At 43.3% G+C, this 144,179-nt stretch overlaps 4 protein-coding genes across 4 annotated transcripts in view; all 4 read right to left on the reverse strand.

The window, feature by feature from the left end:
• Positions 1-14,422, reverse strand: part of LOC136633621 (sialic acid-binding Ig-like lectin 13) — a 19,070-nt gene extending 4,648 nt beyond the window's left edge. Inside the window, exons 1-3 of the mRNA XM_066609379.1 lie at positions 14,023-14,422; positions 9,912-10,214; positions 8,831-8,848 (exon numbers count right to left, since the gene is read on the reverse strand). Of these exons, the coding sequence (XP_066465476.1) occupies positions 8,831-8,848; positions 9,912-10,214; positions 14,023-14,422 (721 nt within the window). The remainder of the gene's footprint in view (positions 1-8,830; positions 8,849-9,911; positions 10,215-14,022) is intronic.
• Positions 14,423-25,113: 10,691 nt separating this feature from the next.
• LOC136631368 (myeloid cell surface antigen CD33-like) lies at positions 25,114-41,583 on the reverse strand. The gene is made up of 8 exons (XM_066605637.1): positions 41,451-41,583; positions 38,162-38,259; positions 35,478-35,870; positions 34,466-34,765; positions 32,817-32,846; positions 30,681-30,803; positions 28,923-28,978; positions 25,114-25,944 (listed from the first exon to the last, which is right to left on the reverse strand). The coding sequence occupies exons 2-8, from the start codon at positions 38,229-38,231 to the stop codon at positions 25,894-25,896; spliced, it is 1,023 nt and encodes a 340-aa protein (XP_066461734.1). The 5' UTR covers positions 38,232-38,259; positions 41,451-41,583; the 3' UTR covers positions 25,114-25,893.
• A 118-nt stretch (positions 41,584-41,701) lies between these two features.
• Positions 41,702-88,117, reverse strand: LOC136632282 (sialic acid-binding Ig-like lectin 5). The gene is made up of 11 exons (XM_066607059.1): positions 88,081-88,117; positions 72,958-73,007; positions 72,051-72,398; positions 70,674-70,970; positions 67,578-67,838; positions 63,863-64,135; positions 60,054-60,332; positions 56,849-56,942; positions 54,400-54,541; positions 51,682-51,717; positions 41,702-43,071 (listed from the first exon to the last, which is right to left on the reverse strand). Exons 2-11 carry the CDS (start codon positions 72,998-73,000, stop codon positions 42,967-42,969), a joined length of 1,878 nt encoding a protein of 625 aa, XP_066463156.1. The 5' UTR covers positions 73,001-73,007; positions 88,081-88,117; the 3' UTR covers positions 41,702-42,966.
• Positions 88,118-100,245: 12,128 nt separating this feature from the next.
• LOC136632283 (sialic acid-binding Ig-like lectin 13) lies at positions 100,246-135,898 on the reverse strand. The gene is made up of 8 exons (XM_066607060.1): positions 135,823-135,898; positions 131,846-132,211; positions 119,818-120,114; positions 115,763-115,792; positions 110,451-110,705; positions 108,539-108,644; positions 105,750-105,840; positions 100,246-101,254 (listed from the first exon to the last, which is right to left on the reverse strand). Exons 1-8 carry the CDS (start codon positions 135,896-135,898, stop codon positions 101,069-101,071), a joined length of 1,407 nt encoding a protein of 468 aa, XP_066463157.1. The 3' UTR covers positions 100,246-101,068.
• Between the last annotated feature and the right edge of the window lie 8,281 nt (positions 135,899-144,179).

Below are 144,179 nucleotides of genomic sequence, written 5' to 3' on the forward strand. Positions count from 1 at the left end.
CCGAGTACGTTCGCTCATCTCTACTCATAACATTAATACAGGACCAAAAGCAAACTCATAACATGAATACAACACAAACCAACCTCAGTATGTAAACACAATGCCAGAACCAAGCTCATAAGATATGGCATCAGAACCAAGCTCAAAGCATAAATACAGCAGCAGAAGCAAACTCAGTAAATATGTACAGCATGGGCCAACCTCAGTATCTAGACACAATACCAGAACCAAATTCTGTACATAAATACAGCAAAAACCAACTTCAATATGTCAACATGATGCCAGGACCAAGCTCATAATATAAATAAAGTAGAAAAACTAAGCAACTGTGTCGTGGGAGCACCCATGGGCTGACAGCGGCACCTCCGAACATAAGAAGGAAGGAGACAGAGCTAGAAGTAGGATATAATTCATGTAGCTCCACAAGATGTTGCTGCTAGGTGGAAGACGATCATTGTCCAGGTGGACCTAATGAGAGAAGAGCTCGAGGCTATATCCACCTGGTTCCTCCTTTCCTACAAGTTGGTGGCTGGTGCCCTGTGCGACTGCACGAGTCACACATAGCTAGGGCAGGCCATGTTCAAAGATCCAGCACCAAATATAACAAGGTGTCTCAGTTGTGGAGTATTCCTTTTCAGAATACCATTACATTATCTTTAGTCTTCTAGAGGTTTACTATTATTTATTACTGGCAATGTTACTATTATCTTCTGTATCGCTTTCTTTACTGGGATTTGGTTAGTGTACAGAATGTAATAGTAATATTATATCTATTTAAAGTAGTCTAGAAAATTAAAATATGAACAGAAATTGAAAATGTTGTAAAACCCCTTAGTTTCCAGTGGGCTGCAGTGTGATTGCTAAACGTGATATACTGTTTTATAGCGGTTGTATATCAACTTGAACATAGGTCTTAAGTTATAGCACAAGCATGTGTGTTACAAAATAACAATAAGATGAGCTGTGGCCATAAGGAAAAATAAGAAGGCGATAGACGCCATGCGGTAGTCATCCACATTTCAGTTACTAAAGAACAGCTGCTAGGAGCGGTAATAATGATGATGATGTGAATGTAGATTATGATAAAGATTAGAGATGAGCGAGCACTAAAGATGAGCGAACACCAAAATGTTCGGGTTCGCGTTATTCGAAACGAACTTCCCGCGATGTTCGGGTGTTCGTTTGGAATAACGAACCCCATTGAAGTCAATGGGCGACCGGAACATTTTTGTATTTCGCCGATGCTCGCTAAGGTTTTCATGTGTGAAAATCTTGGCAATTCAAGAAAATGATGGGAACGACACAGCAAGTTCTCCTCTGCCACAGCTGTAACAGCTGTGGCAGAGAAGAACGATGTTAGCCCATTGAATTCAATGGAGCCGTCAATACAGCCGACTCCACTGAATGCAATGGGCTGCCGGCGATCGCGGGATGAATTGTCGGAAAGGGGTTAAATATATAAGCCCTTTCCTGCAATTCATCCAGAAATGTGTAAAAATAAAAAATATATATATATACTCACCTGGTGCCGGCAGACGGAGTTCAGCGCGGCAGGCTGCAGTTCTCCTGAACTGCTCTGAACAGCTGTGAGTAGTATTCAGCAGCCGGGGATTTAAAATCCCCGCCTGCTGAATAAGATGCCTCTGAATGGTCACAGCCTGACCAATCAGAGGCCAGCCCTCACTCACACCCATTCATGAATGGGTGAGTGAGGGCTGCCTCTGATTGGCTCAGGGGCGGCTCTCCTGCCCCTGAGCCAATCAGAGGCAGCCCTCATTCACCCATTCATGAATTCATGAATGGGTGTGAGTGAGGGCTGGCCTCTGATTGGTCAGGCTGTGACCATTCAGAGGCATCTTATTCAGCAGGCGGGGATTTTAAATCCCCGGCTGCTGAATACTACTCACAGCTGTTCAGAGCAGTTCAGGAGAACTGCAGCCTGCCGCGCTGAACTCCGTCTGCCGGCACCAGGTGAGTATATATATATTTTTTATTTTTACACATTTCTGGATGAATTGCAGGAAAGGGCTTATATATTTAACCCCTTTCCGACAATTCATCCCGCGATCGCCGGCAGCCCATTGCATTCAGTGGAGTCGGCTGTATTGCCGGTTCCATTGAATTCAATGGGCAAACATCGTTCTTCTCTGTCACAGCTGTTACAGCTGTGGCAGAGAAGAAGGATTTGTCTTCTATATGTTCTCAATGGGGTTGGCGCTGCTGCCGCCGGCCCCATTGAGCGCATATAGAAAAGATTTCTCAGGGAAGAAAGTTAAAGTAACCCGAATATCCGAACATCGTGTGGTGTTCGTTACGAATAACGAACATCCCGAACACCCTAATATTCGCCCGAGCATCAAGCTCGGACGAGTACGTTCGCTCATCTCTAGCGAGCACCAAAATGCTCGGGTGCTCGTTACTCGGGACGAAAATTTCGCGATGCTCGAGGGTTCGTTTCGAGTAACGAACCCCATTGAAGTCAATGGGCGACCCAAGCATTTTTGTATATCGCCGATGCTCGCTAAGGTTTCCATGTGTGAAAATCTGGGCAATTCAACAAAGTGATGGGATCGACACAGCAACAGATAGGGCAGGCGAGGGGCTACATGTTGGGCTGCATCTCAAGTTCTCAGGTCCCACTATTAAGCCACAATAGCGGCAAGAGTGCCCCCCCCCACAACAACTTTTACTTCTGAAAGGCCCTCATTAGCAATGCATACCTTAGCTAAGCACCACACTACCTCCAACAAAGCACTATCACTGCCTGCATGACACTCCGCTGCCACTTCTCCTGGGTTACAAGCTGCCCAACCCCCCCACCCCCCACCCCGCACGACCCAGTGTCCACAGCGCACACCAAAGTGTCCCTGCGCAGCCTTCAGCTGCCCTCATGCCACACCACCCTCATGTCTATTTATAAGTGCGTCTGCCATGAGGAGGAACCGCAGGCACACACTGTAGAGGGTTGGCACGGCTAGGCAGCGACCCTCTTTAAAAGGGGCGGGGCGATAGCCCACAATGCTGTACAGAAGCAATGAGAAATATAATCCTGTGCCACCGCCATCAGGAGCTGCACACGTGGGCATAGCAATGGGGAACCTATGTGCCACACACTATTCATTCTGTCAAGGTGCCTGCATGCCCCAGTCAGACCGCGGTTTTTTATAAATAGTCACAGGCAGGTACAACTCCGCAATGGGAATTCCGTGTGCACCCACAGCATGGGTGGCTCCCTGGAACCCAACGGCTGTACATAAATGTATCCCATTGCAGTGCCCTGGACAGCAGAGCTAACGTCAGATAAAATGCAGGTGGGCTTCGGCCCACACTGCATGCCCCAACCTGACTGGGCTTTTTAATTCATAGACACAGGCAGGTACAACTCCCTATTGTGAAGTCCCTGTGGACCCACAGCATGGGTGGGTGCCAGGAAGCCACCGGCGGCAAATAAATATATCCCATAGCATTGCCCATCACAGGTGAGGTAATGTCATGTTTAATGCAGGTGGGCTTCGGCCCACACTGCATGCCCCAGTCAGACTGGGGTTCTTTAGAAATGTACACATGCAGTTACAACTCCGTGTGGACCGACAGCATGGGTGGCTCCCTGGAACCCACCGGCGGTACATAAATATATCCCATTGCATTGCCCATCACAGCTGAGGTAATGTCATGTTTAATGCAGGTGGGCTTCGGCCCACACTGCATGCCCCAGTCAGACTGGGGTTCTTTAGAAGTGGACACATGCAGTTACAACTCCGTGTGGACCGACAGCATGGGTGGCTCCCTGGAACCCACTGGCGGTACATAAATATATCCCATTGCAGTGCCCAGCACAGCTGATGTAACGTCAGCTGTAATGCAGGTGGGCAAAAAATTAATTGGATTACATTGTAGGCGAGGGCCCCAAAAAATTGATGTACCAACAGTACTAATGTACCTCAGAAAAATTGCCCATGCCCAACCAAGAGGGCAGGTGAAACCCATTAATCGCTTTGGTTAATGTGGCTTAATTGGTAACTAGGCCTGGAGGCAGCCCAGTTAAAATAAAAATTGGTTCAGGTGCAAGTTTCAACGCTTTAATGAGCATTGAAACGTATAAAAATTGTTTAGAAAAATTATATGACTGAGCCTTGTGGGCCTAAGAAAAATTGCCCGTTCGGCGTGATTATGTCAGGTTTCAGGAGGAGGAGCAGGAGGAGGAGGAATATTATACACAGATTGATGAAGCAAAAATGTCCCCGTTTTTGATGGTGATAGAGAACGATGCTTCCATCCGCGGGTGCAGCCTACGTATTGCTTAGGTATCGCTGCTGTCCGCTGGTGGAGAAGAGAAGTCTGGGGAAATCCAGGCTTTGTTCATCTTGATGAGTGTAAGCCTGTCGGCACTGTCGGTTGACAGGCGCGTACGCTTATCTGTGATGATTCCCCCAACCGCACTAAACACCCTCTCTGACAAGACGCTAGCCGCAGGACAAGCAAGCACCTCCAGGGCATACAGCGCGAGTTCAGGCCACGTGTCCAGCTTCGACACTCAGTAGTTGTAGGGGGCAGAGGCGTCACGGAGGACGGTCGTGCAATCGGCTACGTACTCCCTCACTATCCTTTTACAGTGCTCCCGCCGACTTAGCCTTGACTGGGCAGCGGTGACACAGTCTTGCTGGGGAGCCAGAAAACTGTCAAAGGCCTTAGAGAGTGTTCCCCTGCCTCTGCTGTACATGCTGCCTGATCTCCGCACCTCCCCTGCTACCTGGCCCTCGGAACTGCACCTTCTGCCACTAGCGCTGTCGGATGGGAATTTTACCATCAACTTGTCCGCCAGGGTCCTGTGGTATAGCATCACTCTCGAACCCCTTTCCTCTTCGGGTATCAGAGTGGAAAAGTTCTCCTTATACCGTGGGTCGAGCAATGTGTACACCCGGTAATCCGTAGTGGCCAGAATGCGTGTAACGCGAGGGTCACGAGAAAGGCATCCTAACATGAAGTCAGCCATGTGTGCCAGAGTACCTGTACGCATCACATGGCTGTCCTCACTAGGAAGATCACTTTCAGGAGCCTCCTCCTCCTCCTCAGGCCATACACGCTGAAAGGATGACAGGCAAGCAGCATGGGTACCCTCAGCAGTGGGCCAAGCTGTCTCTTCCCCCTCCTCCTCATCCTCCTCATGCTCCTCCTCCTCAACGCTCTGAGATATAGACAGGAGGGTGCTCTGACTATCCAGCGACATACTGTCTTCCCCCGGCTCTGTTTCCGAGCGCAAAGCGTCTGCCTTTATGCTTTGCAGGGAACTTCTCAAGAGGCATAGCAGAGGAATGGTGACGCTAATGATTGCAGCATCGCCGCTCACTATCTGGGTAGACTCCTCAAAGTTTCCAAGGACCTGGCAGATGTCTGCCAACCAGGCCCACTCTTCTGTAAAGAATTGAGGAGGCTGACTCCCACTGCGCCGCCCATGTTGGAGTTGGTATTCCACTATAGCTCTACGCTGCTCATAGAGCCTGGCTAACATGTGGAGCGTAGAGTTCCACCGTGTGGGCACGTCGCGCAGCAGTCGGTGCACTGGCAGATGAAACCGATGTTGCAGGGTGCGCAGGGTGGCAGCGTCCGTGTGGGACTTGCGGAAATGTGTGCAGAGCCGGCGCACCTTTCCGAGCAGGTCTGACAAGCGTGGGTAGCTTTTCAGAAAGCGCTGAACCACCAAATTAAAGACGTGGGCCAGGCATGGCACGTGCGTGAGGCTGCCGAGCTGCAGAGCCGCCACCAGGTTACAGCCATTGTCACACACGACCATGCCCGGTTGGAGGCTCAGCGGCGCAAGCCAGCGGTCGGTCTGCTCTGTCAGACCCTGCAGCAGTTCGTGGGCCGTGTGCCTCTTATCTCCTAAGCTGAGTAGTTTCAGCACGGCCTGCTAATGCTTGCCAACCGCTGTGCTGCCGTGCCGCGCGACACCAACTGCTGCCGACATGCTGCTGCTCACACATCTTGATTGCGAGACAGAGATTGCGGAGGAGGAGGAGGGTGGTTTAGTGGAGGAAGCATACACCGCCGCAGATACCACCACCGAGCTGGGGCCTGCAATTCTGGGGGTGGGTAGGACGTGAGCGGTCCCAGGCTCTGACTCTGTCCCAGCCTCCACTAAATTCACCCAATGTGCCGTCAGGGAGATGTAGTGGCCCTGCCCGCCTGTGCTTGTCCACGTGTCCGTTGTTAAGTGGACCTTGGCAGTAACCGCGTTGGTGAGGGCGCGTACAATGTTGCGGGAGACGTGGTCATGCAGGGCTGGGACGGCACATCGGGAAAAGTAGTGGCGACTGGGAACCAAGTAGCGCGGGCCCGCGGCCGCCATCATACTTTTGAAAGCCTCCGTTTCCACAACCCTATACGGCAGCATCTCCAGGCTGATAAATTTTGCTATGTGCACGTTTAACGCTTGAGTATGCGGGTGCGTGGCGGCGTACTTGCGCTTGCGCTCCAACACTTGCGCTAGCGATGGCTGGACGGTGCGCTGACAGACATTGGTGGATGGGGCCGAGGACAGTGGAGGTGAGGGTGTGGGTGCAGGCCAGGAGACGGTAGTGCCTGTGTCCTGAGAGGGGGGTTGGATCTCAGTGGCAGGTTGGGGCACAGGGGGAGAGGCAGCGGTGCAAACCGGAGGCGGTGAACGGCCTTCGTCCCACCTTGTGGGGTGCTTGGCCATCATATGTCTGCGCATGCTGGTGGTGGTGAGGCTGGTGGTGGTGGCTCCCCGGCTGATCTTGGCGCGACACAGGTTGCACACCACTGTTCGACGGTCGTCTGCACTCTCAGTGAAAAACTGCCAGACCTTTGAGCACCTCGGCCTCTGCAGGGTGGCATGGCGCGAGGGGGCGCTTTGGGAAACAGTTGGTGGATTATTCGGTCTGGCCCTGCCTCTACCCCTGGCCACCGCACTGCCTCTTCCAACCTGCCCTGCTGCTGCCCTTGCCTCCCCCTCTGAAGACCTGTCCTCAGTAGGCGTAGCAAACCAGGTTGGGTCAGTCACCTCATCATCCTGTTGCTCTTCCTCCGAATCCTCTGTGCGTTCCTCCCTCGGACTTACTGCCCTTACTACTACCTCACTGATAGACAACTGTGTCTCATCGTCATCGTCCTCCTCACCCACTGAAAGGTCTTGAGACAGTTGCCGGAAGTCCCCAGCCTCATCCCCCGGACCCCGGGAACTTTCAAAAGGTTGGGCATCGGTCACGACAAACTCCTCCAGTGGGAGAGGATTCGGAACCATTGCTGCCCATTCTAGGCAGGGACCTGAGAACAGTTCCTGGGAGTCTGCCTGCTCCTCAGAATGTGTCATTGTAATGGAGTGAGGAGGCTGGGAGGAAGGAGGAGCAGCAGCCAGAGGATTCAGAGTTGCAGCAGTGGACGGCGCAGAACTCTGGGTGGTCGATAGATTGCTGGATGCACTTTGTGCCATCCACGACAGGACCTGCTCACACTGCTCATTTTCTAATAAAGGTCTACCGCATGGACCCATTAATTGTGAGATGAATGTGGGGACGCCAGAAGCGTGCCTCTCTCCTAATCCTGCAGCAGTCGGCTGCGATACACCTGGATCTGGAGCTCGGCCTGTGCCCACACCCTGACTTGGGCCTCCGCGTCCTCGCCCGCGTCCACGTCCTCTAGGCCTACCCCTACCCCTCAGCATGGTGTATTAGCAGTAGTGCAGAAACAGAACGCTGTAATTAAATGTGCCGCTTATTGGCCTGTGGTTGGAGGCTGACTTCGCTTACGGAACGCACAGCAGAGCCAGGAAATAATTTTGCGCAAGCCTGCTGTAACACTTAGCTGGCTGCGTATGAATTAGGAGGACAACTACCCCCAGCAGAGACCCAGTACACAGAGGACTGTCACAGGCAGCCCAAATAGATGTTTTTTCCCAAATGTTTTTGGAAAGGCCCACTGCCTATATTCTATAAATATGTCTTCTGTCCCTGCCTCACCACTACTGGCCCTGGAGTATGTAAAATAACTGCAAACTGTTGCACTGTGGACTGCAATACAGCGGTGATGTAACAGCCAACACAGAGCCAGGAAATAATTTTGCGCAAGCCTGCTGTAACACTTAGCTGGCTGCGTATGAATTAGGAGGACAACTACCCCCAGCAGAGACCCAGTACACAGAGGACGGTCACAGGCGGCCCAAATAGATGTTTTTTTCCCAAATGTTTTTGGAAAGGCCCACTGCCTATATTCTATAAATATGTCTTCTGTCCCTGCCTCACCACCACTACTGGCCCTGGACTATGTATAATTACTGCAGGGCGCAATGCTCTGCACGGCCGATATACAAAAAAAAAAAAATGTGCAACACTGCAAAAAGCAGCCTCCACACTACTGCACACGGTTAGATGTGGCCCTAAGAAGGACCGTTGGGGTTCTTGAAGCCTAAAATACTCCTAACACTCTCGCTATAGCAACTCCAGCAAGACAGCACTTTCCCTGATCTCTGTCAGAACGCATCTGTAGCGAGCCGCGGAAGGGGCCGATTTATATACTCGGGTGACACCTGATCTCGCCAGCCACTCACTGCAGGGGGGTGGTATAGGGCTTGAACGTCGCAGGGGGAAGTTGTAATGCCTTCCCTGTCTTTCTATTGGCCAGAAAAGCGCGCTAACGTCTCAGAGATGAAAGTGAAAATAACTCGAACATCGCGTGGTACTCGTCACGAGTAACGAGCATCTCGAACACGCTAATACTCGAACGAGCATCAAGCTAGGACGAGTACGTTCGCTCATCTCTAATAAAGATGAATATGATAATGATAGAAAGAAGAATAAATAATTAGTATTTTTACCTGGACAAGTTGGCCGACCTGGAGAAGTGAGAAGAGACAGACATTGTAAGATAAAGCTCTTTTCTATACATGTAATCTACTATTACTACTAGACTGGAAGAGATGTGCATATTCTACAGAAAAACCAATTAATTCCATATTCTTTAATTTCCCTTTCTGTTTCTTTGATGTTCTTTTCTATGGATGAGCGAGTATACTCGCTAAAGCACTACTCGTCCGAGTAATGTGCTTTAGACGAGTATCTCCCTGTTCGTCCCTGAACATTCGGGGGCCGCCGCGAAGCGGGGAGCGGCGGTTGAGAGCGGGGAGGAACGGAGGGGAGATCTCTCTCTCCTGCCCACTCTCCCCTGCTCCCCGCCGCAACTCACCTGTCAGCTGCGGCGGCTCCCGAATCTTCAGGGACGAGCAGAGAGATACTCGTCTAAAGCACATTCCTCAAATGAGTAGTGCTTTAGCGAGTATACTCGCTCATCCCTATTCTTTTCCCTTCATTTATTTTCTATTCCTTACCCTTTAACCCCCCCCCCCCTTCCTATCTCTTAAAGGGAATGTGTCATCAGAAAACAACCTATTATATGGGAAAAAATTGTGATATAGTTCCTTTAAATGAGGTGCTCTGGGACTTTGATATTTATGGCCTATCTGTCAAGCAGCAGTACCAGGCACAGCCACTACAAAATGTGTAAAGCTGTTCCTGATAAACCATGGAATGCATGAAATGGTGATGGGGAGGCGACACTTGCTAGTGTTGCGGCCACTTCAATTAGTTGATTGGTGAGGTGCCAGGAGTCGGCCCCTGCAGATCTGATATGTATGAGCTACTGTAATATTTTTATTTCCATTCCCTTTATCTTCACCCTTTGTTCCCTTCCCCTTTCGCTTTCCCTATCCTACCCTTCCTTTCATTTCTATTCCCAATAATTCATGTTGCATTCAACTTTTTTTTCTCTTTGCCTTCAAGTTCTTTCCCTTACTTTACTCTTCAAGTTCTTTCCCTCGCCTTCCTTTTCCCTTTCCTCTTCCTCTTTTTTTCCTTTTCCTTGATGTCCTTTCTTTTCCCAGCCGCAAACAGAAGACTTACCTACAACATTCAGGTTGATGCTTCTACTGGTGGTTACATTACTTTCAAAAGTCACTTTACAGGTGAGTTCAGACTGATCATGCACATTCCATGGGATAAAGGTGAGGCTGGCATGATACTCTGTTGTACCATCTTCATTCCTTTTCATATATCTCTTGGTTTCTCCACGTTTTTCAACTTCTCCTTTCCATGTAATTAGTGGAGTTTTCCCAGAACATCTCCCAGGACTGATGCAATTTAGTGTTACCTCCTCACCCGCAACAATATTTCCCACAAGAGATATCTCCGGTTCATCTGATAAGTCTTTAAAAAAAAACAAAAAAAAACTGGTTACTAAAGAGTATGAAGCAACATTGCACAGTCTTTGATTAAAATGTTCCAATCCGTTCTGTATACACAACTCTAATTTAGACCTGGTCCAGTGAGATAAATGGAACTGGTGATATACTTGAAAGTAAATAGAATTGCCTTACTGTATATAGATATAATAATGATGGAAGCTAAATCACTAGTGATCGGATGTTTGAGCATTAGGTATAAAGAAGAGTATCACACATATCTTAGTACAGAAACCATCAGAATTCCAGGGTTAGGGTGTTAGTGCATCAAGTGGTGACATATAGTAGTGTACACCCAATACACTGTGCATCGTGACCGGCAGGGAGTGGGCACTGTGTATGGAGAAGCTGTTGGCATAGAATGGCTTCACCTTCACAGAACGCTGCCCAAGTAAGAACAGCAGGCAGAAGAGCTGGGGACAAATGTGCAGATGTGGGGCACAGCAACAAGTATGTGCGTAAAACTGAGTAAAATCATAACCGACCTTTATGAATAAAGTGTTCAATGGTAACAGCTGTCTGCCCTCTACTCCCTCTTCTGTTATGTAGTGAGGTGAATAGGGATTTCCCTAGCAACTTACTAACAATGTATTCGTCCAGCTGCACAGCAGAGGAGGGGTTTTGAAGGAAAAATGTACATAATAGCCTAATAAAACACATTGCAAAAATGCATAGAATCACTTATTCTGTAAATTAAAAAAATAATAACAGTATACACTTCAAGCTTTTTTCTACTTTTGGGTGGTTTTTATATATAAATGAATAAAGATTGCTTTTAAGGGGAAATATCCAAGGAGTAATTTTCCTTTGTGGGCATTAATTGATTCAGACATCATGCTCCTTTCCTTCTGTTACCTGTTTTCTACTAACCTACCTAATGTACAGTAAATTAGCAAGTAGCAAGAAACAGATGGAAGGGAGTATGAGTGTCAGAGTGGAATAGGCAAGGTTTGAGGTCCATAATCAAGGAAGCACTTACGCACACAGGTATGTATAGAAGCTGCATACATAAAATGGTGAATTTGTAGTTAAGATTCATTGGAAAGGTCTACATATTCTTTAATATTTTAAAGGGGTTGTCCCGCGAAAGCAAGTGGGTCTATACACTTCTGTATGGCCATATTAATGCACTTTGTAATGTACATTGTGCATTAATTATGAGCCATACAGAAGTTATCAAAAGTTATTCACTTACCTGTTCCGTTGCTGGCGTCCTCGTCTCCATGGTTGCATATTCACTGAAAAAGCCAAAAATACCTGAAAGTCTGCGAAGCAGACACGGTCGCCATAGGCACGATCGCCATAAGGCAGGCACAATCGCCACCGGCACAATCGCCGTAGGGCAGGCGCAATGGCCTTAAGCCCTGAAAATATGTAGTCAGCCAGACAATAATGTGTGGAGGAGCAGCTTGTTCCTGGCAGGCTAATATGCAGTCACCCACTCAACCCAGCCCAGTTTGGGGAGGAGCGACTGCATATACTAATAGCCTGCACATGTGAACGATACCAAAGATGTCAGCCATAGATGGGTGGTGACCCACCATACAGGATATCAACCCTGGCTGATATGACAGTGGGTTGCCCTGTATCTCCAAGGTGGGCCACACTGGCTGACATCTTGGGCTCCCCCACCAACTAGCAAACTACATACAAAGATACTAATGCATACTAATAAAATGCGGGTGTTAGTACTGCATTTTGGCCAAAACGCATAGGCTGACGGACCGCGTCGAGGTCACACCGCTTCCGTCAGTACCTACGCTAACTCACAATAAATTACATAAAATCACAGAGGTGATTTTTGGCCAAAATGCAGTACTAACACCCGCATTTTATTAGTATGCATTAGTATCTTTGTATGTAGTTTGCTAGTTGGTGGGGGAGCCCAAGATGTCAGCCAGTGTGGCCCACCTTGGAGATACAGGGCAACCCACTGTCATATCAGCCAGGGTTGATATCCTGTATGGTGGGTCACCACCCATCTATGGCTGACATCTTTGGTATCGTTCACATGTGCAGGCTATTAGTATATGCAGTCGCTCCTCCCCAAACTGGGCTGGGTTGAGTGGGTGACTGCATATTAGCCTGCCAGGAACAAGCTGCTCCTCCACACATTATTGTCTGGCTGACTACATATTTTCAGGGTTTAAGGCCATTGCGCCTGCCCTACGGCGATTGTGCCGGTGGCGATTGTGCCTGCCTTATGGCGATCGTGCCTATGGCGACCGTGTCTGCTTCGCAGACTTTCAGGTATTTTTGGCTTTTTCAATGAATATGTGTTTTTTTCTTTTTCCTCACCTCTGTGATTTTATGTAATTTATTGTGAGTTAGCGTAGGTACTGACGGAAGCGGTGTGACCTCGACGCGGTCCGTCAGCCTATGCGTTTTGGCCAAAATGCAGTACTAACACCCGCATTTTATTAGTATGCATTAGTATCTTTGTATGTAGTTTGCTAGTTGGTGGGGGAGCCCAAGATGTCAGCCAGTGTGGCCCACCTTGGAGATACAGGGCAACCCACTGTCATATCAGCCAGGGTTGATATCCTGTATGGTGGGTCACCACCCATCTATGGCTGACATCTTTGGTATCGTTCACATGTGCAGGCTATTAGTATATGCAGTTGCTCCTCCCCAAACTGGGCTGGGTTGAGTGGGTGACTGCATATTAGCCTGCCAGGAACAAGCTGCTCCTCCACACATTATTGTCTGGCTGACTACATATTTTCAGGGTTTAAGGCCATTGCGCCTGCCCTACGGCGATTGTGCCGGTGGCGATTGTGCCTGCCTTATGGCGATCGTGCCTATGGCGACCGTGTCTGCTTCGCAGACTTTCAGGTATTTTTGGCTTTTTCAGTGAATATGTGTCTCCATGGTTGCCGTCTAATTTTCGCCGTCTAATGGCCAAATTAGACGCGCTTGCGCAGTCCGGGTCTTCTTCTCTTCTCAATGGGGCTCCGTGTAGCTCCGTGTAGCTCCGCCCTGTCACGTGCCGATTCCAGCCAATCAGGAGGCTGGAATCGGCAATGGACCGCACAGAAGAGCTGCGGTCCACGGAGGTAGAAGATCCCGGCGGCCATCTTCAACCGGTAAGTAAGAAGTCACCGGAGCGCGGGGATTCAGGTAAGCGCTGTGCAGTGTTCTTTTTTAACCCCTGCATCGGGGTTGTCTCGCGCCGAACGGGGGGGGGGGGGGTTTGAAAAAAAAAAACAAACCTGTTTCGGCGCGGGACAACCCCTTTAATATTTAAGAATTTCTTTGCCCACCTGTGAAATCTTTATATTTTAATATAGTCATTCACATATCCTCAGGGTTGATAAATCTACTGTAATGGCATGGTTCTTCCAAACTCTGTAGATAAGGGCCTGTAGATATACACAACTGGCAGATACTGTAGAGTATAAAACTAATCCTCAAGTCCCATATGTTCTTGGGGACATATGCTACATATGATACAGTAACGATGACAGTCCTATACATAGATGTAACATGCATCCTACCAGTGGTGGCGCCATGTGCCATATACAGTACCTGCACCTATGTTCCAGATATCAAGCTGCTCCACAGCAGATACATCACCATCTGGGGGCATGCGGTGTGATGTAAAGCCCCACCCCACTTTAATAAATTTTTGCACAAGAACCGATCCTGCTTTGTGAAAATAATTCAGTTAAAGCCAGTTGGCTCCCATTTGTAACAAGGTGCTACAATTCCCAACCTCTTCAGAAATTATATAACTGGTACGCCTGAGGATACTACCATCTACATTTACTTACCAGTCACGTTCACGCTGACCAAGGAGTCCAGAAAATTAAAATGTACAGAACTATTATTACTGTCTTCAACTCTAAAGAAATAGGTGCCAGTGTCTTCTCTCCTGGCGTCAGTTATAGTCAATGTGCAGTCTCCATTATCTGGATTTCCTGTCAGATGGAAGTTTTGTTTCAGGACTCGTCTGGATTTCACATTAGTAGCTACAAATTGCACTGGAGTTGAAGGTCCCTTGAGCCAGGATCCCCTGGAATTCTTTAATACATTTCTAGAATTAGCAGTTAAATTGCAAGGGATGGTGACACAGAGCCCCCTCTGGACTATGAAGGTAGGATGAACGGAAATGGAATACCCGGGATTCTCCTTACACCCGACACCTGTAGAAGGACAGATGAAGAACATCATGTTGAACAATGTGCTACCCATTTAAGCTAGGGCTTCAGGCGACGTGTTGCATGCAATGTTGTGTCTAATAATTGCCAATGGTGTCACATTGCGACCTACTACATAACTCAAATGTGACACCACAGATTTTGGTCGCAAGCCATGTGGGAATATTTCCACCGTAGACATTAAGTAAGTTCCATATGACTGCAACATTCTTGGGATTTGGCTGTGTTTTAAAAAGTAAATTGCAGACCTGAAACAGTCGTATGAATTTTGAGGAATTTTTGAGGACAATGTAGCCCTAGCCTACATTGCAACTGCGTCATTTTTTTTTTTTGGGGGGGGGGGTTAGTTTTTATGGCGTTTACAGTGCAGTAAAAATCACCCGTGAATTTGTATCCTGTTGAGCAGTACGATTATGGTAATATCAATTTGCTATAGTTTTTTTGTTTTCCTAACTCTAGAGAAGTAAATAAACTTTTTTTAACCCCTTCATGACATGGCCTATTTTGGCGTTGAGGACCAAGCGATTTTTTGGTATTTTTCCATCTCCATTTTTCAAAAGCCATAACTTTTTTATTTTTCCGTGGACGCGGCCGTATAAGGGCTTGTTTTTTGCGTGGCGAACTGTAGTTTTTATCGATGCCAATTTTGGGTACATAGACTATATTGTAAATTTTTTATTTTTTTTTTAATGATAGCAGAGAGAGAAAACGCATCAATTCTGCCATAGATTTTTTTATTTTTTTTTTACACCGTTAATCATGCAGCATAAATGAGACTTTCCATTTTTTCTGCAGACCGGTACGGTTACAACGATACCAAAATTCTAAAAATTTTTTTAGGTTTTCCCACTTTTCTGCAATAAAAACCCTTTTTTTTGGAAATCTTTTTTCTATTCTAAATTGCTGCATTCAAAGTCACGTAACTTTTTTATTTTTTGATGTACAGAGCTCTATGAGGGCTTTTTTTTTGCGAGACGAGCTGTAGATTTTATTGGTACCATTTTAGCGTACATACGACTTTTTTGATCACTTTTATTGCGTTTTTAGTGAGGCAAAATGCTGAAAATGAGCATTTTGCCTCAGTTTTTTAGCTTTTTTTTTAGCGTTTTTTTCGGTGCACAGTCAAAAGCATGTGCAACTTATTGTACGCATCGTTACGGACGCGACAATACCAAATATGTGGGGTTTTATTTTTTTTTTACCTTTTTTTATGCTAATCTGAGAAAAAGCATAAAAAATGGTTTTTTTACTCTTTTTTTTTAACATTTTTTTTAATTCATTTTTTAAATCTTTCTTTTTTTTATACTGTTTGTGTCCCTCTGAGGGACTTTAACCACTGCCCTGATGATCGCTGGTATAAGGCATGGCAGAGCTACTGCTCTCCCATGCCTTATCGCTCATACAGCGATCTCAGGCATAGGCAATACAGGACGCCAGTGTCTGGCGTCCTGTTGCCATGGTGACAGGCCGGGCTCTCGCGATGACATCGCGAGAGCCGGCCGGAGACACAGAGGGAGCCGCGCTCCCGCTGTGAACTCTTCCCCTGCCGCGATCTACTTAGATCGCGGCAGGGAAGGGGTTAAAAGTGGCGGGCGCATCTCCGATGTCCCCCCGCTGCTGCAGCGAGACGCCGGCTGTGACTGACAGCCGGCTCCCGCTGCGGGATAGCGCTGGATCACATATGATCCAGCGCTATCTCCAGGACGTAAGTTTACGCCCTGTTGCGGGAAGTACCCCGCTCCCAGGACGTAAACTTACGCCCTGCAGCGGGAATGGGTTAAACAAAATTTGCTTTCTGTTGCCCTATTCTGTATTCTGAGAATCAGAAAATTTTTACATTTTTTATCGACTTGACTTTTTGATTTGGCTATTTTATCTCGATTTGGCTTGTCTTTTATGGGGCGAACTGTGAAGTACAATTTTGGGGTACATGTATCTTTTTGATCACTTTTTATCACATTTTTAGGGTAGCTGAAGTAACAAAAAAAAATAACAGTTCTGGCATTTTGTAATATGTCTTTACAGTGTTTACCATGCGGGATAAATAGTGCTATATTTTAATAGTCAGGTCAGAGGTGTTGCTAAAGGCTCATGGGCCCAGGTGCAAAAGTTTATCGTGCAGCCCCCCAACTTCTCTTAACCCCTTAACGCAGAGGCGTTACTTAAAGCTCCTGAGCCTCAATGCCAAAACCTGTAACGGGGCCCCCAACTATAATCCTTTATTCAGAATACTGGGCTCCCTATATGGAGAAGAGAGGCCTTATGGGCCCCTAAGGCCCCTGGGTCCAGGTGCAACTACATCCCCTGCACCCTCTGTAGTTACGCCAGTGTGTCAGGTCTTTTATGAACACAGTAATACCAAATATGTGTTTTGTTTTTTTTAAATATTGAGATTTTTTTTATGAGAATAATAGTTAAAGGAGAGTTTTCAGAGCACTTAATTTTTTAAAAATATTTTACAAATTAGCTCTAACTTTTTTCAACATGTTTTTTAAGTCCCCATAGGGAACTTGAACTTGCAACCACTTGATCACTTGTACTATATACTGCAATACTTTAGTACTGTACTGTATAGTAATTTTCAATCTGTCAAAGACAGGATTTAAAGAGGTTTTAACTGCTGCCCATGTGATAAAATAACACAAGCCATACTCAACTCTCTTCTTCCCCAAGAAACGGTGTTGTGAGTCCAGTGACAATCCTGGTCTGTATTGGCAATGGAAGTCAGATGACTACTGCAGTTAAAGGCTGCAGTGTCACTGCCCATTCTGCTGGCATCAGTACTCAAATCCTGCTCACCATAATGCCAGGAGTTTGGAACACTGATGCTGCAGCCTTTAATTGGCTTCAGCGGTCAACTAACTTCTGCTATCAGTACAGATGGGGATCATCATGTACTATTTCAAAGAGATTCAAGAGAGGTGAGTATGGCTTCTTTTGTTATTTTATTGCATGGGCAGCTGTTTAAAAAAATGTAAAGTTGAACAACACCTTTAATAGACTTTCATGCATGGCAGCCCTGGGAGTCTTCATTACGTTTTTGGTGGCCTTGCTAACCTATCAGCACTCTGCAGTCACATCCCAGTGAGCTGATGGGGCATTGGAGGTCTGTTTGGATTTTCAGTCAGTTTTGACTGTGGCATCTAAATAATTAAGTGTTACGACCGAAACTAGCTCTAATTGTGGCAATTTTTGTCTGCTCTCTCCCTGCTTGTGTATAAGGAGAGAGCTGTCAGTCAACTTTCTGCAGGTGGGGAGAGCCAGGCACGGCCCGCCTCTTTGACTCGGAGCTCTGGGCCCGAGTCAAATGGGCAGACTTCAAGGTGTGTTTATTCAGAAATGCCACAGCACACATGGACACTGTGCATATCTGTCCGGGGGTCATGCAGTCCTCGGTTTGGACAGTATGAACCTGATGACACGTTCCCTTTCTGTACATTAGTAGCAAAAGCTTGATTTCATGTTGAGAAGTTCTTTAATTTTTACACACGCAGTGCCACTCTTGTCCATTGGTCATGTCTGGCATTTGGAGATAAGTTGTAAAACCAAAGATAACCAATGCACAAGAGTGGCGCTGCATCTGAAAGAAATATAGAACTTCTCAACATAAAATAAAGCTTTCGCTTCTAATGTACAAGAATAGTGGAATACATAAAACATTTGGCAAAGGATTCAACCTTCCTGAATACTCCTTAAGGCCTCGTTCAGACAGGCGTTTTTTTTTTTGCGCACAAATAGCCATGCAAAAAGATTGCGTCTATTAGAACCAATGGTTTGCTATTGAAGCGTTCATATGAACAATTTTTCGACCTTCAAAAGATAGGACATGCGTGACTACAATGCCCGCATCTACAGTCCATGCTACGTGAAAAGATAGGACCTGACAGGATTTTTCAGTGTTGAAAAAAAAGTACTTACTTTTCCAGAGTAGAGAAAAGACGATGGGAAGAAATCGCAGCCACATGCTAAAGCCCTTTACCTGCCTCTTCCTGATGCTGAGATGATCATTCATGAGAGCAGTCTTTCTTCTTGACATAAAAATCTTGAAAGTCTTCATCAGCCTTTCCTTTTATGTGAAATAGTATTTCTACATTTCATGTACATCCTGCCTATTGCGTGCCTTGGTTATGTGTGTCACCTACTCTAATCCATCACATGTCGTCAATGCTTGTGCAGTGGAATTTACATTACAACAGAATACACATTTTTCTATTGGTTGTTAAAACCTCTTGCAGCCCTGCTAGTAGGAGTTACAATGTTCTTTATGCCTCGTAACAATTTTTTGAAAAAAAGTCTAATTCTATTGTTACTATTCTGCCTCTCTTTTTACTCCCGTATTGTTTTCAATTATAAAATATTCATTCCTTGATTGCAGAAGGAGCAACAACCTCTTCCTTTTGTGCTATCCACTACTATGATACTGGTCCAGATAATATTTCTATACGAGTTCTATAATCACTGCTATATCTCACAATTCACAGTGTTATAAAGGTATACGGTAGTTGTTGTTCACCTCTTCCCACTCCAGTGTTGAGTTTCAACTCCAACCACTAGCCTTGTCACCTCTCCATCAGTTAATCAATACCTTCTGATCAAAGCTGTCCGTTAATCTTGCTGCAGCTGTCCTCTTCTCTCTTGCTAGTAGCCGGTGCCCCATTAGGCCGCGGTCACATGAGACAGAAATCCTGCGGAAATATCGTGGAATGTCCGCAGCGGGACCGGATGGTACTTTTGTGAGATTTCCACAGCTTGAAGTCTGGGGGGTTTTCAAGCGGCTGATTCCGCTGTGACCAGTAATTCCCCATAGAGAGGAGAGATGGCCGGAGCAGAAACGGTGATAAATTTGACATGCCGGGGCTTTGATTTCTGCGTGTCATGTCAATTTTAGCACAGCTTGGGCTCAGCGGACTGGCTGCAGCATGTGAACGAGATTTTTGCAAACTTCATCCACTTTACTGCTTTATCCCAGGATAAAAATTGCCCGTGGAATTTTTGTGCAGAAAGTCTACACGGAAATTCCACGGCAATTCCGCCCTGCATGAGCACAGCCTTATAATGATGGTTCTGGTTGCCTATTTAAATGGAGCTCCAGCCTCATCACCTTGCCTACAAATAATGTTATATCCTTTTCTTGGCTCTTGTTTCTGATTGTAATTTGTCTTTAACGCTGACCTTGGCTTTGTTTTCTGATCAGACTTCTTGGGTTTGTCACCTGGTACTTATTGAGCACTCTGTTTCTGCACCTAACCCATCCTCTGACTATGTCTATGTCTCACTCTCCGCTTTGTTGAATCTTGACTGAGGTCTCTTGACTACGTTTTTTATGACACTACGACCCGCCAGCATACCTGAAACCAATTCACAATTATCATGGAAACTGCAACCTGGGAATCTGACCAGTAAAGTCCATTCTTCCTTGTGAGGGCTAAGAGTGAAGAACAAGGAGATTCCCTAGAGTCTACACATCGGTATAGCCAGTAACACAGTGATTGTATAGAGAATCTGTGTCTCTTGGTAAGATATATGGGAATAGTTATGCTGTTGAGGCTACTGTATAAATACCAGTTTTGGGTCAAACTTTGCTAAAAGTTTGATTCAGCCTGAACTCAAACCTCAGGCAGTTTGTCTCAGTTGAACCCACTAAACTTATTTTTTCCACTTCTTTTTCCTTCTTTTAAAAAGAAGGAAAAAAGGATTATTTTTTCCATCTTTAATCTCCTTTTTCCTTCTTCTTTTTCCTTCCTTTTTTCTATTTTGTAACCCCTTAGTAGCCAAGCCTGTTTGCGCCTTAATGACCAGACCAAATTTTGGAAATCTGACGTGTTACTTTAAGGGCTCAGTCAGACGGGTGTTTTTTCCCGCGATTTGCGCATGCGTCCGGCGATTTTATAAAACCATTGCTTTGCAATGGTATCGGACACATGAGCGCTTTTTATGCGCTCGTCCGATAAATTATAGAACAGAAATCGCAGATCGCACCTATCTGCGATCTGCGATTCCTGTTCTCTTCTCTATATGCGCTCAATGGGGCTGGCGGCAGCAGCAGCGCCGACCCCATTGAGAACATATAGTAGACAAATCATTCTTCTCTGCCACAGCTGTAACAGCTGTGGCAGAGAAGAACAATGTTTGCCCATTGAATTCAATGGAGCCGGCGATACAGCTGGCTCCATTGAAAGCAATGGGCTGCCGTCGAGCGCGGGATGAATTTTCGGGAAGGGCTTAAAAATATAAGCACTTCCCTGAAATTCATCCAGAAATGTGTAAAAACTAAAAAAATATATATACTCACCTGAATGACAGCTGAGAGCTGCCCCTGATTGGTCCCTGCGCTGAAAATTCATTGTGAGATCGCCCGCAGCGCATTGCTTTCAATGGAGCCGGCTGTATTGCCGCCTCTATTGAATTCAATGCACTGGACAGCTCCGGCCCGTTTCTATTGAAACGCGGCTAGGAGCAGTATTTTCGGGCGATTTTTCGGCCCCGGTCACGCGATTTGCGGATGCGCATCCGTCATGCGATCCGCAAATCGCGGGAAAAAAACGCCCGTGTGACTAAGGCCTAACAGAATAACTCTGTAAAGGCTTTGCATATCCAAGTGATTCTAACATTGTTTTTCACCACATTTGTACTTCATTTATGTGGTAAAAATAGACAGACAAAATTTGTGTATATTTATTAAAACCGCCAAAAATTATCATTTTTTCATATTTTCAACTGTAATATGTCAAATATGTGCAAAAATACTGTACAAGTTTTTGATAAGATATATATTTCCATCTGTTTGCTTTATTCTGGAAGCACATTGGAAAAACTTTAGTTTTTAAAAACCATTTAGGAGACGTACAAATTTAACATTAGTTATTAACATTTCGAGGAACATTTTGTTTTCCTACACCAAGCCAAGATTGCAAAGGCTCAGAGGTATCAGAAGGATAGATACCCCCACAAATACAAATCTTAATGTATTCACTGAGGGGGGTCATGAGTATTTTGACGCCACCGTTTTTTTCAGGAGTTAATACAATTTAGAGGAGAAAAAAATAATCATATTTTTGCAAATATGTCATTTTAAAGACAGGTTTGTTTTCTATAGTGCACATGAAAATAAAGATTTGCACTCCAAAATGGATAGCCCCGTTTGTTCTGTGTTCAGAAACATGACCATTGTGGCTCTAATCTTATGTCTGTATGTACAACAGGGCCCAAAATGAAAGGAGCAGCTGGGGGTTTTCAGAACAGAAATCTTGCTGGAAGATGTTTTAGGTCCCATTGAACACTTGTAAATCCCTTGAGCGGCTAAATTGATGGAGAACCCAATAAATGACCGCATTTTGAAAATTAGACCACTTAATGAATTCATCTAGGAGTGTACTGCGTATTTTGACCCCACAGTTTTTGATTGAATCTAAGCAAAGCAGAAGGAAAAAATTAACTTAGACTTTCACCCTAAGATGGATCCCCCTGTTTGTCCCGTGTTCTGAAACATACCCATTTTGGCCCTAATCTACTTATAGTACACATGGCTAGGCCTATAATGAAGGGAACACCCATTGGATTTCAGGGCACAATTGAATAAATTCCAGGCCCCATTGCACACTTGTGCAGAAAAAAAAATAGACTCCCTAAAAATAATCCCCCCTCCTTTGGCATTTCTAAAGCTTAGATAAAAGTAATAATGTAAACTGTGTTGCATGTCTGAAAACAGAGGCCTGGTTGGGATGGGCAGATGAGGCAATAAAACTGGGTATTCGTCCTCCTCCCATGCTTGCTGCAAAGCCGACAATTTTCTGGGGGGTATTTCTTGACCTCAGTGGCTGGGATGGGATGTAAAAAGTGGCACTATGTGAGGCTTTGTGAGCTGGCTGAGGTACGGTGGTCTAAATCAGAAGGCGCTCAACAAGCTGCTCCTGGAACTGCAGGAAGGCGAGCGTTCCCGGGGCTTCTTGTAAATTATGTAGGCATTATAGGTAGTGATCTGAATAATGCCGGTCGGATGTTGGATCCGCTTGTGGAGGCCCATAGCGAATCCCAGCTGTGAGCCTGGTTGTGGCCCTGTGTACGGCTGCATAATGTACTGTGCATAACTGCGTACTCACACAGGCGGTCATACGCAGTACACCTTTTTGTGTTAATTTTTCCTGTGCCGTCGCATAGCAATGGCATGGGTGCCCATACACAATTTATTGCATGTAGGCTGCGGGTATATCCGCGACCATAGAGCACAATGGGCTCTATGTTACGGATACCGGCGATAAAATAGAACATGCTGCATTCTGTTTTGTACGAGTGGATTACGTAATTTCAACCCACTAATGTGAGCGGAATTGTGTAATCCAATGCATTTGATTGACTTTGGATTACCGCACATCAAACAAATGCAGAATCCGCAATTCCTATCAGCTCGTATGAGACTGCATTTAACCACCACTAGGGTAGATCACTAGCTTTTTGTCACATGATCGGGGACCGCTCAACAAGGCCACCGGTCACTGCTCCTTTCGTAGCTGGGAGCAAGGAGATTTTACATTTCCCGGGCCCTCCTTGGCTTTTGCGCAGGCGTCCGTCTTTTTGCCAGCAGGCGCAGGGATAGAAGCCGGGGAAGGTCTGTAGAGGAGGATCGCGTCAGGATTCAAATGCAGACACCTCTAGTAAGAAGTTTCATCTCCTCTCACCAATCGCATCAGTGAGGGGAGATTAAACTTCAATTTTTTTTTAACTTTACGTGATTGCCATTATCCATTGGATAACGGCGATCACATGACTGGGGACCGTTCACCGCAGGCCATGGTCACTGCTCTAGGCTCTCTGCTACCTTTAGTAGCCAGGAGCATGGAGATTTTAAATTTTCCGGGCCTTCCCCAGCTTCTGCACTTGCGTTAACCATCTTGCTGATGGGCGTATGTGCAGAAACTGGAGAAGGGTCCGTGAATGAAGATCCCATCGGGGGACATCGCCGGAGGCCTTAGGTAACTAATTTCACCTCCCCTCATGAATCACATCCATCATGGGAGGTGAAACTTTAACTTTTGTTTACTTATACTTGATCGCTGTTATCCATTGGATAATGTCGATAATGTGACCGGGGACCACATATTGCAGTCCCCGCTGACATCCCCATGCTCTTGGCTACTCTTGCTAGCTGGGAGCAGGGAGATTTTAAATTTCCCGGGGTCCCTGGCCTTCTGCGCATGCGCCCGACACTTTATGTCAGGTGCGCATGCGCAGAAGATGGCGTCAAGTCCCGGAAGGACGAGAACACCGTGGGACATCGCGGAGGATGGAGGTGAGTACTATTACCTCCCCACATTAACTTGATTCGTGAGGGGAGCTGAAACTTTAACTTTGTTTAACTCTTTTTACACTTCTATGCGATCGCCATTATCTATCTGGCAGCCGATAGCAGGTAGCTGTCACATGCACAGACCCCCTGGCTTTAATACACAAGGCGAGCCTGTTTTTATGGCCCCATGGATGAAAGCCCAGACACTCAGGACATTAAAACACGTATGGGTTGTCACTAAGGGGTTAGGTAATGTTGCCTTAAACAGTTCAAAAGTACTTAGATACCCTTCTAGGTAACCCAAGAGTATTGTAAAGGCATTTCATGGTTCTTATACAGTGTTACACAATAGTTTCAGGGGTATTGGTGCAGTTCTGTTTCGTTTAAACTAATTCGGCCTGAACCAAACTTCTTCCTCAAATTTGACAAACCAACTAAACCCAACTTTTGAAAAGTTTGCTCATCACAACTTTCACCTATTGTTTGGCACTCCTTTGTTGCTGGCGTTACTTTTTGACTACCTTTGGTGGTAGTTCTGTTAGATTAGTACTACTGTGGTGAATTGAATGTAAAACAGGACAGAAGTGACTAAAATGCTGGAAAACTGTGTGGACACTACTTTACTTCTACTTTAGTAGACAGTCTGCTATACTGGGGCTTATAGCAGAATTTGTGAAAAGCAAGAAGGATTTTTCCCCTTAATATGAACCAATTAGGAAACTATAGTACTTCATAGGGTTGTTAGGTCTTTCACTGGATCAACTTTTTAGAATAATGGGTTCAACTTCATAGACCTATGTTTTTTCAACTTTAATGTTATTATGAAATCAATTGAGTTTTCAATCATTCTGTGAATATTTACAGAGCATTGTCGCATTAGTTAGACTATGGCTGCCTTCAACCACAACTAGGGTGAGCTACTCTCATCTGGATTTCTAAGCTATTGTAACCAGGCAGTCACTATGACAATGTCAGCTCTGTGCCGGGCCACCACACACAATAGTCACTGTAGCAGTAGCGTGCTCTTCTTCTGCAATAGGTACATCACTGCTCCAGGATGTTTATCAGATTAGCTAATAGAAAATTTCTACACTTATCCTTCAGACTCGTCTTCAAAAAGTCCCATTGTAAGTTGATGTTGCAAATCATTTGTGCAACCCAGTAAACAATATCTGTAGACGTGCATTGGATAGATGATTATAATAATGATTGCATCCAGGATTACAACATGAAGGACTAGAAATGAAAGTAATGAATCAGAACCTTCAGGTAAATGTGTATTTAAACCATCATGAATATGCTACATTGGCAGTGACATGTCAAATGGGCATGTTGATTACCTATGGTATATATTGATAGCATCCAGTACTCTAGATACAGTATACATCTAGCAAACAGGAGCCACATTGAGTCAAGGACACTTTATTGAATAAGTTCATCTTGTTGCACTACACATATTGTGCAGTAGTATAACAATTAGAATTAGAATGACAATCAGCGGCTGGTCCTACAATATTAAAAGTAAGCAAGAAATAGACAATCACATGAAAATAACAGGACAATTTACCCTCTTTATTTTATGAAAGCTGAAAGCACATGGTTGTCCAATCTGCTCAAAATAGAAAATAGTGTAGTCCACAGAATGAGTGCAGTACCAGTCGCTGCATGATTTCCAACTCACAACGGTACAAACTTGAGTATCTAAAAGCTCTGGAGGTAAAGATTATGAAAAGATGTAACATTTGATGCCTCTATACAATATAAATATTCTGAAATTGGAGGCATATGGAGGTACAGAATGGCTCTATAAAATTACACTGGTGCTTCGTAGCTTCGTAGAACTCCGTTACTATAAGTCTAAGGCATACCTCAAGTCCCTGTATAGCTCTCTTGAAGGGGGCAGAACGTCCGAGAGAAGCATGAAACAGGGGAAAACAATAATGGTTGTCAAACATGAGACTTGGAACCCATCTCTCAAGTACTGTAGGCTTATTACATAAAACTGCTACATTTATAGGTTACATATATAAATATACATGGCTTTATGGACAAATAATGATGTGATATCAACAAAACATCTTACAGTATACAACACATTCTTGAAATAATGACATTTTCAATATTTGAAGCTTAGAAATTCTGTTTTGCTGGGATTGTATCCCATGATGTATTTTCTAAAATGTGAGGCTCTTCCTGTATCATCATTGTGTCCTTATGCTATAGTAGATGTCATTCGTCTGTCCTATTAAGTCCTTGAAAAGAAAGGGTCACAAAAGACATCATTAGACTTACTGTATCAAGTATGGAAGATACAATGCAGTTTAAAATATGAGTATCCGGTACCTGTTTTTTTCTAAAAAAAAAAAAAATAAGTCACTTAACAATCAGCTTGTAAGTGGGTTGTTAATCATCGATGTGGACCAATACGCCCATCACTGTATTCTCTAACTGTGTATAGTTATGGTTGACATACTCTACTATGTCATGTATTGCATTCAACTGTTGAGTGTGTAATTGCTACGATTAAATGCTGTTTGTGCACAGGATGTCAGTGGTGAACCGTATATTATTTCACTAGTCAATGCGATTTTTGTGCCTAAGAAAAGTTTACTTGTTTCTGTTGGCTTATTAAATATCATGGAAAATAGCTTTCATTCCAAAAAAGTTTGCTCTTCTGGTCAGGACATCAATAATGAAAAATATATGATTTTGAATTTCGAATGTTTCAAGAACATACACAGTGAGAAAACAAATTACTTATAATAATGAGCCAAAGTCATTATACAAAGCAGAGTATGTCTATACAGTTCACAATTAATGAAAATGTCTTTCAATTCAAGTCTTTCACGTTTTTTCAATAAAAGCAATAGGACTAATCTGGTGATAGCTCCTCTTTATCTCAGTCTATACATGGGATTTGGAGCTCAATATCAGAAAAACTAAGTTCTTACTGCTATAAAGATTTACCAAATAACTAATCAGCACGAAATGTTGGGCCTACAACATGTTGTTAAATGGTGAACGTTCACTTTAAAGAAAAATGATTGAACTGCTGCTGAAAGTTAAAATATATATTTAGTGTCCTGGTAAATTCTGCAGTGGCTTTGCTTCAATTATATATTTCCTGAACGTCCTGCACAGCAGCACATATACATATGAGGATTTATTCCTCTGCCGCAGGTGACATGAAGAGTTCATTTAAATTTTGAACAAACTCAATAAGAAGGGATTTAGCTCCTCCTCCCTTGTGTTTTTTGTTGTTCCTCCTAATAGGATGTGCTAGGTGGCTGAGAGACCCCATTATCACTTCATACAAAAACAGAGGACAACAGAAAAGAAACTTCTCTATGGAGAAGATTCATCCTGTGGTTGTTCAGTTTTGATTTCTGGTATTTCCCACCTCAAGGGATTTCGCTATATCCCCATATGTATATGTGCTGCTGCACAGGATGCCCAGGAAAGAATGAGTTTATTATGCTGTTCTTTTCTGTAGTTCAAACAGCAGCACATAAATACCCTCCATATAAAGAGGCAGAGAACAGTCTATATTTAAAGGGGTTGTCCCGAGGCAGCAAGTGGGTCTGTACACTTCTGCATGGCCATAATAATGCACTTTGTAATGTACATTGTGCATTAATTATGAGCCATGCAGAAGTTATAAAAAGTTTTATACTTACCTGTTCCGTTGCTGGCGTCCTCGTCTCCATGGTGCCGACTAATTTTCGCCCTCCGATGGCCAAATTAGCCGCGCTTGCGCAGTCCGGGTCTTCTGCAGTCTTCTATGGGGCTCCGTGTAGCTCCGTGTAGCTCCGCCCCGTCACGTGCCGATTCCAGCCAATCAGGAGGCTGGAATCGGCAGTGGACCGCACAGAAGAGCTGCGGTCCACGGAGGAAGAGGCCATCTTCAGCGGTGAGTAGAGAAGTCACCGGAGCGCGGGGATTCAGGTAAGCGCTCCGGTGAGCTTTCTTTACCTCCCTGCATCGGGGTTGTCTCGCGCCGAACGGGGGGGGGGGTTGAAAAAAAAAAAAACCCGTTTCGGCGCGGGACAACCCCTTTAATCAGAAGCCCTTCACAGAATAGACATAACTATACTAAAATCAAAAAATTTTATTAATAGTATATTAAAATTATTTTATATATACATTGGGCTCAGATGCACACACAACTCATCGCCACACTACAACGAAATTGTATTTATAGAAGTGTGGTGATATATGGGAGCAATAGGGGTCAAAAAAGTTCACAGTCATCCAATAATATGGGGAGTGATATACCCCTCAAATTGATTTCCAAGTGAAGATATAGTAAAAAGACTTCAGATAGAATTTGCTATGCAAAGTCATCAACTGGGTAAAGAGGAAGATTATTGTTAACCCAGATGTTCCAGCCGAAGAGAAAAAATATATATAGAATGAATTGGCAATCACCCTTTTGGACGCATAGGAAATGCGTCTTTGTTCATGATAATTGGATACGACTTTACAGTTTGGTGGTACGTGGTTCAATGCATTTCACTGTACATGGTACAGCTCATCAGGAACCGTAGCTAAATTATTGGGTCTGATTGCAGATATAGTCAAAAAGAAAGCAGCATAAAGGAGTGTCAGACAAACCCCAATAGTGGGAGAGGAGGGACATCTGTCGAACCTAGTCCTGTTTTGACCAGGGTCGATAGAAAGGAAAAAATCCCCCAAAATTCTAGGGAGCAAAGTTGCAGCATTATCCCTCACGGGTGGCCCGATTGTAATAGCCAATAAATTGTTACTGCACGCAGCTATAAAGATACAAAAACTGCTGTGCCGAAAAATGCCACAGCCCTCACTCTCAATACAAAAGCGGCTACCAGCACTCCCTATCTAAAGTCAATGATAAAGTCTAGACTGTAACCTTGATGGTAGGCCTTAATGCCTGTAGCCTAGATATTCATGAAACGTTTTACACCAGTTTCTGGCATAAAAAACTCGCAAAATTTTGTGCAAAGCGTGTTTATGCAAGTATTTTAAGACTTTTGGCTTGGATTGTTGGGAGGGTTGTAACTAATACCAGAAATGTATACTAGGTTGGATATTTCTTTATAAATTTCTCTTTAGTGTCCTAGGGCACATAAAAAGGGGTCGTAAGAGAGCAGAGATTAGAGAAAAACACATTATTGAATGCCATGAATACATGATTAATACATTATACTAGTTTAGGCTGTTACTTCTTCTGCTACAGTTATAACTAATATACCTGATAAGGTCTTTCCGTCCGTTGTGTTCCAGAGACTTGAGTTTGAGAATCATTTCCTGGAAAATATTGTGGATGTAGGTGAGATGTAAATTAATGTACATTAGTATATTCTAGTCATATAGAAAACCACATTTATGACTATTAACAAATTCTGCTTTGCTGCGTTAATCAACAGCTCTGCTTCATTTGTTAACTAACATCCAATGGAAGTATATATATTTTTTCGCAACTATGAAAGATGATTTTATAGACAAGGGAAATAAAGTTTCTCCTGAGGAGAGAACCAAGTTAGTGCAGGGAGTCTTATATATGCCATGCAATGTATCCTGGGAAAAAGCATGCAAATAGGGGATGTAAAAGTACCTCCACAGCACCACTTATTGGAAGACAACTTCCCTTTAAGTTAGTGGTTAACATTTCAGCATGCCTTATAACATTACTAAGGCTATAAGCCAAACTTGAATGTTCTTCAGAAGAAAAAGACAACCATCTGCAGATAGTCTGTTTCAGGGTGTTTGCCACTTGTCATGCAGAGCAGAGTACTGGCTGGCTCAGAATAGCCTTTAAAATGGGTCTGGGGGATAAAGTTTCACCTTGAGCAGAGGGCCAAGTTGATGTAGGGAGTCTTAAATACGTTTGTGCAATGTTTCCTAAGAAAAAGTATGCAAATTAGAGATGGAAAAGCTACCTTCCACAAGGTGGCGCTGTCGAGGTACTTTTCCTTTCCCTATTTGCATACTTTATTCTGTACAGAAAGCCATTGACCATGCTTTGGAACTAGAGATGAGCGAGCGTACTCGGATAAGCGGTACTCGCTCGAGTAATTGCCTTTATCCGAGTACCGCTGTGCTCGGGGCTAAAGATTCGGGTGACGGCACGGAGCGGGGAGCTGCAGGGGAGAGCGGGGAGGAACGGAGGGGAGATCTTTCTCTCCTTCTCTCCCGTCCGCTCTCCCCTGCTCCCCGCTGCGACTCACCTGTCAGCCGCAGCGGCACCCGAATCTTTAGCCCCGAGCACAGCGATACTCGGATAAAGCCAATTACTCGAGCGAGTACCGCTTATCCGAGTACGCTCGCTCATCTCTATTTGGAACCTGTGACTGGCACTGATGGAGTCACTGAGCTCATTTAAGCCGTGGCCCTTTCTGCCAAGCTACATCCACATGGCTAGCTAGGCATAGTAGGTTACTCTTGTCGGTGAATTTGCTTCATATCTATGTCTCAATCTTCATGTTATGCACCCAAAAATGCTTCCCATTTTAGCACACTTTACGACAAGGTCTGTACAGATGCAAGTCGTTAGAAGAGCTTCCTCAGTATCTTTAACTAGTTTCTGACTACCCATAGACTATATTCATCCAGGTGCCTCATGCCTGGTAAGGAAGGGAGTAAAATTTCTGGTCAGAAGATTGATAAGTAATAATTATTTCACAGTTATGGGGGCACCATTGATCAAACGTTTTGAGGCACTGAGGCTAGTACTCATATGAGAGCACTTCTTCATGTCCCTGGGGGTGGGGACAAGACTCTTACTGATGCACTAGTTGGAACGGTTATGGGGCAATGTGATAATATAACCAGTGGGGTAACCATGACTGACACCATGATGCGACTGGGGAAGTTGTGTTTTCTCAGGTTTACCTCGACAACCAGAAGACAGGCTTATATGATGGGTCTGTTAAGGAACCAGCAATATGTTCTTATGGCACTAAGCATGGTGTTATTGTGTCCTCCAGATAGCTGCAGAATCTACAATTACCTAATGGTCTTTTTTCCATGTTTCTCTTCAAAAAGCAGTAAGTCACCACAATAATCAGGATCAGGATCAAAACATTACCAACAACCATTCCAACGATGATTTTAGAATCCACAGACCTGCAAACTACAGATATATTTGTGAATTGCAGCATCAGTAAATTCAAAGGTCAATCTGTGGTTAGAATTACATGAGAGCAGTGTAAAATCACCTCATCCACTAAGTGGTTGGTGATTATATCACACAACAGTCAAACTAGAGAACTTAAGCCAGTCCTACTAGATGGTTGGTTCTTGGTTAACCCTGTTGTTGTGAAGTCCTCTAAGGAGACTTGGTTGGATGCAATTGGAAAAATAAGACTGATTTAAAGACTTCTCAATGTAGTTAGGAATAGCACAGGGTCACATTTGTCAGGGCAGTTACTCCGTGACAGGATATAGAAAACACTAGCTCTCATTTTGGGGGCATCACAGGGCTAGAGAGTTACTATCAATCAGCTACTGGATGCTGTAAGTGCCTGAACTCTCAGGATTAGTGTTGAGCAAACCAAACCAATAAAAGCCTGTTTTGGGTAGAACTTTGCTAGAAGTTCGGTTTAGCACAAACTCAAATTGAGTTTTTAGCAAAGTTCTACCCGAAACTGGGTTCTACTGCATCGGTTCTCTCAACACTAATCCTGAACACTGCTGTATAACACTGTCTAAGGGCCATAACAGCCCTGCATAATACCCTCAGAGTGTTAAATGGGGCTTTTATGGCTCTTAGGCCTCGGTCACACGGGCGTTTTTTCCCGCGATTTGCGCATGCGCATGTGATCTGCGCATATTTAGAACCATTGCTTTGCAATGGTATCGGACACATGGACGCTTTTTATGCGGATGTACGATAAATTATAGGACACGAGAAATCGCAGATCGCGCCTATCTGCGATCTGCGATTCCTTGTGTTCTCTATATGCGCTCAATGGGGCCGGCGGCAGCAGCGCCGACCCCATTGAGAACATATACTACAAAAATCATTCTCCTCTGCCACAGCTGTAACAGCTGTGGCAGAGAAGAATGATGTTCGCCCATTGAATTCAATGGAGCCGGCAATACAGCCGGCTCCATTGAAAGCAATAGGCTGCCGGCGAGTGCAGGATGAATTATAGGGAAGGGCTTAAAAATATAAGCCCTTCCCTGAAAATCGTCCAAAAATGTGTAAAAATAAAAAAAATATATATACTCACCTTGTCCCTGCAGCCGGAGTTCAGCCGCGGCCGGACGGCAGTTCTCCTGAACTGCTCTGAGTAGTATTCAGCAGGCGGTGATTTAAAATCCCCGCCTGCTGAATGGGCTGCCTCTGATTGGTCACAGCCCTCACCAATCAGAGGCAGCTCTCACTCACCCATTCATGAATTCATGAATGGGTGAGTGAGTGCTGCCTCTGATTGGCTCAGCGCAGGGACCAATCAGGGGCAGCTCTCAGCTATTGAAGAAATAAATACATAATCAGTCCACTGAGCTAAGGTAATTGCACACACCTTAGTGCAACATACTTGCGCTGTGAACAAGTCTTTTTTGCACATGTCTGCATATTTTACTCTATTTTTTTCGCGAGCAAGGCATGCCCAGATTTAAATGGCTAATTCAGCTAATGAGTTCCAGAAGTCTTCTTTTTTCAGCAGAATTGCACAGTGTTTCACGCATCACCTTACATTTTGCACACGCATTTGCACACCCATCATAGAATCCCATGGGAATCTTTGGTGCACAAATACACATAAAAGTAGAGCATGTGGTGTTTTTTTTCCGCACATGCTAAGGGTGAAGTCACACGAACGTATATCGGCTCGGTTTTTACGCTGAGCCGATATACGTTGTCCTCGTGTCCAGGGGGGGTGGAGGATGGAAAAGCCAGGAGCAGTAACTGAGCTCCCGGCCCCCTCTAAATGTGCACACAAAATACGGAAATGTGAATAATCCCATTAAAATCACTGCATATTGCATACTTACATTTTGTGCACACAAAAATACGCGTAAATATGCTTGTGTAAAAATATTGCTATTACTACTATAATACTTCTATTACTATTACAACAGCCACTACTATGTGTAGCAGTACAACAAATACTTTTAATAGCCATATATGTAGACTCACCAGGCATCGATATGTCCGTGGAAGCAGCATCTGTGGAAAAATTACAAGTGACTGTTTTACTGTGACTGTAAAGTTATCTATAGCAAACTAATAGACTACTACAGCTACTAGATTACAATTACTCTAACTACTAATAGATCACTACCGCTGCTAGATTGTTATTTTTACAAATATTTCTATTATTGCAGAATAATAATACTTCTACTATTACCAATATAACAGTGACTATTAAAACTGTACTATCATACTAATGATTCTACTAACATAGCACATACTATTACTAGCCATATTTTAAACTCACCAGCCATGGAAAAAGCATACGTTGATAAAGTGATGGTTCTACTGTGAAGAAGATACACTGTACCAATCAGCAACAACATTAAAACCACCTGCCTAGGGGCGAAGTCAGACGAGCGTTTTTTTGTGCACAGCTATCTGCGCAAAAAAAGCGCGGCTGATAGAACCATTGGTTCCCTATGATGTGTTCACATGTCCACCTTTCACAGGCGCAAATTCTTTGCACTAGCAAAAGATAGGACATGCGTACAGCAGCAAGGTCCATGCTGCCCTTAAAGATTCCCCGCGGGAAGTCCCCTCATCACTGAACACTGTGACAGCACTGTCACAGTGTTCAGTGACAAGGGGACACCCTGCGGGGATGAAGGAATCACCTGCCCCAGCTGTCACAGCTGTGGCAGAGAATTGCAATCTTATTCCATTGCTTCCAATAGGACCAGCGCTGCAGCCAGCCCCATTGAAAGCAATGGGATGCAGGCAACCCCCACATCTCTAGCTGCTGTAAAATATTAAAAATATATATACTCACCTCTCCGCCACTGTCGGGGCTCCAGCGTGTCTTGTCGCTTGGCTCCCCCGTCACTGTCATTTAAAATTCTTGCCTCCTGAAAGGGCTGTTTCTGATTGGCTGAGCACTCAGCCAATCACAGGCAGCACTCAACCATTCATTGAATGACAGCTGAGCGTTGCCTGTGATTGGTCACAGAGCTCAACCAATCAGAGGCAGTGCTGAGTCATTCATTGAATTTCAATGGGGCCAGCGGCTTACTTAACAACCGAATAAACTAATGACAAAGTTATATGAGGGACTACTGCTAGACTCCTCTTCTAACAAATCTTGGTTTCTTAGACAATGGGAGAGAGACTTGAAAAACACATTTTTTCAGAAAAGATGTCAGGAAAATCTTTAACATTTCACATGGATTCACTAGGTGTATCCACATTCATTTAAACTCTTTTAAACTGCTTATTAGATGGTAATATACCCCAGATAGTTTATTTAAACTGAACCTAATGTCTCCGGATAATTGATAGAAGAGATATGGACTCCAAGGAGATATCCTACTTCATATTTGGTGGGATTTCCCAGAAATTATGCCTTTCTTGAAACAAATAACTGAACAGGTTAATAAAATATGCTTAACTACCCTTAGTTTATCACCCAAGGAAGTTCTTTTATAGAAACCTTCTGCCAGCTTCACACAATCACACACGAACCTCCCAATACTTCTAATCTCTCTTATCTACTTGATATGGTCAGGTACTAAACCTCCATCTCTCTCAATGGAAGACGGAGTAGCTCAGACATATCGTTTCGAGGAGAACCAAAATTCTGCTCCAAGGAAACTCACCTTTTATGTTCAGGGAGATGCTATTAGTTGTAGTCACGTCCCTTTCAAAGATGATTATACAGGTGAAAACAAGTTGGTCATCTTCAAATGATGGAACAAAGGTGACATTGGATTGATGTGTGGTGGTTCCATCTTCATTACCTAATGCATATACTTTTTCTGTCTTTATAGTAGCTTTTCCTTTCCATGCGATTATGGGAGCTTTTCCAGAGCATCTCCCGGGACTCGTACAACTCAGTGTTATCTCCTTACCAGCAACAATCCTTCCCACAACAGATATTTCTGGTTTATCCGTTAACTCTACCGAAAGAGAAAGACCTTAAAAGGTTCTGGTAACTTCAAGAACATATTTATTTGCATAGTGTTTCATTTATACTCAGAATATGCTTTAATTGTATAGTATTATACTTCCCCCTGCATCAGTGTTTTTCCCAGACTCCAGTTCTCACAACCCCCAACTGATTGGGTTTTCAGGATATGGCAATGTATGAGGCACTGACAATTATATTACCTGAACTATGAAAATCCTAAAAACCTCACGTGTTGGCGGGTTATGAGGACTAAAGTTTGGGAAATGCTGCTCTAGATGGTATCTGCTGAGGAAGAACAGATCCTGTACTATTGGACTCAGCCTCCCAGATATTACAAGGTTACCCTTTCATATGTATGAACATCATGTAAAACTATATATCCTCTGCAGAGGAAATGTATGGCCAGATGAAACAGGGACTTATGAGACACAATCATTATTTGTAAAATGATCCCATTCCATCCCGATTCATGCTAATTTTAATCTAAGTTGGGTATTCCTAAACTTAATATTTCATTAATTGCTCTACACTAGTCAGGAGGAATGGCTGTCAACCAAACCAGCATTTGGCTGACAGCTATCTCATGTGTATGACCAGCTCTAGGCAATGGTATTGGGTTAAGTGTCGGTAGTTGAGTCTTCAAGCTGTAAGTAATGAGAAGATAATGTGGAACAATGGAAAAGTTGAGATAATCTACTCACCTATCACTTTTACAAAGGTAGTGAAGGAATTGAAGGTATATTTTGAGCTTCCATCCTCAACTCTAAAAGTATAATAATCCTCATCTTGTTGTCTCGCATCGTTGATCATCAGGGAGCAATCTCCTTTTGAGATATCTCCAGTGAGAAAGAACTTCTCACTTCTGTTCGGAACTTCAGAACTAATCTTAACAGCCACAGGTTTCATTGTCAAGGCATTTCCCCTCAACCAGATGCCTCGGGTTTCCCTGGAGAGTGTGTATATTGGTGGAAGTTTAAAACGGCATGGAATATGCACACAGAGTCCTGCCTGGACTGTAATACTGCTTGGAGCCGTTACGCTGAATCCTGGCAAGTTTGGAGCATCACCAAAATTGATAAATGCTGTTTCCAAATCTAAATGAAAAAAAAAGACGTATTATTAATGGAATTTCTTAAAGGGAACCTGTCAGCAGGTTCATGCTATCCAAACCATGGACAACATGAACCTTGGACAGAAGTGTACATTGCAGGACTATATGAGTGACTCTATAATGCTATGGCATTTCCGAATAAACATATTTTAAAGATCAGCACAAAATAGAGCATGGCGTTGAGGGAGCAGAGTTATGTCAGCCCGCACACGTACGCCAAAAAGACTCTCCTTGTTGCATATATTGTAGGGACAAATTAAGCATTTTCATCAAATACCACTTGTCATCAGTGATAATGAAAGCTTCTCCCATTTCTTTGTTTTTGCAGTAACATGGCATTTTGTTTTTTTTATTTTGTATATGTCTTTAATGCAATCTTCAGTAAATCATACAAGTATATTTTTTTGTATGCAGTTTGCTGTAGATTTTGGGGAACCCAAGATATCGGCCAGTGCAGCCCACTTTGCAGATACAGGGCAACCCAAGGCTATGTCAGTGAGAGTTCCTATCCTGTATGGTGGGGCACACCCATCTTTGGTTGGCTTCTTTGGTATCATTCACATGTGCAGGCTGTGTTTGTTTGCAGTCGCTCCTCCCCAATCTGGGCTGGGTTGAGTGGATGACTGCACATTAGTCTGCACTGAATAATTTGCTCCTCCAAATCATAGTCTGGCAGACTGCATTCTATGAGGGTTTACGGAGATTGCACCTGTTCTGTGGCGATTGTGCCTGCCTTATGGCGATTGTGCCTGCCCTATGGCGATTATGCGTGTAGCGATTGTGCCTGCTTTGCAGCCTATCCGGTATTGCATTTTTTGGCTTTTTCAGTGAATGTCATTGTGTGGTACCTCAGTGTAGCTGTTGTAGATGGCGGGAAGTAATCCAGCAGACAGGCTTTTGATAAAACAAATTTCAACTCTTTATTGCAGGAGAGAGAAGGAATAGGGCAACTTTGCAGCAGACAACCACAGTTCAGATTCACTTGCAGTAACTGTTGCATCACATTGATTTGTGGTAATAGAAAACTTGAAATCACATTAGTAGACAAAGCATTGAAACAGTTTCTCAGGGAGACTGTGGCAATACCTTGCAGTAAAACACTTCCAGCTTTCATGCCTAGCTTTGACTAATGTTTAGTAGTCACATTACTGACTCGATTCTTCTCCCTTCATTTGTCTGCTTCTCTCTTCATTTTTTATCTTTCTCTCCTCTGTTCTCACTTCAACCAAACTCAACTTATGTTCCTTTTATTCCTGACCTTTCTCTCCATAATGCTTTTGCATTTGTACACACATTTTGCATTATTCTTCCCACCACCCTGGTTTAGAATAGATGACCTCCTTCTTCTCCCTGGTGTCCTTCAGTCTCTATCGAGCTGGCTAGACTTGGTTGGAATTCCCTAACCCTGCCCTCTCTCTGCCTTTTATACTTTCTGCATCTACCAATCCTGACCTAGGGCCCAACTAACTGACCAATCCCCGAACTTCCTAAGGATGATTGACGGGGAGGGGGGAGAGGGGGTTAGGTTGCATTCTGCTGAATCATGCAGTGTTAGCTAATGGGAACATGAACAATTAACCCCATTGACTGGATACACATATTTCCACATAATTAAATATGTACCACCTGCATCTTTCCATCTTTTACTTAGAATATTGACATTTAATCTGCAGCAGTGATAGAAGTGCTGTGGGACCCCAACTCTGGGGTACTACACTTCCAGGTCACAAGTTCCACATGCATGGTATGAGGCTACCAAGAATGTGTATCTGTGGCCTTACCCTTCTGCCTTGATAAACATTCATGTACTCAAGCAAAAAAAAATAATAAGATAAGAAGGATCGGGAGAGGGAAAATAATAATTCCCTCTCCCATCAACTCTCCATCCTCTTGGGTTACCGGCACATGGGATGTAAACAGAGCAGATATTTCGCAGTGGAATAGCCTATTTTAATAAATTTCATCCACATGTTACAAGAAAAATCTACACTGAAATTCCACTCACTAAAGTGAAAATAATGGAGTGCCTGTAGTCTACAAAGTACTCTCCTTTCAACAGTAAGGGAAGACTCAGTACTAGGAAAGTGAGCAAAAGAATGTCTCTAGACTAAATTTCATAAAATACTCACCTTAACACTGTACGGCAAGAGTCAATACCATGAAGGTCATTAACACAGTGTCTCCAGAGCCCAATTCATTTTTTACCCACATTTCCATATTAAAGGGTGGACTCAGTCGAATGAAAATGATTTAAGAGCGTGTCTCTGTACTCACCTCTCCATAGCAGAGAAAGAATTAGTATTATTGCTTTATAATGTAGACAGCAGGTTGCGATTGCTCTCATGTTGAAGTTGTATACCAGGTAATGGTCTCTAAAATCATTAACACATTGTATTAGTGAGTAGCTTTATTTCCATTCCCACTGTTTAAATTGCATACGTTCCGCAGAAGCGATCTTACGTAGCGATGACTGAGTCATTAACAAGGCATAGAATAGATGTTCCTGATGATCCCATATGTTTGCAACACATTGTGATTATTGAAATAATTTCAAGGCTCTTCGCCCTATTTTTTCAAACTTAGTGACGGTGCGAACCACCATAGGTGACATAATTGCACACAACTATATAAAATTCCAACTGTTCAAATAAATAGGATGAAAGTTAACAGTGAGTGGATAGTCCTTCTGCTAAAAAGAAGTTGTCTAGTTCCTTCTGGCTTACTGGGAGGGGTGAGCAGTGGGATACTGAAGATTAGGAAGGCTAAGGCTTGGACTGTTCATCTACTTGACAGCACACAATCATATCAAACCCCAATTCTTTCCATAAATGAGACAACTCAAAAAGCAAATGGGTAGCCAGCCTACTACAGAAGTATACCATGCTTAGCTTATGGGTAGTTGTGTGCTGTTGTATACCAGAGGCATTGCCAATTGCCCTGGCTTATGTCAATGATGGGCTTCCATGTTTTTCTTTCAATATTTTTTTTTCTCATCATGTCTTATTAGCTTATTGACTCGCACATGACCTCAATACCTGCCTTTCAGTTTGTAAGTTAGAGGGAACACACTAGGATTTGCTATGAAGCCCTTCCTTGCTACATGTCACTTTTTCATCAATATAGGGGCCTGCAGCACTCACAATGGGACAAAAATCCACCCAGAGGGGGGAACCTTGTTTAAGCTTCAATAAATGCAACAGCCAATGATAGGCTGTGAATAGAGATGAGCGAACGTACTCGGTAAGGCCGATTTCGCAATCGAGCACCGCGATTTTCGAGTACTTCACTACTCGGGTGAAAAGATTCAGGGGGCGCCGTGGGTGAGTGGGGGGTTGCAGAGGGGAGTGGGGGGGAGAGGGAGAGAGCTCCCCCCTGTTCCGCGCTGCTACCCCCCGCTCCACCACGCCCCGCCCCCCGGCGACCCACGAATCTTTTCACCCGAGTAGTGAAGTACTCGAAAATCGCGGTGCTCGATTGCGAAATCGGCCTTACCGAGTACGTTCGCTCATCTCTAGTTGTGAACTGTCAACCAGTACGTATTCAAATTCATCATGATATGGCAGCATAGATTGGTGCAAAGGAGTTTCTTAGAATAGCATATAAATCTTTATTGTTCCATAGGTCAGATTTAGGCAACATTTCGGCCTACAATTGGCCTTTATCAAGCCACTTATCCTCTGAGACCATGCACAGGACCCTGAGTCTCTTTAAACAAAAATTTAGAAATAGTTTAGATGAAAAGTTCCAAAACTATGACATCACGTCCTCAGCTTCTTCCTTTTTTTATACCTCATGTAAGAGATATACTGTAAATTCCAGTCTTTCACATTGCTAAATAGTGTTGCAAAACCACTTTAACTGCTGACAACATTACCTAGTGGAAAATATACCTAAGCCTGGCAAAAGATCATCCGAGTTCAATCACTGTATAAATGGAGCGGTCTTTGCCATAGACTTTGCATTTCACTTCTCCGCCATTTTCAAGATACTAATTTGCTATCAGAGAAGGAGGATATTCTCAGGGTTCATTCACACTAGAGTTTTCCGTCTTTTCAGGCTTTCCATCTTCGACAGAATTAAAACGGAGTTAAAGAGATCTATTTTTCTCCACTAATAATTTCAATAAAGTTTTCCATTGAAAGCTTTCCGTTTTTTAAAACTCCATTGAAATCAATGGGGAAATATGGATCCTTTTAATTCTGTTTTCATTCCATCTCCCTCACTCCTATAAAGAAACAAAGAGACAGAAAGCTTTAACAGATTAAGTCACAAGTGTGAATGAGCCCTCATTTATTCACAGGCAGTAAACCCCATACATAGTTAGTGCGTCTTCACACGAGCATATGTGCAAAAACTCTTGCTGCAGAGTAACCTATTTGTGAATGAACAAGGTTTGATTAGATTGTTTTGCACGCGTGTCTGTGCATATCACTGTACCTTTTGCACATGCAGAGGCTGGTTTACATGTGTATGTGACACAGCCTTTCAGGGCATTAAAAGGCTAATTAGTCTAATGAGGTCCCTGCATTTTGGAGAAGTGTTTCATGCCTCCCCTTGAGTATTTGTGCACCTTCTATAGATTTCTATGGGACCCAAAATGCAGGAAAGCAAAGCAATTCCTCCTTTTTTTTGTGCACGCGAAATTTACACACAAAACGCACTCATGATACCAAACTCATTAACATCAAGGCATTCTAGTCTGTGTTTAGCGCGCATATATTTTACGCACACAAAAACGCGTGCAAATACGGTCACGTGAAGGAACCGTTAGTCTTGCTCTCAGCTGAGAAGCAGATACCATTATACCCAGTCTAGACAATATCTGAGCTAAACATCATGGACTCCACACTGATACATTAGAGCAAACTACAGTTTATAGTTGTGCAGCTGTTGATCATAAGTTTAGCTCACAGAGCATTGTCTAGACTGGATATAATGGGATCTACTTCTCAGCGGAGAACAGGGCTAGCTAGCTATGCATGGGGTTTGCTGCCTGTGAATGTAAACAAGAATGTACTTATTCCCTGACCACAAACTAATATCCTTAAAGGCAACCTGACATCAACTTCATACTGCTCTAACCACCAGCAACATAAAACAGGACAGTCACCCTCAGTACAAAGAACAATGTTTCAGAGAATTCATACTTTAAAAAATGGTCAGGAACATGGTGAAGGATCTGCTGGGTGGCCAGCCTCAAGCTTCACCCTTCCAGGCATGACTTGATTCACAAGGCTGCCCGTATTCAGGATTCTAAAAATTATTCTTTAATAGTTTCAAATAAAATGCTGTACGTTTTGTGCAATATTCACTTTATGGATTCCCATTCCCTTGGCATCAGTCTCCAGGAACACCAGTAGTGAGCCCAGAAGAGCAGGTCCCCGTAGCAAAGATCAAAACGGGCCCCCGTTATGGTGCTGGATTTTACCAACCAAGACAGACGGGTCTGATGGTTGTTTGTTCCTTCATACGCTTTGCCTCATCCTTAAGACACTTCCATGCCTCCTTGTTTGCTAACAATACACCTCTTCTAGAGAGAGGCGTCCTGCAGGTCATTGCTTACCTCTATGTCTTGCAGGAAATGAAGTTAGAATTCTTTGGCTTGATGGTAGATGATGTATTTCTTCACTACATGCTCTTACAGCTCGGCTACTCTCCGTGGGTCTCCTGACTTTCTACCCTCCTTTAGATTATCTATATCTAGAACTGCATATGCTAGAAAGCAGAAGTAGCCGTGATCTCAGCCCCATCCATGATTGCAATAGACGTGACTTAGTCATACAGAATGAATGAAATGTGAGGCAAGAATGTGAGAATGTTTATTTACTCATGAAAACAAAATAAGAAACATTGTCATGTGTATTGGTCGTTATATGAGACATTATATATAGTAGTGATTATAGGAAAAGTCCAAATAGTGGCCATTGTAGGATATGTTGTCGCGTGTAGTAGGCATCATAAGATACGTTATCATTTGTTGCCATCATTGTAAGGTATGTTGCCATATGTAGCTATCATTCTAGGATACTTTGTCATATCTAGTTGTCATGTGTAGAAAGTGTCATGATGCAGGTAATTATCCCTTTTGAGTGATAAGTCAAAGGAATAATATTATTCCTCTACATATATGAGCAAGGTCTGGTATCTTCTGCCCTCTTCATATTGTGCTACTCACCAAAATGCTAGGGCTGACCGACCTCTATGCTTCATCTTACTGTTACAGCTCTGCTCCCTCTGCACAGGGTCAATGTCAATATTTGGTCAAACAAGGCATACAAAAGAATCCACCATGCTTGAAAAGTCCAAAGATATCTGGATAAGTGTGTACTCTTGTCAATCCAAATGTAGGGTAGACAGATGGCTATTGGGACTGTGTCACACAAAGTTTATACAAAGTTCGAAAAGATAAGTTTGTACTGTGACTTTGTTCCCTGGGGTTAAGTTAAAGGTAGGAAAAACAGTAGTTTACTGTTATTATAGTACAGAAGATCAAGACTAAGGGCGAGCACCCACTGGCGTTTTTTTACCTGCGTTTTGCGTTTTGCGTTTTTCCTGCACAGGCATAGAGATAACATGTGTTCCTGTCCACTGGCGTTTTTTTTGCATTGCGTTTGCGTTTTTAACATAGGAACTGTCAGTTGCATATGTGTCCTTATTTTTCTCCTAATGCACCCATGAAAGTCAATGGAAATTAATGGAAAAGCCGCGAAAACGCCGCGAAAAACGCGCGGAAAAATCGTGGGAAACGCGTTTTTTACCCGCGGAAAACGCAAACGCCAGTGGGTGCTCGCCCTAAGGGTGCATAGACAGGGGCCTACAGTGATTATCACCTAAGGTCTACTACAAAAACGTTAAAATTCTGAGTATATTAACAAAAAAATATATGTGCCATTTACTAAAATCTCAAGATAATATATATCATATTCAGAGCAATGCTGCCATGAAGAGCGGATAAGTGTTTGACTGCACTGATCAGAATAATCCATGCATCTACAGAAGTGCATGAACAATAGTAGACTGTATACAAAGTAAGTATCCAAAATCTTCAACAATGTACGATCATACAGCTATAAGTAAGATCAGTAGTTGGCATAGATCCCTTCTTCTTCGTTCTCATCTGTTTCCTCTTCTTCTTTTAGTACAGCGGTGTAAACTTCTTTAGAATCCTCATTATCATTTTTATTCTGCAAAATATGGGAAGAGTCAAGGTTAACTTCAGAGTATGTCAAATATAGTATTTACTGTACATTTTATTTAGCATCCATAAAGATTTCGGCTAAGATTAGACCCCTGTGATTTTTTTGGGAGCATTTACATGGACTGAAATAGCACTGGTTGTCTAGCTACAGGGCGTGAGGGTCTCTGATGAACGTGTATTTCAGCCTCTCTCCAATGCACGTTCATTGGTTGCCGAGTCCAGTGAACTCACATAAGTGTGCGTGAGAGGTCTTCAAGTGAACACTCGCTGCTGAGGTCTCTGGTTGAACTGAACAGCCAGTGTTGCGGTCTCTCATTCTTCTCACTGGCAGGGACTTTCTTTTTGCATTTGTTATCAGAGGTATGCGAGTGTTCTTTTGAAGATCAGCAGGGACTGCTCAGTAAAGGATCGCTTACACATATTTATGTCTCTTCACAAATCAATGAGCGTCAAGTGAAAAGTCAAAATTTCAAAAAAAATCGTGAGTCAATCAGCATTCGGCGGAAGGCAGACGACGTACAAGCGCACACCTTCCTAAAACGCTGTTGGCTAGTCATTGAAAGACAAGATTACCTGTTTACACCTGATGATAATTAACCCCATAATAGAATCCAAGACAGCACAGCTCCATCAAACCCACAGGGTGGGACCGTCCAATGTGCACGCCACAGCAGGGAACCGGATCGCTCAGCCCCAAATCAGCACAGTAGATAAAGATGACCGTGGCAGCAGGAAGTGATGCAGTTAAAACTCCTTTATTCCTCCAAACACCATACGACGTTTCAATCAATAGTTTGATCTTTATCAAGTATCAAACTATTGATCGAAACGTCATATGGTGTTTGGAAGAATAAAGGAGTTTTAACTGCATCACTTCCTGTTGCCAGTCATCTTTATCTACTGTGATGATAATTAACCAGTGACTATTTTTAGGTGAGTTGAAACAAAGAGCTTACTGTTGCTTCTATCAAGGGACTATTTGGACAGCAGTTGTCCCATGTAAAGCTACTAGAGATGAGCGAACGTACTCGTCCGAGCTTGATATTCGTGTGAATATTACGGTGTTCGGGATGCTCGTTACTCGTAACGAGTACCACGCGGTGTTCCGGTTACTTTCAGTTTCCTCTCTGAGACGTTAGCGCGCTTTTCTGGCCAATTGAAAGACAGGGAAGGCATTACAACTTCCCCCTGTGACGTTCAAGCCCTATACCACCCCCCTGCTGTGAGTGGCTGGGGTGATCAGATGTCACCCGAGTATAAAAGTCGGCCCCTCCCGCGGCTCGGCTCAGATGCCGTGTGAGTTAGTGAGGGAAAGTGCTGTTCTATTGGAGTTGCTGTAGGGAGAGTGTTTGTAGTGAGTGTAGGCTTCAAGAACCCCAACGGTCCTTCTTAGGGCCACATCTACGTGTGTGCAGGCTGCTGTTAGCAGTGGAAATTTTTTTTTTTTTTCTCAAAATCGGCAGTGCAGAGCATTGCACCCGGTATTAGGGACAGAAGTGGTGCTTAGGCAGGGAGAGTGTTAGGAGTGAGTGTAGCCTTCAAGAACCTCAACGGTCCTTTCTAGGGCCAAATTTAACCGTGTGCAGTACTGTGCTGGCTGCTGTTAGCAGTGTTGCATTTTTTTTTTTTTCAAAAAATCGTCTGTGCAGAGCATTGCACCCTCCATTGATACTACAGGGACAGAATTGTGTAGGCAGGGCCACAACACAGTTATTGTTCATTGAATATCCGCAGTGGGGCCCTCCCTTTGCAAAAAAGCGAATTAATTATATTTGGCCTGCCTGTGTCAGTCCTAAGGTCTCCGTGTACGTGTGTGCTGCGTGGAGAACGTACAAAAATCAAACGCAACCAGCTACGGTTTACTGCAGGCTTGCGCCATTGTCTTTCCTGACTGGCAAATACCTGCTCTGCTAGAGTTAATAACTCTGCTACACTAAAGTTGTGTGACACTTTTTCAGGGCCACACCACAGTTATTAAACGTATTGTTCATTGAATATCCGCAGTGGGGCCCTCCCTTTGCAAAAAAGCGAATTAATTATATTTGGCCTGCCTGTGTCAGTCCTAAGGTCTCCGTGTACGTGTGTGCTGCGTGGAGAACGTACAAAAATCAAACGCAACCAGCTACAGTTTACTGCAGGCTTGCGCCATTGTCTTTCCTGACTGGCAAATACCTGCTCTGCCAGAGTTAATAACTCTGCTACACTAAAGTTGTGTGACACTTTTTCAGGGCCACACCACAGTTATTAAACGTATTGTTCATTGAATATCCACAGTGGGGCCCTCCCTTTGTAAAAAAGCGAATTAATTATATTTGGCCTGCCTGTGTCAGTCCTAAGGGCTCTGGGTACGTGTGTGCTGCGTGGAGAACGTAAAAAAAATCAGACGCAACCAGCTACGGTTGAGTGCAGCCTTGCGCCAATTTCTTTCCTGCCTGGGAAATCAAATCACTGGTAATACAGCATGCTGAGGGGTAGGGGTAGGCCTAGAGGATGTGGACGCGGCCGAGGACGCGGAGGGCCAAGTGAGGGTGTGGGCACAGGCCGAGCCAGTGCGGTGGCCAGGGGTAGAGGCAGGGCCAGACCGAATAATCCACCAACTGTTTCCCAAAGCGCCCCCTCGCGCCATGCCACCCTGCACAGGTCAAGGTGCTCTACGGTGTGGCAGTTTTTCACAGAGACGCCTGACGACCGACGAACAGTGGTGTGCAACCTTTGTCGCGCCAAGATCAGCTGGGGAGGCACCACCAACAGCATGCGCAGGCATATGATGGCCAAGCACCCCACAAGGTGGGACGATGCCCGTTCACCGCCTCCGGTTTGCACCACTGCCTCTCCCCCTGTGCCCCAACCTGCCACTGAGATCCAACCCCCCTCTGAGGACACAGGCACTACCGTCTCCTGGCCTGCACCCACACCATCACCTCCGCTGTCCTCGGCCCCATCCAGCAATGGCTCTCAGCGCAGCGTCCAGACGTCGCTAGTGCCACAGTTTGAGCGCAAGCGCAAGTACGACGCCACGCACCCGCACGCTCAAGCGTTAAACGTGCACATTGCAAAATTGATCAGCCTACAGATGCTGCCGTATAGGCTTGTGGAAACGGAGGCTTTCAAAAGCATGATGGCGTTCCCAGTCGCCACTACTTTTCCCGATGTGCCGTCCCAGCCCTGCACGACCACGTCTCCCGCAACATTGTACGCGCCCTCACCAACGCGGTTACTGCCAAGGTCCACTTAACAACGGACACGTGGACAAGCACAGGCGGGCAGTGCCACTATATCTCCCTGACGGCACATTGGGTGAATTTAGTGGAGGCTGGGACCGAGTCAGAGCCTGGGACCGCTCACGTCCTACCCACCCCCAGAATTGCGGGCCACAGCTCGGTGGTGGTATCTGCGGCGGTGTATGCTTCCTCCACTAAAGCACCTTCCTCCTCCTCCTCCTCCAACGCAACCTCTGTCTCGCAATCAAGATGTGTCAGCAGCACGTCGCCAGCAGTCGGTGTCACGCGGCGTGGCAGCACAGCGGTGGGCAAGCGTCAGCAGGCCGTGCTGAAACTACTCAGCTTAGGAGAGAAGAGGCACACGGCCCACGAACTGCTGCAGGGTCTGACAGAGCAGACCGACCACTGGCTTGCGCCGCTGAGCCTCCAACCGGGCATGGTCGTGTGTGACAACGGCCGTAAGCTGGTGGCGGCTCTGCAGCTCGGCAGCCTCACGCACGTGCCATGCCTGGCCAATGTCTTTAATTTGGTGGTTCAGCGCTTTCTGAAAAGCTACCCCCACTTGTCATACCTGCTCGGAAAGGTGCGCCAGCTCTGCGCACATTTCCGCAAATCCCACACGCACGCTGCCACCCTGCGGACACTGCAACATAGGTTTAATCTGCCAGTGCACCGACTGCTGTGCGACGTGCCCACACAGTGGAACTCTACGCTCCACATGTTGGCCAGACTCTATGAGCAGCGTAGAGCTATAGTGGAATACCAACTCCAACTTGCGCGGCGCAGTGGGAGTCAGCCTCCTCAATTATTTACAGAAGAGTGGCCCTGGTTGGCAGCCATCTGCCAGGTCCTTGGAACATTTGAGGAGTCTACCCAGGTGGTGAGCGGCGATGCTGCAATCATTAGCGTCACCATTCCTCTGCTATGCATCTTGAGAAGTTCCCTGCAAAGCATAAAGGCAGACGCTTTGCGCTCGGAAACAGAGCCGGGGGAAGACAGTATGTCGCTGGATAGTCAGAGCACCCACCTGTCTATATCTCAGCGCGTTGAGGAGGAGGAGGAGGAGCATGAGGAGGATGAGGAGGAGGGGGAAGAGACAGCTTGGCCCACTGCTGAGGGTACAGATGCTGCTGGGCTGTCATCCTTTCAGCGTGTATGGCCTGAGGAGGAGGAAGAGGAGGAGGAGGAGGATCCTGAAAGTGATCTTCCTAGTGAAGACAGCCATGTGTTGCGTACAGGTACCCTGGCACACATGGCTGACTTCATGTTAGGATGCCTTTCGCGTGACCCTCGCGTTGCACGCATTCTGGCCGCTACGGATTACTGGGTGTACACACTGCTCGACCCACGGTATAAGGAGAGCCTTTGCACTCTCATTCCCGAAGAGGAAAGGGGTTCGAGAATGATGCTATACCACAGGGCGCTGGTGGACAAACTGATGGTAAACTTCCCATCCGACAGCGCTAGTGGCAGAAGGCGCAGTTCCGAGGGCCAGGTAGCAGGGGAGGCGCAGAGATCAGGCAGCATGTACAGCGCAGGCAGGGGAACATTATCTAAGGCCTTTGCCAGCATTATGGCTCCCCAGCAAGACTGTGTCACCGCTCCCCAGTCAAGGCTGAGTCGGTGGGAGCACTGTAAAAGGATGGTGAGGGAGTACGTAGCCGATCGCACGACCGTCCTCCGTGACGCCTCTGCCCCCTACAACTACTGGGTGTCGAAGCTGGACACGTGGCCTGAACTCGCGCTGTATGCCCTGGAGGTGCTTGCTTGTCCTGCGGCTAGCGCCTTGTCAGAGAGGGTGTTTAGTGTGGCTGGGGGAATCATCACGGATAAGCGTACCCACCTGTCAACCGACAGTGCCGACAGGCTTACACTCATCAAGATGAACAAAGCCTGGATTTCCCCAGACTTCTCTTCTCCACCAGCGGACAGCAGCGATACGTAAGCAATACGTAGGCTGCACCTGCGGATGGAAGCATCGTTCTGTATCACCATCCAAAACGGGGACATTTCTGCTTCATCAATCTGTGTCTAATATTCCTCCTCCTCCTCCTGCTCCTCCTCCTGAAACCTCACGTAATCACGCTGAACGGGCAATTTTTCTTAGGGCCACAAGGCTCACTCATATAATTTTTCTAAACAATTTTTATATGTTTTAATGCTCTTAAAAGCGTTGAAACTTTAACTTGAACCAATTTTTCGTTAAACTGGGCTGCCTCCAGGCCTAGCCACATTAACCAAAGCGATTAATGGGTTTCACCTGCCCTCTTGGTTGGCCATGGCCAATTTTTTGGATGTACATTAGTACTGTTGATACAGCTATTTTTGTGGGCCCTCGCCTTCAGTGTAATCAAATGAATTTTTAGCCCACCTGCATTACAGCTGATGTTACATCCGCTGTGTTGGGCATTGCAATGGGATATTTTTATGTACCGCCGGTGGGTTCCAGGGAGCCACCCATGCTGTAGGTGCACACGGAGTTTAACCTACATCTGTCCACTTGTAAAGAACCCCAGTCTGACTGGGGCATGCAGTGTGGGCCGAAGCCCACCTATATTACGCACGACATTACTACCTCAGCTGTGTTGGGCAATGCAATGGGATATTTCTATGTACCGCCTGTGGCTTCCTGGCACCCACCCATGCTGTGGGTCCACAGGGAATTATAAATGCATCTGTTTCCACTTGTAAAGAACCCCAGTCTGACTGGGGCATGCAGTGTGGGCCGAAGCCCACCTGTATTAAACATGACATTACTACCTCAGCTGTGATGGGCACTGCAATGGGATATTTTTATGTACCGCCGGTGGGTTCCAGGGAGCCACCCATGCTGTCGGTCCACAGGGACTTCACAATAGGGAGTTGTACCTGCCTGTGTCTATGAATTAAAAACCGCGGTCTGACTGGGGCATGCAGACACCTTGACAGAATGAATAGTGTGTGGCACATAGGTTCCCCATTGCTATGCCCACGTGTGCAGCTCCTGATGGCGGTGGCACAGGATTCTATTTCTCATTGCTTCTGTACAGCATTGTGGGCTATCGCCCCGCCCCTTTTAAAGAGGGTCGCTGCCTAGCCGTGCCAACCCTCTGCAGTGTGTGCCTGCGGTTCCTCCTCATGGCAGACGCACTTCTAAATAGACATGAGTGTGGCGTGGCATGAGGGCAGCTGAAGGCTGCACAGGGACACTTTGGTGTGCGCTGTGGGGGGGAGGGGGGGGCGGTTGGGCAGCATGTAAGCCCGGAGAAGTGGCAGTGGAGTGTCATGCAGGCAGTGATTGTGCTTTGTTGGAGGTAGTGTGGTGCTTAGCTAAGGTATGCATTACTAATGAGGGCTTTTCAGAAGTAAAAGTTTTTGGGAGGGGGGGGGGCCCACTCTTGCCGCTATTGTGGCTTAATAGTGGGACCTGTGAACTTGAGATGCAGCCCAACATGTAGCCCCTCGCCTGCCCTGTCCATTGCTGTGTCGTTCCCATCACTTTCTGGAATTGCCCAGATTTTCACACATGAAAACCTTAGCGAGCATCGGCGAAATACAAAAATGCTTCGGTCGCCCATTGACTTCAATGGGGTTCGTTACTCGAAACGAACCCTCGAGCATCGCGGTAATTTCGTCCCGAGTAACGAGCACCCGAGCATTTTGGTGCTCGCTCATCTCTAAAAGCTACCCTTAGGGCATCTACCCACTAGCGTTTTTTTTAACGCTGCGAAATCGCTGCGTTTTTTTTTACTGCAAATGTCAATGGGACTTTCTAATGTTAAAATCGCATCACACAAAAATCGCAAGTTTGCGCTTCTGTGATTTTTTTGTGCGATGCGATTTTAACATTAGAAAGTCCCATTGACATTTGCAGTAAAAAAAACGCAGCGATATTGCAGCATTAAAAAAGCGCTAGTGGGTAAAAGCCCTTAGTAAGGAATGGGAAGTGTCAGACTGGCTCATTAGAGTACCACTTCTGGTTGACTTTATGCTTTGGCTCAATAATAGGTCACAAATATTCAGCAGGAGACTACTTCATTTGGAGGTGACTTTGAAGTTGATCAAATGTGACTAGGGCTTACTGCTTATGCGTCACATTTAACCTATTAGATTATATTGATATGTCCTTCATGTACAATGATGACGACAACGCTTACAATGCCATTAAAAGGATTTTCTTTGTGGATTTATTACCTGCTTGTTCAGTGTCTGCACACAGCAAATCCTGATGATTTACATCCTGGGAAGTCTTTACACTAGATACTATGGCATTATTTGATGTAGGTTAAACTATCTGTCCCAGTGTAGCATTAGAGCACAGAGAAAGCTCTTAGGGTTCAGTCAGACGGCGTTTATTCGCGCGTAAAAAATATCGCACTGCGCGTGTAAAAAAAACAACGCGTGACCACGTCCATTGCCACCCATATGTTCTATCTTTTGCAGGTGCGAATTTTATGCGCATGTAAAAATCAGACATCTGACCGCTGCCATTGAAAAACATTGGTTCTATATAGATGCGAATCGCAAACGCAATAAAGATGCGCACATAAAAACGCCCATCTCATTGAGGGCCTTAGAGGTATATCTGTCCACAAGCCTACTGCTCCTTCAGTTATAACAAGCAGAATTGAGAATGTAGCTCTTGTAAATAATATATATTACTCAGGATTAGAGATGAGCGAGCGTACTCGCTAAGACAAACTACTGGAGCGAGTAGTGCTTACGCGAGTACCTGCCCGCTCGTCTCTAAAGATTTGGGTGCCACAGGGGGCGAGAAGGAGCTCTCCTCCCCCCCCCCCCCCCCCCCGCTCCTCCCTGCTCACTCCCGCAACTCACTGCTTTTCCCCGCCGGCACCCGAATCTTTAGAGACGAGTGGGCAGGTACTCGTTTAATGCACTACTTGCTCGAGTAGTTTGCCTTAGCGAGTACGCTCGCTCATCTCTACTCAGGATCAAGATATGTATTGTAATGTATCTACCACGTTGCTCAAGTCTTTATTTAGCAGCAATATGCTGGAGAAAGATCTGCCCAAAGTATTTAAAGGTGCATACTTATTAATATGTTTGGCACGTCTTTTGCTGTCCGTGCGCCAGAAATAATGAAGTTATTTAGCTCTGCAGGAGAAGCTGATTGATTATTATAGCTATGCATGAATTAAAACCGTTAAAGTCAGAGCGTTTCAAACGGTCAACATTATAATTAAGCAAATTTCTCTGCATTCATTTCATCTGTCAAATATGTGGGAAATACAGCTTTGCAGGTAGGAAATCGTTGTGTGAAGCAAACTTTTTCACATACTTGCTCATCGCCATATAGAAATGAATGTGCATCTTGGTATGTCTCAAAAATATAGTAGGAATAAATAGGGTTAATTATACAACTAATAATCTGGTACCTGGAACCTCGAATTCATGTAATGATTTTCTGACTCCTGAAATGGAGAACAAAACATAGAAAATTAAAAACTCAGTATATTTAGTGCAAAGATAAACAAGAATCTACTGAATAGAATGACCAGATAGTTGATCATTTTCAAATGAATACATAAAGCTGTCTCGTCTTCATACAAGGCAATTTTCTCATTATGGAATCTGTCAGCTGGAACAGGCTGTCCAGACTGCAGCCATGATGCTATAGAGCAGGAGGAGCTGAGCAGATTGATGTATAGTTTAATGGGGAAAGATTTAGTATAACTTGTATTTTATTCATTTTTATCTCTGTACATTCTGATTTGAACAGTCCAATGGGCGGTCCTATCAGTGACTGGCAGCCATCTGTGTAGGACTGTACATACAGGGGTAGCTGCCAATCACTTATAGCTCCACCCACTGGACTGTTCAGTTCAGAAAGTACAGAAGTTTTAATGAATAAAGTCCACTCAACTCCTCCCGCTCTATAACATGTTGTCTGCAGTTTGGACAGCATGTTCCGGCTGACAGACTCCCTTTAAGTATGTGACACAGATTTTAAAGTAGCCTTCCAGTTTTGAGACAAAGTTCTGTCCTGAGACCAGAGGGGAAGGTGGGTATATAACCTGCAGATGCTTTTCTCTACTGTCCCTCCAATCAGCCAGTTCAGGGTCCTTTTTTTGGGGGGCATCCAAGATGGCCAGCACAGTCGTTAACAAATACACTATGGGGATTAGATATTCTAGTGTTAGACTATTAATGCATTATACCTGCTCTCTGATTGGCCAGAGCTGCTCATGTAATCAACACTGGCGAATTACAGCAGTGCATAGTGTGCATTTGGTAGTTAGAAAATTGCTGCAGCCAGAGTCGTAACTTGAAGCTCCTGGGCACCAATGCAAAACCTGTAACAGGGCCCCCAACTATAATGCTTTATTCATAGTACTGGGCTTCCTAAATGGAGAAAAGAGGCCCTATGGGCCCCCTAAGGCTCCTGGACCCAGGTGCAACCATTTCCCTTGTATCCCCTATAGTTACGCCCCTGGCTGCAATGGGCCCATCTGAAAACAGGTACCAAAGCTAGTGGGATGGTAGAGAAAAACTACTGCAGATAAAATAACCCCCTACCCCTCCTGTCCTGGGTCAAAATTTTGGCCCAAATGTATAAATCCAATCAATCAACACTCTGTGGCCCCCTGATGGTGTTCTTAAAAGGATAACTCCCAGCAGAGCTTCAACAACAAAAAAAAGCCACTCACTGTAATCTGGAATTCATATTTTTTATTCCAGCATCAGGGTTATACACACAGGCCACAGGGGTTTGTAGGTAATGTAGTCTGCGTGTAATCTGCACAGGGATGAAGAACCTGTGTTGACGTCACTGTCATGTGATCACGGGCGGAGCATGTAACTCACTCAGGATGAAGGACCTGTGATAATGTCACCATCACGTGATCAGTGGCAGAGCATGTAACTCCCTCACTCTGGATGAAGGACCTGTGATGATGTCACCATTGTGTAATCAGGGGCAGAGCATGATGGTAATGTCATCATAGGTCCTTCATCCCGAGTGCCGTGTTGCTTGTGATCCCTGTTGTATTGGATGAAGAATGTATGTAGCAGAGCTGTATGTGATGTACATGTAGCAGAGCTGTGTGTGGGACATGCATGTAGCACAGCTGTGTGATGCATTGTACCACCAGAAACACTGGTACTATAATTTGCTAATAATTACTAGTCAAAAAACTAATGATCACCTGCCTGTGAGTGAGTTATATGCTCCACCCCGATCATATGATGACAACGTCATCAAAGGTCCTAAATCATAAAACATGCAGAGCTTGAAAGCAGCCATGTGCTTACAGGACCTATGATGATGTCACTGTCATGTGATCAGTCACCTGTGTGAGAGGAGTCCGGGGTCACATGACCAGGGGGCGATCAGTGTGTGCAGGACACTGCTGTGGCGGTTGTGATCCCTGTTGTATGGGATGAAAAATGTATGTAGCAGAGCTGTATGTGACGTACATGTAGCAGAGCTGTGTGTGTGACATGCATGTAGCAGGGCTGTGTGTATGTGACATGCATGTAGCAAACCTCTGTGTGTGTGTAAAGTGCTTGTACCACAGCTGTGTGTGTGACATGCATGTAGCAGAGCTGTGTGGCACATTGCACCACTAGAAACACTGGTGCTATAATTTCCTAATAATTGCTAGTACTAATGACCAACTATCTGTGAGTGATGTGTGACTGAGTGATGATGAGTGATTGTATGAGTTGCAAGTGATGATGTCACCAACATATGATCAGTCACCATGTCTGAGCCCCGCCCCTGATCACATGATGATGACGTCATCACAGGTTCTAAAACATACGAAGCCTGACAGCAGCCATGTGCTTACAGGACCTGTGATGATGTCACCGTTATTTGATATGGAGTGGAGCTGCGAATGTACTGCATTCCGAACTCACCCATAGGGATGTATGTGCATAATATGTGGTAAAATAGAACATGCTGCATTTTTTCATGTGCGTAGTATATGCAATAAATATACAGAACAATGAAAATCAATGTACTTTTAGTGGCGCCATTCACCACATACTATGCACATGTATACTGCGTGTAATATAGAATTCAATATGTTCGTGTGAGCCTGGCCTTAGTTATGCTACATATGTAAATTGATATGTTATTTTTCCTTCACCTCGTATAAAACAGCCTCACAAACGTCCTTCTTGTCCTTCGTTGTATGATACCGCACCATCCCATCATTAGTACTCATATTATCATGTTTAGTGCCCGTCAATATGTAAGTGTTTTGTTTTAATGTTTTCTTTTCTTGGGATCTGAAAAAAGCATAAAAACAGCAAATGTATAACAAGAATAATTATAATATAAATATAAAATGTATAACAAGTATCATTAATTTGTAACAGACATCAGTCTACAATAGAGTGCCCAGATAAACAGATCCAGAGGTTCCCATAAACAATGCCAAAGGCCTCTTTTAAGGCCTTAGTCAGACGGGCGTTTTTTTCGCGCGATTTGCGCATGCGCATGCGATTTGCGCATATATAGAACCAATGGTTCACTATGGTATCGGTCACATGTCTGCTTTTTATGCGCATATGCGAAAAATTATAGGACACGACGATTCGCAGATCGCGCCTATCTGCGTTCTGCGTTTTATGTGCGCACCAAAATCATTTTTTTCGCCGGTCAGACGAAATTTCATGCGCATTTTGATGCGCACGGCGATTTTTCTCCGGTCAGACGGGCGTTTTGCTGCGACGATTAACGCGGCTAGGTGCAGATTTTTCCCGCGATTTTTCGCCTCCGGTCACGCGATTTGTGCATGCGCATGCGACATGCGATGCGCAAATCGCGCGAAAAAACGCCCGTCTGACTAAGGCCTTAACAGTGCAAGTAGAAGAGTATTCACAAAAATATTGCTAGAAGGTCAAAAAGTGAGGCTATATTCACACGGGCGAACGCGATATCAGGCCAAGAAATCTGGTTTGATATCGTGCTTGTTACCATGCAAAAATGCCTCGCATCACTGACATTGAAATTGCCATCCTCCAGCTCATCATAGGATTGGAGAGTGCTTCCCAGTAATTGGAGGCATCACATCGCACTCGCATGCACATCGCATAGTATGCAATGGGTTTGATCAATTGAAAACAATGTTCAATGTGTTCCACGAGACGGGAAAAATAGAACATGCAGCAATATTTTTTACCTGGCAGCATCGCTGTGAACAAAACATCTCTCATGTGTATGACTGCATTCAAAAGAATGGAGTTTATATCCACGCGAGTTTTGTGTATCTCACAGCTCACAAAACTTGTCTGAGATTAACGCTCATGTGAATGTCGCCTAAACTGTGCCCAGATAAATAATGCAAGCTATACATGCCCGCATTAGCAGTGGGCAGATACTATGAAAAGCCCTCTTAGAGCGCCAATGCCAGTCTGCACAAGAGGGTGGAAATCTAAGGTGAAATCCAAGTGCTGTGGGAGGTCAGCAATGTACCACATGTGCCCACATCACCACCAATTTGCTCCCTGTAGATGTTTTTGCCTATAAATGGTGTCCGTTTTCACATATTCACTACTGCTAGGATTGGAGAGCTGGGTATTATATAGAGAAAAGTGGAATAAAAAGCAAGAACAAACTATGAAGCGGTTTACTCTGAATATAGCGGGGCGCTTCCCTCTGCAACATAGTAACTAGTGAGGGAAATAACTCGGCATATGCAGCAAACCTCATACAGAAGTGAGCACTACAGTATATCAAAAATCAATTTTAGACCCAAAATGATAAACTGGAGGCAAATATGGAATCTGTGTTTTATATACCTGCACCTTATACTGTATGCTTGTATAGTGCATAGTTGCGCTTTATATATAGTAACTGCACAGTATATACCTGCACTTTATATATAGTACCTGCACAGTATATACCTGCACAATATATATAGTACCTGCACAGTATATACCTGCACTTTATATATAGTACCTGCACAGTATATACCTGCACTTTATATATAGTATCTGCACAATTCATACCTGCACTTTATATATAGTACCTGCACAATATATACCTGCACTTTAAATATATAGCACCTGCACAGTATATACCTGCACTTTATATATAGTACCTGCACAGAATATACCTGCACTTTATATATAGTACCTGCACAATATATACCTGCACTTTATATATAGTACCTGCACAACATATACCTGCACTTTATATATAGTACCAGCACAGTATATACCTGCACTTTATATATAGTACCTGCACAGTATATACCTGCACTTTATATATAGTACCTGCACAGTATATACCTGCACTTTAAATATAGCACCTGCACAGTATATACCTGCACTTTATATATAGTACCTGCACAGTATATATCTGCACTTTAAATATAGCACCTGCACAGTATATACCTGCACTTTATATATAGTACCTGCACAGTATATACCTGCACTTTATATATAGTACCTGCAAAGTATATACCTGCACTTTATATATAGTACCTGCACAGTATATACCCGCACTTTATATATAGTACCTGCACAGTATATACCTGCACTTTATATATAGTATCTGCACACAATATATCTGCACTTTATATATAGTACCTGCACTTTTTGATTGCAAAGACTGCACCGATAATACAGAGTATCAGGAAAGCAAGAATTCCTCCAGCAATCAGAGCAGGCTGTGTCCAATTCACTATGAAAAAAACGTGAACAGGTATTACTGTGTATCAGCTTCTATTCGCTACCGAAAACTGAATGGACACAATTTTAGAAGAAACTTTATCTATAAATGATCAGTCCTAGCAGATTCAACACGTGCTCAAAATTCAGTGTATACACAAGAAGCCCTAACACATATTCTGTATGAGATGTAATGCAGGAACCAACTTGCCAGGTTACACTTGTGCATGCCAGCCACCAGCAGGCATTAGGGTGTCTAGTAGAGCTGACATACACGCAGTGCTTCACCTGGTGGTCGCAGCATGAAGATCAATGACCTTTGGAATTCATTAAAATTTCAGCCAGCACTGTATTTCCATAGATTACGCTGGATTTCCATTGCAGTGTCTATAGAAGTATAATTTGCTGCACTCTTTGCTGAGAGAACATGATTATTCCTACATAGTAAGAGCTTTGCTTTTCATTCCCTAAGTACATATATAAACTGTATATATCTTTCTGCAATCTTTTCTTGATTTCAATGGTTTTGTTTTCACTGGCGGGATTCTTGCACGATAGTACTGCAAAATTTAAACGGTTAAAAAAAAAGTTTTGTAATGGTTCATGTGCAAAAACGATCAGTTGCAGCTAGTGTATTTGCGCACGCACCCATCTGTTTTAACGCTAATAGGAAGCAGATAGGGTATGACAACAGAAGGACAAAATGTGATTGTTCTCAGTAAGAGAAACCAAGTAATATGGTAGATACGATACCTTTTTAATGGTTGACAAAAAGAGGTGTTACAGCAAGTTTTCAAACCTACTTAGGCCTTAGTCAGACAAGCGTTTTTAGCCGCGATTTGCGCATGCGCATGCGTCCGGCGATTTTATAAAACCATTGCTTTGCAATGGTATCGGACACATGAGCGCTTTTTATGCGCTCGTCCGATAAATTATAGAACAAAAAATCGCAGATCGCACCTATCTGCGATCTGCGATTCCTGTTGCGCTCAATGGGGCCGGCGGCAGCAGCGCCGACCCCACTGAGAACATATAGAAGACAAATCATTCTTCTCTGCCACAGCTGTTACAGCTGTGACAGAGAAGAACGATGTTTGCCCATTGAATTCAATGGAGCGGCAATACAGCCGCTCCATTGAAAGCAATGGGCTGCCGGCGTGCGCGGGGTGAATTGTCGGGAAGGGGTTAAATATATAAGCCCTTCCCTGCAATTCATCCTAAAATGTGTTAAAATAAAAAAAAATTGTATACTCACCTTTCCGCTGCAGCCGGAGTCCAGCCGCGGCCGCTGTCAGTTCTCCTGAACTGCTTCTCGGCACTATTCAGCCGGCGGGGCTTTAAAATCCCCGCCTGCTGAATGATCTGCCTTTGATTGGTCACAGCCCTGACCAATCAGAGGCCGGTTTCACTCACACACCCATTCATGAATTCATGAATGGGTGAGTGACTGCTGCCTCTCAGCGCTGAGCCAATCAGGGGCAGGTCTTACTCACATCCATTCATGAATTCATGAATGGGTGTGAGTGAGGCATGCCTCTGATTGGCTCAGCGCTGAGCCAATCAGGGGGCAGGTCTGACTCACACCCCCTTCACACCCACTGCAGGACGGCCGCACGGAGCTCCGGCTGCCGGGAGAAGGTGAGTATACAATTTTTTTTTATTTTAACACATTTTAGGATGAATTGCAGGGAAGGGCTTATATATTTAAGCCCTTACCGACAATTCATCCCGGGCTCGCCTGCAGCGCATTGCTTTAAATGGAGGCGGCTCTATTGCCGTCTCCATTGAATGCAATGAGCTGGACAGCTCCGGCCCGTTTCTAATGAAACGCGGCTAGGAGCAGATTTTCGGGCGATTTGCGGGCGACTTGCGCGCACCGGTCACGCGATTTGCGGATGCGCATCCGTCATGCGATCCGCAAATCGCGCGAAAAAACGCCCGTCTGACTAAGGCCTTAGGGGTCTTTCTCAGGCTTAATAGAATAGATCTATATATGCTTCTTTGAGCTACTTCATTCTTCCTGAGGAAGAACCCACAGTAGGTTTGAAAGCTGGCTATAGCATCAAGTTTATTTGTCAGCCATTAAAAGCTATCATATCTACAAGATCACTTTGTTTCTCTTAGGCCGTGTTCACACGTATCACATAGCTTGCGGGCTGTTATTGCATATGGACTGTTGTCGCCCATCGACATGTACTATCTTAGCGTGCATGTGTGCGTAATATGTGCCAAGATAGAACATGCTGTGATTTTTCTTCTGCGTGTATTTTGCACAGTTCATGTTAGCGGTAACATAGCCGCCTAAAGGAGATTGGTACAGCGTATTACGAGGGAAGGTAACGCTATACCGACATGCTCGTGTGAGTCCGGCCTAACTGAGAAAAATCACATTTTGCTCTACTGGCTAAAACAGTAAAAAAGTTTTTTCTTTTTACCTAATAGAAGGAGATTCATACTGACTGCCAGGGACCTGAGCAGAAGAAGGAGAGAGAAGAGCTTGGCCGAATGTTTGTGAGCTTAGTTAAGCTGCAGCCAAACAACTGTAGCAGCAACTTATCTCTATTGGTACAAAAGGATCGGGTGTTGAACTTCAACATCCCGATCCTTCTTTGCCCACCCAACATCATCAGTCTGAGGAGAGTTGAGCTGCCCCCAAATGCATTAGTGAGGCATCCAGCCCCTCTGTAATCAGCATGTTCGGACAACCAAACCTGGTGAAGAATAATACACCTACTTATGACAATGTGAAATGTATTATGTGAAAGTCAACTAAAAATTAAATGTATGTATTATCTTAATACCAATCTCTGAAGAACTTGACTCGTTTAGAAATCTAATTTTCAAATACCCCGTTAGCATATTTGCAGCTAGTAGAGGGAGGTCACCTGTTTAGAATAACTTTAGCCAGATGAGAGAGGGGCATCAGAGAGCATCTCTTGCTCTACATCTGCATGCATTACATGGACAGCACACTGAATTCAATGGGGACAATGTAAGGCCTTATATCCTCTATGGTGGTGCAGATGCTCCCTGAGGTTGCCAGCAGACTAGCAATGGGGGACCCTTCCAACCAAAACGGGTTTCCAAATTGGCCAACCATTTTAAAGAGTATAGCTTATATTACCATGTAAAAGGAGATTGGATAGCTCAGTTCCTCCCTTATTCCTTGCAGAGCACCAGAATTTGCCAGGGGAAAAAGTTATAGTTCCTTCAATTGTGGCCAATGTTGTGCTTCCATTTGTAGAAGTGGTCATTGTATATCCATCCACTGTCTGATTTATTGGGTGATCATTAACGCCCCAGATGATAGCCACGGAGGAGTTGTAAGTCAGCACCACACATTGGCAATATAGGACTCTCAGATTCTGTGTGCAGTGGGATTCCAGAAGAATTTCTGGCTTGTCTAGTAGGAAACAAAAAGGAAGAGAATATCACTACATCCTCATTGACATGAGTGTATTATCCTTGTGATTAGTAGTCCATATTTTGGATGCACCACCTGGACCTCTGCAAGTTCTGCTGAGCCGAACTTGGGTGATGTTCACACGGGGCAGACCGCCTGCAGAAGACATTCCTCAGCAGATCCACAGCGCAAAATCCACATCAAAAACTGCATCATTTGGTGAAGATTTTGACATGGTTTGGCTCGAAATTCACTCCTGCATTTGAGGAGCTGGAATCCGCACCGTAGAAAATTGACATGCTGCGGACTTAAATTTCGCATAGCGGCTCCATTTCTGCAGAAGAATTTTTCAGTGTGTGGAGGAAATTTTGAAAATCTCCTCCACATTTCTGCTAATGGAAATACTGCAGATTTTTCATATGGGGGGTCCGAATGGCAAATTCCCCACAAGTCCACCTCGTGTAAACATAGCCTAACAAATCGGAAGTATCTTTTCTGAGAACTCTGAATCGTGTTTTTCCTCTGTTGATCCTATGAATAAATGGAGAACTGGATGCAAGCAGCTGAGGGGTGTCCTGCACCGTCCGATACCGCCTAATCAGTGCTGATAGTGTAGAGAACACCCTGTGACAAATAGAATAGTAACTGTTTACAATGTTTAACGTATGGTAAAAGTGACACATTATCTTCATTCTGTGGGTCAGTATGATTACGGCGTTACTAAATTCATATAGTTTTTATTACGTTTTACTACTTTAAAAAAATAATAATAATAATTAGGAAACATTTGCTTTTTGTTGCCATATTCTGACCCCATACATTTTTATTTTTCCTTTGATGAGGATGCATGCAGCTGTAGTTTTGTGCAGTGAGCTGTATTGGTACCAATGCGGAGTACATACTACTATTTGATCACTTTTTGTTCACTTTTTTTAATTGGCAGTGTGACAAAAAGCTGCATTTCTGACATAACAGATATTTTTTTCTTACAGCATTTGCTATGCAGGATAAATGTAATTTTTATTTTTTTTTTTACTTTTACAAACACAGCAAAACCAATTATGTTATTTTTCTATTGTTTTGAATTTTTTATATGACAAAATAGGAAAAGGATATTTTGGTCTAGGTTTTTTTTGTAATATTTAAAAAATCTTTATTGAACTTATTTTTACTTTGATTTTGTCTGATTGCTTCTATAATACACTGCAATACTTAAGTATTGTAGTACATATATTGTACTTTAAGGGCTCAGTCAGACGGGCGTTTTTTCGCGCAATTTGCGCATGCGCATGCGTCCGGCGATTTTTTAAAACCATTGCTTTGCAATGGTATTGGACACATGAGCGCTTTTTATGCGCTCGTCCGATAAATTATAGAACAAAAAATCGCAGATCGCACCTATCTGCGATCTGCGATTCCTGTTCTCTTCTGTATATGCGCTCAGCAGCGCCGACCCCATTGAGAACATATAGAAGACAAATCATTCTTCTCTGCCACAGCTGTAACAGCTGTGGCAGAGAAGAACGATGTTTGCCCATTGAATTCAATGGAGCGGCAATACAGCCGCTCCATTGAAAGCAATGGGCTGCCGGCGTGCGCGGGGTGAATTGTCGGGAAGGGGTTAAATATATAAACCCTTCCCTGCAATTCATCCTAAAATGTGTTAAAATAAAAAAAAATTGTATACTCACCTTTCCGCTGCAGCCGGAGTCCAGCCGCGGCCGCTGTCAGTTCTCCTGAACTGCTTCTCGGCACTATTCAGCCGGCGGGGCTTTAAAATCCCCGCCTGCTGAATGATCTGCCTCTGATTGGTCACAGCCCTGACCAATCAGAGGCCGGTTTCACTCACACACCCATTCATGAATTCATGAATGGGTGAGTGACTGCTGCCTCTCAGCGCTGAGCCAATCAGGGGGCAGGTCTGACTCACACCCCCTTCACACCCACTGCAGGACGGCCGCTCGGAGCTCCAGCTGCCGGGAGAAGGTAAGTACATATATATTTTTTATTTTTACACATTTTAGGATGCATTGCAGGTAAGGGCTTATATATTTAAGCCCTTACCGACAATTCATCCCGGGCTCGCCCGCAGCGCATTGCTTTCAATGGAGACGGCTGTATTGCCGTCTCCATTGAATGCAATGCGCTGGACAGCTCCGGCCCGTTTCTAATGAAACGCGGCTAGGAGCAGATTTTCGGGCGATTTGCGAGCGACTTGCGCGCACCGGTCACACGATTTGCGGATGCACATCCGTCATGCGATCCGCAAATCACGCGAAAAAACGCCCGTCTGACTAAGGCCTAAGGGTGCATTCACATAGACCAGAATATTTCAAAATACGCAGTTGAATATTTTGCCATGCAAATTTGCACCAAAATCTGCATTTCTCAAATGAGGATTTTGATGTAGATTTTCTATGGAATTAGGCCATTTGTAAAGCGGTGTCAAAATCCATGTTAGATATGCAGATTTTGGTGTGAATTTTTCAGTGTGGCAGACTTTGCCACTGCATGATGCAGAATGCTCAGGTATGTGTGAAAGCACCATTAGCATCAGCCTATTAAGCCCCACAGGCAGGTCTTAATGAGCTAAGATTCTTGGTAGACCTAGGAGCCCTTACAAGGCCCCAGACTGACATGACAACCCATTCAGCACCCCAGAATTGCATTTCAGGAAGGCAATGGGACACCGGAGGGGTCCCCTCAATTCAGCCAGCTGTTTAGAAGGCATAGTCAGTGCTAACTGCAGCAACTGAACAGTTACTTGGCTATGATCGTTGCCAGCAGTTGTTAGCTGTATGAAACTGCTGATAACTACCGGATAAGAAGCAAGCTTGACTCATGAACCCTCTTCATATTCACTGTGTAGACCAAAGATGTACAGTACTTGTACGTCATTGGTCATTAAAGGGGTTTTCCAGGGAAATACTATTTAACATAAGACCTCTGTGTTATTGCGGCACTGACAACATGCGCCCTGCTCAGCTGTTCCTTCGGGGTCCAGAGCGAAGGACCCCAGCCTATCAACTACCGATGACCTATCCTGATGATAGGTCATCAATATTATTTCCCTGAAAACCCCATTTAAGGGGTTAACTACTTTGTTTGCCGAGTATGATGTAAATCATATACTGTAAGAAGGGCAGTATACAGTATAGCAGAGAGAACAGGCCATGTACTCAACAGGTAGTCATCTATGGAGGAAGTCAAGTCAAAGGTTCTTGGGCAGCGTGAACCATCAAATCCTACAGAATATTTTAAAGGGAACTTCAACCTACTGTAGCATAGTAAGGCTGTACATGCTGTATGTAATTTTGTAGCAAAGAAGAGCTCAAGGTTTGGTATAGCAAATGGTTTAGTGAATCCTGCTCTGAGCAAGGGGTTGCACCCCATGACCCCAGAGGTCCCTTCCAACTCTACCATTCTACGATTCTATGAAATGTGGTTTCTGTATTTTGGGATGCAGCCATACAGAGTTAAATCTCAGATTAATTCCTGCTACATCTATATTAATAGTTAATCTATATTACCGTGCACAGGTAGTTTGTGAGTCGCGGAGCCTTCCATGTTGCTGGCTTTACACCAGATACCTTCAGGGGGCATCACTGCTCCTTCCAGCTTGGACACTGTCTTAGAGCCGTTAGAAGATTGATTTATGGAGAATCCAGATGTCTCAATGACGTCGGTGAAATCAGTGCTATGCCAGGTGATGTTTGCAGCTGGATTGGCAGTTGCCGCACATTCACAGTATAATGCACTCCGGCTCTTGTTGCAATGAGATTCCTGGATAATTTGTGGCGCTTCTAAAATTATAGAAAATTAAACATTTCACTAAATTAAACATATTAGTCCAAAAATATTGTGAAAGAAAATGAATGAACTGATAGATAATGAATCTGGCTACATGATGCTTTGTAATAGATACACAATTTCCATATTAGTTAATGGAAATCTCAAAATATCTAATTTATGATGAGTTTAATGACAAACTTAACATTGCTCAATGCCACAAAGTCAGCTCTATAACATCTGAAAAAATCAGCCATAGGCCGGTCTCAGAGGAGCTTATTGTACATGTTTGTAAGGCTCACTCCCATTAGCGCAATTTTACTGAGCATTATGCACAGTGCTGAAACCCTGTTGACTTGCATAAGGGTATTCAAACAAAAAACGAAAAAAAATCACAGAATTGGCCATGCAAGTCTATGGGAGAGTTACAAACACGCAGTGAATATGCATGATACATTCAGGAAGTAAACACACACACAAAAAATCACAATAATTACCAAAATATAAAGTTAGGGCTTAAAGCTTTGACAGATGAGTACATGTGCAAATACACTCACGGAGCGTATTTGCACATGAACAAGTCAAAAGTTTGCTTGTGGTCTTTAGGCCTCATTCACATGGGCGACAAAGTCACGCAATTTTGTCGCAATGCTACAAATCGCATGTATGTGAAGCCCACGTTTTCCAATGGGTTAATTCACATGTGCAATGTTTTGATGTGCCACAAAGACTTGGATCATCAAAAGGTGTGTTGTCTACCTGGCGCTCGAGTCCGACAGCACAATTTGGTTTGACAGATTACTGGGAGGGGCTGGTGAGGATCCAGCAATCATGGTACACATTGGCCCCAAAGACAAAATTAGTGGTCAATGGAGGACCCTCAAAAACTATTTCAGGGATCTAGGATCTAAGCTTAGAGTGAGGACCTCCAAGGTAGTTTTCTCGGAAATACTACCTATACCATGAGCCACACCAGAAAGGCAACAGGAGCTCAGGGAGTTAAACAAGTGGCTTCAGAATTGATGAAAGAAGGAGGGCTTTGGGTTCCTGGAGAACTGGGCTGACTTTGCTGTCAGCTACAGGTTCTACAGTAGGAATGGGCTGTATTTCAACAGGGAGGGTGCAGCTGTACTGGGGGAGAAGATGGGGTAAGCAAAAAGAGTAATAGGGGGAAGACAGTGTAGATGGTGACCTTGGACCAAGTATTGGGAATGGGGGTCGAGCGGGCTGAGGAGTTAGTACAGTTAGAACTGATAGAATAGCTAATAGGATCATAAGTAGCATCATAAATACAAAGAATAACAACAGCCATATAAATTGTATGGCAACAAATGCAAGAAGTCTGATCAGTAAAGTGGGTAAGTTTGAGGCAAGAATGTCTGAAGAAAATTACGACATAGTAGGAATAACTGAAATATGGCTCAATGTGCGATTGGGCGGTGAATTTACAGGGTTACAATCTCTTCAGAAGAGACTGTGGGAAACAGAAAGGGGGAGGGGCATGTCTGTGCATTAAATCCTACTTAATGCCGAAGCTACGGGAAGATATAGGTGTAGGAGAGGAACACGTGAAATCTCTGTGGGTAGAAATACAGGGAGGAAAAAATAACAAAATCCTGATAGGGATTTTCTTTAGGTCACCAAAAAGAAAAAAGAAACTGAAAACTTCTTATTAAGGCAAATAGAAGAGGTGTCAAACCGCAATGAAGCAATTATTATGGGAGACTTTAAATATCCAGATATAATATGGGAAGGCGAAACCTGCGAATCTCACAAGGGTGATAAGTTCTTGAGAACAATTAAAGGTAAGTACCTTACCCAACTTGTGCGGAAGCCAACTAGAGGGAGGGCCATCCTGGATATACTATTAACTAACAAACCGGATAGAATCATGTGGGTGCAGGTTGAGGGACACTTGAAAAATAGTGACCACAATATAGTTAATTTCCAACTGTCATTCAATAGGAAGCCTTATCAGGGACCGACAAAAAACAAAACTTTAGTAAAGCAAAATTTGATCAGCTCAGAACTACTATCGGTAACATTAATTAGAATAGCATTCTCAAAAATAATAGTACAGGCGACAAATGGGAGAAGTTTAAAAACATCCTAATTACCTCATGGAGCAGTTCATACCCTTTAAAAATAAAAGAACTACAAGTAGAAGGAAACCAATGTGGCTGGAGAAGACTGTAAAGGGGGTTATAAGCAAAAAAAAAAGAAAACGTTTATATTATTAAAACAAGAAGGCAGTAAAGAAGCACTAAAACCATACAGGGAAAAAAACAAATTATGTAAGGAAAAGATAAAATTTGCAAAGGAGGAGGTAGAGAGACTGATTGCTAAAGACAGCAAAAATAACCCCATATTATTTTTCAATTATATAAACGGTAAAAGGATTTGCAATGAGAGCACTAGCCATTTAACAAATGCAGGAGAAGATGATGAGGGAAAAGCTAATCGATTAAATAGTTTTTTTCTCAAGTGTATTCACGAAAGAAATGTCACGCGAGATGCAGGGGTTAAAATGCACCCCCACAAAATATCAGCTGCCTAAATAAGGAAGTGCAGAGTTGGTGAAAAAAGATTAAAATTGACAAATCGCCAGGCCCAGATGGAATACACTCAGGGGTTCTAAGGGAACTAAGTGATGTGATAGACAGACTGCTATTTCTTATATTTAGGGACACTGTTGAGACCAGGGTTGTACCACTGGATTAGCGTGTTGCCAATGTGGTTCCAATATATAAAAAGGGGTCAAGAAGGGAGCCTGGTAACTTTAGACCGGTAAGTCTCATTTAAATAATTGGAAAAATATTCAAAGGGTTTCTGAGAGATGCCATCCTGGAATACCTCAAGGAAAATACGGTAAACTTCCCGCATCAGCATGGGTTTATGAGGGGTTGATCATGTCAGACCAAGTTTGGTTCCGCAAAACACAGACCAAATATGGAGTTAAAATGTGCAGGTCTGAAAGCGGCCTTAAGGTTTAAACAGACGAGCGTACATCGCAATACACTTACTCCTATGTAATTTTTTTGTGCAGTGAATAAGTGTATTTGGCACAGGCACCGCTCGTTCATACAGGCAGGGGAGTCCCCCTACGCTTATTGAAATGGCTTTTACATGCGCGTGAAGATGTGCGTGTTTGCTCACCACCTATAGACCTTTATGGGGCTCTTTGGTACGCAAACACACAGAAGATAGAGCATGTCCTAATTGTTGCGCCCATTAATTTTTTTTTTTTATTTCCCAGACTGTATACGGAAATACATATATGAGACATACACCATCCTCCCTGCCTATCTCCACCCCTGGTGTGTACTCCACCAAAGATTATTGGGAGGACACTTGTAGGAGGTTATGAAGTTAACTGAAAATGCACAACAGTTTATAAATGCGTCCTATACAATAAGTCACACCACACTACATTTGACCACAGTTATCACTTATTACCATGAATTGTTAAGTTCTGGGACATGGAACCTTCTGTGTTGCTGGCTGTGCACCATATATCTCCAGATGGCATCCCTGCTCCTTCAAGTCTGGATATTGTCTTAGAGCCATTAGATGATGATTTTATGGAGACTTTTGTGGCATTTACATCTGTACCGTGCCAAGTGATATTCGCAGTAGGTTTAGCAATTACTGCGCACTCACAGTATATTGCATTGAGGATCCTCTTGCATTGAGAATTCTGGAGAATTTCGGGCTTATCTAAAATAGCAGGGAATAGGGTAATAGCTTAATAACAAAGATAAAATAGATAAAAGTTAAAGTTTCCATATCATGAGTATAAATTAGCAGGAGCTAGTAAGGCATGTACCCCAGATGCTAGATGCCAGGTGGAGCACAAAGTTACTATAATTTGCTCAGGTTATATACTGGGCTAGAGCAGCAAACTGGGTCCTTGCTATGTGTTTTCGCTGGAGTAGCCCTTGAAGGCAAGAGTGGAATTTATGGCTGTTTCTGGTCATTTTCTTTAAGTGCAAGCAGGGGGCAACTTAGAGGCGAGAGTCTCCAGATCAAGCATTGAATAATCCCTACCACATAGGGCAGAATAACTTGGTGTTCTAATTAAAAGGATCCAAATTGTCACATTCTACACCTGGGACCTGTAGTACTATGGGTTTCTAGGAGAACACTGCTGCAGGTGTGGGTGATTTGGCTGACTGATGGTGTGGATTTCTCCAGCCAGCCAATCACCATCGTTTTGTGCACATAAATACCAGCCCCTCTTACTAAAGGGTGCTGGTCAATTACCCCCTTTCCCACTCTCTACTTGGTATTATGCATGCTGCCAGTTTAAGTTGCTTTCCCCACCTACCCTGAAGATGGACTGGACACCCTGATCTCCCTGTCTGCATGTTATGCGGGCCCCTTAATGTGGGCTTGTGAGCTTGCATATTCTGGCCAGAATACATGCCTCATACGTACTTAGTAGTTGTTGTCATCTATTTGAGTTAGTACACTGTAAGTATTTTGGTGTCTTGTGTTTGTGGTTGTTTGTATGCACTTTCAATTTATGTTACCTTCTCCTATCCTGTCATATTTTCATTGCCGTGGAAACAACCCACACGGATGTAACACTAATGTATTCTAATGTTGTATCCATGGAGAGAAGACCCCAATGCAGGTTCTCAACACTAAGGAAAATAAATTATTGAGGCAACCTGGTTAGGCCCCCCCCTCTCTCCAGGGGTTCCATAGTACCTACTATGCACATGCAACCTTTAGTGCACCATTTCCCCTCTGCTAAAAAACCGACCCTTGACCCGAACGAAGCTGCCAACTACCAATCCATCTCAAACCTTCCCTTCATCTCAAAACTACTAGAATGCCGGGTTTATTCCCTCCTCACACACTTTCTCTCTAATAATTAACTCTTCGATCCTCTCTAGTCCAGCTTCCGCCCCGTACACTCGACCGAAATCGCCCTCACAAAAGTGTCGAAAGACGAGGGGTAACTATTCCCTACTAATCCTCCTTGACCTCTTTGCTGCATTTGACACTGTTGACCATGACCTCCTCCTTGCTATGTTCTGCTCTATTGGCCTAAAAGACACCACTCTTTCCTGGTTCCCCTCCTATCTCTCTGACCACACATTCAGCATTTCCTTTGCTAGCTGTACCTCCTTTCCACTTCCTCTCGCTGTTGGGGTCCCCCAGGGCTCAGTCCTCTGTCAACTCCTCTTCTCTGTCTACACTGTCCCAATAAGACAAACCATCCACAAATTCGGCCTCCAATACCACTTAACCTGACGACACCCAGCTATACAACTCTTCCCGCGACATCTCTGAACCATTTCTTTCAAAATATCCCCGACTGTCTGTCCGCTGTCTCTAATACTTTGTCCTCCCTTTCTCTCAAACTTAACTTCTCTAAAATTGATCTTCTCGTCTTTCTGCCATCCAGCCGATTTTTCCCCAACATCCTTATTCCAGTGTCTGGCATCATAATAACCCCCAAACAGCATGCCCATTCTCTTGGTGTCACACTGGACTCTGACTTCTCCTTCACCCCCCATATCCAATCTCTGGCCCGAACATGCCACCTGCACCTCAAAAATATTTCTAAAATCTGGCTATTTTTCACCATGGACACGCTAAAGACACTCGTTATCATCCTCATCCATTCCCGACTCGATTAATGTACCTCAGTGCTCATTGGCTTTTCCCACACCAGCCTCTCCCTTCCCCAATAAATACTAAATGCGGCAGCTAGACTAATTTTCTTATCCAGCCGCTTCTCAGATGCCTTCACACTATGCCAGTCGCTGCACTGGCTGTCTATCCACTACAGAACTAAATTCAAACTCATCACCCTCACCCACCCACATAGCTTTCTATGGTGCTGCACCACCATACATCACCTCCCTTCTGTCTGTACACCATCCAGCAGGCACACTCCGATCAGCTATCACATTGAGATTAAACACCCCTCTAATTCGATCTTCACATGCTCACCTCAAGGACCTCACCAGAGCATCACCGGTCCTCTGGAACGCACTACCCCAAAACATCCTTACAATCCCCGATGCACAGAACTTCAGACGTGCCCTAAAAACACATCTCTTCAAGGAGGCATACCAAATCTCCTGATCTAATACCCAAACCCCACAACATGCCCTCTGCCCCTCCCTATGGCTCCCCACACCTTCTACTTTCCCTATCGTATACATCCCCTGCCCCTGTATCTCCTTATCACCTCCCTATTCTGTTTCCTAATAAATGCCATATGAAATTTTTCATACTGCTTGTGCTCCCCTGTGCCTCCTCTCCTGCCCCTGTACCTCCTGTGTCACCCCCACCCCATATCTCTCCAAATAATTGTATATCATATGTAACTGTCTTGTTTGTGCTCCCCCGTGCTTTGAAAGCTCTGCAAATTAAGTTGGCGTTATACAAATAAAGATTATTATTAATTTTTATTATTATTATTATAATAATCTTTATTTGTATAGAGCCAACTTATTATGCAGCGCTATATTAAACATTTTTCAATTCATGCAAAAACAGTAGATTTAATACTTTACAATACTAGAATCTTACAAGTGATCCTTAGATTCCTTGTTATGACTTGCGACTTGGCTCCTGAATTGTAGCTTGCATGGCAGCTAAAGGACATCCCATCGTGATTTTTCTTCACTTGGAATACTTGTGTAGACTCTACTTTCCACACTCCATCCTGATATGTGCGTGTACCAGTAGGTTGTTCTTCATTAGAAGACCACACCAGATTTGCAAGATCAGATGAACATGTGTAGGTTGTGCTACATCTCAGACTAACTTTTGTAGCCTCTGGAATGGTTTGTTCGGGAAAGACGAATATAGGACTTGGAGGGTCATCTGAAGTCAAATAGCAGAAAAATTATTAGTTCATTGCTTGGAAAAAAAATTCCCAATAAAGGACCATCTGCCCACAAAATATCAAACATGAAGCACGCTAGATATGGGGAGAAGTTTTCAGTGATACTAGACAAGAAAACACTCTATGTCGGTCAATGGGTAGGCAGGGGAATGTAGGAATTTGAATACCTTGCTACTATTTAATTGCTTTGGTTGTGAAGAGAGCTATTTCAAAAATGGATATAGATAGTCTTACCTCCTTTAATGAGTTGTATTCAAGATGGCTGTCAAGATGACAAATGGAGAGAGGAGCATAACCCATATCCATTGCCATAGAACTAATTGATAGTAAGGATGTTGGATCACTCAAAAATTAAAATGTATAACTGTATTTGGTTTGTTCTGGACTTTAATTGCCCCTTCTAGACAGCCAAAATGTGAAAGTGAATGCAGAAAGTGCAGTGTCTTATGAAGAGTTAAAGGGGTTTTCTGGGACCATTGATGATCTATCCAAAGAAAGAGTCATCAATAGTTGATCATGGGTGTCCACCGCTCTTGACCCCTGTTTGAAGTTGCCATGCATTTGGGTGAGTACTGCAGCTGCTTCAATCTATACCGGGCACTGTGCTATACATTCTATAGCTGCTGTGCCTAGCATAGCAGCAAAACCCCTTTCACTTAAATGGCACTGAGCTGCAGTCAGGCTATGTGACTGATAAACGTGATGTCACAGGCTTGAGAACAGCCAATACTTTAGACCCAGAGAAACCCTTAAAAAGGGTCGATTGGTTTGGAAATGCTTCTTTAGGTTGAAGGACACCCCAAAATATGTGAATCATGGAGGTCCAACCTCAAATTGTCGCAGGCCATTACGATCACTAAAAGAAAGCTAAAGAATTGGAAGATGCTTAATGAATTTATTGGGTGATTAAACACCTAAATAGGTACCAACAGCTCCTTAGAGTATAGAACTTCGAGTAGAGTCTTTCTGCTTAGTAAGTCCTGAGGGCAAATGCGGATGATTTTTTTGTAGAGGACATCCTGTTTTAATAAGAGCATCTAATCTCATAATTCACTTACCTAGAACATTCAATTGGACAACAGATTTGTATGAGTACTTAAAATGGTTCATTTCTACCCGAAACTTGTAGGTCCCCACGTTTTCACGCTGGACATTGTGGATTTTTATGGAGCAGTCACCATCGCCCAAGTCCCCTATGAAGGACACATGATTCTGTGGCATACTACTTTTAATAAAGTCTTTAAAATTCTCGTTGATCCCGTGATGCCATATTCCCAAAATGCTCCCACTTGATTGTTTAGGATTTGAATAGCTGTAACTGCAGGGGATGATCACACAGGAGTGTTTGAGTGCCCAAAGTTGCTGGGGAATGGCGATGTTATACGTTGCTGCACAGTTTTGAAGGCCTTGAAAAGAACACAAAAAATTACAAAAAAAAATGTAAAAAAAGAAATACAACATTTACTTTATATCACTACATTTTTCACTAGAAGTTGAGGTCAGGATAGGAGAAGTCAGAAAGCATGGTGAACAGGTACAGGTCAGAACCAGGAATTAAGCAGAACTGAACAAAACAAACAGAACCTATTGCCAGTGTGCCGATTTGGTGCAGGGCTGGAGTCACTTGTTGTAACCGCCACTGGCGGGAAACGAGGCCAAGGATGCAGCCGGGGTCTGGTATACAAGATGGCGGTGCAGCACAAGAGGTTAAGCAGTAGCGAAGTTAGGAAGGAAAGCTGGGGTCTGGCACATGGGATTAAATGGTAAATCTTCTTAGATTCACAGGTATATCACCATCTTCCATATTGCAGCAAACTGTAACTTGTATTTCCTGCTCAGAATTCAATGAAAGCCTGTTGAAAGCCTCCTCTTGCAGGTTTGGTAGCGGGCCCCATGCATGCTCTGATGGGACGACCCCTTAAAGAGGTTTTACTGTCCTAAAGTAAAATACATAAAGTTGGGTACCTTCTAATAAGAATGCAATGAATAAAGCACTTCTTTGGTCCATTGATGAGCTAAAGAGAAAACAAAGTTTGGACAAGTAGATCAGTTTCTCAATGCATGTATATACAGTATACTTAGCTTGCTTAACTGATTATTAGCTTGTTGCATCCATGATCACACCTTCTTGTATTAGATGGAAAATGGAGATACAGATATAGAATTTGTCATTTCATAAACCACAAAATTTGGAATTTTGGTGCATTTAGTAAAAATGTTAAGTTGTTTGCAGATCATTTAAAAAGTATACAGATATTTCCAACACTAGATGGAACTATAAGTCTATAACATATTTTACTCATTGAAAGTGCTTTGCTCTATGTTATCCTGCACTACTAGATATCTTTTTGTCCAAAACTTTAATTAAAAACAGATAATAACCAGGCCATTAATTTTGCTGCAGTTGAATTTCTCACCAACAGTGATAAGTAAACCTACATTGGCTACAAGTTCAGGCAACACCAACATAATGACAGCCATAGCGGCTTTGTAAGCTGTGTCCGCAGGTTAGCCCCTTCCCTCCAGTAAGCACAGTCAAGTAAAGTATTCAGTATCCCATAAAAAGAGTATCAACAAAGCGCCCCTAAAAAACAATACTGCCAGGAATGTGCCCCATATAAACAGTGCTAACAGAGTGCGCCCTGATAAACAGTGCTAGAAAAGTGTCCCCTATTAAAGGAGTTGCTTGGTTCTGAACTAATGATGACCTATCCTCAGGATAGGCCAACAAGAGTTTATTGGTGGAGGTCCACTGTTCGACTTCCCCGGCCATTAGCTGTTATTCGGGCCCATTTTTTGTGTGAACGGAGCCGAAAACAGAACGCTCTGTCCATAAGGTGGAGGCCCAGGATTAGTAATGCAGTCATAACTCCCCTGAATTCAATACTGCAATGTCGACAGCGCTGTCTGCTTCCGGCTCTGTTCACACTGACAGCCTCCTGGAGAACAGCTGATTGTGGTCCTGAGCGGCAGACCCCCACTGATCAATTGTTGATGACTTATCCTGAGGACCATACTGAAGCATGTACACATTATTCAGCCTTATTGTGGGCAGCATTAACTGGCTGTTCTGCGCTTGTTTTTTGTACGTTGAATAGTATTTTTTAATGGCACTATTTTTGGGTTACATATACTGTTTTGTGCAACTTTTTCTATTTCTCTGAGGGCAAGGGGAAGTGAAAAAAAAAGTGGTTTATTTTTTCAGTTCCATTTTTATGGCGTTCATCCTGTGGTCAGTAAGATTACGATACAAAAATTTAGATAGCATTTTTGTTTACTACTTTTGCATAATAAAAAGACGTTTCTTAAAAAAAATATTTGTTTTTGTGTTGCTGTGATATGAGGTCATAGACAAAGTGATAGTGTAACAGCTGGTATTGCTCTCTGTTATCAGCCTGAAAGTTGAGGTATATTATATAATTTTTTGTTATTCCTAGACGTTTCTATGCACATAGGATATAGCTACTGCATACTAACTTTTGTCTTATTAACTTCTCTTCCTCTTATGTAAAATGTAGTTAACTAAGATGTTTTCTTCTAAAAATATTGTATACTACTATTGTCTGTGTGTAGGATGTATCTAATATGTGATTGTTCTCAGTGAGAGAAACCAAGTAATCTTGTAGATATGATACCTTTTACCGGCTAACAAAAATGCATGATGTTACAGCAAGCTTTCGGGGATATCTGGCCCCCTTCGTCAGGGTAATAAAAGAAACTAGTTTGGATCCCACGTAACAATCACACATTGCTCTACTGGCTAACGCGGTACCAAACCTTTTTTTGGATGTATCTAACTCACACTGTTGTAATTGGATACCAAGAAAGCCCAAGTTACATTAGATTTTCTCTTTCTGGTTCTTTGTTTGACGTGCTAACCAATAGTTCTGAAACTGTGAATAAGCCAGCCTACTTGGTATAAAGCTGTGGGAATTTTTTTGTATAAGGACCCTGCAATTCAAAGTGAAAGTTATATGCTTCATAAGGCGACAACAATTATGCAACAGCAATTTTGCAATATAATGTTATAACTTGTTTCACAAAACTGCAGAGATGTCGCTTTACCTGCGGTCTCCCAACCCGTTTCGTTTTTTGGGGGTATCCAATAGTTACGTCCTGTACGCTCCGCTGTTTACTGGTCAGGCCTGCTCGGTGCTTTCAAATTCTGTAAGGATAACACAGTTTGCGCAGTTGTGAATGCATACTCATTAGTTACTGGCAATGCGGCATTCTGGAGACGTAGTTTTTTTGCGCTATTGCAGACATTTTACATAACAATTTGGAAATCTGAAGTTGGCTGGAAAGCAGCGGTGGTACAGGTCAGCAAAAAATATTATTTCAAAGATTACTCTTTGAAACAATGGCAAAAAGTGGAAATGTTGGGAACATTTTGCCCAATCTCTGGAATACTCCTTTAAGTTATATACTTTTGACCACCTGCAGCTGCCAGAAGGGGGGGGGGGGGGGGGCTCACTGTATACATATTTATACAGCTCCCATTGAAGTCAATGGGAGAAATATAAATGTATTTGCATTAAGTTCCCCATGGATCACAGTGACTTTGCCAGCTGATTCTGAGGAGAACATGCTCACCTTTTCCTATGAGGTTACATGAACGACACCATTTTTTTCTTATTCACTTGACCTATGAATGCACTACCTGCGCTTGCTCAGGACTGCGAGAGATTGCCGAGCCCTGTAGTTAGATATCTCCAGTAGTCAGAGAGAGTTGAATGGAGTAGCAGGGAATACGTTGGGGGTGGGGGCGAGGGGCACAAGACCCTGTTCTCATTATGGGCAAGGGTTCCAGTGATCCAAGCTCCACTGATCTGATACTTATCCCCTATCTTGTAGACAGGGAATAAGTGTCGCTTGTGTGAAAACTCGTTCAAAAAGGATAGAGATCCATAAAAAACATTATATCCACCACCAACATAGATCCATTAAAATAATTTTATTATTGATTTATATATATAATGAAAGCGCTGTTGGCAATCAGAATTTAATGCTTACATGTTTCGAGCCCTCACATTGGGGCCGGGCTCACATAACAGTGTTTGCCTGTAGGCTGTGTGTACGCAGCAAGTATGCAATGACATGTGTATTGCTGCTTGCCACCAATCCCCATACATTATTTTGGCATGTAGGTGTGCGTTATAAGTGTCTACTCGTCTCCTCCTATATCTGTATTTTTAACTCTTTCACTACCTTAGAATAAGAAACTTTCACAATGTACTGCAAAAAATGTTTGACAGCACCGAAGGAATATTATATACCTGATTTGTAGAATCTGAGATGTGTTCAGATAATCCTCTTCTTAACTTTCCAATAGTGCAACTGACTTATAATAAATTGCATTTCATTATACACATGACATGATCAATCTCCCAATGTATGAACGTTAAAATCGTATAAATATAAAAATGTCTGCCAAGACGTTGGGGCTGATTACTGAAAACTCAACAGTTTCCTGGAGCAAATGGTGCCAGAAAATTGTTTTACATGTTTTATATGTTTTACATTTTACTGGGTGTTTTAAACAGTGTGACACTTTACCTGTGGCCAACAATTGTGCCACAAATTCACTACGTGCCAAAAATTGTGCTAAATTGCACCAGAAAGTGGCACAATTGTTATCGTAAATGAAGCCAACTAAAAGGTTGGCTAAATGTAGGCTAGATAGTCTTACAATTTTTTTTATTTTTTTTTTTTATTATATATTTTTTTTTAAATTATTCTTTATTTATTCAAGAAAGGCATGTACAAGTTCAACCGACAAGGTTGTAATAAACATTTGTTACAGAGAAAAATAGTTGAACAATGTTAATTGTTACAGAAGCAAAAAGTTTCTTGATTATTTTTTCTTTAACGGAGGTTGGGATGGTGAAAAAGGTGAAGGTAGGAAGGGTGTGTGGAAGGAAGGGGGGGGGGGGAACATCTGTTATTATATTATAACCTCTAACTCCAAAAGAAAATCATGAGACGAGTGAGATATGCAAGTTCTGTTTGAATTAAATTGTAGCTAAAGAGACTGTATGCCATTTAGTGGGATGTAGAGGAGGGGGTGCCTGGCCATTGGCCCCATATTTTTTTGAATTGTTCATGTGTTCTACATGACCAACTTGTCATTTCTTCGAAGCGGCGAATTTCATTTACCTTCGCTATCCATTCCGTGTAGGTGGGAGCTGATGGTTGAAGCCATGCTAGAGGGATTATAACTTTCGCTGCTGATATGAGGTGAGTAATCAGATTGGTTTTTGAGGGCTTATAGGTTGCTGACGGTTTTGCTAAGAACACATGTTCCGGGTGGAGAGTAAATGATCTGCGGGTTATTTCGCGTATTTTATTTTCGACTTGGCTCCAAAAGGGCCTAATTCGTGGACATAACCACCATATGTGTATAAAGGAGCCTACATGTTCATTACATCTCCAGCACAGATTTGTGTTAGAAAGTTTATATGCGTAAAGCCACTCAGGGGTTTTATACCATCTAGTGATAAGCTTATAGTGGTTCTCTTGTAATTTGGTGCATCTAGAATATCCATGTGAGTTGTTCAATATGAATTTCACCTCTTTGTCTGATAAGTTAATTCCGAGCTCCATCTCCCAGGATCTGATGTATGCTGGTCTAGATGTTTCTTGATGGGTTATGAATTTCTTTTTTAGGAGAGCTAATTTTCTACTTTGAATAGTTCGAGTTTCAACATTTTTCTCAAAATCTGTAAGAGGACGTGTCGATGGGAACCTTTTATTGAATTTGTCGAGGATTTTGGTTATGTGTAGGGTTTGAAGTTGGTTGAGTCGAAGGCCCGGTATTGAAGCTAGCAGTTTTTCAGTTAGATGCGTGTTTTTGAGGTCTCGTTGGGACCAAAGGTCTGCTATTGAAAGTTTGTCTAGGTTAGTCCAGACCTGTTTAGTGTGTTTGTCTAAGTCCATATCGAGGTACTCTGGCACAAGGGATAAAGGCGCTATGGGGGATGGATGGGGAGCTATTTCTTTTTGAAGCGAAGCCCATGTTTCGCATATTCCTTTCAAGAGAAGGTCGTGGGGGGGGGGGTTTAACGTGGGTTTTATGAGGGGGGCGCCATAGATCTCCTTTGAGGGATTTTCCATATGACGCTTGAGCTAGTGCACTTACAATTAGGTTTTTTGAGGGTTTGATTAATTCCAGCCATCTGTTGAGCTGTATTGCTTTATAATATTGTTCCATATCTGGGAGGTTTATGCCTCCATGCTCTTTTCTCTGGGCTAGGAGTTTATGTGAAAGTCTGGGTCTTCTACTGCTCCATAGGAATCTGGAGAGTGATGATTTAATGCGTTTGAAAAAGGAGCTTGGCAAGTGGATCGGTATCATTTGTAGTTTGTACAGTATTTTAGGTACGATATATGTTTGGATCAGATTTTTCCTGCCAAACCAAGTAAGGAATGGCAGGTCATATGTTCGAAGAAGTGCTACTATTTCTTCTGTTAGGGGAGCGAAGTTTTTATTATATAGGTTTTCTAGGGTTTTTGTTATGAGGATCCCTAAATATTCTATATGGGTTTCAGCCCAGCTAAAAGAAGAGATTAATTTGAGTTTTTTTGCGGCTGATGGCGGGATGGTAATGTTTAATATAGTAGATTTTGAGACATTTACTTTAAAGTTCGAAATTGAGCTGTATGTTTGTAATATTTTGTTAATTTTAGCGAGGCTTTCTTCTGGGTTAGTTAGGATGAAAAGTATGTCATCAGCAAATGCTACTGTTTTTATTGAGTAGTGGTCCAGTTCTATTCCTTTGATTTCATTACTCTGTCTTACCATCTGTAGCAAAATTTCCAGTGTAAGTATGAATAGGGTAGGGGACAGGGGGCAGCCCTGCCTAGTGCCGTTGGTGATTGAAAAAAGTCGGCGAGAATATATCATTCACTTTTATTTTTGCACTAGGATTTGAGTATAGTGTGAATATTGCTTGAATTAATGTAGGTGGGAAGTTGAATTTTTCTAGCACGGCATGCATGAAAGACCAATCTACGCGGTCAAAGGCTTTTTCCGCGTCAATGCCTAGGAATATTAGTGGGATTTTTTTTTGTTGCGCGTATTTTATAATGTGTAGGAGACGAATTGAATTGTCTTTACCTTCACGTCCCGCCACGAATCCTGACTGTTCTTCATGTATTAATTTTGGGATGATTTTATTAATTCTGCTGGAAAGTAGTTTAGCCCATATTTTAATATCTTGGTTTAATAAAGATATAGGCCTATAACTGCCACATAGTTGGGAGTCTTTCCCCTCTTTATGTATCAATGTAATAAAAGCTTCTTGAGTTTGTTTGGGCAGCTGTGCTCCACTCAATAGAGCGTTAAACGTGGAGACTAGTTGTGGTAATAATATTTCTGAGAATTTTTTATAGTATACCAGAGGGAGGCCATCTGGGCCTGGGCTTTTGTGTAAAGGGAAGCTATTTAGTATTAGTGTCAGTTCTTCGATGGTGACTGGTTTTGCTAATTCGGAGGCTTCGTTACTGCTCAGTTCGGGGAGAGTTAAAGAGGATAGGAGTTTCTCTATTTTTTCTTTTTTGTCTTCATTTTTGTGGTTATCTGAATTGTTTAAGTTATACAATTCTTTATAGAATTCTTGAAAGATCTGTGCTATTTTGGTGGAATTGTTGTGTGTGTTTCCCATGTGATCTGTAATGCTGGATATATGTGTTTTACTTTTGGCTTTTTTAATTAATGAGGTCATGAGTCTGCCTCCCTTGTTGCCATGTGAGTAAAGCTGGTGTTTAAAGTAGAGCATAGATTTTGCGAATTTGTTGTTAAGTATGTCTTTCAGTTGCTCTCTTAATTCTGTTAATTTTGTTTGGGCTTCTTGTGCCTTTTTTTGTTTCGATTTTTGCTCTAGAGAGGATATTTGTGTGAGTAGGTCGTCGATGACTTTTTGATTGCGTTTTTTATGTGCTGCGCCTAATGATATAAAAAGGCCTCTAATGTACGCCTTGTGGGTCTCCCACACTAAAGGGTGTTTGTCAAAAGACTGGATATTGTCTTTGAAGAAAAATTCTAAGTTTTTCGATATGGTTTCGGTTACTTCTTGGTTTTCTATAAGTGCCTCGTTTAATCTCCAACTCCAGCTTTTGCGTGTTGATCCCCTTAGGGTGAGAGATGCTGTTACTGGGGCATGATCGGAGACTGTTATGTTTCCTATACTGGGATTCTTTATTTGGTGCATTAGAGATGAGGACATAAAAAGGTAGTCTATTCTTTGGTGTGTTTTGTGTACCTGTGAGTAAAAGGAGTAATCTTTGGTTGATGGGTTAAATGTCCTCCAGGTATCTATGACTTGGATCTCTTGTAATGCATGTAGAAGTTTTTTCCTTGCTTTTTGGGGTATTTGGGATCTCCCGGAGGAAGAGTCTAAGATAGGGTTTAAAGTAAGGTTGAGATCAGTTCTGAGAATTATTTTTCCTTCTGCAAATATTTTAAGTTTATTTAGAGCTTCTAATAGCCAGGGGATCTGATTTTTATTTGGGGCGTAAAGATTCGCTAAAGTGATTGTTTCAGAGTATAATTTGCCTTTTAAGAAAAGCATTCTGCCCTCTGAATCTACAAGTTTATTTTCTAGAATAAATGGAATAGAGGAGTGGAGTGCTATGGCTACTCCTTTAGATGCGCTCGTGGGGTGATTGTTGAAGTGCCATTTGTCAAATGGTCTTTTTGGGAACTTGGGTATTCTTTCGCCTTTGAGGTGTGTCTCTTGTAAGAATACTAGTTGTGCTTTTAGCTTTTTTAAAAGCCACATGACTTGGCTCCTTTTTTGGGGTAAATTTAATCCTTTAGTATTAAAAGTGGCGATGTTGATTTCTTCAGTCATTTGGTGTTGTATTGTGGAGTTTTGTGTTGGTGCTAGATTCTTTCGGTATTTAGATGTTCTTTGAGGATGAGTGTGTTTTGGTCTGGGATTTAGATGCGGGGGGGGGGGGTGTAAAGAGGGAAAACCCTAACTTGCAGTATATGCCCGGGATGTAATCCGGGTTTGATGTGATGCTACACAGTCTGACAGGGAAAAGGTCAGTGGTATTGGTGTGTAGTTTGTTCTGAATAAATTGTGCCCTACATAAAGCAGTAGGCAAATACATTAAACTTTGAACATGTCTAAACTGTTAAGTTTCTTATATTCCGTCTGTGTTCTAAGCTTTCTAAGACAACATAACTAAACAGCTTAGGTAATACATTTTAAGTGAAAAAAGAAAATAACGTGTGACCCCCCGTCACCCCCCATACAAGGAGAGACAGAGGCCCACAGGCATGTCTTGGCGATTGTTTCAGCGCCTCGACCTTACTCAGTAGCGTCCGCCCGCCACCGGGTCGTCTAGGAGGGTCAGGCGCACCGCAGGGGGAAGATGCCCCCACGAGTGCGCCCAAGCCAACCACCCAAGCCGGGGGAAGGGAGAGAAAATGTCCTCAGATGGGGGAGGCTATTTCAACAATTGCATCAGATATAAATATGCATTGATACTCATCAACTGTTGCTCGGCGTCATTTTCCGGTCGAGTCTCTTCTCCAGGAGGAAGAGGCCTATTCATAGTGCGGACGTCTTTCTGAAGTCTCTGGCTATGAAAGGAGTCCAATAAAAATGCGAGAAGAAATGGGCATTGTCTGAAGACAATGTAAACAATCAACAGGGTATATGTGAAGAGAACGTTCTGTTACTGACATATGTCAGAACAAGTCGGTCCTTTTACTGTGCCATATTCTCATTTCATGCGAGAACTTCATTGATCTTGCGGGGTATGAGTTTCTACTGGTCGCAGTTGCGGAAAATCGAGTCTTGCTCTGGAGCGTCTGTTCTTTGGCGATTTAGAGCGTGACACTTCCTTCCAGGGTGTCTGTTTTTCTGTTTTCTTGTATTCTTCTTTTTCTCCTAGAGGCATCCATGAAGGGACCTGAATTGGTTCTATGTTCAGTGCCTTCCAGACTTTCTCTAGATCTGTTGGTGTATGTATGGTAATGCGTTTGCCATCTTTAAGTATCGCCAGTCCAAATGGAAACAACCATGTGTATTGCAGATTTTTTGCTCTAAGCACCTCAAGAAGGGGTTTCAGTTGTCTTCTTTTTGCGAGGGTGGAAGGTGCTAGGTCTTGGTATAACTGGATGTCATCATCTTGATATTTTATTTGGTCTCTGTTTCTGGAGGCCGTCAGGATTGCCTGTGTGTCATTGAAAGAGAGGAGACCACAAATTACATCCCTTGGGGGATCTCCCGCTCTTGGTTTGGGCCTGAGTGCTCTGTGTATCCTTTCGATAGTGATCAATTTGGCACGTTCCTCACCTAGTAGATCGGAGAACATGGATGTGGCCATATTTCTGAGGGATTCAGATGTGACAGATTCAGCGAGGCCTTTAATTCTGATGTTGCGTCTGCGGCTCCTGTTCTCCTGGTCTTCGATCAGGGTTAATGCTCTTTCAATCTGATCTCTCTGCGTTTCCATGCGGTCCGATAAATCATTTGATTGTGTGATAAGGTCTGTGCAGGTGTTCTCTAAGTCTTCCACTCTGTTGCCTATTTGCAAAATTTCTGCTTTTATTTCTGTTAATTCCTTTAGGACTGCTTGTATAGCTTGCGCTAGTGCCTTTTTGAGGAAGTTCTTAGATATATTGGATCTATGTGCGCCATACATTTCTGTTTCGTTGTCACTTTCTATTTCTGATGCTGTGAGATTTTCATCTTCTGTTGTTAGTGGAGGGTTCTTTTTGGATGAACCGGCTGGTGACTGGGCGCTTCTCTTTTTTAGATAGCGTTGCAGGTCCGCTTGGTTTTTAGTAGTAGACATCTGTCCAGTTGCTGCTGACGTTTTTTCTTTAGTTGTCTTGACCATTGTGCCGTTTATTATGAGCTGTTGCTTTAACGTAGGGCACCGTTATGGGTGCCAATTCAGAACATAGTTGATGCACAACTTTTTTGCTTGTAGTAAATTGAAAGAGTCTTATAAGTGCTTATGGTAGTGCACTTTGTTGGAGGGGGGGGCGGGGGGGTTGCCGTTTGCTGTGGATCAAGTATGTACAGCTTGTATGCACGGCGTGTGTATGCAGCGAGTGGGGGACGTGGGTCTTCACCACTGAAAAAGAGAGCCTGCGCTAGGTTGTTCACGTAGCTTGGTCCACAGATGTGTTACTAGGTGAGCTTTCACCAGTAATTTGCAGGGTGATTGCTTGTGCAGACTTATTGGGGCCAGCTATTGTTAATGGCTCTTTGCTCAGTCTCTTCCAGGGATGGGACACTCGGCCTCTGTATGGGGGAGAGGTTGGCTCTTTTCTGAGCTTGCAGAGTGAGGAGGGGGGGGGGGGGTCAGTCGCTTTCCAAGAAGAGGGACTGCACCAGGTATGTTCAGTGATGTGAGATAAGTCCCAGCTCTCTTTGGTTTTTACTAAAGCCTTTTGTAAGGCTAGGTTATAGTGTCCCTGTGTTATCTGTAATCTGAGACCTGTTGTAAATCTCAGCCGCTGAGAGAGCTGGTTTCTTATGTCCCTGGTGAGGGCTGTGAGCTCCGATGGAGGGAGAATCACAGACAGAGAGTACGCTGCTGTCAGATCTGAGAGATAAAGCTCTGTTGTCTCTGTTATCAGCACTCCGTAAGTTCCGGCCGGTGTGTTATCTTTTACTGAACTCTCCTGACAGGGAGAGTCAGCTTCTATGGAGTTATGAGCACTGAGAAGTCCTGTGGGGAGGTTTGCAGTATGTTTCTATAGCGTGGCTGTCTCCCTGCACCCTGCTCTCAGCCACAGCTGCTTGAACTAAGATGGCGTTCCCGCCTCAGTGACCTACCCGGTCTCAGGTTACAATGTCCCTCTCAGTGTCACAAACGGCTCTGCGATGTTCCTCTTTTCCTCTCCGGTGAGTGCAGGAGGTACTCTGAAGTCTGGTAAGCTCTTCACTTTGAATATAGCTGTCTTTACAACGCTGGTTTGTGTCGGCAGCAGGAGAGCTGTTTCTCATGCCTCTTCACTCTTCTGCGTCTAGACCACGCCCCTCCGATAGTCTTACAATTTGACAGATTTATTATTCAGCAGAGCCATTGTAATAAATCTGGCATATTTTAAGACTGTAAGGTGACCAGACGTCCCGATTTAAGTGGGACAGTCCAGCTTTCGGACCCTGTGTCCCGCCTTCCATCGGCACCCCGGTGGGACAGCCATTTGTCCCTTTTTTGGGATGTCTGGTCACCATAGTGATTACCAGCTGGGGTGCTGCAGCTCCCTAGCTAGTAATCACTTTGTGGTGCCGCGCCTGATGGCAGTGTGTGCATCCAAGATCTTCTTCCCACCTCCTGACATCTCCTCTTTAGTTCCGCAAAAGGAGATAAGAGGAGAAAGGAGGTGGCGCTGCTGTGGGTGCCCACATACTTCCTCACACAGCAACACTGAGAAGAGGAGAAGTAGCGGCGCTCTGGAGACCAGGAAGAGGGTAAGCCTATCGGTTTCATGGGGGCTCTACTACTACTATGCAGGTCACTGTTACTACTGGGATCGATATTAGGGACACTGTTAGTAATAGTGTCCCCTATAATAGCCCCAGTAGTAATAGTATTAGCACTGAGGGCCACTGTCGGGTACTGAGGGCTACTGTGGGGGACACTATTACAGCTGAAGGTGACTGTGGGGGTCACTATTACTACTGACGCCATGTGGGAGTCACTATTAATACTGGAGGGCCACTGTGGGGGTCACTATTACTTCTGAGGCTACTGTGGGAGTCACTATTACTACTGAGAGCTACTGTGGAGGGTCACTATTACTACTGAGCGCTACTGTAGAGGTCACTATTACTACTGAGGGCTACTGTGGGGGGTTACTATTACTACTGATGGCTACTGTGGGGGTTACTAGTATTACTGATGGCTACTGTAGGGGTCACTATTACAACTGAGGGCTACTGTGGGGGTTACTAGTACTACTGAGGGTAACTGCAGAGATTACTATTACTACTGAAGGCCACTGTAAGGGTCACATTTACTACTGGGGCCACTGAGGGGGGTACTATTACTACCATGGCCATTATGGGGGTGACTATTACATTTGAGACCACTGTGGGGGACACTATTACTACTGAGGCCACTCTGCATGTGGCAACTTAAGTCAAGTTGACTTACAGTATGTTTACACACGACAGAAATGCTACATAATAGCCACAGCAGTAATTTCCATTGCCAATTCCGCAGCATTTTTGCATCCAACGTCAAAATCTGTACCATTGGTACATACTATGTGACGCTCCCCCTCACTTCCTCCGTAGGCTTCTCACAGTAAGTGTTCCCCGGCTTCCAGTTCTCAGCAGCCAGGTCAGGTGCGGTGCCACTGGTCAGGTGAGGCCACTACAGCCTGCTGGGTACTGGAAGCCGGGGAGTGCTGACAGCAGAAGGCCTATGGAGGAGGTGAGGGGGGAGCACCGCATAATATGAAATCAGTTGTGAGTACGCAGCTAATTTTCAGTCAAAATTTGCACCAATGGCATGGAGGAAGTGAGCGTGTTCATCAGTATGTGAATCCGCCGTGGCGCCACAAAGTGATTGCCGGCTGGGGAGTTGCGGCACCCTGGCTTGTAATCACTATGGTAACCAGACGTCCCAAAAGGGGCACAAATGGTTGTCCTGTTGGGGTCCTGGCGGAAGGTGGGACACAGGCTCTCAAAGCGGGACTGTCCTGCCTAAATCGGGATATCTGGTAACCTTAGCGTAACAGCTGCAGACTGTTAGGACATGCTGCAAGTCTTAGTTCTGCAACAGCTTAAGGCCTCATTCACACAAGCGTATGCGTTCTTATGCTGGCTGCATCATGCCAATGAAAAATAGCCACGATCAAGTGCCGAGCTTAATTTGTGTTTTCTCGTTTACTCACACAGGCATATCGCGTGAAAAATAAACAGCAGCGCGGAAATTCTTCAGTCGGCTGAAATCCTTTGAATTATATATAATAATTTAAGTAGCCTAAATAGCGGCAGCTGTCTTCTTTTCTGAGCATTGGACGCAGGAAAACTCTTTCCCCCTCCTTTTTTTAGCTCCCATAGGAGTCTATGGGAACTTCCCGAGTTTTTCCGCATTGACTCTGGGAAAATACGGTCACCTTATGTAAATGCATTTCAACACATGGCTTTTGTGCAGAAATAATGTGCTTATGTTCATGTAAAGCTGACCGTAAGAAGAACTTCCCCTTAGCTATTCTTGCAATTTCTCATAAAACCATATTAGAAGATTACACTACTGGGATCCACAAGCTGCAACCCCAACTGATCTCTTAATAGAAGCTAAATGCATAAATTGCTCAAACCTCTCTAGTATGGTTTGGGGATTTCAGTGACTCAAACACAAACTAAGGCCGCCTTCACATCTGTGCTAGAATCTTGTTTGGAGGTTCCGTCGCAGATCCGGCACAAAACACCGGAAACAAACAGCACTGCATGCAGCACCGTTTCTTCCGGTAAAGTGTCTAGCAGCTGAGTAGAAATTTTACAAACCCAATATAGTCAATGGGGTCTATTCGGTTCTGTTTTAAGACAAATCTGCTTAGCCAGTGGATTTCCCTTTCCTATTCTCCGAATAGAGCAGGAAAATGGAACCCCCGACACGGATATGAATGCAGCCTTAGATTGGTTCTTCATCACATCTAAGGACCTGTGTTACATTCAATGCATTTCATTTGCAGTAGAGATAATATGTCCACTGTAATGAAGAATAACCACCTGTTTGTTGCAGACCAGAAGCACTGAGCCCCAGCTCTCAGGATCCCACCAATAGGACACTCACCAGTGAGATCAAGATACTAGGAGTCTAAATAGCAAGGAAACATCACTGATAAATTCCACATTACTGAAGATGATATATATGTCACTACATAGACAGATACAATGTATAGTGCACAGATCATAGAGGAGAGGAGCCAGAGTTCACACTGACAGCAACCAAAAGTCACCACTTGCCCATCACTGGTATAGGGTAGGTACAAAAGGCGCTGTGAAAATCATGTTTTCAAAAAAGTAAGGTGCTGAAAACTAAGTAAAGATGTCCTTTCTCAGTGGCAGAGGTCCCTCCATTCTGAGAATAAGTGAAGGAGGGGATCAACCTCCACCAACATTTTCTTGACACCCAATAAGCAAAGGTGAATATTTACCTTAAAGTATCCAAGTGCATATTGTTACATTCCTGTAGGTCATGTGAACAGCGACCTACATCAGCATAATATATTTGGTGATCTGTGTATATTCTTCTCTTTAGCAATAAACGTGAAACAAACTAAAGGTAAAGGGGAAGTCTGACCCTACACTACAGAATTAGGGGATCCCTGCGTAAAAGCAGGGCAATCATCCTGATAAGGACGGCCCTACACAGGAACCTAGGGTAAACCTGACACGTCCTAGGTGGAAGTGAGGAAAGAGGCCAGGAACACCAGAAAGGTCAGAGCAGATCCAGACACAGCAAACTATGAACAGGACTTAGTTCACAGCAGGTGTCCGTACACCTACAGATAAGGGGGAATTCAAACAAAAGACATAGTTCAGACAAAGGCATCTGTACACCTATGAACAGAGAGGGTACACCAAACATAACATAGTTCGCACCAGGCATCTGCACTCCTGCAGACAGAGGGGGAATTCAAACATAGGACATAGTTCAGACACAGATGTCCGCACACCTACCGAGAGAGGGGAAATAAGGCATCCTTTCACCTAAGGATGGAAGGGGTACACCAAACATAACAGGCATCTGCACACCTACAGATGGAGGGGACATCAGAAAAATATCACATGCATGCAGATCACAAACCAGATGGCCATAACAGGACATAAAATGAAACAAAGATCTGCACAGCCAGGTTTAGTTAGATGTAAAGGTATAATGATGGGAACCCTTTCGCTCTCAGAGGGCTGGCATTTAAATACACAGACCTCAGGTGACAAGCTGGCTGGAACAATTCACACACTCCGTCAGCCCAATCAACCACCCCTGCAGAGATGTGCTCCAGGAAACCCATAGTACTACAAGTCCCAGGAGCATAATGTGACACATATCTAGTGCAGGGCCAATGAAGCTGTCCAATAATAAATTGCAGTACCTTACCTACTGCATGTGCTGCACGCTTTGTGGCTGTATCCGATCTTCCCTTCGTTTAAGTGCCTTTTTCAACTATGTTCATCTTGGGAAAAGCAGAAGTCATGAGCTCATGTGTCTTGTATAAAACGACATCAGCTGATTTGTGATTTTTACTGTACCAAGAGAACTAAGCACTGCACTTACACTTTCGGATCAACTGGTTTGAATTAATCTGTTACATAGGACTGGTTTATTTTTGCATTATTATCTTCACTCACTATTCGTTTTCACTTAATTTCCTTTTCAGCTACAGTATTTGTCTTTAACTCATTTTACTAGCTGAAAACCATCAAGAGGTATGCAATTACTTACAATAGCTCTTTTTAGTTCCTCTGTATATTCCTATTTAGTACTGTAAGTGCACAAGGGTGCGTTATTATGCTTGAGTTGCAGGATTTGCTCATTAACATGAATGCTGTACCTGCTACAGACTGACTCATTAACTTATGAATTTTCACTTAGCCACATTTAAGTCTACTTATCATTTTCCCATAAATCAATAAATGGTAATCTGCATAATATATCTCATTAGAGAAACATACAATCTCTGCACACACTGAAAACCACAAAAAGGAATGAGGAAATCAGATTACATATAGCAGAAAAATTGTGCTTTGCCCGAGTTAATTTGATACAGGTGTTTACATGTTGTTCGCACAGAAAATTTTATGAAGTTAAGGTTACTTTAGAGTATCTGAGAAATAAAATACGTATACATATAGAGGAGCGTTAGATTCTTCTCAGGCTGCATGTATCGATGTCCCTCTGCAGAATGTGCCACCTCCCCCCTTACTCTCCTCATTTCGGACTTAAAGAATGCTTGCGCCAAATTTCACGCTTGAATGACACTGGAAAGTTACATTGCATAGGGGTGCACTTACTTTTGCAATCAGCATTGAATAATCGAGTTGTGACCCCATTACTTTTCCCATTTAGGACCTAAATAATGTTCATGCTAAATTGCATGATTGTACGACACCGAGAATTAGATTAGGTACATTACATAGGGGTGCCAATACTTTTGCACTTAGCATTGAATACTCGTGTTGTGACCACTTTACTTTTCCTATATAGGACCTAAAGAATGGCTATGCCAAATTTCATGGTGAGTTTTGCCATATATATATATATATATATATATATATATATATATATATATATATATATATATAGTAGGAGTGCGCTACAGAGGATGGCCTGTAGGGGGCAACAGACAGTCAGTCTGTTGCCTGAGGCAAGAGGAGAAGCACCCACAGGTGTGTAAGGAGGATAAAAAGGTGTGTTCCTGCTGCAGTGGGTGGTGTGTGTGTGTGTGTCTGGCAGGACCAGACTGGTATTGCGACCAGACTGCAGCTGAGACTTGACTCCTGCTGTAAGCAGAGAGAGACGCTGTCCCGGTAGGACACTTGGAGAGCTCTGGCCCTGGAATACTCCTGTTGTAAGCAGAGAGAGACGCTGTCCAGACAGGACGCTTGGAGGGCTCTGGCCCTGGAATACTCCTGTTGTAAGCAGGGAGAGGTGCTGTCCCAGCAGGACGCTTGGAGAACGCCTGACATTGGACTAGGGTCTGAAGAGACTACAGATTTAAGGACCAGCTGCGCTCTGGACATTAACAGGTCTGTGCAAAACTAACAGACTTATTATTGTTTCCTCAGCTGAGGATTTACTTGCTCCTCCTGTGGACTGTGGAGGGTTAAAATTGGAAAAAGGACTTTGTGGTTGAAAAAGTTTATGTTTCTGCTAAAGATTGTATGAATAAAGTAACCAAGAAGCGAAAGTGACCGTTTGGCGTGCTCTTTAACCCTCGAGTTGTCACAATATATACTTATATAATCTTTATTTATATAGTGCCAACATATTCTGCAGCGCTTACAATGCAGGGGAAATAAAACAAGACCACTGTTACATGAAGTAATCAATTGATGGAAACAGTAGGGGTGAGGGTCCTGCTCCAACGAACTTACATACTACAAATAGTGGGGTGATACAGAAGGTAAAGGGGCTGGAGATGTGCATGGTATGGCAAGGTGGAGAGTGAGGGATGCTATACACACAGACAATGGTCAGGCCATATAGTGGCGGAGTTGGTATGACTGCAGATGCTGGTTGATTATGGCTAGCAGGAGCTGCAGTCAGAAGAACAGGGAGCATGTTATCAGGCAGAGTTCAGAAGGGTTTGGTTTAGGGTATATGGTATGCCTCCCTGAAGAGGTGCGTTTTTAGAGCACGCCTGAAGTTTAGTGTGTCAGTGATTGCCCGGAAATTTTTTGGTAGCGCGTTCCAGAGGACAGGTGCTCCTCTGGAGAAGTTTTGGTGGCAGGAATGAGAGGTTCGAATTAGAGGGGCACTTAGTCTGATTTTGTTAGCAGAGCGGAGGGTGCAAGCTGGGTGGTGAATTGAGATGAGGGAAGCAATATAGGGCAGGCGGTACTGTGGATTGCTTTGTGGATGAGGAAAGTGAGTTTAAACTGTATTCTGTATTTGACGGGCAGCCAGTGCAGTGACTGGCACAGGGCAGAGGTGTCCGAGTAGTGGCTAGACAGGAAGATGAGCCTGGCTGCCACATTCAGGATGAATTGGAGGGGGTAGAGTCTGGAGCAGGGGAGGCCTATCAGCAGCAAGTTGCAATAATCAAGCCGAGAGTGAATGAGGGCAACAGTGAGCATTTTAAGCATGTCCACGGTGAGAAAAGGGCGTAATCTATCGATGTTCTTGAGGTGCAGCTGACATGTTCGGGCAAGAGATTGGATGTAGGGGGTGAAGGAGAGATTGGAGTCGAATATGACCCCAAGGCAGTGCGTGTGCTGTCTAGGAGTTATGGTGGTGCCACACACTGAGATGAAGATGTAAGGATGACGTCGGTTAGTAGAGAGCGGAAACAGGAGGTCAGTTTTTAAGGGGTTCAGTTTTAGGTAGAGAGAGGACATAGTGTTAGAGACAGCAGACAGACAGTCGGTGGCATTCTGGAGGAAAGGTGGAGAGATGTCACGGGAAGAGGTGTATAGCTGGGTATCGTCAGCATAGAGATGGTACTGAAAACCAAATCTCCTGATAGTCTGTCCATAAGGGCTGTGTAGATGGAGAAGAGGAGGGGCCAAGGACCGAGCCCTGGGGGACCCCAACAGTAAGGGGAGCTAGAGCCAGCAGAGCAGACACTGAAGGAGAGGTCGGATAGGTAGGAGGACAACCAGGAGAGGGCAGTGTCCTTTAGTCCAATGGAGCGAAGCATACAGAGGATGAGTTTATGGTCAACAGTGTTGAATGCTGCAGAGAGGTCGAGGAGGATCAGTACGGAGTAGTCGCCCCTCAATTTGGCTGTTAGGAGGTTGTTTGACACTTTAGTCAGGGCGGTTTCTGTCGAGTTCAGGGGGTGGAAGCCGGACTGTAGAGGGTCAAGAAGAAAGTTTTCTGAGAGAGCTTATAAGGTGAGAGTAAACCAGGCATTCTAGTAGTTTGGAGATGAAGGGGAGGTTTGAGATGGGTCGATAGTCGGCAGCATCGGTCGAGTCAAGAGTCGGTTTCTTTAGCAGCGGGGATATGATAGCGTGTTTGAATGAGGAGGTTACCAAGTAACGGCTTTCATACCTTGGTCATTTCATATGAGCCAATTCTCTGGAAACAACATTGATGCTCGGCAGGGGCGTAACTAGAGGCTCATGGGCCCGGGTGCAGAAGTTTAGCTTGGGCCCCCCTCCCCATGCCCTTAGGCTAGATTTACAAGGGCGATCGCAAAATTGCAGCAATATTGCAGTTTTTCTCATAGAGCGTCAGTGATGCTTTTTTCACAAAAACATCGCCGTCGTTTGCAGTTTTCTTGCGAGAAAGACAATAGGACTTTCTAATGTTAAAAATCGCATTGCACTAAAACCGCAAGTTCGTGCGATATGATAAAACGAAGGCTCCATAGGGAAGCATGGGCGATAAAAAAGAGCAGAACGCACAAAGATAGGCCAGGCAGCGATTTGTTTTTTCCCACACAACATCACATCAGTGAAAACATCGAAAATGTGAAAGAAACCATTGAAAAGCCGGGGCTTCATAATTCTGCGTTATCACCCGAGTGAAACTGGTCTTGGGGTCTGTGCCCAAGTAGTGGAAAACAGCTCTTGTTTCAGTCGGACAAACCACACAAAATTTTGCATCAAAACCACAAAAGAAAATTGGAAGGGTGAAATCTGCTGCGGATACACATAAAAACCTGCGCCAAAGCCTTCACCAATGGCGAGGATTTTGACATTTTTTTCTGATGTGGTTTTGATACAGAACTTGTGTGAATTCTCCGCTGCGGACAATCTGCGCCATTTTACGTACTTAGGAACATACCCTTAGGCCACTCTCACACACAACTTTTTTACAGAGTTTACCGCGGCGTTTCAAACACTACAGTAAACGCCGTACAATTTGCCTTTATTGATTTCAATGGAACTTGGCAGACTAACGTTCGGATGAGGCGTTTCTAACACCGCGATTTTCGAGAGCTGTCTGTTCTATTTTCATGTGTTTAAGCACTTTTTAACACCCCTCATCGCCCATTATAATGATGGGGTGCGTATAAATCGCAGTGTAGAGCTGTACAAGTGTTCTTAACCCCTTAATGACATGGCCCATTTTGGGCTTAAGGATGCAACGATTTTTGGCGGATTTTCATCTCCAATTTTTAAAAGCCATAACATTTTTACTTTTCTGTCGACGCGGCCGTATAAGGGCTTGTTTTTTGCGTGGCGAACTGTAGTTTTTGAGGTGCCATTTTTGGGTACATAGACGATATTGTAAAACTTTTATTATTTTTTTTTTATAACAGGGAGAGAAAACGCATCAATTCTGCCATAGATTTTTTTTTTACAGCGTTAATTATGCAGCATCAATGACACATACCATTTTTTCTGCGGGCCGGTACGATTACAACGATACCAAAATTCTTATATTTTTTTTAGGTTTTTCCACTTTTCTGCAATGAAAACCCTTTTTTTTTTTTTCTAAATCGCTGCATCCAAAGTCCTGTACCTTTTTTATTTTTCTATGTACGGAGCTCTGAGGGCTTATTTTTTGCGAGACGAGCTTTAGTTTCTATTGGTACCATTTTGGGGAATATATGGCTCTTTTGATCACATTTATTGCATTTTTTGGGAGGCAAAATGCTAAAAATTAGCATTTTGCCTCTGTTTTTTAGCGGTTTTTACGCTTTTTGCTATGCAGAATTAAAAGCATGTTTAACTGATTGTACAAGCCGTTATGGACGCGTCGATACGAAATATGTGCCATTTTATTTATTTTTTTACCTTTTTTATGCCAATATGAGAAAAAGCGTAAAACAAAAGGTGCTTTTTTACATTTTACTTTTCTTTTTTTTACACTATTTGTGTCCCTCCGAGGGACTTATAGCACAGCACTGATGATCGCTGTGATAAGGCATGGCAGGACTTCTGTCCTGCCATGCCTTATCGCTTATACAGTGATCATAGGCTCTGGCAACACAGACGCCGGTATCTGGCATCCTGTTGCCATGGCAACCAGCCAGACTCTCTGCAATTATATCGCGAGAGCCCAGCAACTTCACAGAGGCAGCGCGCTCCCTCTGTGAACCCTTCCCATGCCGCGATCTACATAGATCGCAGCAGGGAAGGGGTTAACAGCAGGGAGCGCATCTCCGATGCACCCCCGCTGCTGCAGCAGGAGGCCGGCTATGACTGACAGCCGCCTCCCGCTGTGGGATAGTGTGAGATCAGTCATGATCTCACGCTATCCCTATGACATAATGACGTACCCTTATGTCATGGGGCGGGAAGGGGTTAAACACCACTCAAAATCGCGTCTTTTTAAATGCAGCGTTTTACTGATGGTGTGTGTGACTGTGGCTTTAAGCTGCTCTCACACAGGCGCTCGGCAAAACTCTGACATTTTGATTGCAGTGTTTTGCTGGATTTTACTTTCATTTTTGGTCCATACTGGGGTTTAGCGCACAACACTGATGAGGTGCGCTAAAACTGGCAAAATACAGCAAGCAGCGCTTGAAATCGAGCACGTCTGCAAGGCTCTATTGAAAACAATGGGAACGTTTTACTGCGATTACCACAGCGTTCAAAGAGCCGCAGTAATCAGCGCCAGTGGGAGAATGGGCTTATGGCTCTCCCATCACACAGGATGCCCTAGCATGGTTCATCCCATGCCCCCTTCATGGCTGTCTCTGCCCCTTCTGACACAGGATGCCCTAGCATGGTACATCCCATGCCGCTTCATGGCTGTCTCTGCCCCTTCTGACACAGGATGCCCATGCATGGTTCATCCCCTGCCCCTTCATGGCTGTCTCTGCCCCTTCTGACACAGGATGCCCTAGCATGGTTCATCCCATGCCCCTTCATGGCTGTCTCTGCCCCTTCTGACACAGGATGCCCTAGCATGGTACATCCCATGCCGCTTCATGGCTGTCTCTGCCCCTTCTGACACAGGATGCCCATGCATGGTTCATCCCCTGCCCCTTCATGGCTGTCTCTGCCCCTTCTGACACAGGATGCCCTAGCATGGTTCATCCCATGCCCCTTCATGGCTGTCTCTGCCCCTTCTGACACAGGATGCCCTAGCATGGTACATCCCATGCCCCTTCATGGCTGTCTCTGCCCCTTCTGACACAGGATGCCCTAGCATGGTTCATCCCATGCCTCTTCATGGCTGTCTCTCCCCCTTATGACACAGGATGCCCCTACCTGATTCCCTTCCCCTCTCACACTGCCTGCTGCTCTGACCCCCCTCCCCACTGAGACAGACATGTGTGAGTCAGTACTTATACTTTCTGTCAGGCTGCTGCTGCACGTTCTACATCCACTCCCCTGCTGGCTGAGGATGACTGTAGGAGTCGGGGGAGCGGCACGATGTAGAGCCCTCGGTCTGCCTATCACTAGGCACTCTGTGCAGCGCGGAGAGCTTCTCCTGCACGGAGACACTTCCCCCCGGACCTCCGCTCAGACTCCTCCCCTCTACTGATCGTGGAGGAGAACAAGACAGGGGAGGAGACTGAGCGGAGGTCCGTGAGGAGGCGCCGGCGTGCAGGAGAAGCCGCAGAGCGCCAAGTGAAAGTAACTCTGCAGTCAGTCAGCGTGTGGAAAGGGCGCCCTCTGGGCCCTCCTGGCTTAGGGGCCGGGTCGCGATCGCGACCCCAGCGACTCCTATATGTACGCCAGTGATGCTCGGTACAGTCAGTGGGTCCAGAAGAAGAGGACACCAAAGAACACGCTGGCTAGACACAATCAAGCTTGACACAAACATGACTGTATAAAATCTGAAGGAAGCGGCCAAAGACAGGGAAGCATGGCGTATGCTGATCCAGTAAGTGATCGAAAGTCAGCAACCACTGAATGGATAAATCAGCATATATATATATATATATATATATATATATATATATATATATATATATATATATATATATATATATATACAGTATATATATATATATATATATATATATTTATTTTTTTTTTTTCCCCATCACAGATAGACCATGCCGCACCATGGGATCCATCGGCCACACAATTTTGCCAATGGTTTTTGCTCAGTGTGGCCAGACACAGCACCATGTTTCCACTGTTTGGCCAGTTTCACACGTGCGATAAGATTGTGCGATTTTTGCATGCTGTGAGAGTGCATGAAAACGCAGAATTATGAAACTCATGCTTTTCAATGGTTTCCCTCACATTTGCAATGCTTTCACTTACGCAATGCTGCGTGACATGTCTTATATTTCTGCGGTATGCTTTTTTCGATCACCCATGTTTCCCTATGAAGCCTTTGTTTTATCACATCACAACACACAAACTTGCGATTTTCATGCGATGTAATGCATTTTTAACATTAGAAAGTCCTATTGTCTTTCTTGTGAGAAAATTGTGTGAGAAAATCGCAGGCGGCAGCGATGTTTATGCAGCAAAAAGCAGCGCTGACGCTCAGACATCTCATGAGAAAAATTCTGATATTGCTGCAATTGTCTTGCGGCAATATCGCAATTGTGCGTGTGAAGCTAGCCTTAGGCGGCTTTCACATGGCCGAGAAACTCGCATGAGATTTAGGCGTTACGAGACGCAACAATCTTCTGCAAATATGAACCCCATTCTGTGAAAACCTTGCCTGATGATTGTAATTTCACAGAAGTGACGCAAGGTGTTTTTAAATGAAAAATGCCGAGCATCCACGTGTAAAACGCATGTTCACAAACACGAGTTTCTCAGGCTGACATTGCACTCGCCCGTGTGAATTCAGCCTTAAAAGGACATAAAAGCAACCCCTTTTCTAAAGATGGCCATTGCAGATATCTGTTGGATCACCCAACAATTAGCTGTCATCCCTGGAGGCTACTGATGCTTAGATATATATTCCTACAGGAGGATTACATGTCAGCTAATCATATGAAGTTCATGATGTCGTACAAGGATGGGGCGAGCTCATCACGGCCAGAGCAGCTCTTATTTAGTTGCTCTGTTTTTTGGCAGATTATAAGTACAGTAGATCCAGAGAAAACTACTTCAATGTTCTTATTCATTGAGATGTAGCATAATGATTCTGTATGGGAATATGGGACAAGGCCGATTGCGGTCAATGTAGAGATGACAGACGTCAGCGTAAAGTTGATCAGTTTGGTATCACAAAAGGGAAATAAAGGGAATGTATTACTAAAACTTAGTGAAACATTTTTTATTGTATAATTTGTTTTTTTTCTGTTTGTAGATTTTTTAAATTCTTTTGTCTGTACATGACTATGGGAGCAGCCATCTTGCTTTTGCTGCAGAGATATGCTTTACAACATCTTTTAGAGATAAGCTTTACTGCAGTCTCATGGGCCATTCACACAACAGAGAGAAGCTGACCCATTGACCTCTATGATTGGGAATTGACCAAAAGCCAGAAAATCATACACATACAGCTGCTTCGAGGGATTTTTGCCTTCTACGTGCTTTCTTTAAGGCTGAGTGTCCACAAGCGATTTGTTATAGCCTGATCTGCACCGATAAATGACGCATGACACGCTTTCCATAGGATAACTATGGAAAGAGCAGCCCCACTTACACGGCATGCCACAAGTTGCAGCGATTCTCCATAATGAACCTATCATTATAGGTTCAGTGTGGAAAATCGTGTGGAAAATCACTGTGACATTAGTGCTCCCCCACGGTGGACTATCGCTCGCGATATTCCATCCCACCCGTGGACACTCAGCCTAGGGAGTGGTAATACCCATTCCAATTCACGTTACAGGCCTCTCACTATCCAGACCAGAATCCTACTGTACACTGATGAGAGGCAAAAACCCTGAAACAGCTGTCTATGTATGAAGTCTGGCTTTTGGTCAATTCCTAGTCATTATTATAAAGACTTGTATTAAGGTTCTGACATTGACTTGCAGGAATCCTGCCATCCAATAAGTGGCACTGCAGAGGTATTGTTCCATCTCTCTTATTTGCATATATTTCCCAGAGGAGCATGCATGGCCTTATAAGTCTCCTCACTCACCTTTCAGGTGCTCTCCTTAAGAAGAAATGTGAAACGCTGAACGATTAGTGCACAAGAACGGTGTGATTCTCAACGAGAATAGTGAAGTCTAAATACGCTGCCCGAGCTGGAGATGATGTCACCAGATTGTTCGCTCGGGCGAATGAGAATTGTGCAGTTCTCGTTCCATGTAAAATGAGCATTATATATGTATGTATGTGTGTGTGTGTGTGTATATGTGTATATATATATATATATATATATATATATATATAACTATAGACATCACCTTTCATCGTTCTCATTCCAGGCAGGATCATGAGACGACGACTGAGAGGTTTTCTCTACAGAACAGTGTCATTTAGAAAGTGTAAAAAAAAAAACTAAAAATTCTTAAAAATACATGTTTAACAAAGAAACTTGATTTACACAATAGGTCGTTTTCTGATAACACATTCCCTTTCCCACATGAAAAGTGATGTAACTTATCACAGATTTTCTGTTTCGTTTCCTCTTCCTTCTCAGGACTTCTGGTTAGTCAGATGTGCTGCTGTGTACGAATGGTGGCAATGGCTGACAATGGCAATAAAGGACCCCTTTCAGGATCCAAAAAACTATACATTTATCATATGCAGTATATAAAACACATTCATACTCCCTATATGACATACTCAAGAATGAACATTTTACACCCAATCACTAAGATTGTGCCACCCATATAATTCCATGACAGTTGTGGACTCTTACCTCTAATGATGACCTCTAGCAAGCAGGACAGAATTGTTTTCTCCAGGAACCAAGCCGCTTTCTCACCGTCATCATTCATATGCCATGCCCACCTGCCATTCTCATTACCACTCGGATCTAGCTCAGCCACAGAACGCCAACAACTTTTTCACTCCAACACCCACCTCTTCATAGAGCTACCCAAGCTACCTAAGACAGGTCACCCCATAGGAACTGACTATTTCACAGTCTCTTGCTGCTCCCCAGTCCTTGCTGTATACATTAATAGTTCTGGGAAGGGTCACTCTCCCCTTGGGGCCCTGGACAGCAGAACAGCCAGTCATGTATCTGTCCTTGGGTGGTTTTACTATCTATATTTGTCTAAACTAAATAACCATTGTAAAGGACAGAGAGGAAATGACACAGGAAACCACCGATTCGTAAGACTTCTTTACTGTAGCAGGGCTGAGAACGTGACAAACAATGATTCAATGTTAAAATCAGGGTCATACATGTGAGTAGATAAATGAACCAAAAGGTTTTATACCATCTTGTTAGGATCTATTAGAGCTGCACGGTGGCATCCATAAAAGGGAGAGGTGCCCTTAGCAAAGATCAAATTGTCCTCTCAAAGTGTAGCCTAGGAGTGAAGAACCTGGCATTTCTTATCCCCTGCAAATCCTTTCTGCTAATTTTAAAGGGGCTCTGCAAGTTATTTCTCCCCAAGCCCAAAACTATATTAAAAACAAAAAAAAAATAATAAAAAAAATATATATAATAATAATAATAATCTTTATTTGTATAGCTAGCGCCAACATATCCCACAGCGCTTATGTATATATATATATATATATATATATATATATATATATATATATATATATATATATATATATATATATATATATATTTATTTCACACTCATCACAGTGCTGGACCAATGTTTTGGCTGTCCAGCCCTGGAGCATCTCACAGGTGATGTCACCCGGGCAGAAGACCTGATGATGTCTGGTAAACCTGTTACATGTCCTGCTGGCCTTCCATTGACTGCAGCTGTCATACGAGTAAACAACCCACGCTACTGCCAATGTACACAAAGGACTGGAGTGGTGACCAATGGTGGAGCAGCGTGGCATGAGTATGTGTGTTTTTTATTTTACCACACACTTCATCAATCCCTGCCACCAAATAAGTCAGAAAAACCCCTTTCAGATCAACTTCTAAGCTCCCTGTTTCCTTACAATCCTTTTCTTCTAGAGAACTGAGTCCTACACTGATCCTCACCACTTAATAACAATGGAGACTAAAGGTGCTTCTACACAGAATGGCTGAATCATCGGTAGTAAAACTGAACGATTAGCGAACAAGCCAAGAATGATGATCGTGCTTTCGTGAAATGAATGAGGAACAATAAGTGAACAAATTATCATTCATTGTTCGATCATTGGTTGTGTGTTTACACGGAATGGCTATTATTGAAATTCGAACAATCCAGAGACTGTTTTTGAACAATAATGGTTCAGTGTAAACGCACCTCTAGGCAGGGCTTCCTCTCTTCGAGGGCTCTATACAAGCTGCATGCCCTGACTCTGTGGTTTGCTTAGTGCACCATTGGTGCTAGACAACCAAGCGGCACCAAACATAATGCAAGGCCAGATATTCTGTTCAGTTTTTGTTTAGTTTTATGTCTTTTCCATTTTTTTCAAAATGTTAAGCTTTTTAAAAAAATGTCTTGAAAGGATTCTGTTGACAGCAAACTCAGTCTTTGCTCTGAATGAAAGATAGACAAACTGGGGGACATTTACTACTGAGTTTTCTAGCACAGATTGCACCAAAAAGCTGTCTAACACACTTTGGACAACATTAATGATATGTTTTAGGCACTTTAGGACACTTTGTTTTTTACATTTATTACAAAGGGCGTGGCTTAAATCATCTGATTGAAGGGGTCGCAGGGCTCATTCGAGCTCTGTGCCTGCTTCAGTATTTTCATCCGAGTACAATCTTGTACAAGCTTTTACAAAAACTCTGACATTCTGAGTACTTTAGGCTTGTCCCATTAACTTCAATGGATGCCCTGCACCTCCTTCAGTCGCTGATCAGTGGCAGTCCTGGGCAGCGGACCCTCACCAATCAAATAATGGAAGCCATCAATTTTATAAATGCACATAACCAATTAATTATGGTTTATGGGCTGAGGATTTCATAGTAACTGCAAAATCTCCCCTTCTACAAATATATACCACCTAGTCACTATAATAACTGCATGAAAATAATTATTAAATAATTTAAGACTAACAGTTTCGTCTTCCAATATAGATAAGTATATAAAAAAACTATGTAACAACTTTTCATTATAAAACTAACACATATAAATTAGACATTTGGAGGTTTCTGCAGTTTTTTCTGTTTATTTCTCACAGTACTTTGCATTACGGCCCATTGAACTGTTGGGTGCAGAGCCAGGAACGATCCTAGTTTAAGTGAATGGAGGTACAGCGGGGTCGGGATCATTCTAGCCCGCCCTCCTCTATTTACAGTAAGCAGGCAGCCGTTCAGTTTAAAGCATAAAGAACCTGAACAAAGAACAAGAAGCAAACAAATTTCAGTTTGTTGTACAGTCGAGGCTACATTACCAAGGAATTACTCAGATTCCTACTAGATGAGAAAATTTGAATGTTATCGGCCTGGGTAAAAGGACGCTTAGTTTTTATACTTTTTCTCCTTTGATGATAATAGGGCATTGCCTAAATCAATACTGTGTTTTCTTTATTTCTGAGTACTCCATCTCCACATCTTCGTTGACAAATATCTTGGGTTTCAGTTTGGAGAATGCAATGCTTGAATACTGCACATCATCAGGATTCATATACACCGAGTCATCTCCAGCTGAAGACTGAAGTTCTTTTTGTATGGTCTCCTCTGGTGAGATCACGTTCTAGATGGGGTCAGAAAATCCGAGAGTTGATAGTGTTCTACTAGTTATTAGAAAGCCAAACTGTTTCCATCACTTTCAACCTGTTGTATAACCACCATTTCTAGGTAGCATTAAATTCGTTAGACTCTTGATGATAGGGACCAATATTATAGCAGTTAAATTTTTGTACAAAGGAGGCCGTATTATAGTAGTTACATTCTTGTACATAGAAGGCTGTATTATAGTAGTTATATTCTTGTACACAGGAGCAGTATTATAGTAGTTATATTCTTGTACATAGGGGGCAGTATTATAGTAGTTATATTCTTGTACATAGAAGGCTGTATTATAGTAGTTATATTCTTGTACACAGGAGCAGTATTATAGTAGTTATATTCTTGTACATAGAGTGCAGTATTAGGCCTTAGTCACACGGGCGCATCGGCACCCGTACACCGGCGCCGATGCGCCCGTCTGACTGTCAGTGAGAAGACGGACGTACCTGCAGACGGACGTCTCTCTGAAGCGCTGGAGGAAAAAACACATGACCGGCAATGGAGCCGGTCACATGTTCTTTCCTCCAGCGCTGCAGAGAGACGGCCGTCTGCAGGTACGTCCGTCTTCTCACTGACAGTCAGACGGGCGCATCGGCGCCAGTGTACGGGTGCCGATGCGCCCGTGTGACTAAGGCCTTATAGTAGTTATATTCTTGTACATAGGGGCAGTATTATAGTAAGTTATATTGTTGTACATAGGGGGCAGTATTATAGTAGTTATGTTCTTGTACATAGGGGCAGTATTATAGTAGTTATATTCTTGTACATAGGAGCAGTATTATAGTAGTTATATTCTTGAACATAGGTGCAGTATTATAGTAGTTATATTCTTGTACATAGGTGCAGTATTATAGTAGTTATATTCTTGTACATAGGAGGCAGTATTATAGTAGTTATATTCTTGTACATAGGGGCAGTATTATAGTAGTTATATTCTTGTATATAGGAGGCAGAATTATAGTAGTTATATTCTTGTACATAGGGGCAGTATTATAGTAGTTATATTCTTGTACATAGGTGGGCAGTATTATAGTAGTAATATTCTTGTACATAGAAGCAGTATTATAGTAGTTATATTCTTGTTCATAGGGGGCAGTATTATAGTAGTTATATTCTTGTATATAGGAGAAAGTATTATAGTAGTTATATTCTTGTACATAGGGAGCAGTATTATAGTAGTTATATTCTTCTACATAGGGGCAGTATTATAGTAGTTATATTCTTGTACATAGGGGCAGTATTATAGTAGTTATATTCTTGTACATAAAAGGCAGTATTATAGTAGTTATATTCTTGTACATATAGGTAGTATTATAGTTATATTCTTGTACATAGGAGCAGTATTATAGTAGTCACATTCTTCTACATAGGAGGCTGTATTATAGTAGTTATATTCTTGTACACAGGAGCAGTATTATAGTAGTTATATTCTTGTACATAGGGGCAATATTATAGTAGTTATATTCTTGTACATAGGGGCAGTATTATAGTAGTTATATTCTTGTACATAAAAGGCAGTATTATAGTAGTTATATTCTTGTACATATAGGTAGTATTATAGTTATATTCTTGTACATAGGAGCAGTATTATAGTAGTCACATTCTTGTACATACGAGGCTGTATTATAGTAGTTATATTGTTGTACACAGGAGCAGTATTATAGTAGTTATATTCTTGTACATAGGGGCAATATTATAGAACTTATATTCTTGTACATAGGGGGAGTATTATAGTAGCTATATTCTTGTACATAGAGGGAGTATTATAGTTATATTCTTGTACATAGGGGCAATATTATAGTACTTATAATCTTGTACATAGGGGCAGTATTATACTAGTTATATTCTTGTACATAGGAGGCAGTATTATAGTAGTTATATTCTTGTACATAGGGACAGTATTATAGTAGTTATATTCTTGTACGTAGGGACAGTATTATAGTAGTTATATTCTTGTACATGGGGGCAGTATTATAGTAGTTATATTCTTGCACATAGGGGCAGTATTATAGTAGTTATATTATTGTATATAGGAGCAGTATTATAGTTGTTATATTATTGTACATCGGAGCAGTATTATAGTAGTTATATTTTTGTACATAGGGGACAGTATTATAGTAGTTATATTCTTATACATAGGAGGTAGTATTATAGTAGTTGTGTTCTTGTACATAGGGACAGTATTATAGTAGTTATTTTCTCGTACATAGGGACAGTATTATAGTAGTTATATTATTGTACATAAGAGCAGTATTATAGTAGTTTTATTCTTGTACATAGAAGGCAGTATTTTAGTAGTTATATTCTTGTAAATAGGGGCATTATTATAGAAGTTATATTCTTGTACATAGGAGCAGTAATATAGTAGTTATATTCTTGTACATAGGGGGCAGTGTTATAGTAGTTATATTCTTGTACATAGGAGGTAGTATTATAGTAGTTGTATTCTTGTGCATAGGGACAGTATTATAGTAGTTATATTCTTGTACATAGGAACAGTATTCTAGTAGTTATATTCTTGTACCTAGGAGGCAGTATTATAGTAGTTATATTCTTGTACTTAGGGGGCAATATTATAGTTGTTATATTCCTGTACATAGGAGGTAGTTTTATAGTAGTTATATACTTGTACATACGAGCAGTATTATAGTAGTTATATTCTTGTACATAGGGGCAATATTATAGTAGTTATATTCTTGTAAATAGAGAGTAGTTTTATAGTAGTTATATTCTTGTACATAGGAGCAGTATTATAGTAGTTATATTCTTGTACATAGGGGGCAGTATTATAGTTGTTATATTCTTGTACATAGAAGACAGTATTATAGTAGTTATATTCTTGTACATGGGAGCAGTATTATAGTAGTTATATTCTTGTACATAGGGACAGTATTATAGTAGTTATATTCTTGTACATAGGGACAGTATTATAGTAGTTATATTCTTGTACGTAGGGACAGTATTATAGTAGTTATATTCTTGTACATAGTCAGCAGTATTCTAGTAGTTATATTGTACATGGGAGGTAGTATTATAGTAGTTATATACTTGTACATAGGGGCAATATTATAGTAGTTATATTCTTGTACATGTGGGCAGTATTATAGTAGTTATATTCTTGTACATAGGGGCAGTATTATAGTAGATATATTATTGTATATAGGAGCAGTATTATAGTAGTTATATTCTTGCACATAGGGGCAGTATTATAGTAGTTATATTATTGTATATAGGAGCAGTATTATAGTTGTTATATTTTTGTACATAGGAGCAGTATTATACTAGTTATATTTTTGTACATAGGGGGCAGTATTATAGTAGTTATATTCTTGTACATAGGAGGTAGTATTATAGTAGTTGTATTCTTGTACATAGGGACAGTATTATAGTAGTTATATTCTTGTACATAGGGACAGTATTGTAGTAGTTATATTATTGTACATAAGAGCAGTATTATAGTAGTTTTATTCTTGTACATAGAAGGCAGTATTTTAGTAGTTATATTCTTGTAAATAGGGGCAGTATTATAGAAGTTATATTCTTGTACATAGGAGCAGTATTATAGTAGTTATATTCTTGTACATAGGGGGCAGTGTTATAGTAGTTATATTCTTGTACATAGGAGGTAGTATTATAGTAGTTGTATTCTTGTGCATAGGGACAGTATTATAGTAGTTATATTCTTGTACATAGGGACAGTATTCTAGTAGTTATATTCTTGTACATAGGAGGTAGTATTATAGTAGTTATATTCTTGTACTTAGGGGGCAATATTATAGTTGTTATATTCCTGTACATAGGAGGTAGTTTTATAGTAGTTATATACTTGTACATACGAGCAGTATTATAGTAGTTATATTCTTGTACATAGGGGCAATATTATAGTAGTTATATTCTTGTAAATAGAGAGTAGTTTTATAGTAGTTATATTCTTGTACATAGGAGCAGTATTATAGTAGTTATATTCTTGTACATAGGGGGCAGTATTATAGAAGTTATATTATTGTATATAGGAGCAGTATTATAGTAGTTTTATTCTTGTACATAGAAGGCAGTATTTTAGTAGTTATATTCTTGTACATAGGGGGCAGTATTATAATAGTTATATTCTTGTACATAGGGGGCAGTATTATAGTAGCTATATTCTTGGACATGAGGAGCAGTATTATAGTAGTTACATTCTTCTACATAGGACAAAGTATTATAGTAGTTCTAGTCATATACATTACATTCGTTATATTCTGTTACATTTGAGGTAGTATTATAATATTAGTGTACAATGGTGGCAGTATTGTAGTAAATAAAGCTGATGTGAGGTTTAATTTTTTTGCCAACATGGGCTTGAGAAATACACCCTATACTTTAGAGCTAGAAATATGTTACATCCCCTCCCCCCCCCCTTTTTTTGATTATCTATACAAAGACAGATATAGAATTCTTCACTGATCAGGTACACTTACATGTATTGTAAAGTCTGGATAGCAGTATATATCTTCTGTATCATTGTTACTCTTGTCTTTCAGCTTCTCATTAATATGCTGTTGTCTTTTTCTATAAGGTTAAAAACTATATCAGTATTATGCATAAAATATTTAAAGGGGTTGTCGGAGATGCAAGTGCTTTATAAAAACATAGACACACGGGAATGTGGACACATGCAGAGTGTATTCTTAGCTTTTATTAACTAGTGCTTCACATGGTTAGACAAGCGGAAGAACAATTTCAGCTTTACAGCCTTGCTCACAAGGTTGTACATTCATCAGTTAATGCAAACCATTTGATCGGGTGGTTCTCTAGACGTGAGTATATTCTCCCTGCAACTACAAACAGACGGACTGACATGAATGAACGAGGTGAGATTCCTTTGCTTGTGCTATTGTGAAGACCTTTATAAAAATTGGTCATCCACATATAAAACATAATAGGGAACTCATAAAGCTCATACTCACCACTTCCCACACATCCCATGCTAACGGCGGCTCCGGGTCTCTGCTGTGCTGTTTTGTTTGCAGGCAGCAATCAGCCTGTGATGTCTCATAAATCTGCTGCTGCAGCCAATGATGGTGCTCATTGATCCTCACTATGCACTGTCATTGGCTGCAGCAGCCTATTTACAAAACAGCTCAGGCTAATTGCTGTCGCTAAACATTAAGCCAGCAGGGATAACCGGAGCCACCGGCAGGTGAAGAACAGGGAGCGGTAGTATGAGCTTATTATTATGATTTGCACATGGGGGACCCCCCTGAATCTGCCTGGACCAGTATGCAATTACTTGAGAAGAGCGACTGCCTTAACCGAGCGTGCTCGCTCATCTCTAGTCCCTATCAAAAGTTATAAATGTATTTATTTTTAACACAAAATTGCACATATATTTGTATTATTTAGACATACAAATATATACTTTCCTGCAATATTAATATTTTTGATAAGGGTAAACAGAAATCAAAACATAAACAAATAAATTAATAATGTAACTGATTAAGGCAGTCGTGAATTAGAAGAATTCTACCTCTTGTGATGTAATAGTTGAACATAGGGATATGTATTTATATGTGATGGACAGAATTAGTAGATGTGAATCCAGCCTTTGATAAAAATTAGATACTAACTTATATATACGTGTTATTTTTTAGCCATTATTATGAATCTTGCAGTTATGAACCTTGTGCAGTGGCCTGAAGTTGTGGTGTGAATGTATGTGACTGACTGTTGTGGATGAGTGCTGGGTGTGTGTCCCTTTAACTGCGTGAGTGACGTGATTGCATGGCTTGGGTAGTTGAGGGGCAGAGTTTAGAGAGGAGTTGAGAAAATGTAGTCAGAGGTGGTGGACATTCCTGCGCTGAGCTAGGCGTAGAGTAACCGGTCTCCTGTCACTCCAAAAGGAAGGGAAGCAACTTAAGAGACCTGAGAATCAAATAGAAGACTTGAGTGAATGTTGTTACTGATTCGGGAGTGCATAGCCCACAGACGGTCTATCAGATAACTGAGACTAAAGACGTCTGTTGTTCGGAGGGAAGAGTGACTCCTAGAAAGCCTGTAATATTCAAGGTGTGGAAGAGAAGTGAATATCTTTAAAGAAGATTTTTATGTCTGAACAATTTACTACTTGTTGGAGAATCGAAGCTGAAAAGTTGCGAGCAAAGTACAACCGGGCACCCCAGTTGAGTTCCTGGAAAACTTATTATTGGACTGTGGAATCTTTATTTTGCACTGTGTGAATAGTGGCCTGAAAGAGGTGCTGGCGTCACGTCACATTCAGATTCTTTAATACTACGCCAGAAATGTCACACTTATAGGACTCCAGAAAGCTAAAAAATCAGGAGCAGTCCTCAAACTGTAGAGCTGCTCTTGCAGCCCTCAGCTGTCTGTGACATGGAGGAAACGCTGTCGTCACCAATGGTTTGCTTTCCTCTGCTACAAAACACAGAGGAGTTTTTTTTTTACTTTTTGATCCTAGAAAATTCACTATACAAAACAGTCAGTGACCACAGTGTTTTCTCTATTACACAAGCATGTACAGCTAAAGCAGCGTGAGGAGCCAAACATACAACTCCTCATATCTTAACTACCTGGACCCAGTCAATGTGGGGAAGAGGGAAATTTAGGTAAAGGTCACTCCCCATTTGAAGATTCGGTTTAGAGGAGAGCTAGCCTAAATGTTGTGTGCAAAGTAATAGCTAGGTCTTCTATCACTTGAGGCAACATTTAAGTTACAGCTCTGGCCCTGTATTTAAAGGGGTTGTTCAATTGTAAACTATTGATAGCCTATACTTAGGGTAGGCCATTAATAGTAGATTGATGGAGGCCTGTCGCCCAGGATCCTTGCTGATCAGCTGTTTGCTGGCCCAGTGCACCTTATGTTCTCAGCTGATTTCTACAGGAAGCAGAGAGCTCAGTTCTTTCTGCAGTGGCCAAGCTTGGTATTACATCCATTCACCTTGATGGGAATTTGGCATGCAATACCATGCTCAAAATGGAGCTGTCTACTTCTTGCAGAAATTGTCTTAGTACACAAGTGCACTGGCTTAGAGAATAGCTAGACGGTGGGGAAGGGGGGTCCAGAGCAGCAGACCACCGCCAATGTATTATTGACAGTCTATCCTAAGCATAGGCCATCAATAGTTTTCAACTGGACAGCCCCTTAAAATACTCTGGTCAAGTCCAAGTGGCTTATTAGCGCCCCATTGCCCGGTATACTGGACACATTACATTGATTTTTTCTTAAATGAAAACATTTGTGCAGACTTACTTTCTGAAAGACATAAGTAGTAAAGCTGTAATCACTATTATCAGCACAAGCAAAATTGCTCCACCAACTGCAGCTGCCATCACTGTGGTAAATTGTAATTGTGTGCCTAAAAAGGAAGAACATTTTTCTTTAACTCTTTTCATGAATTTTCATTTTGGGGGGGAAAAAAACACATAACTATGCAACCATCTGTTACATCGGGGAATGATTAAAGTTGCAGTCTGGGATTACTAAATTGATGGTCCAACTTTGGGGCAGGCCATCAATATCAGATCAGTGAGGGTATTCCTCTGAATCAACACTGGGGGATAATAGGCTGAACTGGATGAACATACGTCTTTTTTCGTACATAAGTCTTTTACATTACATACTATGATTCTACGACTACCGGCACTCCCGCCATGCCCTCTTCATTATTTACCCAGCTTCATATATTTAAAATTCTATATGTAAGGTGACCATATTTTCCCAGGGTCAAAGCGGGACAGAAAGGTGTGTTCAGGGGTGGGGCTTGTCACGACATATGATTTTACCTCCATTATAAAAAGTACAGGGTCGTTTCAAAAAAGACAGCAAATTTTGCAGCATTTCCGCATCCAAAAAACAGTAAAAATCCGTACCATTGGTGCGGATTTTGACTAGCAATCAGCTACGTATCTGCAGCTGATTTCATACTATGCGGCGCTCCTTCTCACCTCCTCTGAAGTCTTCCTGCTGTCAGAGCTCCCCGACTTCCGGTTCTCAGCGGCCTGTAATGGCTGCACCTGAGCACAGTTGAAAACCGGAAGGCAAGATGAGGGAGACACAAATGGCAGTCTGACTGCCACATTAATGATGCTTTTTATAAGCCCTATCCTGTATTACTTACTTAATGCCATGGTCTTGTATAGATGGTGGCACACATGACATCTTGGTGGTGCACATCCACAATCCTGCTTTCCTGTACTCTTCTTTCCAACATTGGAACCATGGAGAAGGGTACAAGGGAGCTGGACTGTGGATGCAAAGTGCCAGGACGTGATGTGCGCTGCAATGTATACAAGACCAGGTCATCAAAAACAACAAAGGATACCTTCAGATGGGGTTATAAACACTGCAGTCTGAAAATAACAGGGCAAGCAGAGGGGTTTGTATTACTCCGAAGTAGCAGAGCAGCTTGTATTACTTTGGGGTAACAAAGGGGCTTATATTACTCTGGGGACTGCATAATGACTAGCATTACTGTCAGGTTATCCCAGGAGAGCACAGCAACAGGGGACAGGTTAGGTTCACCAAAGAAAAAAAAGATCCAGAGAACTAAGTGATAGATAGAAATATGACTGGATGTATCACGCCAACTCCAGTTCTGCATACCAATTACTATTGGATGCCATATCAGGGCGATTACAGCACACAAGGGGGAAAGACGATTGGTAGGGTGAATCAGGATAAGGATTCATTCACACAGATGTATGCAGTTTTGGTCTATGAATATGCAACGTTTTCATGGACCGAAACTGTGCTTTTTTCCTGAGTATATTGCCCTACTTGTGCTTGTTTTTGCATGCATATCAACTACACTATTCACATGAGCAAAAACAAAAAATCAAGCAGGTCTCATTGATTTCACGAGTAATTGAAAATCAGTAGTTTTATTTTGTTCAGTTATGCAGCCGTGACTATCAATGCTGCATAAGGGGAGAAAACAACATTCGTCTGAATCCACCCTTATACTGTATATAAGGTAACAATACCCATATACAATATGTTACAAGATGTATATTTCTTATTGTTTGAGTTCCAAGCATGCATATTTATGTGGTTTTAATGATTTAATAAAAGTTATATGTTAGTTTTCCTATTTCAGTGATAATCGCTTTTCTAAGCCCTTTTAGACAGACTTCTATTTCAGTGATTGATACTTTATACGTACCATGATGTATAACTTCTACCGTCCTGAGTGTGACCCCATGTTCATTCGTCGCAGAACACTGAAATCTTCCAACATCACTAACGGCAAGGTTGATGAGTTCAAGGATGACAATCTGGTCACTTACAGTCTGTGGAAGCACCTTGCCATCCTTACGCCAAGTGATTGAAGCATTTGGGTTACTATCTACAATGCACTTCAGAGTTAGAGAATCCCCGTCCTTCACAGTTACAGTAGAGGCATCATCGGGGTCAACACCTAAGAAAATGATAAATGAAATTATCAATTTAATTAAATTTATGTATCTTTTGTGACAACTTGTCAACTAAAAGGGATCTCCATCTCTAAGGTATGCAAATAGGGCATAAAAAAAACACCTCCACAGCCCCACCTATTGGAAGGTCATTTACCTTTAACCCGTTTAGTGGCACGCCCAGAAAATCTCCTAAAAATCAGTGTTGAAATGTGCTGAAAACTACCTAAACCTGCCACTGGAGGGGTTAAAGCAGCTCTCTGTTTTTTTTTTTTTTTTTTTTTTTTGTCACTGGGGGCAAGTAAAGTCCAAAATGTTATGTGCAACTCTTCACTGTTAGGACTTTAAAACATAACCTTTAATAAAGCAATTAAAATTTAAAATAGTACTCACAAAGACTGACACACATAATACATAAAGAAAAATATTAATAACTCTGGAAGTATCTCAGAGGATTCTTGAAAATGTAGATGCCATATATCGTGCTTTCTAGGTATAGTGTGATGCCTTAACTGGTATCTATTCAAGGCAATGAATAACCGTTTTAGGGTGATAATACACCCCCACAACGATAGTATCTACAGTCTTGGGAAACTGATGGTGCCCAAGACTGAGATTATTTGTGCTTTGTATTAGCACCAAGAAGGCTTAATCAATATCTGGTCCTTGGTCCGACGCGTTTCGCTCAACTTGAGCTCTTCAGGGACCTCTTGTAAATATTTAATATGCCTCTCAGGATCTTAACAGCAATTGCATAGTAACCAAATAGTGAGCATTCAGTTGGTCGCAGGTAAACATATATCTTGCAGATCAGATGTTATCTGCAATGAAGTATATAATACCTCTTAATATGGTAAAAAAAAATTTTTAAAGAATCTTTCCAAAAGAATTTTTTCTGAAAAGTTCAGAGTAAGCTATGTATCAGAGTCTCGCGTTGTGCAAGAGACAGTGCTGCATGGACTTTACACACCCATGCCCTGCATCTACCTTGATAGCTTGCTGGCCCCTATATATTTACTAATTCCTATCTACCAGTGGTAATAATGTTACCTAATAGTTTTTAGGTCACACACTGTAGAATTTCTAACTACTATCTCTCTCCGCTAATTAGGTTCTATTAGTGCCTTATTCCTAATGCTTCTCTGATTACAAGATAGCAAAAAGTATCGCACTAAGTAGCAGGTAGATCAGAAAAATAAAAAAGGATAGAGCAACAGCAAGCCAACCACCCTGATGGTGAGTGATTGGTATCAAAATACAAATAGTAAATATATAGGGGCCAGCAAGCTATCAAGGTAGATGCAGGGCATGGGTGTGTAAAGTCCATGCAGCACTGTCTCTTGCACAACGCGAGACTCTGATACATAGCTTACTCTGAACTTTTCAGAAAAAATTCTTTTGGAAAGATTCTTTAAAAAATTTTTTTTACCATATTAAGAGGTATTATATACTTCATTGCAGATAACATCTGATCTGCAAGATATATGTTTACCTGCGACCAACTGAATGCTCACTATTTGGTTACTATGCAATTGCTGTTAAGATCCTGAGAGGCATATTAAATATTTACAAGAGGTCCCTGAGGAGCTCAAGTTGAGCGAAACGCGTCGGACCAAGGACCAGATATTGATTAAGCCTTCTTGGTGCTAATACAAAGCACAAATAATCTCAGTCTTGGGCACCATCAGTTTCCCAAGACTGTAGATACTATCGTTGTGGGGGTGTATTATCACCCTAAAACGGTTATTCATTGCCTCGAATAGATACCAGTTAAGGCATCACACTATACCTAGAAAGCACGATATATGGCATCTACATTTTCAAGAATCCTCTGAGATACTTCCAGAGTTATTAATATTTTTCTTTATGTATTATGTGTGTCAGTCTTTGTGAGTACTATTTTAAATTTTAATTGCTTTATTAAAGGTTATGTTTTAAAGTCCTAACAGTGAAGAGCTCTCTGGTTTTGGGACAAAATTCTGTCCGGGGAACAGGGAAGGCGGAAGGTATATTATCTGCACTTGTTATTCTCTGCCGTCTGTGTGAACCACCAGTTGGTGGTCCAATTTTAATGGCCAACACAATCCTCTGACTACTTAATCCCCATACTGTATTAGTAGTGTTAGACTACCAATGCACTACACCTACTCTTTAATTGATCAGTGCTGGTCACATGATGAGTACTGTCTAATCAGAGAACAATGCACAGTACGCATTAGCTAGATAGAAAATTGTAGTGGCCATTTTGGATGGTTAAAAAACCAAGACTTGATACAGCAGATCGAATAGATGAGAGAAAAGAGCAAGTGCGGGTCATATAACACTGCTCCCTCCAGTCCCAGGACAGAATTTTAAGTCAAGGTTTAACCTTTCAATAGGCTTTGACAACATGACTAAAGATATAAGCCAAACCAGAGTCTGCTCCAGAAGGAAAGTTCGCCCATCTACAGACATGTCGTGGGGTATTTTCCGCTTGTCAGTACATGCAGAGCAGAGTACCGGTTGTCTGGATGAGAGGCCTTTGATATGGGTATGGGAAGATAAAGTTTCCCCTTGAGGAGACAACCAAGTTGACATATGGAATGGTTGGTGCAGAGAGAAATGTGCTCCAAGGCTGGGGATTCAGGTTCAAAATTTGTCACACCAGCTTTTATTGTACTTTACAGCAATGAACACAATTTAAATTTTACACAAAGTAAATCCTGGGCTTGTCAGGCCACTAAGATTAGGCATCCCTCGTTAAACCTATTTCCTGCATCCCAAAAAACTTGGCACAAGGTGTGTTTTTACCTTGACGCATGATCTACTGAAGGCCTTTGGCTTTGTTGCTTCTTTCACCAGATTGGGAGACTTTAGTGAAACGCCCATCCAGCTTTTAATTGAGTCCCCTCACCTGGCTGCTAACTAACAAAGAACAAAATACTGGGTAAACCCTTTCTCTGCTGGACATTTTCTGCAATTTGACCCCTTAGTGGCACACAGACGCCGCTATAAGGCCGTATTCGAATGGCCGAGTGCAAGTTGCACCCAAGATTCTAAGGCGCAACTGTTATTGGACAGCATACGAATTCCCTACTATGTGCTGCCCGATGTGTGAGAGAGTGGACATTGCATGTCCTATTCTTGTCTGTAAATCGGCCCAGAATAGGACATGCTGCAATTTTTTTACACATTGGTACATAGACAATTGCATGTCTAAAAAATCCAGTTGATAATAATGGGTCCGAGTTCTATCTAAGTTTACTTAGTTGAAAATTTGAACAGCACTCAGAAATAAAAATCGGCCATGTGAATTACCCTTTATGGCCACTCTGCCACACTATCTATTCTATCTATCCTTGCCCTATAGAACAAAAGTATGGCCCCATTAATAAAGATATACTTTACTATATTTTCAAACTAGCTGATATACCCGGCTTCGCCCGAGTTAATTTGGTCCTGGTGTTTATCTAGTGTTCACACGGAAAATCTTATGAAGTCGTGGTTACTTTAGAGATACCAGAAAAACATATGTTCACCATTTTGCATAGTTCTCTGCGTTACCCAGGAAACACCACGGGGAGGTAACCATGCGACGTTTCCTTTATATGAAATGACATCAGGAAGTGAGAGAATTAGATTCCATACTTAAAATTTGGACGCTAATTCTTTTGCACCTAGAATTGAATAATCGAGTTGGGACCCATTGACTTTTCCTATTTATGACACAATCAATGCCCATGCCAAATTTCAAGTTTCTATGACATCGGGAAGTGAGAGAATTAGATTTCGTACGTAAAATGTGGACGCTAACTCTTTTGCACTTAGAATTGAACAATCGAGTTGGGACCCATTAACTTTTCCTATTTATGACATAATCAATGCCCGTTCCAAATTTCATATTTCTATGACACCAAGAAGTGAGAGAATTAGATTCCGTACGTAAAATTTGGATGCTAGTTCTTTTGCACTAGAATTGAATAATCGAAAGGGGACCCATTAACTTTTCCTATTTATGACATATTCAATGCTTATGGCAAATTTCATGTTTTTATGACATTGGGAAGTGATTTAGATTATGCACGTAAAATTTCAACACTAATTCTTTTGCACATAGAATTAAATAATCGAGTTGGGACCTATTAACTTTTCCTGTTTATGACATAATCAATGCTCGTGCCAAATTTCAAGTTTCTATGACCCTGGAAAGTGAGAAAATTACATTCTGTACTTAAAATTTGTATGCTAATTCTTTTGCGCATAGAATTAAATAATCGAGTTGGGACCCATTAACTTTTCCTATTTCTGACATAATCAATGCTCATGCCAAATTTCACTTTTCTATGACACCGAAAAGTGAGAAATGTACATTCCGTACGTAAAATTTGGATGCTAATTCTTTTGCGCATAGAATTGAATAATCAAGTTGGGACCCATTAGCTTTTCCTATTTATGACATAATCAATGCTCCTGCCAAATTTCGAGTTTCTATGACACTGGGAAGTGAGAGAATTAGATTCCGTACGTAGAATTTGGACGCTAATTCTTTTGTGCATAGAATTGAATAATCAAGTTGGGACCTATTACCATTTCTTATTTATGACATATTCAATGCACATGCCAAATTTTAAGTTTCTATGACATTGGGAAGTGAGAGATTTAGATTATGTACGTAAAATTTCGACGCCAATTCTTTTGCGCTAGAATTGAATAATCGAGTTGGGACCCAATTACTTTTCCTATTTTGGAGATAATCTATGCTTGTGCCAAATTTCATGTTTCTACGACATCGGGAAGTTGGAGAACTTTTGGCGACTCAGTCAGTCAGTCAGTGAATCAGTCAGTCAGTCAGTGAGTGAGTCAGTGAGGGCTTTCATCTTTATACATATAGATTAAAAGAACATTTTCCTTGAATATAAAATCCCCAGTAATTCATTGAATCCTTTTCTATAAAGTTACAATTATAGCGAACTACTTCTAGCCCTCCTCCATCGCAACTCCTACTAGGAGTTATACAGTGATACATTCCTATGTCCTAATAGGATATGCCTTTAGACTAAACTTTTTGATATGACAGTGTTACCTTCAATGGTGATATTTATGGATGGAGAATCTGGGGAAAAAATGAACAAAAAATATTTTAAACCTATTTAATATTACAATATAGACAGCTCTTAATATAACATGGCTCAATGTGGCACTTGAATTGCTGAGACTGGAACACTAACATTGTTGCACATCTGATATCCTGAGCACCAGCTTTACAAGGTCCTTTCAGCTCTGCAACAAACCACAAGACGGCTCTAAGCACACACAATAACTTTTCTTCTATCCTCCAGCATTGAGGGGCAGTCCACAGGCCTCCTGAATGCATGAACTGCTTAGTAAACTTATAGCAATATTTCTACGCTGTCACTGTAGGGCAGTATTATTATTTGGGCTTCCCATGGCAGTATTAGTGCAGCACTGTATGTATTGTTATAAAGACATGGAATGACACTGTTATTTGGGTCTATATGATGCCGTTATTTGGGCACCATATTTTTTCAACATTTTATAATTGAGTATTATATGGCACTTTTTTGGTATTGTATAGTAGTGATAGTTAGACAGTGCACGGTATGTGTTTCGCCTTCATACCGTAGTAGCATTAACACCATGTGATAGTGCTATTTGGAGAGTGTATGACAATATTATTGTGGTTTTCAATTATGTCAGTGTCATTTGGGCACTATACCGATGAATATCTTTCAGTCTATGCATATTTGCGCCGGGCATTGCATAGTTGCATGCGCAACAGCATTTTTTACTGTATGTTTTGCACACAAGTCATGCGCATTTGCACGGGCAAAAAAAAATGCACTGATGCTGTCAGCCATTGAAATGACCACTTAAGTTAATGAATTCAAGATGTGTTCTTTCCCCACGCAAATGTGCAGGAAAATAAAGCATGCTGAATTTTTCTTCATGTGACTGAATTGCGCACATCACATGTGAACGAACCCATTGAAATCAATAGGTTCTATTTTCGGGCAAATTTTTCATTTGTAAATAAGATGTGAATCCGGTCTTACAGTGAACCTGCCGACTCCTCTGGAGGCTAAGAGTAACAACCAGACTACCGTTCGAAATGTGTCAGCAAATCAGCATTTTTCCTCTTCTCATGTATCCTTTTTAATAGAAATATTTTGCTGTTCATATTGCTGTATTACTCTTAGGCCTCTTTCACACAGACTTTTTCTCGCAGCGATATCACAATTTTGTGTTGCTACAAAGTCGCGCGACTTTGTAGCACTCTTTTGCCAAGATTTCTGGGGGAAGAGGGGGCTTGAAACATAAGCCTTAGCCCTAAAATAAGTCCTATCTCCACCAAAAAAAAAAAAAAATGCAATAAATTATCTAACAGATGCTGTCAGCTTAGCCGCGCATCTCCTCTGCTGCTCTGGCAAACTTGCCACAGTTAAACCAATCGCTGCAGCGCTCAATGTACCAATCACAGCCATTCAATGTGATGGCTGTGATTGGTTTATCGAGCGCTGTATTGATTGGCTTAAATTCAGCACTCGTGAACCAATCAGAGCCAGTGTTTCTTGGAGGCGGGGTTTTGAACTTCTAAACCAGGAAGCACTAAATAAAAACTATAAGCAAATCTGCCGAAGCTGCAGAGGAGACACGTAGTGGAGCCGACAGTTCCTGTTAGATAATGTATTGTGTTTTGTTTTTTTTATGCAAATAGGACTTATTTTAGGGCTTTTACAGTAGGATTTCCTGCGATGTGATGCAAGAGAAAGGAAGGCTCCATAGGGAAACATGGGCTACAAAACATTGCAAATTGCGGCAATATTCAGCAACCCGCAATTTTGTATTTTTGCAATGTAGCAGCTTACAAAACATCACTAATGTGAAGGAACTAGAGATGAGGGAGCACCAAAATGCTCGAATGCTCGTTACTCGAGTCGAACTTTCAGTGATGCTCGAGAGTTCGTTTCGAGTAACGAACCCCATTGAAGTCAATGGGTGACTCAAGCATTTTTGTATATGACTGGTGCTCCGCTAAGGTTTTCATTTGTGAAAATCTTAGCAAATCATCAAAGTCATGTAAAAAAAACAGAAATGGATAGGGCAGGCGAGGAGCAACATGCAGGGTTGCATTTCGGGCTCCGAGGTCTCACTATTAAGCCACAATAGTGGCAAAAGTGAGACCCCCCCCCCCACCACCACCACTGTCAGCATAACGATCGTTCTCCTCTGCCACAGCTGTAACAGCTGTGGCAGAGAAGAACGATGTTAACCCATTGAATTCAATGGAGCCGGCAATACAGCCGGCTCCATTGAAAGCAATGGGCTGCCGGCGAGTGCGGGATGAATTTTCTGGAAGGGCTTAAAAATATAAGCCCTTACCTGAAAATCATCCTAAAATGTGTAGAAAAAAAAAAAATTATGTCAGCATTAAGATCGTTCTCCTCTGCCACAGCTGTAACAGCTGTGGCAGAGAAGAACGATGTTAGCCCATTGAATTCAATGGAGCCGGCAATACAGCCGGCTCCATTGAAAGCAATGGGCTGCCAGCGAGCGCGGGATGAATTTTCGGGAAGGGCTTAAAAATATAAGCCCTTACCTGAAAAAGAAAGATTTTAGTGTAAAAAAGAATAAAAATGCAGGCATTCTCTTCAATGGAGCCGCTGCTGCTGCCGGCGACTCCATTGAAGACAATGGTCCGCTGGCACACCTGAATTCTTTTTCAGGGAAGGGCTTTACATATAAGCCATTCCCTGGAAATGAATTAAAAGTGATTTAAAAAACAAAAAAAATAGATACTCACCTCCCTTCAGCTGCCGGGGCACCGCTGCGTCTTCTCCTGCTGTCCCCTGCACTGTGGTGTTGAACTGCTGTCATTCAGCTGAAAGCTGCGCTGAGCCAATCAGAGGCAGCATTCACTCACCCATTCATGAATTCATGAATGGGTGTGAGTGAGATCTGCCTCTGATTGGTCAGGCTGTGACCAATCAGAGGCAGCTCATTCAGCAGGCGGGGATTTTAAATCCCCGGCTGCTGAATACTACAGAGAGCAGTTCAGGAGAACTGCCGCCGGCCGCGGCTGAACTCCGTCTTATATTTTTAAGCCCTTCCCGAAAATTCATCCCGCACTAGCCGGCAGCCCATTGCTTTCAATGGAGCCGGCTGTATTGCCGGCTCCATTGAATTCAATGGTCAGTGCTCGTTTAATCCAGACGAGCACCGCGTGGTGCTCGTCTCGAGTAACGAGCATCTCGAGCACCCAAATACTCGAACGAGCATCAAGCTCGGACGAGTATGCTCGCTCATCTCTAGAAGGAACCCTTTGGAAAACATGGGCTCTGTATACATGCGATTTGTAGCACTGTCGCATCGGGAGAAAATTGCGCCATTTTGTTGCCCCCGTGTGAAACCGGCCTTAATCTTTAAATCTTATCAAGCAACAAAAGATATTACTCTGGATGCTGCTCCTCACTGCTACATTTTGGGTTTTGTATAACAAGGAGATGCTCTTGGACTTGTGCGCCGAGCGGAGGTGAGTTGACTATTTCTCTACAATATGTAGGCTCTCCAGACACATCAATTTTAATAAATACTGATATTCCTCATGGAATAAAAGTTTTGTAGTTTGTTTACTTAGAACTCTGGACTGTGTCAATCCTCTGTTATTCCTTCTGAAAATGTTTGAATAAATTGACAACTAGGTGTTAACATTCCTTTTATCCATGAGGAACATCCCAAAATACTATGACACTGATAGACAGCATCAGACAAGCCCCTTTGACAAGGGATATGGTAATGCTAAGTTGTCAATTTATACATTTCCAGGAGGAATTACACAATGCCAAGTTATAAGAAAATATGGTCAGAATTGCTATTTCATGGAGCTTGTAAGTATTTTTTTAAAGGAGCCTGTCACATCCTCACATGACAAGGAGTTGGGTGATGTATTTTTTTAATACTCGCCCGCTTCCATGATCCAGAGCTACCACACGCTGTAGTTGGCGTCCGACAAGAAAATCTTGACTCTTTTCAGAGTCCCATGCACACTTTCTCCCATAGACTTGTATCATATTCTTGCTAGTTTGTTAAGGAATATGTGATAAGATGAATATGACCTACATTCAACATTCAAGGTTTGCTTCTCCACTGTGGTCAAGTCGTCTTTTAATGTCACCCTACAGAACAATAGGGCTTTGTTGTCTGACTTCCTTGGAGTAAATGTGATATTGGAATGAAAGGTTCGGCTGCCATCTTCATAGGTTATATTATAGGTCTTCAGGCTTATACCAGTCATGTTTACTTCCCACAAAATATTTGGCATTATATTCCAGCATCTACCAGGACTTGTACAGGTAAAGGTCACCTCCTCTCCATTCACGAGTCTTGTAGAAGATATTGTGGGCTTATCTGTGAGCTCTATAAAGAGAAGGAAAATATTTGACAATGAGTAGAAAGGAGGGGGTACGCCCTATTCCCTACTTGTAGTCAGTTAAACCTATTTTAAGTTGCCATTTATTTTGTATTTTGGCCACTGCTATGCTGGAATGTTCAATTTGTGAGAAAACACAAGATTTGAGTTTGTGCTGTAATTTTTTTTTAAAAATTGTGAAACTTTGTTTTTTTCTGTTGGTTTAAAAATAAAAACAACAACTTTCAAAGAAGTTCTAACAAAATTTCCTGCAATGATTTCCTTAAATGGAATCTGTCAGCTTGAATACGCTGTCCAAACTGCAGGCATGATGTTATAGAGCAGGAGGAGCTGAGCAGATTGTATATAGTTTTATGGGGGAAGATTCAGTAGAACTTGTATTTTATTAATTAAAATCTCTGCTTATTCTGAGCTGAACAGTCCAGTGGGCGGAGCTATCAGTGATTGGCAGCTACCCCTGTATTTACAATCATTCACAGCTGTCAATCACTGATAGGACCGCCCATTGGACTGTTCAGCTCAAATGAGCAGGAATGTAAATGAATAACATACAAGCTATACTGAATGTTTCACCATAAAACTGTATACAATCTGCTCAGCTCCTCCTGCTCTATAACATGATGTCTGCAGTTTGGACAGAATGTTCGAGCTGACAGACTCCAGTTAAAGGAATTGTCTCAAAATCCACACTTATCACCTATCCATAGAATATTGAAGTCCAACATGTCTGATCTTTCTCTTCCTCTTCCCTGACAACTGCTATCAGAGGAGAGTTGGAGCATACCAATGCACATTAGTTAGTCAGCTGATCCCACCAAAATCAGTGGGCATTACTGACTTTGCACTGATGGGTATGGGCACCTTAATTGTTGGGAGCCTTGATTTTTTTTATCAATGTGGAAATAGAGATGAGCGAACGTACTCGTCCGAGCTTGATACTCGTTCGAGTATTAGGGTACTCGAGATGCTCGTTACTCGAGACGAGCACCACGCGGTGTTCGAGTCACTTTCATTTTCTTCCCTGAGAAATTTGCGCCCTTTTCTGGTCAATAGAAAGACAGGGAAGGCATTGCAACTTCTTCCTGTGAAGTTCCAGCCCTATCCCACCCCCCAGCAGTGAGTGGCTGGGGAGATCAGGTGCCACCCGAGTATATAAACTGGGGCCGCCCTCGGATTGCCACAGATGCACGCTGAGAGACATTAGGGAAAGTGCCGTCTTGCTGTAGCTGCTATAGGGAGAGTGTTAGGCTGTGATCTTTGTCATCAAGAACCACAACGGACCTTCGTAGGGTCACATCTGACCGTGTGCAGTACTGTTGAGGCTGCTTTTAGCAGTTTTGCAAATTTTAATTTTTTTTTGTATATCGGGCGTGCAGACCATAGCGTCCTCAGTCTGCAGTCATTTTACTGAGTATAGGGGCAGTACTGCTGAGGCAGGGACTGTGGTATAGGGAAAGAGATATACTGGCTATATAGGCAGTGGGCTTTTTCAAAAAAATTGGAAAAAAAATATTTGGGCTGCCTGTGACCGTGTTCAGTTTACTGCGTGTCTGCTCGGGGTAGTAGTCGCTAATTAATACCCAGCCTTGCGCATACTTTTTTCTGGCTGCACTGTGCTTTCAATAACCACAGTCATCCTCCAACAGGGAAATCCATACACAGGCTATATACGCAGTGGGTTTTTTCCCAAAAATTGGGAAAAAATACTATATTTGGGCTGCCTGTGACCGTGTTCAGTTTACTGCGTGTCTGCTGGGGGTACTAGTAGTCGCTCATTAATACCCAGCCTTGCGCATAATTTTTTCTGGCTGCACTGTGCTTTCAATAGCCACAGTCATCCTCCAACGGGGAAATCCATATACAGGCTATATAGGCAGTGGGCTTTTTCCCAAAAATTGGGAAAAAATACTATATTTGGGCTGCCTGTGACCGTGTTCAGTTTACTGCGTGTCTGCTGGGGGTACTAGTAGTCGCTCATTAATACCCAGCCTTGCGCATAATTTTTTCTGGCTGCACTGTGCTTTCAATAACCACAGTCATCCTCCAACAGGGAAATCCATATACAGGCTATATAGGCAGTGGGCTTTTTCCCAAAAATTGGGAAAAAATACTATATTTGGGCTGCCTGTGACCGTCTTCAGTTTACTGCGTGTCTGCTGGGGGTACTAGTAGTCGCTCATTATTACCCAGCCTTGCGCATAATTTTTTCTGGCTGCACTGTGCTTTCAATAACCACAGTCATCCTCCAACAGGGAAATCCATATACAGGCTATATAGGCAGTGGGCTTTTTCCCAAAAATTGGGAAAAAATACTATATTTGGGCTGCCTGTGACCGTCTTCAGTTTACTGCGTGTCTGCTGGGGGTACTAGTAGTCGCTCATTAATACCCAGCCTTGCTCATAATTTTTTCTGGCTGCACTGTGCTTTCAATAACCACAGTCATCCTCCAACAGGGAAATCCATATACAGGCTATATACGCAGTTGGCTTTTTCCCAAAAATTGGAAAAAAATACTATATTTGGGCTGCCTACGACCGTCTTCAGTTTACTGCGTGTCTGCTGGGGGTACTAGTAGTCGCTCATTAATACCCAGCCTTGCGCATAATTTTTTCTGGCTGCACTGTGCTTTCAATAGCCACAGTCATCCTCCAACAGGGAAATCCATATACAGGCTATATAGGCAGTGGGCTTTTTCCCAAAAATTGGGAAAAAATACTATATTTGGGCTGCCTGTGACCGTCTTCAGTTTACTGCGTGTCTGCTGGGGGTACTAGTAGTAGCTCATTAATACCCAGCCTTGCACATAATTTTTTCTGGCTGCACTGTGCTTTCAATAACCACAGTCATCCTCCAACACGGAAATCCATATACAGGCTATATAGGCAGTGGTTTTTTTCCCAAAAATTGGAAAAAAATACTATATTTGGGCTGCCTGTGACCGTCTTCAGTTTATTGCGTGTCTGCTGGAGGTACTAGTAATCGCTAATTAATACCCAGCCTTGCGCATAATTTTTTCTGGCTGCACTGTGCTTTCAATAACCACAGTCATCCTCCAACAGAGAAATCCATATACAGGCTATATACGCAGTGGGCTTTTTCCCAAAAATTGGGAAAAAATACTATATTTGGGCTGCCTGTGACCGTCTTCAGTTTACTGCGTGTCTGCTGGGGGTACTAGTAGTCGCTCATTATTACCCAGCTAAGCGTTATAGCAGGCTTGCGCATAATTGTTTCCTGGCTCTGCTGTGTCCGTTACATGATCGCCGTCATCCCGCCAGAGGGAAAGAGTATACATATATACGCTGCATATGGTGTCTGTCTGGTTTTTCACCTCACCATTTTAAAAAATTGAAGCAAAATACTTAAGGCCTACCACTGGCCTTTGGCCACTTGACTGGTTCTGCCCTGTGAATTCCAGTACCTCAGTCATACGCACCTAGGTCTCACTACAGGCTTGTGCCTAATTGTTTCCTGGCTCTGCTGTGTCCGTTACATGATCGCCGTCATCCCGACAGAGGGAAAGAGTATACATATATACGCTGCATACGGTGTCTGTCTGGTTTTTCACCTCACCATTTTAAAAAATTGAAGCAAAATACTTAGGGCCTACCACTGGCCTTTGGCCACTTGACTGGTTCTGCCCTGTGAATTCCAGTAGCTCAGTCATACTCACCTAGGTCTCACTACAGGCTTGTGCCTAATTGTTTCCTGGCTCTGCTGTGTCCGTTACATGATCGCCGTCATCCCGCCAGAGGGAAAGAGTATACATATATACGCTGCATACGGTGTCTGTCTGGTTTTTCACGTCACCATTTTAAAAAATTAAAGCAAAATACTTAAGGCCTACCACTGGCCTTTGGCCACTTGACTGGTTCTGCCCTGTGAATTCCAGTAGCTCAGTCATACGCCTCTAGGTCTCACTACAGGCTTGCGCATAATTGTTTCCTGGCTCTGCTGTGCGTTCCGTAAGCGAAGTCAGCCTCCAACCACAGGCCAATAGGCGGCACATTTAATTACAGCGTTCTGTTTCTGCTCTACTCGTAATAAACCATGCTGAGGGGTAGGGGTAGGCCTAGAGGACGGGGGCGAGGACGCGGAGGCCCAAGTCAGGATGTGGGCACAGGGCGAGCTCCTGGTCCAGGTGTATCGCAGCCAACTGCTGCGGGATTAGGAGAGAGGCAAGTTTCTGGGGTCCCCAGATTCATCTCACAGTTAATTGGTCCACGCGGCAGACGTTTATTAGAAACTGAGCAGTGTGAGCAGGTCCTGTCGTGGATGGCAGAAAGTGCATCGAGCAGTCTATCGACCACCCAGTCTTCTACGCCATCCACAGCTGCAACTCTGAATCCTCTGGCTGCTGCTCCTCCTTCCTCCCAGCCTCCTCACTCCATGAAAATGACACATTCTGAGGAGCAGGCAGATTCCTAAGAACTGTTCTCGGGCCCCTGCCGAGATTGGGCAGCAATGGTTCCTCTCCCAGCAGAGGAGTTTGTCGTGACCGATGCCCAACCTTTGGAAAGTTCCCGGGGTCCGGGGGATGAGGCTGGGGACTTCCAGCAACTGTCTCAAGAGCTTTCAGTGGGTGAGGAGGACGATGACAATGAGACACAGTTGTCTATCAGTGAGGTAGTAGTAAGGGCAGTAAGTCTGAGGGAGGAGCGCACAGAGGATTCGGAGGAAGAGCAGCTGGACGATGAGGTGACTGACCCCACCTGGTTTGCTAAGCCTACTGAGGACAGGTCTTCAGTGCGGGAGTCAAGTGCAGCAGCAGGGCAGGTTGGAAGAGGCAGTGCGGTGGCCAGGGGTAGAGGCAGGGCCAGACCGAATAATCCACCAACTGTTTCCCAAAGCGCCCCCTCACGCCATGCCACCCTGCAGAGGCCGAGGTGCTCAAAGGTGTGGCAGTTTTTCACTGAGAGTGCAGACGACCGCCGAACTGTGATGTGCAAGGTTTGTCGCGGCAAGATCAGCCGGGGAGCCACCACCACCAGCATGCGCAGGCATATGATGGCCAAGTACCCCACAAGGTGGGACGAAGGCCATTCACCGCCTCCGGTTTGCACCACTGCCTCTCCCCCTGTGCCCCAACCTGCCACTGAGATCCAACCCCCCTCTCAGAACACAGGCACGACCGTCTCCCGGCCTGCACCCACACCCTCACCTCCGCTGTCCTTGGCCCCATCCAGCAATGTCTCTCAGCGCAGCGTCCAGCCGTCGCTAGAGAAACTGTTTGAGCGCAAGTAAGTCGCCACACACCCGCACGCTCAAGCGTTAAACGTGCACATAGCCAAACTGATCAGCCTGGAGATGCTGCCGTATTGGCTTGTGGAAACGGAGGCTTTCAAAAACATGATGGCGGCGGCGGCCCCGCGCTACTCGGTTCCCAGTCACCACTACTTTTCCCGATGTGCCGTCCCAGCCCTACACGACCACGTCTCCCGCAACATTGTACGCGCCCTCACCAATGCGGTTACTGGCAAGGTCCACTGAACAATGGACACGTGGACAAGCACAGGTGGGCAGGGCCACGATATCTCCCTGACGTCCTACCCACCCCCAGAATTGCGGGCCCCAGCTCGGTGCTGGTATCTGCGGCGGTGTATGCTTCCTCCACTAAACCACCCTCCTCCTCCTCCTACGCAATCTCTGTCTTGCAATCAAGATGTGTCAGCAGCAGCACGTCGCCAGCAGTCGGTGTCGTGCGGCGTGGCAGCACAGCGGTGGGCAAGCGTCAGCAGGCCGTGCTGAAACTACTCAGCTTAGGAGAGAAGAGGCACGCGGCCCACGAACTGCTGCAGGGTCTGACAGAGCAGACCGACCGCTGGCTTTCGCCGCTGAGCCTCCAACCGGGCATGGTCGTGTGTGACAACGGCCGTAACCTGGTGACGGCTCTGCAGCTCGGCAGCCTCACGCACGTGCCATGCCTGGCCCACATCTTTAATTTGGTGGTTCAGCGGTTTCTGAAAAGCTACCCACGCTTGTCAGACCTGCTCGGAAAGGTGCGCCGGGTCAGCGCACATTTCCGCAAGTACAACACGGACACTGCCACCCTGCGGACACTGCAACATCGGTTTAATCTGCCAGTGCACCGACTGCTGTGCGACGTGTCCACACGGTGGAACTCTACGCTCCACATGTTGGCCAGGCTCTATGAGCAGCATAGAGCTATAGTGGAATACCAACTCCAACATGGGCGGCATAGTGGGAGTCAGCCTCCTCAATTCTTTACAGAAGAGTGGGCCTGGTTGGCAGACATCTGCCAGGTCCTTGGAAACTTTGAGGAGTCTACCCAGATGGTGAGCGGCGATGCTGCAATCATTAGCGTCACCATTCCTCTGCTATGTCTCTTGAGAAATTCCCTGCAAAGCATAAAGGCAGACGCTTTGCGCTCGGAAACGGAGGCGGGGAAAGACAGTATGTCACTGGATAGTCAGAGCACCCTCATGTCTATATCTCAGCGCGTTTTGGAGGAGGGGGAGGAGCATGAGGAGCAGGGGGAAGAGACAGCTTGGCCCACTGCTGAGGGTACTTATGCTGCTTGCCTGTCATCCTTTCAGCGTGTATGGCCTGAGAAGGTGGAGGAGGAGGAGGATCCTGAAAGTGATCTTCCTAGTGAGGACAGCCATGTGTTGCGTACAGGTACCCTGGCACACATGGCTGACTTCATGTTAGGATGCCTTTCTCGTGACCCTCGCGTTACACACTTTCTGGCCACTACGGATTACTGGGTGTACACACTGCTCGACCCACGGTATAAGGAGAACCTATCCACTCTCATACCCGAAGAGGAAAGGGGTTCGAGAGTGATGCTATACCACAGGAAGCTGGTGGACAAACTGATGGTAAAATTCCTATCCAACAGCGCTAGTGGCAGAAGGTGCAGTTACGAGGGCCAGGTAGCAGGGGAGGCGCGGAGATCAGGCCGCATGTACAGCGCAGGCAGGGGAACACTCTCCAAGGCTGAGTTGGCGGGAACACTGTAAAAGGATGGTGAGGGAGTACGTAGACGATCGCACGACCGTCCTCCATGACGCCTCTGCTCCGTACAACTACTGGGTGTCGAAGCTGGACACGTGGCCTGAACTCACGCTGTATGCCCTGGAGGTGCTTGCTTGCCCTGCGGCTAGCATCTTGTCAGAGAGGGTGTTTAGTGCGGCTGGGGGAATCATCACGGATAAGCGTACCCGGCTGTCAACTGACAGTGCCGACAGACTTACACTGATAAAGATGAACAAAGCCTGGATTTCCCCAGACTTCTCTTCTCCAACAGCGGACAGCAGTGGTACCTAAACAATACGTAGGCTGCACCCGCGGATGGAAGCATCGTTCTCTATCACCATAAAAAACGGGGACCTTTCAGCCTCATCAATCTGTGTATTATATTCATCCTCCTCCTCCTGCTCCTCCTCCTGAAACCTCACGTAATCATGCCGAACGGGCAATTTTTCTTAGTCCCACAAGGCTCAGTCATATTACTTTTGTAAACAATGTTTATACGTTTCAATACTCATTAAAGCGTTGAAACTTGCACCTGAACTAATTTTTATTTTAACTGGGCTGCCTCCAGGCCTAGTTACAAATTAAGCCACAGTAACCAAAGCGATTAATGGGTTTCACCTGCCCTCTTGGTTGGGCATGGGCAATTTTTCTGAGGTTCATTAGTACTGTTGGTACACCAATTTTTTTGGGCCCTCGCCTACAGTGTAATCCTAGTAATTTTTATGGGCTTCGCCTGCACTCATGGTACAGCAAGGTGTGTGGGGTTGGCCTACACTTTTGCTACATAAATGTAACTGGGGCCTTGTCTATACTGCAACTACTGAAATGTGAAAGAGACTGTTATCTCCCTAAACTGCTGCAACGGGAATGTTACTGTGGCCTGTCTTGACTGCTACTACTACTGAAATGGAACTAATCCTGTGCTCCCCCTATACTGCTGCTTCGGAATTGTTACTGGGGCCTGTCTTGACTGCTACTATTACTGAAATGGAACTAAGACTCTGCTCCCCCTATACTGCTGCTAGTGATATGTTACTGGGGCCTGTCTAGACTGCTACTACTACTGAAATGGAACTAATACTGTGCTCCCCCTATACTGCTGCTAGGGATATGTTACTGGGGCCTGTCTAGACTGCAACTACTACTGAAATTGAACTAATACTGTGCTTCCCCTATACTGCTGCTAGTGATATGTTACTGGGGCCTGTCTTGACTGCTACTATTACTGAAATGGAACTAATACTGTGCTCCCCCTATACTGCTGCTAGTGATATGTTACTGGGGCCTGTCTAGACTTCTACTACTACTGAAATGGAACTAATACTGTGCTCCCCCTATACTGCTGCTAGTGATATGTTACTGGGGCCTGTCCAGACTGCTACTACTACTGAAATGGAACTAATACTGTGCTTCCCCTATACTGCTGCATTGGAATTGTTACTGGGGCCTGTCTAGACTGCTACTACTACTGAAATGGAACTAATACTGTGCTCCCCCTATACTGCTGCTAGTGATATGTTACTGGGGCCTGTCTAGACTGCTACTACTACTGAAATGGAACTAATACTGTGCTCACCCTATACTGCTGCTAGTGATATGTTACTGGGGCCTGTCTAGACTGCAACTACTACTGAAATGGACTAATACTGTGCTCCCCCTATACTGCTGCTTTGGAATTGTTACTGGGGCCTGTCTTGACTGCTACTATTACTGAAATGGGCGGTTGGGCAGCATGTTACCCAGAAGAAGTAGCAGCGGAGTGTCATGCAGGCAGTGATTGTGCTTTGTTGGAGGTAGTGTGGTGCTTAGCTAAGGTATGCCTTGCTAATGAGGGTTTTTCAGAAGTAAAAATTGTTGGGGGGGGCCCACTCTTGCCGCTATTGTGGCTTAATAGTGGGATCTGGGAACTTGAGATGCAGCCCAACATGTAGCCCCTCGCCTGCCCTATCCGTTTCTGTGTCGTTCCCATCACTTCCGTGAATTTCCCAGATTTTCACAAATGAAAACCTTAGCGAGCATCGGCGAAATACAAAAATGCTCGAGTCGCCCATTGACTTCAATGGGGTTCGTTACGCGAAATGAACCCTCGAGCATCGCGGGAATTTCGACTCGAGTAACGAGCACCTGAGCATTTTGGTGCTCGCTCATCTCTATGTGGAAACCATCATATAAAACTTAGTTAATTACTGTAAGAATTCATTCTTTTCAGTAAATTCTTTTAGTACTCCAGATATATATTTAAAGAATTCATTCATTTTAGCTAAAGGAAAATGTTATGACTAATAGATGCCCCTCCACAGTGGAAAATGTACACCATTTCCACTACACGTGAATGTAGATTGTCATTGCATTCAATAGGTGGTGCTGCAGATGAATTGTTCTATCTTCCTTATTTGCATAAATTAACCAGAGGAGCATGCATTGCCTTATAAGTCTCCTTACTCACCTCTTAGGTGTTTTCTCACATCCCTTCTTGGTGCTCTCCTTAGGGAGAGACGATGCCCCCCCCCCCCCTTCCCGACCCACTCACCCCCTAGGTGTCTCCACACACTTTTTGGATGCTCTCCTTAGGGAGAAATTGCACCCCTCTTGACCCATGTCACAGGCCTCTCATCAGCCAAGCCAGAAACCTACGCACACTGATGAGAGTCAAACGCCCCAAAACAGCTGTCTGTATATGGTTTACTGGCTTGGTTCCTATTCCCAATCATTGTTTTACAGACTTGTTAAAGAGTCGTACATTGATTTGAAGAAATCCTGCCATCCAATAGGTGGCGCTGCAGAGGTATTGTTCCATCTTCCTTATTTGAAAACAGTTTGGAACATTTCTAAAAGCAAGCAGATAGGATGGTATGGCCTTTCTTCAAGTCATAATGGGTAAGGCATGCTCTTACTTGGAGTCATACTGGGTACCCAATCCCAAATACTTAAAGAAACGCTCAGCTGGATTATAGTATCTGATGCAATTCCGCTATTCACATGAGGTACACGTGAAAAAGAGCATCACTTTGTTTAGATGGGCCTGTATCAAGCTTTAGAACTAATAAAGGGTCATTTTCATCAAGTGGCTAAATTTTATTGTAGACTGACATGTCACCACCTGTCCTAGTGCTTTAACCAAGAGGTTAGGATATGAGATCATTTTCTAATCAGAGAGGGTCTGACTGCTGGGACTCTCACATATTCTCAGAATGAAGGAGCTAGTGTGGTCCCTTCAGTTCTTCCCCTGCACTGTGATGCTCCTGTGCACCTTCTATGTAAAGGACTACAACACAACTCTATTCACTTGAATGGACCTGTGCTGGGATTCCCTGTATGATGGTTGGCCATGGAAATCACTCTCCAGGACAAAATGCTTAAAGGATCTTATATTCGCAGGACCAGTGAGGGTCACAGAGGTTAGCACCCACTAATTATGAATGCGTATAGTAACAGTATTAAATTTCCTTAGTAGCATTAAATGTGCTATAAGATAAGCCCAGTTCTGCTATTCTGGCCGTATAATGAGATGTGTAAATCCTATCTGAGCTGGCTGACCAGAACAATGTGACTTTTGCTGAAATCAGTTTTGTCATTTTAAAGTAAATAGTAAGTCAGGTCTGCTTCAGTGGCCTCAGTAGTTATGTAAATGCCCACTGCAAAGCTGAAAAGCTGAGTTTTTGCGTATCGATACATCTGCACATAGCCTTGAGGCAGGCACAGTCTCTCTAGCCTCAGAAGGCCTGCAAAAAGTATTTACAGTATAAAAAAAATCATAATTTAAGATGTCCCAGACATAATTCATTTTCTGGGCTTGCCAGTGATATGGTTGTTTTGGGGGAAATATAGCTGTTGCCTATGCTTTGATTAGCAGAATTAGAGGTCACAGGGAACCCCCAAAACTCAAAAACTGCTTGACTACTAAAATTATGTACTAAAACATGATGGTCCTATTTTCTTCCTACAGGGAAATATGACCAGAATAAGAATTATCTCTGAAAAGCTGTGAAATCCTGCATGTACTCAGTCTGCCCCTATCAAATAGTCAGCAGGAGGCTTATGGGGGTGTAGTTGGAACATCTTACCAGTATGGTCCAGTCCAAGGGACCCTGTCAGACTCCCGGAGATTTTATACACCTATAGGACTGCCAATCTTCAGTGTGTCAGCTTTCGCCTAGAGTTTAAGTTATCTTATCTGCGAAGGTATCTTTTTATAAATATTGCAGCTTTTCATATGAAAGCTTAAAACTTTAATAAGCTCAGTACTTTTTCCTCCAAAAGAACCAGCAATCCCCAATGAGAATGTTTACTCTGACTGCTGGAGTATAGTTAGTGCCAATACTGCAGTAAGTTACTGAACTTAAGCATCTTAGCTGCATAACTGTCACTGGTACCAGGGTGTATTTTTGCAGCGTGTAGGACTGTGTTAGGGTGTGATCTAAGCTCCATCTTGCAACAATTATAGGACTGAGAGACTGGAAGTAGATCAACTTCTTGCAGTTGCACCCACGTCATTTGCTGAGGCACCCTGCTTTGTGACACCACTGATCAGAATGATATGGCATATCATGACGATATGCCATATCATAAAAAGACAAGAATACTGTTTTAATAATGAGTCACATCAATAATTGTGTTGTTCCATTGTCCCAGCATTAGTATGAAGCTAGTAATATTGTCATATAGATGCATCCATTGTGACTACATCTGATTAGCTGTGACCAATATTTTATACTCACCAGTTACAGATACAGAAGGCTGGATAGAGACGTAGGTGAACCTTACATGAACATCGTCAAATCTGAATACATAAATAGCCTCATCTTCAGGCAAGGGATCTTCTATGTAATATGAGCAGTCTCCGCTGGCCACATTTCCAGTCATAAAGAAGCGGCCATTTGTCCTATGTTCAATATTAGTTTTAGAAACCCAAGGGTGGAAATACCCATCGCGGAGTATATACCATATGCCAATGGTACGTATGGATAACTGTACGTTACTGGGTACGGAAAATGAGCATGGAACATGAACGCACAGACCTCTCTGCACTCTCACAGATGAATTTGTACTTATTCTGTATCCAGAAGACCTTTGACAAACAGTATCTGAATAAAGAAAAACATAGGGTTTTAGTAGAAGAAATGTCTTATTAGCTGCATGTATTCGCAGGTGACAATGTTTTGGGTTCTTTGTGGTTGAGTTGATCCTATAATCTTCGCAAAAGAGAACATCAGCAGCATCAGGGGTGTTGAATAGATGAATAGATTTGTTGAGGTTAAAACTTCACCTTTAATTCATCTCGCGTAAAATACAGCAATGTTTCGACTGTGCAATTAACAGTCTTTCTCAAGCCAATGCATAAAAAATGGATACCAATGCAGCCATTAAATATCCCATCACCAACAAAATCAGCCAATGATAGTGCCTAAAACATCGCCCTTAAGCCTAGTAGGTTTGTTACCTGTGACTCCATAGGAGTCATCCCGGACCAAGCAGCTGTATCCAATCCCGCATCCAATAGAAAAAGGGGGGCCTGGCCTTGTGTGTCTGACTACGCGTCATCATCATGCGCACCAGAATAGCTCCACCTATAAACAACTATGCCTCGGCATAATGCCAGGCATAGGAATGTGCAACGCCTCCACCATCATTGGCGTCATGATGTCATGCGCCGACGCCGGCGAGGCTACGTCCAATACGTCACGTGGGCAGCGTCATGACGTCACATGCCGCCGTCGGCATACCTGCGTCATCAGCCCCGCCTCCCATACATAGGAGGCGGAGGCCCGAGTGTGCTGCGGCAATATCCCGCGCCTGCGCACATATAATGTGCACCGACTCTCCCATTGCCGGCGTCATTGGAGAGTTGGTGCACATTATATGTGCGCAGTCGCGGGATATTGTCGCAGCACACTGGGGACTCCGCCTCCTATGTATGGGAGGCGGGGCTGATGACGCAGGTATGTCGGCGTCGGCGTGTGACGTCATGACGCCGATGATGGTGGAGGCGTTGCACATTCCTATGCCTGGCATTATGCCGAGGCATAGTTGTTTATAGGTGGAGCAATTCTGGTGCGCATTATGATGACGCGTAGTCTGACACACAAGGCCAGGCCCCCCTTTTTCTATTGGATGCGGGATTGGATACAGCTGCTTGGTCCGGGATGATAGGAGTCACAGGTAACAAACCTACTAGGCTTAAGGGTGATGTTTTAGGCACTATCATTGGCTGATTTTGTTGGTGATGGGATATTTAATGGCTGCATTGGTATCCATTTTTTATGCATTGGCTTGAGAAAGATTGTTAATTGCACAGTCAAAATGTTGCTGTATTTTATGCGAGATGAATTAAAGGTGAAGTTTTAATCTCAACAAATCTATTCATCTATTCAACACCCCTGATGCTGCTGATGTTCTCTTTTGCGATGATTTTATTTGGAAGAAGGGTCTACATCTATTTTCAGCTCTGCATCTAAAGCCTATTTACAAGCTCTAGTGAGTATTTTGTTCTCCTATTTTAGACGTGCTGCAACTATTCCTTATCTTTGATCCTATAATCTAATCACTCAGGAGCAGCTGCTGGTCTTCTATAGACTAGAATTTCCAAAACTAAGTGACTACTCATGGGCGATTGCTGCACTACTTGCATTACTGATATATATTGGGTAGGCAACGTGTGTTGATTTACACCCGTAGATGTTTGCTTCATCTTCTTATTTGCAAAATCGGATGTTTAGCAAGAGGAAAATAGCAAAAATATATATATAAAAAGTGCTGCAGGATATGTAGACTTTTGCAACTTTTTTTAAAATGAAGCAAAGTTGGAATCTTTACATGTTTTGTTTTTGCATCTAGACTCACACAGTATTACAAGTCTGCATAGGAGCTGTATACACAAAAATAGTAGAATGTGCTTAATCTAGACATTACAGTATTAGTACTACAAGAAGAGAAGACCTCAATGCATGCAGAGTCCGATTGGGGAGTACCAGCACTGTTCTTCTAATTCGGAGAAAGAAAAACTCTGTATGCCTTTGTATGAAAATATTGGCAAAGGCAGGTACAGTAGAGGGCTCACGCCTCTTTACAGTAGTCCTATTATGCTCTATATGGCTATGTGCATGGACCTTTAGGCCCCTCTCCCACATGCATTCACAAAACGCAGCGTTTGAAATTGCAAAATTTGATCACAATTTCGAGTGCCGTTTTTGCACGGATGTTACAGCGTTTTTTAACGCACCCCATCATTGTGATTGGTGATGAGGTGCGTTGAACGTGAAAATGTACACAAATAGAACAGACAGCGTTCGAAATTTCGCTACCTTAAAAACGCAGCGTTCGAGCGCAGGTCTGCGAGGCCCCATTAAAATCAATGGGGGCGTTGTACCGCGATTAGTGTGGCGTTCCGGACACAGCGCTAATCGCGGTAAAAAGCATCCGGAGTGAGAGCTTCTTTACATTGGCGATTGCTATAGTGTTGCGAGAAAATCGCAGCTTTGCTCATGAGATGTCTGAGCGACACTGATGCAATTTTTTTTTTTTTGCATAGGAAAACATCACAAATGGGAAGGAAACCATTGAAAATCATTGGTTTAATATTTCTGCGCTCTCATATGCTCTCGCATCACGTGATTTTATCGCCCATGTGAAACCGGCCTGACACTGAGACATTCTGTTCCTTAGGTTCATTTATTTTCCCCCATGCTTCTGATGCAACCTGTCTGTACAAACTCCTTCTATTGCCTGCTGTAACATTTACTTATTTGCATACAAGCTGCTGATTGACTTCCCTTTAACGTTAACCAGATTGTTTTGAAATTCAGTTAAGTACTTGATGTCACAAAACCAGATTTGCGCCATAAAGGGAATTTCTGCATAATGTTTTATTGCAGTTGGAACTATAGAAAGGAGCATTAACCCCTTGACGCAGCAGTCTGTTTTGGCACTGATTTTTTTGTTTTTCCATCCTCTTCTTCCAAAAGCGATAACTTTTTATTTTTTCCAATGACATGAGGGCTTATTTTCTACGGACATATTTGTTATTGGCACCATTTAATGTACAATGTAATTGCTGAAAAAAATCTTTTTAAGTTTTTGTGGGGGAAAAAATGGCATTTCCACATTTTTGGAAATTCTTTGGGGGTTTCTTTTCTACATAATTTTGACACAAAAATGCCTCACATCCACGGAGAAATCACACGTCGGCAAGTACGATATCAGGCTGAATTTCATGGCCCAATATCGCTCTCACATGTCTGAAATTAGCCTAAGACAAGTAGACAAGAGTTCTCTTTATGAGACAACTAGAGATGAGCGAGTATACTCGCTAAGGCACATTACACAAGCGAGTAGTGCCTTAGCCGAGTATCTCCCCGCTCGTCTCTAAAGATTCAGGGGCCGGCGGGGGGCGGGGAGCGGCGGGGGAGAGCGGGGAGGAACGGAGGGGAGATCTCTCTCTCTCCCTCTCTCCCCCCCGCTCCCCGCAGCAACTCACCTGTCACCCGCGTCGGCCCCCGAATCTTTAGAGACGAGCGGGGAGATACTCGGCTGAGGCACTACTCGCTCGAGTAATGTGCCTTAGCGAGTATACTCGCTCATCTCTGGAGACAACCCTTTTTCTTGCATTTGGAGGATGGAGATGGGGGCATATTTTCTCCCCACATAGACAATGTACATAGTAACAGACCACATACCGGTATAATAAGATCATACTTACTGCTCCACAGCTGGGATCCAATCAAAATTAAAGCCAAATAATAATTCACGAAAAACCAATTTTTTTTAAAACACATATTCTCTGTTTCGTAGTTACATTCTCCAAATCCTAAGGCGACATATATATGAGAGTGAAGACATGAAGGTAAAAAATGAATCTATTGCAACACAATATTTAGTACACCATTTTATAGCATTTCTTTTAAAGCTTGATAATCAAATGTCCACATTTAAACCCCATTTATATTTACAGTCTATGTAGAATTTATATACAGAGTGTATATACATAAAAATTTGTGTCACAGTTTGGATATACTGCTGATCCTGAGTTACATCCCGTATTACACTCCAGAGCTGCACTCACTATTCACTGAGTACATACATGACATTACTTATCCTGCACTGATACTGACTTATATCCTGTATTATACTCCATCCTGTGTTATACTATTCTGCAAGTGCGCTGTGACGAGCCTTTTTGCTCATACGCTCCTGTGAAGAAGCCCTAATTGACCTGCTGTGGATGTAAAGTCCACATAACAGGTCCGTTTATTCTCAGATCTTTTCTGCAGTGGATGAAATTTTTTTACATTTCCTCCACACTGCTGATACTCGGAAATACTGTGGATTTTCTGCAGACATTTCCACTGCAGGGCTAACCGGTGTACAGAACCCTGGGGTGCCAAAAATGTATACTACAGTGTACAACAATATACATTTCTTTTAAAGGCAATATACATTTCTATTAAAATAAGAACAATAACTTCTGACTGTCTTAAGATGATTTGCCACAGAAAGCTATCACGGTCAGCTTAAACTTTGCTACATCTGTTCCTGTGGTTATAACCCTTTACACTTCCCGGGTTTAATGTATGCTGTCTAGAGATGAGCGAGTATACTCGCTAAAGGCAATTGCTCGAGCGAGCATTGCCTTTAGCGAGTACCTGCCCGCTCGAGACCAAAGGTTCGGGTGCCGGCGGCGGGCAGGGAGCTGCGGGGCGGAACGGAGGGGAGATCTCTCCCCCCCCCCCCCCCGCTCCCTCCTGCTGACAGCCGCTACTCACCGCTCCCCCGCGCCGACACCCGAACCTTTGGTCTCGAGCGGGCAGGTACTCGCTAAAGGCAATGCTCGCTCGAGCAATTGCCTTTAGCGAGTATACTCGCTCATCTCTAATGCTGTCCTCTGCACTTTATTTCCACTTCTTGTGGAACTACATTAGGCACATAAATAAAGTCACCCTTTGTTACTTGGTTGGGCTCATCTGTATGGCCTTTGCCCCACTGGCACTTCGTTGCCAACAGATTAGCTATCAATGTCTACATTACACAGTGTAGTAAGCAGCGCTCTCAATAATCACTCAGAAAGCCATATTTGTAAGGTTATTGCCTTCTTACCTTGAATTATCCTCTGCGGTCCATGCTTTTAGCGTTCCTTTCCTTTAGTGTTCAAATTCCATTGCTATGTACAATATGAAGTTTGTTCTCTGCTCTCTGACTCTTGTAAACACCCAGGTGAATGCTTGATCTCTACTGAATCTGTGCAGGGATTGGATAGTCCTACATGACTATAAAGCAGAAGTAGATTAGAATGAAGACATTTCCCTTGTTTCCTGCAAGTCAGTTAAATCCCTTTTCACATGATGATTTTCTTAACAGTGCTAGTTTATCTCTTCATCGTCTATGCTGGAAACTGTGATTTGGTGCAGATCTGCAATAGATTTCACCCCTTCAATGTGAACGCACCCTAAGGGCTCAATCAGATTAGCGTATTCCAAAATGCAATTGCTCCTGCACAATACTTTTGCAAAGAGAACAAGCGCACTTTGAGCACGTACCGGCGCAAATACTATGCGTGTTTGCGCAGGCAATGCTAGTTCACATGGGCGGGGGAATCACCAAACGAGGTGCCGGTGATCGTGCACTTTGGCTAAGCCTCTATGGGCCTCTTTGGTGCACACAAAATAGAGCAGGCCCTACTTTTTTGTGCCCATAAAAACAGCGCAAAAAAAAGAAGTGAGATTGAACCCATTGAAATCAATGAGTTCTATTCTTTGCATTCTGCAGGTGGGATTTTCCTGCACAAAACATGCTCGTCTGTCGAAGCCCTAATAGTACTGCCTTTCCAGCAATATAGTCAAATAGGTTATAAATATTTATTAATCCTTGGTTCTTCTATATGTAGCAATAGCACCCTCCTTACCTCCGGAGAGACTAAGTAAGGTAAGGCTGCAGTTTTTGTTGCAAAATTCATTCCATGATGTTAAAATACCCTTCATCAATGTAACTATCTGCTTTAAAGTAGGGTATTCAATAGAGATGAGCGAGCATACTCGTCCGAGTTTGATGCTCGTTTGAGTATTAGGGTGTTCGAGATACTCGTTATTCGAGACGAGCACCACGCGGTACTCGAGTCAATTCCATTTCCTTCCCTGAAAGTTTTGCGCCATTTTCTGGCCAATAGACATGCAGGGAAGGCATTACAACTTCCTCCTGTGACATGCCAGCCCTATCCCACCCCCTTGCAGTGAGTGGCTGGCGAGATCAAGTGACCGCCGAGTATATAAAGCAACCCCACCCGCGGCTCGCCTCAGACACACGCTGGCAGAGATTAGGGAGAGTGCTGCTGCTGCTATAGGGAGAGTGTTAGCATCTTCAAGAACCCCAATGGCCCTTCTTAGGGCCACATCTGACCGTGTGCATTACTGTTGTGGCTGCTAGGAGCAGTTTTGCAAATTTGTTTTTTTTTTTATATAACGGGTGTGCAGACCCATTACAGCTATAGCGTTCTCAGGCAGCAGTCCGTACTACGTAGTATAGGGGAAGTATTGTTGAGGCATGGACAGTGGTAGTGTGGAATCCTGCCTAGAAGAACCCTAACGGTCCTTCTTAGGGGCACATCTTACCGTGTGCATTACTGTTGTGGCTGTTAGGAGCAGTTTTGCACCAAATTTTTTTTTTCATCTTGGGCTCTGCAGACTATTGCATTCTCAGTCTGCAGCCAATTATACAGAGTATAGGGGAAGTATTGGTGAGGCAGGGACAGTGCTACTGTAGAATCCTGTCAACAAGTACCCACCAAAAGCTCCTGTTTAGGGCTATCTGTGACCGTGTGCATTACTGTTGTGGCTGCTAGGAGCAGTTTTGCACCAATTTTTTTTTTCATCTTGGGCTCTGCAGACTATTGCATTCTCTGTCTGCAGCCAATTATACAGAGTATAGCGGAAGTATTGGTGAGGCAGGGACAGTGCTGCTGTAGAATCCTGTTAACAGGTACCCCCAAAAAGCTCCTGTTTAGGGCTATCTGTGACCGTGTGCATTTAACTCCGTGGCTGCGGGCAGTTGTAGTACCTCACTATTGCACAGCTAGGCCTGCTCGCAGGCTTCTGTATAATTTTTTTCCTGGATGCAGTTTGTGTAACATAAGCGCTGTTTCCCTCCAACTGCACGCCAATAATTTAAAAAGTTTTTACACCGCTGTGTGTCTGCCATCAACTGCACGCACAGCGGACAGCGACAGCCCCCGATAGAGGGAAACTCAGATAGACGCTATATAGCCTACATTGCATTTCCCAAAATTAAAAAAAAAAAATACTTCTTACGGCTAGCTGTGACTCTCTGCATTTCACTGCGTGGCTGCTGTCAGTTCAGGTGTATCAGTATTGCATATTGCACAGCTAGGCCTGCTCGCAGGCTTCTGTATAATTTTTTTCCTGGGTGCAGTTTGCGTAACATAAGCGCTGTTTCCCTCCAACTGCACGTGAATAATTCAAAAATTTTTTACACCACCAATTTTTCTGCGGCCCAAAAGGCTCATATAACTTTTGTCAAACAATATTTCTACATTTATAACTAAAACATTGAAACTTTAACATGAACCAATTTTTTTTAAACAGGGCTGCTTCCAGGCTCTGTTACAAATTCAGCCACAGTAAGCTAAAATATTCATGGGTTTCACCTGCCCTCTGGGTTGAGCAATTTTTCTGGGGTACATTTGTACTGTTGGTACAGCAATTTTTTGGGCCCTCGCCTACACTGTAATCCAAGTAATTTTTCTGGCCTTCCGCTACACTCATGGTACACCAATGTGTCAGGGGTTGGCCTACACTCTTGCTACAGAAATGTCACCCGGGTCTGCCTGCCTATACTTCTGCCACAGTAATGCTACAGGGGTCTGCCTATACTTCTGCGACAGAAATGTTACTTCAGTCTACCTATACTTCTGCTCCTAAAAAATGTTACTGGGCTCATCCTACACTGCTGCAAATGAAATGCAACTGGGGTCTGTCTATACTGCTGCAACTGAAATGTTTTTGGGGTCTGTCTATACTGTTACTACTGAAATGTTACTGGGGTCTGTCTATACTGTTACTATTAAAATGTTACTGGGCTGTGTCTATACTGTTACTACTGCAATGTTACTGGGCTCTGCCTACACTGCTGCTGCTGAAATAGTACTGCGGTCTGACTATACTGATGTAACTGAAATGTTTTTGGGGTCTGTCTATACTGTTACTACTGAAATGTTACAGGGCTCTGCCTACACTGCAGCTACTGAAATGTTACAGGGGTCTGTCTATAATGCTGAAAATGAAATGTTACTGGGGTCTTTCTATACTGCTGCTACTGAAATCTTACTGGGCTCTGTCTATACTGCTGCTACTGAAATGTTACTGTGGTCTGCCTATACTGCTGGAACAGAAATGTTTTTTGGGTCTGTCTATACTGTTACTACTGAAATGTTACTGGGCTCTGTCTATACTGTTACTACTGAAATGTTACTGGGCTCTGCCTACACTGCTGCTACTGAAGTATAACTGCGGTCTGACTATACTGATGTAACTGAAATGTTTTTGGGATCTGTCTATACTGTTATTTCCGAAATGTTACTGGAATCTGTCTATACTGCTGCAAATGAAATGTTACTGTTACTGGGGTCTGCCAATACTGCTGCAAATGAAATGTTTTTGGGGTCTGTCTATACTGTTACTACTGAAATGTTACTGGGGTCTGTCTATACTGTTACTACTGAAATGTTACTGGGCTCTGTCTATACTGTTACTACTGAAATGTTACTGGGCTCTGTCTATACTGTTACTACGAAAATGTTACTGCAGTCTGCCCACACTGCTGCTACTGGAAAAGTGCTGCGGTCTGTCTATACTGATGTAACTGAAATGTTTTTGGGGTCCGTCTATACTGTTACTACTGAAATGTTACTGGGCTCTGCCTACACTGCTGCTACTGAAGTATTACTGCGGTCTGACTATACTGATGTAATTGAAATGTTTTTGGGATCTGTCTATACTGTTACTACTGAAATGTTACTGGGCTCTGTCTATACTGCTGCAACTGAAATGTTTTTAGGGTCTGTCTATACTGTTACTACTGAAATGTTACAGGGCTCTGCCTACACTGCTGTGACTGAAATGTTACTGGGGTCTGTCTATACTGCTGCAAATGAAATGTTACTGGGGTCTGTCTATAATGCTACGAATGAAATGTTACTGGGGTCTGTCTAAACTGTTACTACTGAAATGTTACTGGGCTCTGCCTACACTGCTGCTACTGAAATGTAACTGGGGTCTGTCTATACTGCTGCAACTGAATGTTTTGGTGGTCTGTCTGTACTGTTACTACTGAAATGTTACTTGGGTCTGTCTATACTGCTGCAAATAAAATATTACTGGGGTCTGTCTATACTCTAACTACTGAAATGTTTTTTGGGGTCTGCCTATACTGCTGCAACTAAAATGTTTTTGGGGTCTGTCTATACTGTTACTACTGAAATGTTACTAGGCTCTGTCTATACTGTTACTACTGAAATGTTACTGGGCTCTGCCTACACTGCTGATACTGAAATATTACTGCGGTCTGACTATACTGATGTAACTGAAATGTTTTGGGGGTCTGTCTATACTGTTACTACTGAAATGTTACTGGGCTCTGTCTATACGGCTGCAACTGAAATGTTTTTGGTGTCTGTCTATACTGTTACTACTTAAATGTTACTGGGCTCTGCCTACACTGCTGCTACTGAAATGTTACTGTGGTCTGTCTATACTGCTGCAAATGAAATGTTACTAGGGTCTGTCTATACTGTTACTACTGAAATGTAACAGGGCTCTGCCTACACTGCTGCTACTAAAATGTAACTGGGGTCTGTCTATACTGCTGCAACTGAAATGTTTTGGGGGTCTGTCTATACTGTTACTACTGAAATGTTACTGGGCTCTGTCTATACTGCTACAAATGAAATGTTACTGGGGTCTGTCTATACTCTAACTACTGAAATGTTACAGGGCTCTGCCTACACTGCTGCTACTGAAATGTTACTGGGGTCTGTCTATAAAGCTTCAAATGAAATGTTACTGGGGTCTGTGTATACTGTTACTACTGAAATGTTACTGGGCTCTGCCTACACTGCTGCTACTGAAATGTTACTGGGGTATGTCTTTAATGCTGCAACTGAAATGTTACTGGGGGCTGTCTATACTGCAGCCAATGAAATGTTACTGGGGTCTGTCTATAATGCTGCAAATGAAATGTTACTGGGCTCTGCCTACACTGCTGCTACTAAAATGTTACTGGGGTCTGTCTATACTGCTGCAATTGAAATGTTACTGGGAGTATGACTATACTGCTGCAAATTAAATGTTACTGGGGTCTGTCTATACTCTAACTACTGAAATGTTACAGTGCTCTGCCTACACTGCTGCTACTGAAATATTACTGGGTCTGTCTATACTGCTGCAACTGAAATGTTTTTGGGGTCTGTCTATGCTGTTACTACTGAAATGTTACTGGAGTCTGTCTACACTGCTGCTTCTGAAATGTAACAGGGCTCTGCCTACACTGCTGCTACTGCAATGTTTCTGGGGTCTGTCTATACTGCTGCCAATGAAATGTTACTGGAGTCTGTCTATAATGCTGCAAATGAAATGTTACTGGGCTCTGCCTACACTGCTGCTACTGAAATGTTACTGGGGTCTGTCTATACTGCTGCAACTGAAATGTTTTTGGGGTCTGTCTATACTGTTACTACTGAAATGTTACTGGGCTCTGTCTATACTGCTGCAAATGAAATGTTACTGGGGTCTGTCTATACTGTTACTACTAAAATGTAACAGGGCTCTGCCTACACTGCTGCTACTGAAATGTTACTGGGGTCTGTCTATACTGCTGCCAATGAAATAATACTGGAGTCTGTCTATAATGCTGCAAATGAAATGTTACTGGGCTCTGCCTACACTGCTGCTACTGAAATGTTACTGGGGTCTGTCTATACTGCTATAATTGAAATGTTACTGGGGTCGGACTATACTGCTGCAAATTAAATGTTACTGGGGTCTGTCTATACTGCTGCAAATGAAATGTTACTGGGGTCTGTCTATACTCTAACTACTGAAATGCTACAGTGCTCTGCCTACACTGCTGCTACTGAAATATTACTGGGTCTGTCTATACTGCTGCAACTGAAATGTTTTTGGGGTCTGTCTATGCTGTTATTACTGAAATGTTACTGGAGTCTGTCTACAATGCTGCTTCTGAAATGTAACAGGGCTCTGCCTACACTGCTGCTACTGAAATGTTTCTGGGGTCTGTCTATACTGCTGCCAATGAAATGTTACTGGAGTCTGTCTATAATGCTGCAAATGAAATGTTACTGGGGTCTGTCTATACTGTTACTACTAAAATGTAACAGGGCTCTGCCTACACTGCTGCTACTGAAATGTTACTGGGGTCTGTCTATACTGCTGCCAATGAAATGTTACTGGAGTCTGTCTATAATGCTGCAAATGAAATGTTACTGGGCTCTGCCTACACTGCTGCTACTGAAAGTTACTGGGGTCTGTCTATACTGCTATAATTGAAATGTTACTGGGGTCAGACTATACTGCTGCAAATTAAATGTTACTGGGGTCTGTCTATACTGCTGCAAATGAAATGTTACTGGGGTCTGTCTATACTCTAACTACTGAAATGTTACAGTGCTCTGCCTACACTGCTGCTACTGAAATATTACTGGGTCTGTCTATACTGCTGCAACTGAAATGTTTTTGGGGTCTGTCTATGCTGTTACTACTGAAATGTTACTGGAGTCTGTCTACACTGCTGCTTCTGAAATGTAACAGGGCTCTGCCTACACTGCTGCTACTGCAATGTTTCTGGGGTCTGTCTATACTGCTGCCAATGAAATGTTACTGGAGTCTGTCTATAATGCTGCAAATGAAATGTTACTGGGCTCTGCCTACACTGCTGCTACTGAAATGTTACTGGGGTCTGTCTATACTGCTGCAACTGAAATGTTTTTGGGGTCTGTCTATACTGTTACTACTGAAATGTTACTGGGCTCTGTCT

Source organism: Eleutherodactylus coqui, chromosome 6 (genome assembly GCF_035609145.1).
Source record: "Eleutherodactylus coqui strain aEleCoq1 chromosome 6, aEleCoq1.hap1, whole genome shotgun sequence".
NCBI lineage: Eukaryota > Metazoa > Chordata > Amphibia > Anura > Eleutherodactylidae > Eleutherodactylus > Eleutherodactylus coqui.

Bases quoted from the DNA above. Each gene is read 5' to 3' on its own strand.
- LOC136631368 (XM_066605637.1), bottom strand. From the start codon at position 38,231: ATGAGAGCAATCGCAACCTGCTGTCTACATTATAAAGCAATAATACTA. The intron at 35,871-38,161 runs GTGAGTACAGAG...TTTTTCATTTAG, and splicing joins TCTTTCTCTGCTATGGAGAG to ATTTGGAAACAGCATTTATC. The intron at 32,847-34,465 runs GTGAGTTTCCTT...ATTTTTCCACAG, and splicing joins CATCTCCCTGAACATAAAAG to ATGCTGCTTCCACGGACATA.
- LOC136632282 (XM_066607059.1), bottom strand. From the start codon at position 73,000: ATGGACCAAAGAAGTGCTTTATTCATTGCATTCTTATTAGAAG. The intron at 72,399-72,957 runs GTACCCAACTTT...GTTCTTTTCAAG, and splicing joins CATTGCATTCTTATTAGAAG to GCCTTCAAAACTGTGCAGCA. The intron at 43,072-51,681 runs GTACCAGATTAT...CATATTTTGCAG, and splicing joins ACATGAATTCGAGGTTCCAG to AATAAAAATGATAATGAGGA.
- LOC136632283 (XM_066607060.1), bottom strand. From the start codon at position 135,898: ATGTGTTTTAAAAAAAATTGGTTTTTCGTGAATTATTATTTGGCTTTA. The intron at 110,706-115,762 runs GTAACACTGTCA...TCATTTTCTTAG, and splicing joins CATAAATATCACCATTGAAG to GTGTTGACCCCGATGATGCC. The intron at 101,255-105,749 runs GTAAGTGTACCT...GACCCCATCTAG, and splicing joins ATCCAGACTTTACAATACAT to AACGTGATCTCACCAGAGGA.